Source organism: Gopherus flavomarginatus, chromosome 3 (assembly GCF_025201925.1).
Source record: "Gopherus flavomarginatus isolate rGopFla2 chromosome 3, rGopFla2.mat.asm, whole genome shotgun sequence".
In the NCBI taxonomy this organism is placed as follows: Eukaryota; Metazoa; Chordata; order Testudines; family Testudinidae; genus Gopherus; species Gopherus flavomarginatus.
In genome coordinates, this window is record NC_066619.1 from 135,573,704 (window position 1) to 135,717,882 (window position 144,179).

At 46.2% G+C, this 144,179-nt stretch overlaps 3 protein-coding genes across 8 annotated transcripts; 1 reads left to right on the forward strand and 2 right to left on the reverse strand.

Annotated features, from left to right (window-relative positions):
* Nucleotides 1–3,263: 3,263 nt before the first annotated feature.
* On the reverse strand, nt 3,264–36,513 carry APTX (aprataxin). 6 transcript variants are annotated; one of them, XM_050948301.1, is made up of 10 exons: nt 36,407–36,513; nt 33,660–33,751; nt 30,065–30,201; nt 27,952–27,998; nt 19,800–20,135; nt 17,829–17,888; nt 10,578–10,804; nt 5,009–5,116; nt 3,954–4,057; nt 3,264–3,616 (listed from the first exon to the last, which is right to left on the reverse strand). In XM_050948301.1, exons 3-10 carry the CDS (start codon nt 30,192–30,194, stop codon nt 3,462–3,464), a joined length of 1,167 nt encoding a protein of 388 aa, XP_050804258.1. In that variant the 5' UTR covers nt 30,195–30,201; nt 33,660–33,751; nt 36,407–36,513; the 3' UTR covers nt 3,264–3,461. The 6 variants fall into 6 exon arrangements, with proteins under 6 accessions (XP_050804258.1, XP_050804257.1, XP_050804259.1 ...); XM_050948300.1 differs by lacking the exon at nt 33,660–33,751; XM_050948302.1 differs by lacking the exons at nt 5,009–5,116; nt 33,660–33,751.
* Nucleotides 36,514–36,643: 130 nt separating this feature from the next.
* DNAJA1 (DnaJ heat shock protein family (Hsp40) member A1) lies at nt 36,644–62,013 on the forward strand. Its single transcript, XM_050948291.1, has 9 exons — nt 36,644–36,771; nt 37,024–37,165; nt 37,432–37,609; nt 37,849–37,953; nt 38,169–38,396; nt 41,731–41,845; nt 56,466–56,581; nt 60,021–60,121; nt 60,714–62,013. Exons 2-9 carry the CDS (start codon nt 37,034–37,036, stop codon nt 60,930–60,932), a joined length of 1,194 nt encoding a protein of 397 aa, XP_050804248.1. The 5' UTR covers nt 36,644–36,771; nt 37,024–37,033; the 3' UTR covers nt 60,933–62,013.
* Nucleotides 62,014–72,793: 10,780 nt separating this feature from the next.
* On the reverse strand, nt 72,794–103,542 carry SMU1 (SMU1 DNA replication regulator and spliceosomal factor). Its single transcript, XM_050948269.1, has 12 exons — nt 103,427–103,542; nt 102,865–103,075; nt 102,124–102,276; nt 101,267–101,377; nt 98,092–98,220; nt 96,215–96,334; nt 93,693–93,809; nt 82,168–82,295; nt 80,120–80,246; nt 78,008–78,175; nt 77,576–77,728; nt 72,794–73,202 (listed from the first exon to the last, which is right to left on the reverse strand). Exons 1-12 carry the CDS (start codon nt 103,450–103,452, stop codon nt 73,104–73,106), a joined length of 1,542 nt encoding a protein of 513 aa, XP_050804226.1. The 5' UTR covers nt 103,453–103,542; the 3' UTR covers nt 72,794–73,103.
* Nucleotides 103,543–144,179: the final 40,637 nt, after the last annotated feature.

Sequence of the window (144,179 nt, forward strand, 5' to 3'; positions counted from 1 at the left end):
GCTCCCTGCAGCTGTTTGCTTTCCCCAACGCACAGAAACCCCAGTACAGCCCTGAAGCAATCAGTCCCCCTTACTCACCATTTCGGGGCTCCTGTGGGTTGTGTGTGGTCTCTTTGGTATGGGAAAATTACGCTATTGTGAAGACTGTAAACTCCTTCACTGTGTGGGAATAACTGTCTGATATAAACAATGCTGCTTCTGTTAACTGTCGCCTTTTTTGCCTTTCTACAAGCAACCTTGAGTTCTCGGCTGCCTGTGTTATCAACAGCTCAAAGACTCCAAAACCTCTGGAAGAAGTCGCGAAAAAGCAAAGAAGACCTGCTGCAAGCAGTTATGGATCACTCTGCCAGAGAGAATCAAAAAGTGCAGGACTGGAGGGAAAGGGAAAACAGAATCTGCCAGAAAAATGCAGCAGCCAGGAAGAAAAGCACAAGCCAGCTGATAAGCATCCTGGCACACCAATCCAGGCACTCATAGCCATGCAGGCAGAGCACTACTGGGCCGCCCCCCTCCCCCCTTCCCGTCCCAAAGCTCTTTCCCTTGTGCCCCAATGTCAGCTCCAAACCCCCTTCCCCTGCATCCAGGTTCTTACCACCACCAGCTGCCTCCAACACCTGTACGTTCACCAACCAGCCCTGAGAACTACGACCCTTACCCTCTGAACTCAACCCCCATCACCATGCAGTAGAGTCATCCTGAAGTGCAGCAGTCATTGCACAGCACTCCAGACAGGACATATTCAAACCTGTGACTATACAGTTCCTCACCCCACCCCCCTGCCCTTTTAGGTTCCCAAAATGTTAGGAGTCTGTCAATAAAGTTATTTTCTTTTCAGTAAATGAATTCTTGGCTTTGAAAACAGTCTTTATTATTGCAGAAAGTCAAAAGATACCTTAGCCCAGGAAAGAATCAGGCACTGCAAATCAGCTTAGGAAAAACAGATTCCTACTAACACTGTAACCACTGCACTTCACTCCCGTGCAAGGCACCAAACATTACTGTTGGTTTTCAGCCTCAAATTCCTCCCTCAAGGCATCCCTGATCCTTGTAGCCCTGTGCTGGGCCTCTCTAGTAACCCTGCTCTCTGGCTGTGCAAATTCAGCCTCCAGGTGTTGAACCTCAGAGGTCCATGCCTGACTGAATGTTTCACCCTTCCCTTCACAAATCTTATGGAGGGTACAGCATGTGGATATAACTGCGGGGATGCTGCTTTCCCCCAAGTCTAGCTTCCCATACAGAGATCGCCAGCGCCCCTTTAAACGGCCAAAAGCACACTCCACAGTCATTCGGCACCAGCTCAGCCTGTAGTTGAACCAGTCCTTGCTCCTGTCAAGCCTCCCTGTGTACGGTTTCATGAGCCAAGGCATTCACGGGTGAGCGGGGTCTCCAAGGATCACAATGGGCATTTCAACGTCCCCTACTGTGATCTTCCGCTCTGGGAAAAAAGTCCCTGCCTGCAGCTTCCTGAACAGGCCAGTGTTCCGAAAGATGTGTGCATCATGCACCTTTCATTGACATTAGCACAGGCTGGCCTGGAAACACTCACGGTGATCCACAAGCACCTGGAGAACCATAGAGAAATACTCCTTCCAATTAACGTACTTGGATGCTAGGTGGGGTGGTGCCAGAATAGGAATATGCATCCTATCTGTCGCCCCTCCACAGTTAGGGAAACCCATTTGTGCAAAGCCATCCACAATGTCCTGCACATTCCTCAGAGTCACGGTTCTTCTTAGCAGGATGCGATTAATGGCCCTGCAAACTTGCATCAAAACAATTCCAACGGCCGACTTTCCCACTCCAAACTGGTTCCCAACCGATCGGTAGCTGTCTGGAGTTGCCAGCTTCCAGACTGCAATAGCTACCTGCTTCTCCACCGGCAGGGCAGCCCTCAATCTTGTGTTCTTGTGCCGCAGGGTGGGGGCAAGCTCAGCACACAGTCCCATAAAAGTGGCTTTTCTCATCCGAAAGTTCTGCAGCCATTGCTTGTCATCCCAGACTTCCATGACGATGTGATCCCACCACTCAGTGCTTGTTTCCCAAGCCCAAAAGCAGCGTTCCACGGTGCTGGGCATTTCCGTGAATGCCAGCAGCAATTTCATGTCGTACGCGTCAGGCGACTCGCAATCATCGTTAAACTCCTCATCACTTTGGACCTTAAGGAATAGCTCAACAGCCAAACGTGATGTGCTGGCGAGACTCGTCAGCATACTCCTCGGCAGTTCGGGCTCCATTTCCCACAGAAATCGTGCTGCACAGAAACCGTTGAGAGAGTCAAGATGGTACCAAATGTGGATGGAAAAACAGGGATTGCTGGGATGTTAAGCGATGCATCACGGGGCGTTGGGACAGGAAGCAGAATGACCCGCCCCCTCTGCCCCCTTCCCACGCCAAAACGGGATGAGGTGCTCTGTGGGATAGCTGCCCATAATGCAGGACTCCCAACAGCACTGCAAATGCTGCAAATGTGGCCACACTGCAGCGCTTTCCCTACACAGCTGTACGAAGACAGTTGTAACTCCCAGTGCTGCACATCTGCAAGTGTAGCCAAGGCCTAAGAGGGATCGGACATCAATCCAGGCTCTCCAAATCTTTCTGAACCAGTCTCTCATATTTCAAACTTGTAAGTAACAGCCAGGCAAGGCGTGTTAGTTTTATCTTTGTTTTCTCAACTTGTAAATGTTCCTTTTGCTAGAGGGTTTACCTCTGTTTGCTGTAACTTTGAACCTAAGGCTAGAGGGGGTTCATCTGGGCTCTTTAAATCTGATTACCCTGTAAAGTTATTTTCCATCCTGATTTTACAGAGATGATTTTTACCTTTTTCTTTAATTAAAATTCTTCTTTTAAGAACCTAATTGATTTCTCATTGTTTTAAGATCCAAGGGTTTTGAATCTGTGTTCACCAGAACTAATTGGTGAGGGTATACTCTCAAGCCTACCCAGGAAAAGGGGTATAAGGACTTGGGGGTGAGGGGGAGAAATTAGTCTCAAATCTGCCCAGGAAATGGAGGGTTAAAGACTTGAAAAATCTTTGGGAAAAGGCAGAGTTCCAAGTGGCTGTCCCCTAAAATTTGAAACACGCTTGGTGGTGGCAGCTTACCGTTAACCTAAGCTGGTAAATAAGCTTAGGGGGCTTTCATGCGGGTCCCCACATCTGTACCCTAGAATTCAGAGTTGGGAAGAAACCTTGACAACTCCCCAAAAACCCTTGAGAGACTTCCCAGTCAGATACAGTGCAGGACCACAGTGAATCTACAAAATACTGAACTTGAGGCTACTTTATTTGTCTTCTGAAAAGTTAATAAAGAAGTGTCAGTCGTATGCTGTTTGTACTAGCAAGGAACCTTTCCAGGATTGAATTTGTAATTCAGCTAAAAACAAAAATCTGTGCAACTTGACAAAAAGTTTTGGGGGATTGTTTTTAGCCTTAGACCGATCAGCATTCAGAGTGATTTTTACAGTTACTTTGGCCAATGTTTCTTGAGATGTTCCTTTAGCTGTGGAATGGTAGACTGGTGTTGCTTGCACACATGACATCTGAGGGGCAACTTGAGGAGCTCAGAGGTCCCTTCTTTAACCAGAACTTTTCCTTTGGTCTTTACCATCTCTATCACATCTGAAGGAAACAAAGACATTTGGTATCTATGAGGAGTGTGCACACTGCTTTACCTATACAGCATTTTATCACTGCAGAATAGGATTGTTCTACCCCAACATTCCACATTCTTTCTTCAGCTATTCCACCTGGAAATAGAAGAGGCTGTCCCATTGTTAAACATAAAGCCAATCAAATGCTGTGTGCTAGTTTTGTCAGAAAACCAATGTTACCCAATATCCAAAACTAAGCAGGACCTTCCACTTTTTCTAACACAGTTTAAGATTTATATTAGCTTTGAAAATACATGAAAATGATAAAATTATACATCATGGAGTAAATTTTATAAAGTCTTTACCTTGAGAGTTTAAGAAGTATTCTGTAGTAAAAGAATTCCAATGCTTTTTGTTTTTAAGGCAAGGGGAATCAAAATCCTGGCTGATTACATGGAGATGTACGTGACTGAAACACAAGTAATCATGATTTTACATTTACAAAAGAATTACACCAACGTTAGCTAGATAAGCATGTTAAAGGATTCTATCCTTTCCCTACTAAGCACTGTGGCACAAGTTCACACCTGCCCTAAACAGATCCAGTTCTTCTGGATGTCTCTGGGACATTTTCATCAGGGATGTAAGTTACATGTGGGGATCAAACAGCTGTAAATGGTAACTCACAGGGAGTTAACTTAGACATTGATGAAAATGGTGTTAGCAAGGAAGGCAACTCACAAGGTTGTGTAGGATAAAACAAGGTGATTAGGAGGCAGAAAGGAATGCAGCCCAGAATTACTTCTAGTGCAACTCCAATGAATGCCACACTCTCAGCAGGTGGTTTTTCCCGGGGGCGGGGGAGGGCATGCATGTGTCTTGGCGGGCAACATTAAGTCAGGGGACTTAGGAAAGCACTTTAGCCCAAGTTTATATGTGAGTCGGAGCCTTTGGCTCTATCTGTACTACAAATTCAACCACTTCTCACAACCTGGTGGCAACATGGTCATCCCATAAATCAGCTGTAATTTGTAGGACAGCCTGGACCTTAACTGTGCTTTGTAACCAGGTTAAAGCCTTGGTCAAGGCTCAAGACAAAATGTAGTTCTTCAAGATGTGATACAGACATGTATTCCATTTAGGTGTGTGTATGCCCAGTGCACCGGAGCCAGCAAACTTTGCCTAACAGTACCCACAGGGGGCGGCACTTGCACCTCAAGACTATACCCCCTCCTCTGGCTAGATGAAGTGGTGCTGCCTTGACCCTTCCTTCACACCAAATGCCCACAGATGCAGAGGGGATGTAGGCTGGGTCATAGAATACACGTCTGCATCACATCTCAAACAGTTACACAAGTAAACATTTCTTTGAGTAGACGCAAACATGCATTCCACTTAGTGAGTCGCAAGCAACACTCACAGAAAGTGGGGTAAGTGATCGACTATCAGAGTGGTACTCTTTGCGATCCAGAACAGCCACAGCCCGACTTCCTCCTGGCAGATCACACTCCAGTGTTCTCTTCCTTGCCTATAGAATAATGCATCGCACTTGTATTGTCAGGAAATACATGAACCATTGAGCCCCTGATGCAGTCTAGCAAAGTGTGACAGGTATCGTAGATGGCCCAAAGCTCCAGCACACTGATATGCAGGAGTGAAGCTTCCTGCTCCGACCACAGATCGTGGACTCTCAGCAACCCCAGATGTGCTCCCCAACCCATCAGGGAGGCATCAGTGACAACAATCCTAGTTGGTAAGGGCGGGGTGAAAGTGCGCCAGTAGGGGTAAGAAGTGGCTGTCGGTATTGTCCCATATACAGCCGATGTCGAAGTGCTGCCTTTTGCCCCCTCCCCCCCGTTGGGGTGGAGGAATGGGGCAGCTGCCCCCGGACCCAGCAATTTAAAAGCGGCTGGAGCCAGGTCCCCACAGAGGTAAGTCTTCTACGTTACCTTCACCTCGGGTAAGGGAAGGTCCTGAACCATCTGCCAGGATGGAGTCTAGGATCAATAGAGGGAGGCAGAGCAAACTGTCCAAAGGGTGAAGGGTTGGAAGGTGGGCTGCTCTTGAGCTACCTTTGAAGAAGGCAAAGATGCAGCCTTGCAAACTGAACCAGCTGAGTGAATGCAGACATGCAGCTCAAGCACCTCAGGCACTTCCGAACTGTCATGGACGGCTGAGACTGCAGAGTGAGACAAAGGCACCACATCACGTGAAAATGGTCAGCAAAAATACTTTCCAACTCACAGAGTCTGTTAGGGCCCCAGTGAACTCAATTTTCTGAGTGGAGACCAAAGGTGACTTTTCAGTGTTTAGGATGAGATCCAGAGGGTTGAGTAAGCACAGCATAACGTGTATGTGAGAGAGAACATCTCTGGACCTGCCCCTTAGTAGCTAGTTGGCCAGATACAGGAAGACAAGGATTCCCTTCTTCCTGAGGTACGCTGTCACCATGACCATACATTGGGTAAAAACCTGGGGGGCAGAAGACAGACTGAAAAGAAGGATGTGCACTGAAAATGGTGGTTCACCATGACAAATTGGAAAAATCTTCAGTGGCTTGGGAGAATCGCCACATGGAAGTAAGTGTCCTGAAGGTCCAGAGCAGCAAACCAGTTGTTTTGAGACAACACGGGGAGGGATACTGCAAGGGGACTACTCAGAACCTGAGGTCTCTGATATATTTGTTGAAGTTGCAGAGATTGAGGACAGGGAACCAGATTTGGGAACCAGAAAGTACCATGAATAAAAACTTTGACACTGGCACTCCGGAGGGACCTCATCCACAACTCCCAAAGCCAGACCTGTATCTCATGAGAGGGGTCCCTGAAGAGGAAGAGACAGAGTGGGGAGGTAGAGTGCAGGAGAACTGGATAGCATAGCCCAATGTGATGGTGTTTAGGGCCCAGCTGTTGGTGGTAACTGAGCACCAAACGTTGTGAAAGTGAGCTAGCCTGTCCCCAAATGTCAGGGACCAGGGTAGTGGAAGTCATGACTGGAACTCTGCTCTGCACAAATAAGTCAAAATGGGTCCGGGGGGAGGGGGGAGAGATAGCTCAGTGGTTTGAGCATTGGCATGCTAAACCCAGGGTTGTGAGTTCAATCCTTAAAGGGGCCACTTAGGGATCTAGGGCAAAACTCAGTACTTGGTCCTGTTAGTGAAGGCAGGGGGCTGGACTGGATGACCTTTCAAGGTCCCTTCCAGTTCTAGGAGATGGGTATATCTCCAATTATTATTATGTCAACTGGCTGAACCCAGAACCTGAATGTCTCTGCCCCTGGTAGTTCAACTTTCTCAGGGGAGGAAAAGATTGTCCAAAGAGGCAGTTCAGGCAGTATTGTTGCTGTGACCACCATACTGGCAATTTTGCACTGCCTGTGTATACTCCCCCAAGGAACATACACTAGCTCTAGAATCCTTGAAGGATTTCAGTTTTGTTTGAAAAGAGAACCTGACCGTTGAAATCCTATATAGCTGATGCACATCTGGAGCAATACCCAACTTCTGCAGCCAGGATGCCATCCTCATGGTTACCACTGAGGCCATCGCTCTGACGGAAGTATTCACTACATCTAACACAAACTGTAGCAACGTTCTGGGCACCAAGAAGCCCTCAGCAATAAATGCCTGAAATTCCTCCCTGGAGGTTTCAGGCAGCTGGTCTGTAAATTTAGACAGTCATCCAATTTACCTGTGTCAACAGTGAAAACGGCATAGCCAGCACCCACTATGCCTCTATTGTCTCCAGTGCTGGGAGTGGCGTCAGTCCCAAAATCAGCAGACAGTGTAGAGGTGGAGGGCAGGGAGTGCCACCACAGTAATATCAGTAGCATGAAATGCAGCGGTGCTAAGGAGTTTTCTGGTGCCAATGGGGTTCGTTGTGCTGAGCCCGGCACCAGACTCAGTTCCACAGATGGTGGTAAGGCAACATCAGGATGCGGTACCAACAGACTCAAAGGTTCAGCAGCCTGTCCAGACAGCGAAGCTGTGGATGACATAGCTGTGGAGAAGTCCTGAATCAAAGCAGAGCTCGGGATGGAAAGGCAGAGGAGGTCCACCATCGCTACCACCCGATATGCTGCTGATGTGGACACCATCAATGTCAGCATTACCCTTGTCAGTACCGGACTCAACGGACGCCCTGGGGCTGGAACCAGGGTCAGCGATATGGGGCCTCTCACATCCCTATGTGGTACTGGGGAGTGGTGGAACAGAGGCTCCATCCCACATGCCAGCAGTAGCCATACTTTTCCTGGAGGAGTAAGAAGAGTCTCCTTGAGATCTCGAGTGTCACGCTTGGTCTTGAGACCTTTTCTTTGGTGCATTCAAAGGAGAGTGGTTTTACGCCTCTTTGGAGAGGCAGTGGCTCCAGAGCATGAGCCAGTACCACTCACGGATGGCAACCTCTGATCGGACGTGGGCCTTGGTACTGAAAAAGGCCTTGTGGCCTGCTTGAGAAGGCTCTGGTTCAGGCACAAGTCTCCAGCCACTTGAGTCCCTTTTGTGAACAATTTACAAACTGAAAACCACTCTTTGACGTGAGCCTCGCCTAAGCAGAGCAAGCACCTTGTGTGAGGGTCGTTGTTGGGGATCCCCCCCACACCAGACAACGTTGAAATCCTGCTGAGGGTATCACCAGGGAAAACTACTTTACTAAGCCAGGGTACCAACTAACTACATGCAATTAAGTCAAAGGATGAGGAATTGTGAGGTTAAGAACTACACAGCGCTCCCATTCCAGCCAAGGACGGATGGTAAGAAGGAACTAAGAGGGAAGGGGGGGGTTGAGATGGTGCCACAGCATGTAGCATGCGGAAGGGCTATGGCCACAAGGTGCAAGTGCTACCCTCTATTAGTACTGCTAGGCAAAATTCTCCAGCTCTGACGTGCTAGGTGCATACACGGCTACATCTACTCGAACAACCAGTCTGCACCATAAACTGGAACATTCACCACTCTGCTCCAATTTTTACCAGTGTTAGGAGAGCAAACCTTCATGTGGGCTTCAAAGAGAAGTCTACTTCTGACTTCTAGAAGATTAATTAAAGTTGCCATTTTCTTATAAAATTTTTCTACTTATTTTTAAAGATGCGATCATTATATATTTGAGTAAACAAAAAAAAATCTTGAGAATAATAAAGCATAGCTACTACTACCTGTTTAACTTTTATATAGTTTAAAACAGTGGCTCTCAAACTTTTATACTGGTGAACCCTTTCACATAGCAAGCCTATGAGTGCGACCCCCCCCCTAATAAATTAAAAACACTTTTTAATATATTTAACACTATTATAAATGCTAGACGCAAAGCAGAGTTTGGAGTGGAGGCTGACAGCTCGCGACCCCCCATGTAATAACCTTGCAACCAGCAATGAGCTCCCAAAATCCTAAGAACTGGTTCCCTACTGGGTCCTCGGCAGCATTTTGGCAGCGGCGTCTTCACTTGCTCCAAGTTTTCAGCAGTATTTCGGTTGCGGGTCCTTCACCCAGAGTGAGTGAAGGACCCGCTGCCGAAGACCCAGTAAGGAACCGCACAGTGAGTACAAGCCCCATGTGCCTGTCTCCTCCCCCACAATCCAACCCCAACCCACGTTCTGCCCTCGACTGCCCCCCCTCAGAACCCGCAACCCATCAACCCCCCCGCTCCTTGTCCCCTGACCACCCCCTCCCAAGACCCCCCACCCTAACTGCCCCCCAAGACCTCCCCACCCACCCAACTCGCCCTGTTCCCTGTCCCTGGACTGCCCTGACCCCATCCACCACCACCCTGACAGACCCCTGGAACGCCCACGCCTACCGAATCCCCCCCATTCCCTGACCACCCCCCGAGAACCTCTGCCCCATCCAACCCCCACTCCGCTCCCTGTCCCCGGGACTCCCTGTCCCTTATCCAAACCCCCCAGCCCCTTACCATGCCGCTTACCCCCACCTCCTCCCTCTCCCAGAGACTCAGCGCGCCGTGTCCAGCAGCAGCCCTGGACAGCGCTTCAGTGGCCTGGCTCCAGCGGGGCCTGAGCTCCCACCAGTTGGCCCAGAGCTCGCAGCCCCGCTCCCTTCTCCAACTCAGAGCCACGTAGTGAGCTCAGATCCCGCTGGAGCCACGTCACTGCAGCGCTGTCCAGGGCCGCTCCTGGACACGGCGCACTGAGGCTCCGGGAGAGGGGGGACGTGGGGGTAACCTGTATGGTAAGGGGCCAGGGGTTGGATAAGGGGCAGGGAGCCCCGGGGACAGGGAGGGGTGGGGGGGAGGGTTGGATGGGGCAGAGGTTCTGGGGGGGCGGAGGTCAGGGGACGGGGGGTTGAGTAGGGGGGAAAAGCGGAGGCGGGAGGACCCTCAGAGATTCTTGTGGGGGCCCCTGCAGGGCCCAGGGCAAGAGGCAAATTGCCCCACTTGCCTCTCCCCTCCCCGGGCAGCCCTGCCAACCCGTCCTCCCAGCCCCGGCCCGGCCCCCTTACCATGCCGCTCAAAGTGGCAGGAACTGCAGAGCTGCACTAGCGGCTCAGCACACTGTGGCTCTGTGAGGGGGGAGGGGGAGCTCAGGCAGGCCGGACAGGACGGTCCCGCAGGTCGGATGTGGCCCGCGGACCAGAGTTCGTCCACCCGCCCACCCCTTTAGCAACCGGTTCTACACCGGTTTCTAAATTTAACAACCGGCTCTTGCAAACCGGTGCAAACCGGCTCCAGGTCACCACTGCTTGCAACCCCCTGACGGGTCCTGACCCCCAGTTTGAGAACCTCTGGTTTAAATGGTCTGGATTGTTATGTTGCAGTCTCTACACCTGTTAATGACATCCAATATTCCTGTTTCTCGAGACTCAGACACTCATCATAAATCACAAGAATTTCAATTTGCAAATTTTCAAAATAAGGCCTTATCTCAGTAAATCAGAAAGGCTTGACTCCAGTACACAACTTGGCTATATAGGCATGAGATCTATACCACCTCCAGCAGATAACAGAAATAAAACTGGCTGAACAATCTAGCCTTACCTCATGCTGGGAACTGCATGGTAACCCAATCGGAACTCCAAGCTATCTTTATGCAGGCATTGTTGGATCAGCTTTTCCCCAACAGCATGCATGTGTTCTAGTAATTCAAGATGCTCTTTTGTTACTGATTTTAGACTGGAGATGGAGTCCCAGGGTAAGATTAGCCAGTGGTAACGAGCTTTGGGATATTTATCCTTAATGATTACAACCCTTTCATCTTTGTAAACCTAGGAGAGAGAGAGAGAGAAAAATCAAGGTTATTTACCATTGACTGGGGTTCCCTGGAACATCATAATAAAAATCAACTTGAATTATCCAAATATTTGGCTTCACTAATCCACACTTATATGCTCCATGCCAGTGTCACAGAACCATTCAAAAGCAGTTAGTGTGATATGGGGCCAATGTACATACAGGTGTACAGAGTGCACCTCTGAAACAAGGCAGGGCTAAACTTATTCCTTATTTCCAAAGCTGGGATGGAGGAAGGGTGAGTATGGATCTGTGGAGAAAATACATTTGGAGCTCTCCAGTGACTGTTAAGTACACTATTGTTTCCCCATCATAAACATACCTCCAGAGATCCATACTGACTGATTACCAAGGAATAAACACTTATCTGAGAGACAGTGGAGGAAAGAGTCTTGAGATTTTCTATTGGATTATATAAGTCTCCTATAAGCCATACTCAACACATTTTACTACCACCTGTGAAGTATTTGGATCAATATATCTCACCTTCTGGGCACTGCTCTGCAGGCAGCATAACCAAGATAATTTACAAAGACTTGCATGTGCAGTGAGATAAACAGGCCTTTCCACATCTGGTTTATAGATCTATAAATTCCAAGGCCCGAAGGGAGCGCTATGAGCATCTAGTTTGACCTCCTGTATAACACAGGTCAGAGAACTGCCCCACAATAATTCCTTTGAACTAGAACTGATCTTTTAGAGAAACCTCCAGTGTTGATTTAGGCAGACTGGCCGCCTAGGGTAAGGAGTCACTAGGCTGCAGCAGGCGCGCTCAGAGACTGCATTCAGCAGACCTTCTAGGACGGGACTCATGACCCCCTCGCATTAACAGAAATAATGAAGAGGCAAAAAGCTGTGAAAGCCTTGGTGCTCACTTGTCCAGCTAAGGTGGTTTCACCCAGAAAGCCACTTGTAAGGAGAGGTTGTAGAAGACATATCCCTAACTCCCTGAAGTCTCTGTATTTACTGAGGTCAGACCGAGATCGCTTGGCTGCGTGGGACACGCTTCTGGAGGGTGAAGGAATCCTTTCGTCAAACATTTCAGCAGAGGAGGCTCCAACAGAAATTTGCCATTTATTGCTTGTCAAACAGAAAGCAAGCACCACAGTGTTGTGCAAAGGCTTGTATTTTTAGTTGTCCAAAGCGGGTGAGAGATTTAAAAAGAATAGTCAGCCTGTTAAATAAAACAGGCAGAAGCTGTAGACTGACTGTAGTACAAAGAGAAGGAAGCACATTCAGGCTGGGAGACCTGTGACTAGGGCACGCAGGGCTCCTAGTGAGGTCAAAGATTGGTATGACAACGAGCCAAGCGATTCTAGAAACAAAAGGAGAAGTCTACTGCAATTCCAATTATATTCATTTCTTCACTAGGCAATTCCAGTCAGAGGAGTTTCCAACTCCTTTCTGGGCATTGCTTTTCTAGTGGGGGAAGGAAACATCACTTATTGGCAGCTGCTGGGTTGAATAACTAAGACTTGTGGATTGAACAGCTTGAGGGAATGAGTTTCACCATCCTGACTGACTCCTCCCCTGAGTGGGACCCTGGTAACTACCATCATACCACCGGCTCTTTGTTGGCCTGATCTTTAAAGCCATACCACCTACAAAGGGGGAAACAAATGACATCACCACCTCCACCAGCTTCAGCTAAATCCTCCACAGTTCCTGGGGAGACATAAAATTCAAGTTCCTACTGTTGCCCCTCCTCTATTATGGCATTTTCCTCCCCCATCTAATTTTTCCTCTTGCCTGTCTTTGCCTTCTGCCCAAGCAGGGTCTGGCTTGGCCAACCAAGACAAAGCCACCTTTTACAACACTTCTGTGAACAGAGGGCAGCCACTCGACCCTGGTAAGTGTTTGCCAGGTCTTGAAGTGGCTAGTAAGATTGCATGTTGTGTCTTTGCCCTCCCTGCAGTTAGGCTTCCAAGGAGACAGGCTTGGTTTTCCATCCCTGCTATCCTCTTCTTATACTTGTGTGTACATCTTCCTGGCTTTGGTTTAAAGGAAACAGAATCAAAGTTCAGTAACTCAAAACTGTACAAAACTGGCTCTCCTTCCTGCAACTAGGACAGATAATGCCATCTTTAACACCACCCAAAGCTGGCTAGCAGAAATTTCTCCCAATAAAAATTCCATACAACAAATGAAAAAAAGAATCAGAAAAATTGTTAAAATAAACTTTTACTCAACTTTTTAAGTTTCAAGTACTTTAACTGTTTCCCTTCTTTATTGGGCAGGCCTGGTCTACACTACAAAGTTAACAAGGTCAACGAAACCTGCCTTGGTCAGCCTTGTCGTACACACGTGGCTCCTATGGATGTAAGTGCCCTTTTACCCTGACTTAACACCACCGCCAAGAGCGGCATATAGCCAAAGCTGATCTTCTTGCGTCGACAGTGTCAGTGCAGACCCTGCATTACTTAGGGCGACTGCAGCTGTCCTCCAACAGCTGTCCCACAATGCCCCACACTGAACACTCTGGTCATCGTGAACTTCACTGGCGAGCCGTCATGGAGACCAGAAGAACCCTCCCCTTTAAAGCCCTGCAAATTTTTCAACTTCCTTTTCCTGGTTGCCTGACTTGGCGAGCACACCTAGCATCTCTCCATTGTTGAGTGCAACTGCCCACCTGACCATGCCAGCTACACGCTTCAGACACACTCCTGACTGGAGCAGACAGGAGATATTGGATCTCCTGGGCCTTCAGGGAGAGGAGGCTGTGCAGGTACAGCTCAGAACTTGCCCTAGAAACGTGGCTATCTCCAAACAGATTTCTCAGAGGATGCAGAAGGGCTACAACAGGGACCAGCAGCAGCGTTGCATGAAAGGCAAGTTGCTGCGGCAGGCACATGAGAAGGCCAGAAAGGCCTTCAACAATCAAGCTGGTGCCAAGCTACAGACCTGCCGCTTTTACAAAGAGCTGAATGCCCTAGTCAGTGGAGACTCCACCACTCCCAACAGTATCATGGATTCATCCGAGAAGCCAAAGTCACAGGCCCCTACCATGAACTGTGAGGAAGAGGAGGATGGGGGACAGATAACCAGGGGATCCAGCTACGCAGCAAGCCAGGACCTGTTTTTAACTCCAGCACAGTTCAGTCATAGAATCATAGAAGATTAGCGTGGAAGAGACCTCAGGAGGTCATCTGGTCCAATCCCCTGCTCAAAGCAGGACCAGTCACCAACTAAATCATCCAGCCAGGGCTTTGTCAAGCTGGGCCTTAAAAACCTTTAAGGAAGGAGATTCCAACACCTCCCTAGGTAACCCATTCCAGTGCTTCACCACCCTCCTCGTGAAAAAAAGTTTTTCCTAATATCCAACCTAGACCTCCCCCACAGCAACTTGAGACCATTGCTCCTTGTTCTGTCATCTGCTACCACTGAGAATGAAGCTGTGGAAGACAGCCTTGGAGAAGTTAGGCTGCTGGTCCTTTATTCAGTAGCCTGTCCAGACAGCGAAGTCTTAAAACACTGTCCTGAACCAAAGCAGATTCTGTTATAGAATAAAATTATATTACTCAGAACAAAAAATTCTTCTTTATTAGTTCTCAACATACACTGGCTGGCACTCAGCAGTTCTTGAAAGCGTCCAACTACTTGTCACTGTGCAGTGTCACACAACTCAGAAGATCATTCACAAACAAAATCCAAGGATGCATTAACAATGTTATATTCCTGTATATACATACAAAGCATTTACCACAATTCATAGTGGGCTGCAAAAGAGCAGAGCCAAGTGTAGCATACCACTATGCTGTATGCTACTCTGGCTCACAGTTACAAAGCTCTTTCATAGCTTCCCTGAACTGTATAGCTCCACACTGAGCTCTTTTAATGGCCTTCTGTCTGGCAGTTCAGATTCAGTAGCCATATGCTCCACCTCTGCCCTCCACCCCATGGAAAGTTTTCCCTCTTTGCTTCAGATATTATGCAGGACACTGCAGGCAATTATGACCATTGGTATATTTTTCTCATTGAGGTTCAATCTTGTGAGTAAACAACACCAGCAACCCTTCAAATGACGAAAAGCATATTTGACTGTCATTCTGCACCTCCTGAGCCTGTAGCTGAAGTACTCCTTGGTGCTGTCAAGGTGCCCATTGTACAGCTTCATGAACATGGGAAGAAGGGGTAGACTGAGTTGCCCAGGATCACTATCAGCATTTCAACATCACCAATGTTGAGAAAGAAAGTCCTTGCTTGCAACTTTCGGAACTATCCTGGGTTCTTAAAGGTGTGAGTGTCATGCACCTTCCGTGACCAGTCCACCACACTGATGTAGATGAAGCATCCCCAGTGATCCATCAACACTTTCATAACCATAGAAAAGTACGCCATTTCTGTTGATGTACTCTGTAGCAAGGTGGGCTAGTGCCAAAAAGGGATATGCGTGCAGTCTATTGCTCCATGGCAGTTCGGGAACCCCACAGCTGCAAATCCATCTACTACATCTTGCACGTTGCAGAGAGTCAGTCCTGCACACTTGCATGACAACAGCCCCTGCAGTAGATTTCCTGACTTCAAATTGATTCCCAGTTGATTGGCAGCAATCCAGCATTGCACGTTTCCACAGTGCGATCGCCACTCATTTCTCCACTGTTGGTGCAGCTCTCAATTTAATGTCCCTGCACTGGAGGACTGGGACACGTTTGGCACACACATCCAGGAATGTGGCCTTGTACATCCTAAAGTTCTGCAGCTATTGCTCATTATCTCAAACCTGCATAATAGTGCGATCCCACCAGTTAGTTCTTGTTTCTGAGGCCCAGAACCAGTGTTCCACCATCTTGCAGCTGCTCCGTGACCACCAACAACCTAGAATCGGGTCTTGCTATGTCCCACAGCAATCTGTCCTCCAAGGAATCATCATGTTCCCTGCATATCTTCTTTCAGCTCTGCAAATACTGCAGAATGTTGCACCCTGTTCTTGCAACAGTCATGACAGAAGTGCAGAGCTATGCAGGCTCCAGACCACGTGGGTTTGTGGGATTTTGAGGAAAAAAAATGCAAAAATCATGGGATATAGATCACATTATGGGATGGAGACAGTTGCAAACTGAGAAGTTGACCCCATGTTTCCAGTCATCCCAATTGACTCACTTTGGCTCCATCATGCATTGCCAAAAGACTGGACGGTGGCAAGTTGTCTGCCATATGGAGAAAGACTTGCATTTGTGAGGTAAGCAATCCAAGAACAAAACTATCCAGGCTTATACTAGAACTCAATCTCTTGATGCAGTAGAATCATATAACCGAAGGGGGGTCAAGATCCAAGTCTGTTTGGCAAAGTCTCTCTGGCTGAGAACAGCAAAGTGAGGGGAAACTTATGTAATGTCAAGAGGGCCAAATACTAGAATAAGTGAGCCCAAACTAAAGCTGCTATGATCCTAGCAGCGCTCTCTTATGCTGTATTCCATAATAGTTTGGGAAACACCCACCTCCAACTCCTTTTAGCTGAAGGGCACCAGTCAGTCCCAGCCAGCCCTTTCCTTCTCTGGTCTAATGATAGGAGCAACTCCAGGTAATTCAGCTGGAAAGGTCTCAGAAGAAGCAGGAAGCCACTGTCTTCCAAGGACCTTCCACCAAGATTGTCTTTCACCTGATCTCACCCACCTTGCTGGCATTCCTAAGTTGGTTGAACTTCAGGACCTAGTGCAAAGTCCAACTACTCACCCACCAAAAAATTTAATAATTGGAGATATACCTATCTCCTAGAACTGGAAGGGACCTTGAAAGGTCATCAAGTCCAGCCCCCTGCCTTCACTAGCAGAACCAAGTACTGATTTTTGTCCCAGATCCCTAAGTGGCCCTCTCAAGGGTTGAACTCATAACCCTGGGTTTAGCAGGCCAATGCTCAAACCACTGAGCTATCCCTCCCCCCACTCAGGCATTTGTTTATGGTTGGCTGGGATGTGAGCAAATTCTTGTTTAAGAATAGGCTCAGAAATACTGGATCTTCACCCTCTTGCACACCTAGAGGCCAGGGGGTTACCTAGATTTCATCTTGCTAGAGTAATTTTCCTCCATCAAGATGGAGATTCCAGTCTCCATCTCATAAAATTACTTATTGTGTAATTACTCAAAGTGTGTTCTGAGACTCAAGATCATCATCTGTTGTTTCAGCTAATAAGAGTAGACAAACTTCCACTTATTATCTTGCAGACTATAGCAGAGTGCTTTTGATATCTCGGAGGGAAGGAGAATAGCCACCACCACATAGGAACTGAAGTTTGAAGAGAGACTGGTTCAGACATTAGGCAACAGTTTCAATATTGTGATACTTAAACATTCCAGTTATCAATTTGATAGATTTATAACAAAAATGAGATCCACCTTTTTAGACTCAAAGCTAAGCTTTCTTGGTTTTATTTTTGTTAGTTTTTGTGTTTTAATAAAATTTACGACACTAACACAGTGTCTCATTTCTTCACCAGCCAGTGTGGGTCCAGAACCTCGGAGGACCCAGGAGACAACTGGTCAACTTAACAGCCTGATGACCTCTCCTAATTAGTCCCTGGGTCTCGTAAGTGCCTGCTCTAAGCATGGTATTGTGATTGCATTTCAGATTTATTTTTTGGGATCCAGATGTTGAAACAAGTGATACATGCTTTAGGCACAAAGCTATAAATGAAACCAAGTGACCATAACAGAGGAAAATCGAGTGCTAGGGACATGACTGTCACAGCATTCTTGGATTCCATGAAATTCCACCCACACACTCTTTTGTTAATTGGGTCACTGAATCTACCTTTCCTGAACCACAGGTGTTAAGAAAAGCAATTGGGGAGCATCATATTAACAATGGCTCTCCAAGGTTATAGAGGTTTCCTGCTGGCCTGATGGAACAGGACTAATGCATCTAGAACACAAATTGATATACATACAGTACATGCACATTTGGTAATTTTAACATGCACTTGGCTCAACAGCATTCTGAATGGGATGCTCATTGAATGTGGATTGGTAAATTATTCAAAGTATAGTGTGGATCATTCCCACCTGCATTTTTGGGTCTTGCATAGAGATCTTCAGACCTTGACTCCAATGTCCTAAATGTTCCTAGAGTATAAATAGAATAGGCACTTTTAGAAGAAATTTAAAAAAAAAAATCTAATGAAATTGAAGCAGAATCCAAAGTCTTTAAATAATTTTTACTGTAACTCCATTGCTTTGCTGATACACATACATACCTGTGTTAAAATGGTATTTTCTTTTTTAAAAAACCTAGGAAATAATCTCTTTTTAACCATTTTTTTTAAAGTAAAGTTTGCAAAGTAAAACATTTTCAGTTGGGAAATTCCAGAATTAGAGTTACCCAGGCAACTTTAGTTTAGCCCTCTTATACATCTGCATGATGAGACAGCCCTTAACTGCATGATCACAGGCCATATTTCTACAGGACTCTGCATTGTTCAATGCACAGGGTGGATGGTGCTGGGGGAACTTGACAGCCATTAATATTTCTTTGTATCTTTGTCATTCAGTGGATGACCCCAGGCCTTGCTCTATGCCACCATTCAAACCCTCTACCAAATGCAACACTTTAATTTCATTTCTATTGCACCCAACACCATAACAGCTTAACCTCATACGCATTAATACGTTTAGCTTCAACAACAATATGGGTTTAGGGTGGGTGAGTTGTGTGTTTTTAAACAGATGGTGCTCAGGCACTGGGAGATTACACCAATGTCAGCAAAAGCCTCTACTAGCTTTGGGTCTCTCAATGACTGGGTGCCCTGTTTGAGACACTTGGGGCCTGATTTTTTTCCCCGAATATGTAGCACTCTATATATTCAAAACATGGCACAGATATAACAAGTTAGCCTTCATAACCCCCTCATGAGGCAAGTGTGTAAGCATTACTACTCTCTCAGAGGTTCTCAAACTTAATTGCATCACAACCCCCTTCTGACAACAAAAATTACTACACGACCGCAGGATGGGGGACGGAAGCCTGAGCCCACCTGAGTCCCGCTGCCCTGGGCAGGGGGACAAAGCCAAAGCCCGAGCCTAGCTGCCCCAGGTGGTGGGGCTCAGGCTTCAGCAAGTCTAATGCCAGACCTGGTGACCCCATTAAAATTGGTTCAGGACCCACTTTGGGGTCCCAATCCACAGTTTGAGAACCACTGTGTCCATTTTATGGATGGAGAAACTGAAACAAAGGCAAAGTGATTAGCCCAAGGCCACAGAGTTAATGAGTATCAAAGCCAAGATTAGAACAACACAGGACTCCCTGTGTCCCAGCCCTGTGCTCCTGCAGGCAGGAGTGCTCAGGTCTTGTGGAGGAAAAAAACCAGGCCCCAAGTATGGCACACAGAAAACGAGGAACACAGAGTTAGTGGCAACCTCAGGAAAGTTTGGTTTCAATGAGTGGGTAGAGGCAGGGACAAACTCCCATTCTTTTAACATAGTTTTTTGATATGTGATGGACGCTTAAGTGTGCTACTCTGAAAAGTGACTAGGAAAAGATCAAGGGGGTTCATTGGTTCCCACTTGCTATTTCCAGGTCAAATCTCCTCTATTTCCAAGTAAAACAATGGATTTCCTAGCTGAGCTCTTCTGGCTCACACCATCACCCGCCAACAAGATTCTTTGCAGCAAGAACCAAAGCCCTGATCCCACAGTCTGCTGCAGGCAGCTGTGTGCACCCATGTGAATCCCCACTGATTTCAGTAGGGGTCCGCCCACGTAGATCAGACTGCAGGATCGAAGGCTTAGTTAGCAATTCTGTGGCTGATGTACAAGCCAGAAGGGAATTCAGCTTGCTCCCCCAAAGTTATGTTGGGTTTTCCATGCGAACAGGAGTCACTCGAGTAGAACTGGTTTCTGCTCTACAGTCAGTGGAGTTGACTGACTACACTGAGGCTCAGTCTACATGGAAGAGTTTTTGATGTTCTCCCACAATTGCTGTAGCACCAGTGCAGCTCCACCAGTGGGCGTGCTAGGGCAGGGTATTCTACTGCTCACCTTGTGGTTGGAAGAGCTGTCATGGGGAGAGGAGGAAGAACTACTGGTATTGTTTGGCTTGCAGCTTGAACTACCATCTTGCAAGTCTGGTAGCTCCATTTTCATACTTTTTTCAGACATGTTTTTCATGTTACTATTCCCAGAGTCTATGTATGGTCTCTTGTTTGCTTTTGTCTTCCCTTCTGCTCGTGCGCCAGACACCTCTGTGACTTCCAAGAATTGTATAATATAGGGGTAAAGTTTATTCACAAGATGTAGAACCTGTCCTGGCTTCAGCTTCACTTCTTCATCCTTGCCAATATCCACCAAGTCAACACTGGCTGGGTTAACTCCCATCTTTGGACAATCAAAAAAAAAGCACAATGTAGGAACTGGCATACAAGTATAGTCCCCAAATTCAGATATACTAAAACCCAACTCCTCCAAACTGTTCTAGGGCACCCCTGTCCCTGCAACGCAGAGAGAGAAGAGTACATGGCATTTCCTCCACCCTGCTCCACATACTGGCCCATTTTAATGCAAATCAAAAATTGGAGTTGGAGGTATAGATTTAGAGCCTCATCCTGCAATCAGAACCGCTAGAGCAAAGCCTGCACCAGCATGAAGCCCTGATGAGCCTAATGGGATCCCACATGGGAACAGCATGTGTTAGCAGACCTGGCTGGGACCGCATACCACCATGAAACCCTGTACCTCACTGGGGCCTGGGTTGGTGGCACTGGCTGTGACCCCACCAAAACATGCAGCCACACTGGGATCCTACATGGGTACAGGTTGATGGAGCTGGTTGTGACCCTGCCTTGCCATGAGGCCCCTGTGACCTCAATGGAGCTGGTCCCACATTGGTACAGGGTCCACATTAATTGTACTGGCTGTGACCTCACACTGCCATGGAGCCCATGACCGCAATGACGTCAGTTCCACATGGGTACACGGTTCATGTTAGGGATATTGGCCGCAAGATCGAGATGTGTCTTCACCTGGGTATTAAGGCCTTTGGCATACTTTTAAGTGCTTGGAAAATAAATAAATAGCAGCTGCATCAAGTCTGACTCAGATATTCAGCATCAGAAACCAGCATCTTGGTTTCAAATAATTGTACTTTCTGATCAGTCTCCTTTATAGTGATATTTGTCTTCTTACTGTGCTCCAACTGCATGGCATCTTTGGAAGATTCTTAGCATAAGCTGGTTTATTTCATTGGTGACTAGCTCTGTGAGAAGCTTTTGCCATTCCAAATATGTGTGAGAACAACTATGGCAGGCCTAATGCTGCCCTCAGTTACACAGGAGTAATGCCATGGGCAGAACTGGACCTCATGTTACAAATATTTCAAATAAAAACACAATGAAAAAATATAACAAGGAGTCCTCATGACACCTTAGAGACTAACACACTTATTTGGGCATAAGCTTTTGTGGGCTATAACCCACTTCATCAGATACATGGAGTGGAAAAATACAGTAGCAAGTGTATATATATCCATAGTACATGAAAAGATGGGACTTACAGTACCAAGTGGGAGTCAGTCTAATGAGACAATTCAATTAACAGTAGAATACCAAGAGAGGAAAAAATCACTTTAGTAGTGGTAATGACGGTGGCCCATTTCAAACAGTTGACAAGAAGGTGTGAGTAACAGGAGGGGGAAATTAGTATGGTAAAATTAGTTTTTGTAATGACTCATCCACTCCGAGTCTTTATTCAGGCCTAAGTTGATGGTGTCCAGTTTGCAAATTAATTCCAGTTCTGCAGTTGGAGTTTGTTTTTGAAGTTTGTTTGTTTTTTTGTTTTTGAAGAATTGCCACTTTTAAGTCTGTTATTGAGTGACCAGGGAGGTTGAAATGTTCTCCTACTGGTTTTTGAATGTTATAATTCCTGATGTCAGATTTGTGTCCATTTATTCTTTTGGCCAATGTACATAGCAGAGGGGCATTGCTGGCATATATCAGCAAACTCAGCAATGCTCTTTACAGCTGCCCTTTTAAAGGTACACTCACAAGGTGAGTTAAACTGAAACTCTGACCTACCTTTTCTTTCATGGCTATTTACAAATCTATATAATCCTTGTGTGTTTCTTCTTTTGAAAACTCAAGGGCTTCCTGAAGCTCTGCTGGTGGCTCTAGAGGTAGCATTGTCCTCTCCAAGTCGGTTATAACTAAGGCTGTTTTTGTCATGGTTATTTTTAGTAAAAGTCATGGACAGGTCACAGGCAATAAATAAAAATTCACGGAAGCCCGTGACCTGCCCCTGACTTTCACTAAAAATAGCCCTGACAAAAGGGGTAGGCGGGTTCAGCACCCACTGCTGTGTTGTGTGGGAGCTCCAGGGTAACCCCACTGCCTGCCACAGTGGGGCAGCTGCAGGGTCCCACCATGGCAGGGTCCCCCAGCCCTCTGCCACAGCTGGGCAGCTGCAGGGTTCCCCCACCAGGGCAGGGACTGGGAGCAGCAGGGGCGGGGCTGGCTGGGAGCTCCAGCCCCAGGACAGAAAATGTCATGGAGGTCAATGGAAGTCACAGGCTCCGTGACCTCCATGACATAACCATAGCCTTAGTTATAACCAATACCCCAGCATTGCGGGGGGAGAGGGGGACAAAACAGAGAGGGGTCAGCTCTTGGAGAAGACTATACTACAGTCAAGTTCACTTGAGGTTGAGCTACTTGTATTCTTGAGGAACTGGATTCCCTGCTTCCATGAAATGCTTTTAATTAATTATACAATCAACACTGGACAAAACCAGATTCAGCCTCTAAACACTGCCTCCAGGTTTCTCTTTAGCAGAGTTCCTGTTGGATATCTGCAAGGCCCACACAATGGCACTATGACTTGAAGCCCCGGGCACTTTGCATGAGTAGAGGTTTTAACCGGAATCCCAGGATATTCTGCTGAATTATAATGCCCTACATTTTCTGCTGCTTTCTGAATAATGCTTTATGCTGAATAAAATTTTCTTCATTTTCCATCCTGAACCATGTGCTGTTTAAAGGCCACTCCCTGATACTCTAGCACTGCACTTCATTCAGGCCAGAAGCAATCCTCGTATACACTGAAACTTGCACTAAGTGCCATCTTCAGCAACAACTGCCTATCTGAATACAGTCACAGTGTTCCCAATGTTTCTCGTACAGTTATATTCAAACTGTAATTAAAACTTACTCACGAGGCACCCAGTGATTGCTGATCCCTTAGGGGTTGCATTGAATATAGTTTGCAGCCACGTGTAAAACATTTATCAAGCAGCTGGGGTCTTTGGAAGAAAGATTTGTTTCTAACGAAGCTCAGTGAGACTGCAGCAGTGCTTTTTGGACCTGTAGGGCACTGCATCCAGAGTACAGTATTTGTAGTACAGCAGTGTAGTGATTTCTGTGAAAAGCCAGTCTCTCCCTCTCTCTGGTAGGTCACCAGTCTAATTTGGACACAAATTAGTTGTGACAAAGTTAATTTCCATTAGATGGCCTGAATAAAATAAGTTTTTTGATCCAAACTCTACCCCTAACAGTCAAGTGTTAGTTGGGACTACAAGGATAACTCCCAAGATGATCAGGTACTATGATGATTAACACACCCAGAAACCAGGACAAACAGAGAGGCCTTGTCAAGGCTAGGAAAACAGGCTGTTTTATTAAATATATCTGCTAACCCTGGGGGAGGCTGAAAAGGATCCTAGCAGGAGCAGGGAAGAATCCGTTGATTGTCCTTCATGTGGGAACGAATGATACGGCTAGATACTCTCTGGAATGTATCAAGGGAGACTATGCCAGACTGGGAAAGACGCTTAAGGAAATCGAGGCTCAGGTGATCTTCAGTGGGATTCTGCCGGTTCCTAGAGAAGGGCAACAAAGGTGTAACAAGATTATGGCGATCAAAAGATGGCTCAGGCAGTGGTGCTATAAGGAGGGCTTTGGGATGTATGGCCACTGGGAAGCATTCATGGGCAGAGGACTGTTCTCTCGGGAGGGACTTCACCTGAGTAAGGAGGGAAATAGACTTCTAGGATGGAGGCTCGCCGACCTGATTAAGAGAGCTTTAAACTAGAAATTTGGGGGAGATGGTTGGGAGATGTCCAGGAGATCTCCATGCCGGAATTTAATCTTGAGAGGGAAGTAAACAAAGTAAGAGGGGATACAGCCATGGACAGAAGAATTGGCATAAGGAAGAAGGGTAGTGTAGATAGCAGACTAACAGGTGATGCTGGTGGTAGAATGTCTGTGCCTAACAGGGTAAAGAATGTGAGTGAAGCCAAACGGCAAAAATTAAGATGTCTGTACACTAATGCGAGGAGCCTAGGGAACAAAATGGAGGAACTAGAGCTACTGGTGCAGGAAGTGAAACCGGATATTATAGGGATAACAGAAACATGGTGGAATAGTAGTCATGACTGGAGTACGGGTATTGAAGGCTATGTGCTGTTTAGGAAAGACAGAAATAAAGGCAAAGGTGGTGGAGTTGCATTGTACATCAATTAGGAGGTTAAGTGTAAAGAAATAAGAAGTGATGGAATGGACAAGACAGTCTGTCTGGGCAAAAATCACACTGGGAAAGAAAGCTACTAGAGCCTCCCTTGAGATAGTGCTTGGGGTGTGCTACAGACCGCCGGGAACTGATTTGGATATGTTTAATGTTTTTAATGAAGTAAACACTAATGGGAAATGTGTGATCATGGGAGACTTTAACTTCCCAGATATAGACTGGAGGACAAGTGCTAGCAAGAATAATAGGGCTCAGATTTTTCTGGATGTGATAGCTGATGGATTCCTTCACCAAGTAGTTGAAGAACCAACAAGAGGGGATGCCATTTTAGATTTGGTTTTGGTGAGTAGTCAGGCCCTCATAGAAGAAATGGTTGTAGGGGACAACCTTGGTTCGAGTGATCATGAGCTAATTCAGTTCAAACGAGATGGAAGGATAAACAAAAATAGATCTGGGACTAGGGTTTTTGATTTCAAAAGGGCTAACTTTAAAGAATTAAGGAAATTAGTTAGGGAAGAGGATTGGACTGAAGAACTTGTGGATCTAAATGCGGAGGAGGCCTGGAATTACTTTAAGTCGCAGCTGCAGAAACTATCACAAGCCTGCATCCCAAGAAAGGGGAAAAAAACCCTAGGCAGGAGTTGTAGACCAAGCTGGATGAGCAAACATCTCAGAGAGGTGATTAAGAAAAAGCAGAAAGCCTACAAGGAGTGGAAGACGGGTGGGATTAGCAAGGAAAGCTACCTGAGTGAGGTCAGAACATGTAGGGATAAAGTGAGAAAGGCTAAAAGCCAAGTAGAGTTGAACCTTGCAAAGGGAACTAAAACCAATAGTAAAAAGTTCTATAGCCATATAAATAAGAAGAAAACAAAGAAAGAAGAAGTGGGACCGCTAAACACTGAGAATGGAAAGGAGGTTAAGGATAACCTAGGCATGGCCCAATATCTGAATAAGTACTTTGCCTCAGTCTTTAATAAGGCTAATGAGGCGCTTAGGGGTAATGGAAGGATGACAAACAGGAATGAGGATATGGAGGTGGATATTACCACATCTGAGGTAGAAGCCAAACTTGAACAGCTTTATGGGACAAAATCGGAGGGCCTGGACACTCTTCATCCGAGAATATTAAAGGAACTGGCGCATGAAACTGCAAGCCCGTTAGCGAGAATTTTTAATGAATCGGTAAACTCAGGGGTTGTACCGTACGACTGGAGAATTGCTAACATAGTTCCTATCTTTAAGAAAGGGAAAAAAGGTGATCCGAGTAACTATAGGCCTTGTTAGTTTGACATCTGTAGTATGTAAGGTCTTGGAAAAAATTTTGAAGGAGAAAGTAGTTAAGGACATTGAGGTCAATGGTAATTGGGACAAATTACAACATGGTTTTACTAAAGGTAGATCGTGCCAAACCAACCTGATCTCCTTCTTTGAGAAGGTGACAGATTATTTAGACAAAGGAAATGCGGTAGACCTAATTTACCTCGATTTCAGTAAGGCATTTGACACGGTTCCACATGCGGAATTATTAGTCAAATTGGAAAAGATGGGGATCAATATGAAAATTGAAAGGTGGATAAGGAACTGGTTAAAGGGGAGACTACAACGGGTCGTACTGAAGGGTGAACTGTCAGGCTGGAAGGAGGTTACTAGTGGAGTTCTTCAAGGATCGGTTTTGGGACCAATCTTATTTAACCTTTTTATTACTGACCTTGGCACAAAAAGCGGGAATGTGCTAATAAAGTTTGCGGATGACACAAAGCTAGGGGGTATTGCTAACACGGAGAAGGACCGGGATATCATACAGGAATATCTGGATGACCTTGTAAACTGGAGTAATAGTAATAGGATGAAATTTAATAGTGAAAAGTGCAAGGTCATGCACATAGGGATTAATAATAAAAACTTTATACATTGGGGACACATCAGTTGGAAGCAACAGAGGAGGAGAAGGACCTTGGGGTATTGGTTGATCACAGGATGACTATGAGCCGCCAATGTGATATGGCCGTTAAAAAAGCTACTGCAGTTTTAGGATGCATCAGGCGGGGAATTTCCAGCAAAGATAAGGAGGTGTTAGTACCGTTATATAAGGCACTGGTGAGACCCCACCTGGAATACTGTGTGCAGTTCTGGTCTCCCATGTTTAAGAAGGATGAATTCAAACTGGAACAGGTTCAGAGACGGGCTACTAGGATGACCCAAGGAATGGAAAACCTGTCATACGAAAGGAGACTCAAAGAGCTTGGCTTGTTTAGTCTAGCCAAAAGAAGGCTGAGGGGGGGTATGCTTGCTCTTTATAAATATATCAGAGGGATTAATATTAGGGAGGGAGAGGAATTATTTAAGCTTAGTACCAATGTAGATACAAGAACAAATGGGTATAAACTGGACACTAGGAAGTTTAGAGACTTGAAATTAGACGAAGGTTTCTAACCATTAGAGGAGTGAAGTTCTGGAACAGCCTTCCAAGGGGAGTAGTGGGGGCAAAAGACATATCTGGATTTAAGACTAAGCTTGATAAGTTTATGGAAGGGATGGTATGATGGGATAGCCTAATTTTGGCAATTGATCTTTGATTATCAGCAGATAAGTATGCCCAGTGGTCAGTGATGGGATGTTGGATGGGATGGGATCCGAGTTACTGCAGAGAATTCTTTTCTGAGTGCTGGCTGGTGAGTCTTGCCCACATGCTCAGGGTTTAGCTGATCGCCATATTTGGGGTCGGGAAGGAATTTTCCTCCGGGGCAGATTGGCAGAGGCCCTGGAGGTTTTTCGCCTTCCTCTGCGGCATGGGGCATGGGTCACTTGCTGGTGGATTCTCTGCAGCTTGAGGTCTTCAAACCACAATTTGAAGACTTCAATAACTCAGACATAGGTTAGGGGTTTGTTATAGAAGTGGATGGGTAGGGTTCTGTGGCCTGCTTTGTGCAGGGGGTCGGACTAGATGATCACATTGGTCCCTTCTGACCCTACAATCTATGAGTCTATGAGTAAAGGTGTTAAACCCTGTCTACCCTGGATGCTAAATAGCATTTAAAATTGTGTTAATTAAAACACTACCTTTTCTCCAAGTCTAGACAGCCCAGACAGGCCACCCCCAGGTCCCAGCAATGTGGATGGGGGAGCAACATGAGCAGCAGCAGAAATCTTAGGCCACGTCTACACCACAGGACTATAGCACCACAGCAATGCCATAACGAGACACAGCCCTCCAGTGACAGATGTGGTTTTTCCATCACTGTATTAGTACCATCTCCCTGAGCAACAGTAGCTAGGTTAATGGAAGCATTCTTCCGTTGACCTAGCTGCATCTACACCAGCAGTTAGGTTGGCACAGCTACAGCTCTCAAGGGTGTGGATTCCTCACACCTCAAGCAACATAGCCACAACCACCTAAATGTTAAATCTGGACCAGACATAAATATTAGCCATCTTCTAGGATGTTACCCGGTGCAAGAAAGAGGAGTGAAACAGCCCTCCCACTGCAGCATACAGAAGAAGTATTACAGCACTAGCTTATCCACTAAACTCCCTGATTGACCCCTTCTCCGGTGTCTGGACATTTCAGATTGCAAGCTCTGTGATGGGTTGTGTCATCTGCCATGTTTTGTAAAGCGACAAGCATAATGACAACCCTCAGTAAATAAAAGTAATACTGGACATCCATAAATGAACATACCTGTTTGATCTTGACATACCCTTTATTACAGTCCGCTTTTAGCTGCACTGAAAAGAAGAAACAAAGCATCAGAGAATTACTTAAACATAGGAGTCAGACTGCTGGAGTAAATTGGCACAGCTCTACTGACGCCAAATTCAGGTGGGGATCTGGCCCACAATGTATGTTCCTATTAGCTTTCATCAAATGGGTGAAGACAGAAATATAGATCCTAACTGAACTCACTCGTTCAGTTATTTAGTTAATTTACAATTAATAAATAATACTGAGAGAGTCAACACATCTATTTAGAAGCCTTGACAAGTATATTAAAACTGTATGCAGCTTAAACATAGCACCGACCTCATTCTGAGTTCACATTTTCTGAAATCCCAGATTTCTGTATTAAAGTTGTGTCAACATGTGTTGCTAATATTCTTCTCCCTAGACAAAATTACAAGCATCTACACAGCAGATTGCTAGAAATTACAATGAGACTACTTAACGACTGTCCTGCCTTATCAATGGGATTTCTATTAATGTACATGAAATAAAGTTTCCCAGCATTGGCCTTTCTAAAGTTCCAGAGCTCACATGTGGTTTATAAACCATACAGTTTTTTGACTCACACCTGTATAATGATTCCAGTCATAAGCAACTGACTGATGTGCCTGAACAAAGGAGGAAATAGATTGGAGTCATCCCAAGCATCCACTCTCATCAGATTTTATAGATTTTTCAAAGAGCTAAGCTTGGTTGTCAAAATATTCGACAGAGCTTCTTTAAAAAAATTGCAGCTAGCACCACTTGGTATTTTATAGTTGTACTAGACGATATGATACAAAGGAAACTATGACTAAATCATATAGTCGCTACAGAACCTTTTATAGAGTTCTATAGCAGTGGTTCTCAAACTAGGGCCGCTGCTTGTTCAGGGAAAGCCCCTGGCAGGCTCGGCCAGTTTGTTTACCTGCCGCGTCCGCAGGTTCTGCCGAGCGTGGCTCCCACTGGCCGCGGTTTGCCACTCCAGGCCAATGGGGGCTGCAGGAAGCGGCATGGGCCAAGGGACGTGCTGGCCGCCCTTCCTGCAGCCCCCATTGGTCTGGAGTGGTGAACTGCGGCCAATGGAGCCGTGATAGGCCGAACCTGCAGATGCAGCAGGTAAACAAACCAGCCCAGCCTGCCAGGGGCTTTCCCTGAACAAGCAGCGGCCCTAGTTTGAGAACCACTGTTCTATAGAATTTAACAGAGACTGCTACCCTTGCTACAAAATGCATATAGTTACTTTTCAATTTATGAAATGCACCTACTGGCACTTCTAGGAACATGAACAATATATAAAAATCAAATTCACTGGAACCTGGAGAGAATGTCAAACTCAAAACACTCTCCACCATCTGTAAAAGCAGCAAAGAGTCCTGTGGCACCTTATAATCTAACAGACATATTGGAGCATGAACTTTCGTGGCTCCAAGGTCATGCTCCAATATGTCTGTTAGTCTATGAAGTGCCACAGGACTCTTTGCTGCTTTTACAGATCCAGACTAACATGGCTACCCCTCTGATACTCTCCACCATCTATCAGTTCTATATGAGTTTACAGGTTTTCAACAGACTATGTATAAAACTGTTTTACAAAGGTCAATTTCTACTCCTCCTGGTGGCAGAAATGCCATGTTCCCTCATGCCTGTCAGATTATAGGGCCCTTTGCGAGCTCCCATAAAGAGAACAGAATAGCTGTAATAGGTAAGCAGCTCTACCTAGAGAGCAGAGATCTTCTGTGGCTAGAAGACCCACTGGATTGGAGCCCCATGACTGATGATTACACAGCAACCCAGAGAGATGCCTGCTTTCATTTTCAGAGAGAAGCTGTAGTTCCCACCTGAACTGCCTATCCCTTAAATGTAAGATTAAACCTCAATCACTGCCAGCTGGGCTTTAGAGTTTACAGTCTATCAAAATAATGTAACCAAACAGAAGAACAATGAAACCTCACAAAATGAATCTCACAATCTGATATGACACCATCACAGAATTTCTATACTTGTACCTCACAGGTTTCTTACACTATTTTTGGAACTGCTGGGTTGTCATCAAGCCAGCAGTTGCATGTAAACTGAAGCTGTAACTTACCTTGTTGCCGTGAACACTTCTTGTCTGTTATCTCCGTCTCTGGGCCACGTCCTATCACTACTGTTTTTAAGTGTGGCAGTTTGATTCTCTGACAGCATTTATCTTTCCTCACTAGCCAGCACACCTGCATTATTGCTCTGTGGGAAAAAAACAAGAGGAGATTGTCTGACAGGATTACATTCAGATAGAGATTATGAGAATTTTTCAGGTTTATTTTACATCAGCTGGGAAAAAAAGCCACTCTTGGGCCAGGTCTACACTACAGAGTTTTGCTGGCCCCGTTTTAACATAGAAAAAACAAAACAAGACACACAATACATGTTGAAGAAGCAGCTATACTGGCAAAACAGCCCTTTTGCTGATATAACCTTTGTCATTCTTAGAAGTGGTTCATTACATTAACAAAATATCTCCTTATGCCAATGTAAGATGCATCTCCACTAGGGACCATGACAGGAGACTTGGAATTCCAGGGTTCTATTCCCACTAAATCAGGGGTTCTCAACATTTTTCTTTCTGAGCCTCCTCTCCTCCCCCCCCCCCCCGCTCATAAAAACTCCATGGACCACGGGTGCCACAATAACTTTTTTTCTGCATATAAAATCCAGGGCTAGTATTAGGGTGTAGCAAGAAGGGCAACTTCCCGGGGCCCCATGAAGCTAAATTGCTCAGACTTTGACTTCAGGCCTGAGTGGCAGGGCTCAGGGCCTCAGCCCCAGGCAACGGGGCTTCAGTTTTCTGCCCTGAGTCACAGCAAGTCTAACGCCAGCCCTGCTTGGCAGCCCCACCCCGGAAGGGCCCCTAGACCTCTGATTGAGAACCACTCCACTAAATCACTCATTGGGTGACCCCAGTGGTGAGCTGGAGCCAGTTCCCACCAGTTTCCAAGAACCGGCTGCTAAAATTAGACCTCAGTGGAGAACCGGTTGTTAAAGGGCCAGGAGGTGGGCAAAGAACTCCAGTCTGCAGGCCGGACCATCCTGTTGCTCCCAGGATTCCCAGCTGGGGAGGCTGAGGCTCCCCGGGCCCCTCCCCCACTTCTCCCCAGCTGCAGCATGGCCAGCCGCCTGCACCAGCTGGGCAGCTCAGCTGAGCTCGGGAGTCGTCCTGCTGCCGCTTTTTGAGTGGCCCGGCAAGGGGGGAGGGGGGGCGCTGCAAGCTCCAGGGCTGGCCAGAGGGGAGGAGAGGGGGCAAGTGAGGCAATTGGCCCAGGCCCCGGGGCCTCCAGCCCCACGAGTATGTCTCCCCCCACGCTCCCTTAAATCAGAACCGGTTGTTTAGATTTTGGCAGCTCAGGTGACCCTGATTAAGTCATGTAAGACTCTGGTGCAATTTTCCCAGGATGGGGTCATCCTGAAATTACTGGGGCATATTTACAACCTGAACTATAGATTAAAGGTTCGTCATCCTCTCACCACCACCACTACGTTTTTGATCCATCTGCATTGCAGCAGGACAACTGCTACCTATTATGCTGAATAAATCAAGCGACTAAACATAATTATATATTTGTACTGTGGGTGGAGTTTTTTTAACTACACATATAAGCATGTCTTAAATCATCTCACTCAAATTATGATGTGCATTAATTTTCCTACTGGAAAAAACCCTAATCATGTTGAAATCTAAAAGGGACAAAGTTTGACAGAATATACAAAGTACCTCCCAAACAGGTAATTATGTTCGTACTACTATCCAGCATGGAACGTTCTCTCTCTGGAAAACCTCACATAAATTACCAGTAACCATTTCATTTTTACTTGACATACCTTACTGGATAGCTATAAAAACAAGGAATCTGGTGGCATCTTAAAATGGCACAGATTACTGGCTAACTGTTATTTTACAGATGATTTTGTATCAAAATTCAAAACAGAGCAGTTAATTTTAACATTAATCAGTCACCATATCATATGGATCAAGTACCAAAGTGCCATTATCAGAGGAACATAGGATTCCAAGTGACCTTCTGAGTCACTGAATCCAGTCCTCTGCAACTGCAAGCAACCCTGTCATATAATCCTACTTACAAACTTATCAAGCTTCCTCTTAAAACTACTTAGGTTATTTGCCCCACTAGTATTGGGAGCATGTCCCAGAACTTCACTCCTCTGATAGTTAGAATCCTTTTTCTAATTGTCCAGGCATAATGATGCACTTCATGGTACTTCAGTGTCTATATTGAGTAAAGACAATTTTTTTCATGAATAAAAATGAATTCAAGTGACTGAGACAAGGAAGACCTTGCCAGCCGATGGTGCGCTAGAACAGCATTTCTAAAACGGGGGATACTCCAGGGGGTCCGTGGGCCCCTCTGATCAACTCCTCCCTCTCAGTGCCTCCTTTATGCTGGGGAACAGTGATGTGGTACTGGGAGGGAGGGGGAGTAGCAGGTACTGTCCACGCCACTCCCGGAAGTGGACAGCACATCCTTGTGGCCAAGGGCAGAGGGTCTCCACACACTGCCCCTGGCCCGACTGCCAACTCCGCAGCCCCCATTGGCCAGGAACTGCGGTCAGTGGGAGCTGTGGGTGCGGTACCTGCAGGCAGAGCAGCGTGTGGAGGCCCCCTACCTAGGAGTCACTGCCAGAGATGTGCTGGTCGCTTTTGGGAGCTGCGAGAGGTAAGCACCACCCCCCTCACCCCATCCCACACTTCTACCCAGAGCCTGCACCCAAACTCCCTCCCAGAGCCCACACTCTTCACCCCCTCCCACATCCCACCCCCTGCCCCAGCTGAGCCCCCTCCAGCAGCCAAACTCCCTCCTGCACCCAAACTGCCAGCCCAGACCCTGCATCCTTCACCCCCCCTTCACCCAATCTCCTCCTGCACCCAAACTCCCAGCCCAGAGCCCGTACCTCTCACTCCCTCCTGCACCCAAACTCCCAGCCCAGAGCTCATATACCATCCCACACCCAAACTCCCTCCCAGAGCCCGTACCCCTTCCTACACCTCAACCCCCTGCCCGAACTTGGTGAAAGTGAGGGTGGGGGAGAGCGAGAGACAAAGGGAGAGGGGATAGAATGAGCAGGGGCATGGCCTCAGAAAGGGGGCAGGGCAGGGGCTGAGCAGGGGAGCTTGGGGGTCCCTGAAAAATTTTAAATCAAAATGGGGGTCCTCAGGTTGCTAAAGTTTGAGAACCGCTGTGCTAGAAGCATGTCTATTCCAGTAGCTTTCAACCTATAAGGAAGTGACATAACATGCAGCACTGCTGTCAGAGATATAAAACTGGAAGAGAGATCAGCACAGTGCTGAGTAATACTTGGTTTGTACAGCTCATCTGGTGACACACAAAGCAGATCACTGTTAGTTTTAACCATTTACTATTGCATTTTACAAAAAAAGGTCTTAATTCAGCATGCTCTACTCAAGCAGAACTTTGATTAATGTCAATTTGAATTTCATTCGGGTAACAAGCATGAAAGAAGGGCTCCGTTCAGCCCCAAGATATGCTGACTAGACCAAAGAGTTAGGGGCAGAGAGAATTTATGTTAGTTTATATTTTACAGCACTAGGTGGTGTTTCTACTCTATACATTACCTATTTATTGTAGCAACAGGGATGTGGGGGACTGCAAAAGGTAAGAGATCAGTACCTCCTTGGTGGGTATGAATCACTTCAATTGGGGTATGTTGACAACACCCAATCTGCCTAATTCAGAGACAGTGGCTATCTCCATGTAAAATCCTAGGGGAAACAAGGCACTGTAGTTTTCATCTCGATGTAGCTAATTGAGGTAAACCAGGGGTGTGGGGAGGGTAGAGAAAAGGAGGAAGGTAATACGGTTGTCTTCAACACTAGGTACATTGAGAAAAAGTTACCTGTGCTTTGTCTCTACTAGGATTTATACTGCTACTGTATCTTCCATTCCATGCATCTGATGGAGTGGGTTCTAGCCCACGAAAGCTTACACCCAAATAAATTTGTTAGTCTCTAAGGTGCTTCAAGGACTTCTCGTTGATTTTGCGGATACGGACTAACACGGCTACCACTTTGAAATCTACTAGGATTGTACATTGAGATGGTGTTTGGCTAACGCATATCTTCCAGAAAGGCATCCACAATCTTGATCTGCAGACATCAAGACAGGGAGAATTCACGATTTCCATTGGTGGTTTGTTCCAATAGTTATTCTAAATTTGTCTTAATATTTATTTTAATTAGTCAGGTGTCAGCTTCCAGCCTCTCTCTGCTACATTAGAGTCCTTTAGTAGCTGGTATTTTCTCTCCATTAAAGTACTTATACACGAATAAAGTCACCTAATTTCTTGCTGTTAAATTAAAGAGCCTGAGCTCTTTATGTCTCTCACTGTAAGGCATTTTCCCCAGACCTCAAAGCTTTTTTATTGGCTTTTTCTGCACCCTCTCCAATTTTTCAACATCCTTTTTAAAATGAGGACACCAGACCTGGATGCAGTATTACAGTATTGGTCTCACCAGTGCTGTATACAGAAGTAAAATGACTCTCTTATTCCTATTCACTATTCCCAACATCACGCTGAGCTCTCACATTCAGTTGCGTGTCCACTATATAGCCCCTACTTCCTTTTCAGGAAAATTGCTTTCCAGGATATAGGTCCCCATTCTATAGGGTTGACCTGTAATCTTTGATCCTAGTTGTATACTTTCGCATTTGGCTGCATTAGAACATGTTTTGTTTGAATGGGCCCAGCTTACCAAGTGATCCAGATGGCTCTGTGTGACAGGCCTGTCCTTAGAATTATTTACTACTTTGCCAATTTTTGTGTCATCTGCAAATTTTATCAGTACTGATTTTATATTTACGTCCAGATCAATACTGAAAGTATTGAATGGCATTAGGCCTAGCATTGATCACTGAGAATCCCACTTCTTTTACCAGTGAAGATGTAGCTAACATGAGTGCAATGGGTCTTTTGGAGTGTTAATGGTGATCTTTCTCTCACACAGCATAGGACAGCAGCATCAGGGCTCCTCCCAAGTTATACTGATAAAAGCCAATGGGGGACACACTTACAGGAACACCTTTTTTGGGTCAAGTATCAGAGGGGTAGCCATGTTAGTCTGGATCTGTAAAAGCAGCAAAGAATCCTGTGGCACCTTATAGACTAACAGACGTTTTGGAGAATGAGCTTTCATGGGCGAATACCCACTTGCATCTGATGAAGTGGGTATTCGCCCACGAAAGTTCATGCTCCAAAACATCTCTTAGTCTATAAGGTGCCACAGGATTCTTGGCTACCTTTTTTGGGTTAACTTATGAAATTTAAACTAAGCTGAAAGAACAAGACTGTCCAAACAGGGGGAGGGGTTATAACAGGATAACTGTTTACATCTGTTTAAATTCACACCTTAACTACACTACACCACACCTACACTTACACACTGGGGGGAAGGGATAGCTCAGTGGTTTGAGCATTGGCCTGCTAACCCCAGGGTTGTGAGCTTAATCCTTGAGGGGGCGATTTAGGGAACAAGGGTAAAAAATCTGTCTGAGGATTGGTCCTGCTTTGAGCAGGGGATTGGACTAGATGACCTCCTGAGGTCCCTTCCAACCCTGATATTCTATGCAATAGCTTGCTAATGTAAGCAATTTAGATTATTTGTTTTTAAAACAGATTTAGGGCTTGTCCACACTAGTACTTTACAGCACTGCAACTTTCTTGCTTAGGAGGAGTGTGAAAAAACACCCCACTGAGCACTGCAAATTTCAGTGCTGTAAAGTGCCAGTGTAGACAGTGCACCAGTGCTGGTACCTATTCCCCTCATGGAGGTGGCTTTGTGCCACAATTACACAGCCACCTTAAAGCACTTCCACGGCAGCACTAGTGAAGATGTGCCCTTAGTGATGCAGTTAAACTGGTGCAAACCTCTGCTTCGACACTTTAAACTTGGTTTAGTTTAAACCTGTTCCTATTCAGCTTAACCTAAACTATATAACTACACCAAAAAACACAGCAGAACTGTCCCATCTTGTCAAGGCCTTAAAATGGGGCAGCTCTGTACAGGCCAGGCCTCAATCACAGCACATTACACATGCGCCTTGTACTAAAAGAGAACCAGCCCCTGCTCACATACCGCAGCCCCCCTCTTCTCCCCCCATCCACTGGCCCCCACCCCACTCTTCTCCACCCCCCAGTCCAGCAACCCCAACCCCGTTCTTCTCCACCCCCTAGTCCAGCAACCCCAACCCCACTTTTCTTCTCCTCCTCCTCCTCCTCCTCAACCCCAACCCCGCTCTCCCCCAGCCCCAGCCCCAGCCCCAGCCCCAGCCCCGCTCTTGCTCTCCTTCTCCCCGTCCCCTTCACACGCCCCAATCCCCGTTTATGAACCTCCCCGCCCTCCACCTCCCCCCTCACAAACCTCCTCACTCCCGCCCCGCGGGGAACGGCCAGTCAGCCCCTCGCTGTCGCCCTCAGAGGCCGGCGCCTACCTCGCGGGGCACGCCGGGAGTTGTAGTCTCGCGGCCGGCCCCGGAGGGACGAGGAGAGGTCACAGCCTGTCATTGGCCCTCGTCTCCTCGCTCCTCCCCGCATTCCTTTCCCATCGTTGATTCGTCTTGGCAACGGAGGGGGCGGGACTTCCGGGGCGAGGCTTCGCCGGCTACAAAACTCCCCGGATGCGCTGCCGCAGAGACCGGCTCGGAAAGAACTTTCTAGAAAAGTCGGGAGCGGCTCGAGCAGCCGAGACAGAGAGACACCCCGAGCCCGCCTCGTCCCACCCGCCCGGTGAGTGGCCGCTCCCAGCGCGGCACCTCCGCCGCCGCTCCGGCCCCGCCGCTCCCCTGCCCGCGCCTCCCGCCGCTCCCCTCCCCGCGCCTCCCGCCGCTCCGGCCTCATATCCCGGCCGTGCCGCTCCCCTCCCGCCGCCGCTCCGGCCCCATCTCCTGGTCCCGTCCCGTCCCCTCCCCTCTCGCCGCCGCCCTTTCTCTTGCCCGGCCGGGGGGCCCGTGTCGCGGGGCTCACGGTCGGTTCCCGCAGGCCGGCCGCCATGGTGAAGGAGACCACGTACTACGACGTGCTGGGGGTGAAGCCGGGCGCCTCGCAGGAGGAGCTGAAGAAGGCCTACCGCAAGCTGGCGCTGAAGTACCACCCCGACAAGAACCCCAACGAGGGCGAGAAGGCGAGTGGCCCCGCGGCGGCGGGAGGTGGGAGCGTGGCCCCTGCACGTGGGATTGGGGCCCGACCCGGGCTCCCTTTTACAGGCTGCGGAAATGCAGGCCATGTGCATGTAGGTGGAAATGCCTAACTGTAAGGGGGTGTCGAGTGGCCCCTGCACATGCAGGTCTCACACGCGGTTTAATTCCTAGTAGTTAGTGGAGGGATACTGGGGAGCTGCAATGTAGTCGCTATCGCTTAACACAACTTACTCTGATCTGTTTCTTACAGTTCAAGCAGATTTCTCAAGCCTATGAAGTACTTTCTGATCCCAAGAAAAGAGAGTTGTATGACAAAGGTGGTGAACAGGCTATTAAAGAGGGTGGTACTGGCAGTAGTTTTGGGTCACCCATGGATATTTTTGATATGTTCTTTGGAGGAGGTGGAAGAATGCAGAGAGAGAGGAGAGGTAATTTGACGATTTCTGGGATACTTCCTAAAGTGACCATTTACTATTGAAGTATTTACTGGAGACTATGTAATTGTTCAGAGTATGTTGTAAGATTATGGATGCTAACTTCTGTAAAATACTCCTTACAAACTAAACAGTGTTGTTGTTAATGCTGTGCAATAGTGTCTGAAATGATTAGAAACCATATCTGGTTCCGAGCAAATATAATGTTTTACTTAAAATGTCGCTCTTTACAGGTAAAAATGTTGTTCATCAGTTGTCAGTTACTTTGGAAGATTTGTATAATGGTGCAACACGAAAATTGGCTCTGCAGAAGAATGTGATCTGTGACAAATGTGAAGGTATATTAATGTTTACTGTTGGATTTTTATGATGTTTTTCAGGTAACTAAACCCAAATGAACTGATTTTAATTCCAATATTAAAATAAACCTTCATCTAAATCCAGGGTAACTTTTTTTTGTTCTAGGTAAACTGTAAATGTACTTCTAGTTTTAAGTTCCTTTTTGAGATAAACCAAAATCAATTCTAATTAGACTTTGCTGTCTTGTCATCAGGCCGAGGTGGTAAGAAAGGTGCAGTAGAATGCTGTCCCAATTGCAGAGGTACTGGCATGCAAATACGAATTCACCAGATAGGACCAGGAATGGTTCAGCAAATCCAGTCTGTGTGCATGGAATGCCAGGGACATGGGGAGCGTATCAATCCTAAGGACAGGTGCAAAAGCTGCAGTGGAAGGAAGATTGTTCGAGAGAAGAAGATTCTAGAAGTTCATATTGATAAAGGTAATGCCTTCCAAGAGAACTTGGCTGAGTTTTGTAATATCTTAATAGATTTGTATTAACCTTGAATTTGCATGATACAAATTTCATAATTGAAAGAGCTATTATCCAGTGGCAGTGTTACATGCACATTAAAATGTGTAGCAATAGTATTGCTTACTCTTAAATGGTAAAACGTGTGCAGAGCTCTAAATGGTAGATTGGGTTTCAAATACACACAACTTCATGGCTGATGTCAGTGCAAATTGCTGCTCACTTGTTTAGTAAGCATTAACTTAACTGTACCTAGTGTCGTGTTAGTTGCATATTGATTACTGGATATGCAAACAGTGGATTGATTCATAGTGAAGAGAAACTGACAAGCAGACTAATGCCAGAATGCTGACTAATTACTGACGTCAGTTAAAATAAAACAAGCAAGTGGAACACTTGGTGACTTAAGTTGCATTACTCCTTTAGGAATTCTGTGCCCAAAAATTCTATGCACAATATTTTAAAATTCTGCAACTTCATTTGTCAAATACAAAGACTCCAACATGGCAGTGGGGAGCACAGGCCCCTGGATGTATGGAGGTGGGAGATCATCCTGTAGTCCCCATTTCCTTCCTCCCCTCCTCTTCTCCCCCCTCCCCTCCCCAGGGACTCAGCAGTGAGGCTGCACTTGACCAGTGCAAGGGCTGGGCCTGCCCCATGAACACCCAGGGGCCATGCCTCTCTGTGCCGAGTGTGGGCAGGCAGGTTCAGTCCAGCAGGATCAAAGTGTGGAGTGGCTTAGTGTGGGGCAGTCTTGGTGCTGGTGACTCAGTGGGGGAATCTGGATTCACACAGGCTTGTTGGGGGTGCAGGGGCAATGGGGCTCTGCTGGGGGGTCCAAGTGAAAGTGTATGGAGGAGCTGCTGCTGCCAAGGGGATACTGCATGCCAGGTTCCCACTTCTTCTCCCCCTCCCCCTATGCCCTTTTCCTCCCACTTCAGGTATTCACCATTGTACAGAAAACAGGATGACACACAGAACAGGGCACAACTGGCACTAGGACCCAGGAGGCGATGTCCAGCTGCAGAGTCAGCTAGCCTTTATGGAACCCTCTTTTACCTGGGCAGCTCTGTATGCTTGCAGAAGTGGAGCTGGGGCAGTGGCACATTATCCTGTATGCCTCCCCAGACTGCACCACGGGAATCCCCAAGCCCTATGCCCCCCATGTAGATTTACCACTCCGCTGGCTGCTCCAGACACAGAAACCCCACTGGCGTGTCACCACTCTTGCAGCTTCCCTTTGCTTCCCTGTCTGTTTTTACACCATAAACTGCTAAAGTTTGTGATGTAAAAACATGTTAAGCCTGTAATGCAGAGGTGGCCAACCTGAGCCTGAGAAGGAACCAGAATTTACTAATGTACATTGCCAAAGAGCCACAGTAATATATCCGCAGTCCTGTTCTGTTCCTTCTCCCCAGGCACTCCTAGTGCCTCCCAACTACCAGCAGCCCTGCTGATCAGCACCTCCTGTTCATTCCCCGCACCTCCCAATCAGCTGTTTCATGGCATGCATGAGGCTTTGGGGAGAAGCAAAGGCATAGCAGGCTCAGGGGAGGGGGGTGGAGTGGGGACAGGGCCTGTGGCAGAGCCAGGGGTTGAGCAGTGAGTGCACGCACCCCAGCACATTGGAAAGTTAGCGCCTGTAGCTCCGGTCCCAGAGTTGGTGCCTGTACAAGGAGCAGCAAAATAATTTCTGAAAAGCCACATGTGGCTCCAGAGCCACCCCTGCTCTAATGCTTAGAACTCAATCTGTTAAACTGTCCTAACAGTCTCACTCCAGGTACTACTGACCTACATTAGCGTGAACAATCTCCGGCAGAGTTCACTACAAACAACTCTCTTCAGAGGTAGGGGATGGGGAAAGGCCATATTGTGCAGCAGATGTAAGAAGCCTCTATTGCTGAATAGGCCTTGTCAAAAGCTGGTCAGTACTGGTGGGGGAAGAATTTAGGCAGTCACATGTTAACCACTTCACAAGCATGCAGCACATCACCAACTGGCTGCTGTGCCTGACCCTCCCAGTAACTGCATTCTACATCGACACTTGAAGTCTCTGTAATATGCCCAGTATTTTAAAGGAGGAGGAATATTGAAGCAACAGTTTCTGGGAGTGGAAGGTGCAGAAGTTGCATGTACCTTAAAAAGTGTCAGCACTTCCAGGATCTAGTATCTTCATCTTGAATAATTCAGACCTAAATTTGTTCTTACTAACATGATTGAAACATGCGAGCCTCCAGGGTGCAAAGGGCTTTTCCTTAGTGCCTAAGGGAGTTGCATGCCTTTTGACAATACCACCCTGAATCTCTCCACTGTTGCCATATCTTTACAGTTTGGCTGTTTGCTGTCAGCTCAGCTGGTATTGAGTAAACTTTTTTCTTTCTGGACAAGTATCCACATCACAAATCACTGTGCTTAACACTCCCGGCAGTCTTTGAAGACAGGGTCTGAGCTCTGACTTGAGCATCCAGTTGGGATTGAATGCTGATAACACGGTATGGCCAAGACTATGCTACTGCCTGTATGGTCACTTCATGTATGAATAGAGAATTTCAGCATATAGCATGGAGTCCTAAAACACAAACTTAAATTACTGTAGGATTCCACTTTCTTGCACTTGATTGAGAATAAGGAGCACTGGAATGAATTGTAAAAGCTGATGGTGGGTGAAGGGAGGGGATCTGGCTGCTGGTGGGTGCTAAGCACCAGCTCATTCCACCAGTCTTGAAATGAAGACTTAGATGTGCTAAATCAGAAAAGAAGGGTGTTTCCTTTTGGGGTAAGACCTGCCTGGTTGTGTAGCAGTGGCTTTTTGATGTGAGAGAGAACTAAAGGTCTTATGAAGCAGGCTTCCTGTTCTCTCTCACTCACAGCATCCAGATCATGCTTAACCCTATTTTGCTCTGCAGCAGCTCTGTACAAAGCCACCAGTAGGTGGAGATACAGGGAGGCTTTAAGTAAACCCTGTGGGACTGATGGTTGTAAGTAGTCATCTCAGCTGCTGTTCTGCTTTCATTGAGGAATGATCTTTATAGATGGCAATCCTGACTAGAATTGGGCTGCTTGACAACTAAGCTGCAAGAGTGCCCAGCAGTTTGATATGCTTCCATGACCCAGATTGTCTCTGTGCAGGGCTCTGGAAACGTAGCTGCTTAGTCATGTGTTGTGCTTTGGAGGGGGAGAAGTAGATGCAATATCAGAACCTACCAATCACAACCATTTTGTCACACAGGTTGGAGCCTGCTAAAGTGATGCTACTTATGTACTGTAGATATTTAAATTCTAATTACATGTGCCTTTGCAATAGGAATGAAAGATGGTCAGAAGATAACATTCCATGGGGAAGGGGACCAAGAACCAGGACTAGAGCCAGGAGACATCATTATTGTCTTGGATCAAAAAGACCATTCTACATTTACAAGGTAAAGATCTAGCTGAAAGACCTACACTCATGCTTGAGATGCTTCTGTGTTGTCCAGAAACTTCACACATTAGGACTGGGTTATTACTTCCAATAGGTATTTAAACTCAACCACCTCTATCCAACTAGAGTTCAATTGTTGTAAGCTGTCATAGAATCAGATGAATACTTGGCTTATTCCTTTATTCCGAGCAACGGAGAAGCACTTGGTGGGGGAGGGTACTCCGCGGGGCCCTGGCTGCTGCTGAGCTACCTGCAGTAAAGGGGAGGCACAGACAGATTCTATTACGGGGGTGGGGCGCTCAACAGGAAGAGTTTGGGCACCACTGAGTCTCTGAATATTTGCAGAGATACTTGTTCAATTAGTCTTATAGCTGTCATTGCACTTGTTGCTTTGCAGATGTAAGATCTCTCCAAATGACTTATAGACAAACCAAAGAGTGGGTAATTGGGAATAGGTTATTACAGAAATCAAGGTCAAAATCATGAGTGTTCAGCACATGCCTTCATGCTGACTTGCTGTGAATATCTGCAGTGATTATTGCAAGATGTTATCAAATGTCAATCTACTCCATTAGCTGTCTTTCAAGCTGCTAATTTCCTAAGACATAGCTGTTAGACAACCAAGCTTGGTTTCAAGAAAGATGAAACGAAACCTCAGGTCTGAGTCTTTGTCCATGTGGATCCTGCTTTTGGTGCCCATGCTCATCAAACTTGCAAGATTAGAATCTTTTGACCAGCACTGTCTGATGTGGTGCCTATGTACTGCATGTCTCTCTCTGCTCTTCTCCCACCCCCACCCCCCGGCATGCAGGAGGGCATATTAGGCAGAGCAGCCACAACTATCTTTCTTTCAGTTGCTCTTACCAGTGGCAGGAAGCTGGAACTCAGTGGTGTCTGCCTGGTACTCTGTAGTACCTTTTTTAAATCAATTTTGTAAATACTAGCACTGTTCAGGGATCTTCTCTACCCTGACAGCCCCTTTTGTTTTCTTTTGAACTACTGCTTTGCACCAAGGCACCCTCCTACATAATGACAAAGCCTAAACCCTCTAGTCTCCATCCACGCCTATTGTGGGATTATCTGAAATACATTTGGTCTCTTCTGTTTGGACAAGAGCCATGTTCTGAGCCATTACTCTTACGGGCCACTTTTTCCCCAACAGAACTTATTGCTTCAGAGATACTTGGCTAATGTGCTGTGGTGGAGCAGCTCAAGGGGAACACCTAATTTGGAAAGACATGCCTCTGGCTGCAACTCTCCCAAAGATCCCACTTCCTCAGCACCCAGTAAGGAGGGACTCTACCTTAAAGGGTCAGGTTATTGAGAGAGGGGCTGCAGTTCCTTCAGCCAGCCATCCTTTGTCTTCCAAACAGCACCAGCTGGACACTTGGCACCAAAGTCTACTACTGCCTCCGCTGCATCAAGGCAGGACAGAGCTGAGCAGTGTTCTAAGGACAACTCAGTGCTGATATTATTCTAAACTGAGCACAGAGCCTGATAATCAGCTTCCTAGCCTAGAGCTCTTTACCTTGCTGTGCAAGCACCCTGTGGAACTAAGTCCACTCTGCTACTGGCAGAATTCTCAGTGGGTTAGACTCCCTCATGTTGGGTCTGGTACTGGTTCCGGAGTCCTTATGCTACTGGCAGACTTCTTAACTGACTATTGATACTTCACCCCAGCACCAACCCCAGTGTGCCACCGAAATTAATCCTTTGGTACCAATATTCCCCCTAGCCTACCACCTGAGGTCAGCACTAACCCCTAGAACAGATTTGCGGTTCATCTTCCCCTGCACACTTTCTGCTGAATCAGACCATTCACCCAACATCCCCCTCCATCCAGGGATTCGTGATGAAAAGCAATTTACAGCTCACCCTCAATCATGCCAACCAACTTCAGGGGTTAACTTAGGCTCCTAAATCCCCCAGAACATGTTGACATCCCTTAGCAGACATCACCTTGGGCATCAGGGTTTTTTTGATCTGATCCCTTTAGCTACCCACCCTTGCCTTATTGGACGTTCTGGGGGCCCCATCTGGACAGTGAATTTGGTTTGAGCTGAACAACCTTTTTCATGGAGTTGCTGGTGATGCAAACAGTGGGTGTGGGGGGGGTTTGGCCTGGCTTTAGCCATATGTCTCAATTAAAACAGTCCATTCTATGACCACAGCCATCAACACAATAAGGGCATTCTGCTTACATCCACAGGGATTCTAAAGAAGTCCAAACAACCCTCAACAAGCTCTCCATTGACAATCTCTCAGCTCCTGCAAGGATGAGTTGCATACCCTAAAAGGGCACAGAACCTGCTGTCAGGAGAAAACATGTAATGTATCCAGGCTAGTTCAGACAGAACTTTCTCCCATTGGCACCAGATGATGCTGATTATTCCATGTCTCTCTTTTCCCTTAGATAGCCCGTTCCCTTCCCAACAGCTGGCTTCTCAGTTGGGTTCAGAGCCATCCATGTTTCAGTCCCACTAGAGCATCCTTATGTCTACTCCATTTTTTGGTTCCTGCATTTCCCATTTTTCTCAGGCATGGGCTGGGATTGCTACAAACCAGTGGAAAACATGCATCTCCTCCTCTAATCTCCAATTCCAGTCCTGGCCCGGCCCCTCACCTCCCCACTTCTCTGCTCCTCTGAAAGGACCCACCTTACATGATAAACTGAGGGATTGTTGATGTGGAATTCTTGCATCATAAGTACTCAGGAGTTCAGAGGGAAAAGTTGCTATTCTTGATATTTCCATATCCCCAAAAGAGCAAGGGATGCATCTTGTGCTGGACCTGAGATGATTAGACAAACATACACAGCACTTACATGATTTTTGACAGACCTCACTTCCACTCTCTCCAAAGCTGCTTGAGGTCTGTTTACAACCCCATCAAACAGCATATGGACACATGCTTCATGGTCTTAATAGGAGTAGGATTACTAGCTTCCATAAACTGGATGATCTCCTTGCACACCATCAAGGTCTACTGTTCTGTAATCTGTACCTTACCTCACACTGCAACACTGATTACAGGTGCATCCGTGGCAGGTTGGAGAGGCCCATCTAAACCACCTGCAAGTTCAATTCATGTAATTTTGGAAGAGTCCTCAGTCCACTTCAGTGTGCTATAACTCCAGACAAGTGGACTACCCTGCAGAGCCTTTGTACTGCTACTGGAAGGAACTACTGTACAGATCTGACAGCACCCCCACCTGTGGTTACACATTGTAGAGGTGCTAACTCACTGCTCCTCCCCAACGTGTCAGGAAGCAATTGTCCTGTGAAGGTGGAACCACTTCCACATCTTGGCTCCATGGCACTTCACCTCCCAGGAACAAACAATGGAACAGATTTCTTCAGCAGACACTACTCACCCAACCATTAATGGTCACTGAAGACTTGATCTCAGGCCTAGCAGATAAAATAAGTTTAGGAAGGCGGCAAGCCAGTCCCTGGTCTCAAAGGTTGAGACACACTGACCTAGACCATCCCTGATGCACCTGTTTGTTGCAATGCCCACAGTTCTGCTCCAGGGCAGGTGACAGCTAAGGCTCCCTCATGGATGCCTTCCTCATGCCTTGGTCTCAAGGTCTTCTCTACCTTTTTTTTTTTTCCTCTCTCCACTGCCATGGCTCAGAAGGAAGATCTATCAGACTTGCTAGCAGAGTAATTATCCTAGATTCTTGTTGCGCCAGACATAACCCTTGGGCCTACTGTATCCGTCCACACAGCCACCAACTTCTCTGCCCAGTCTGCCAGACTTATTCTAGGAAACTGGGGGACATTCTCCATCTAGGCCCATCTTTACATCTGGTTGCTTGGAAGTTGGCTCCCTAAGCCTTACAGACAGGGACTGCTCTACAGAGGTCCAATAAATACTTACATACAGCAGGAAGCCCTCTGCAGATGAGCCTGCAGATCAAAGGAGACGTTTGTCTGGGCTTCACAGCACTTGTGCTTTAGAAGCCCCTATTCCTTTGCAAGCATATATGCTGACTGGTTCTTGCCCATCCACTCATTTGTGTGCCCCTTCCTGGGACCTGTATGTAGTTCTTATGGAACCCCCTTTGAGCTCTTATTGAACTCTCTCTCCACCATCTTGCATTCAAAGCCACCTTTTTGGTGGCTACCCTGCCTAACAGAGGAGTTAGTTGTATTCATGCACTGTAGGCAGACCCTCTTACATGGTTTTCAATAAGGATATGGTGATGCTGAGATCCCTGAAGTTCCTCACCAGCATGCTATCAGATTTTCACTTAAATCAAACTGTCAGACTCCTTGCTGTCCTCAAGTGAGAGACAGGCTGAACACGTAGATGTTTCCAGAGGAATCACTTGAAGAAAGAAGGGCTCATGCCCATTCAACGTGCGGGAGAGGGTGTTTGCTACATGCACCGGTACCAGAAGTTTTTCCCTCAGCAGTATACATAGGGGACTATTTCTTGCACCCCTGGAGTGGTGCACATATGCCACAGCATATAGGGTGCCACCAGCCCCATCCATCCTCAGTTCCTTCTTTTTGCCAGTGACGGTGCATGGAACTGTTGCTGCTTCACCTTGTGCTGTTGCTTCTCGTTCATTCAAACCCATTTACCTCGTGTATTGTGTGTGTGTGTGGTTTCCCTCTAGTTTTAGCTTCCTTATTCGTTAGAGACTTTAAGCCCTGTGATCACTGTAAAAGGCCCATGCCCATTAGCAATCCACATAACAGTTTACGGTGATTGGGTGAAGGTCATATTAAGTGCAGAATCTGCAAATCCTTCAAGCCCAGGATGAAGGAGCATGACATTCACTTGAAAGCACTTCTTATAAGAGTCTGCCCTTACTGCTAGCCTGCAGATTCCTTTGTTGTTCTCTGCCCTGTAGCCTCAGCTAGGGTAGATTTTTTTTCACCCTACATGAGGGGTTTGCGAAAATTACAAATGCCCTCTGGCAAACCCCCCCCCTCCTCCTCCTTGCCTGCGATCTCCAAGAGGGTTGTGTCCAAGAACTTGGTGCTATGCAAGGGTGTTAAGTACCTTTTTATACTCATCCTGTTCCCAGTTACCTAGTGGTAGAGGCAGTCAACCACAGAGAGAGACAGGGTCAAGCAGTGATTACCCTAAGAATAAAGACTCAAGGAGACTAGACTTGTTTGGGCATCAAGTTTATTTGGCCTCCAGTCTGCAGTTGCGATTGGCCAACCATCAGGACCTCCTAGGCAGCTATGATTTTAATATGTGGCAGACCATGAGTTTGTACTCCATCCAGAGGTAGCCTCCTTGGTCTTCTAGAGGTGGGATATCCCCAAGTGGATCTGTTCACCATCAGGCAGAACTGAAGTGCCACCACTTCTGCCCCAAATGGGATTTGGGCAAGGGCTCCCTCTCCAATGCCATCCTGCTGTATGCATTCCCCCTCTTCCACTTGTGAGCAGCATCCTGGCAAAAGTCGAGAGAGGGGGCCCAAGTTATTGCCCAAGTGTGGATACGCCAATATTGGTTTGACACACTGAGTTTGGTAGCACACACCCCCCCCAACCCAACCCACCCCACGGCCACTGCTGAGCTGACCAGACCCGCTGTCAGAGGGCTACGGTCACCTCTTGCACCCCTACCTCATGTCTCTCCACCTTGTGCTGTGGATGCTTGTCAAGATCCCTCCCCCACTCTGAACTTTAGGGTACAGATGTGGGGACCTGCATGGACACTTCTAAGCTTAATTACTAGCTTAGATCTGGTAACACTGCCACCACCCAGAAATTTCAGTGTCTGGAACACTTCCTGTCCCCCCAAAACCTTCCCCTCCCTGGGCAGCCTTGAGAGGCTTTTTCACCAAGTTCCTGGTGAACACCGATCCAACCCCTTGGATCTTAACACAAGGAGAATTTAACCATCTCCCCCCTCCTTTCCCCCACCAATTCCTGGTGCGTCCAGATCCAATCCCCTCGGATCTTAAAACAAGGAAAAATCAATCAGGTTCTTAAAAAGAAAGGTAAAAATCATCTCTGTAAAATCAGGATGGAAAATACTTTACAGGGTAATCAGATTCATATAGCCCAGAGGAACCCCCTCTAGCCTTAGGTTCAAAGTTACAGCAAACAGAGGTAAAATCCTCTTAGCAAAAAGGAACATTTACAAGCTGAGAAAACAAAAATAAGACTAACACGCCTTGCCTGGCTGTTCCTTACAAGTTTTAAACATGAGAGACTGATTCAGAAAGATTTGGAGAGCCTGGATTGACGTCTGGTCCCTCTTAGTCCCAAGAGCAAACAACCCCCAAAACAGAGACTTCCCCCCCCCCCCCCCCCCAAGATTTGAAAGTATCTTATCCCCTGATTGGTCCTCTGGCCAGATGTCAGCATTTACTGAGCTTCTTAACCCTTTACAGGTAAAAGTCATTAACCCATAACTATCTCTTTATGACACGCCCCCCAAATCTCAGTGTGGAACCACGCTGGCGGTGATTTCTTCCAAGAACTTTAGAATAAACAGATTAATAAAACACATGCACCTTTACATATACTACTAATTATGTAAAACTACAAGATTTTTCACATTTCAAGGACAATTTTTAACCAGTTGATTCTGGGAAACTTTCACAGGAGAGTGCATCAGCTACTTTGTTAAAGCTCCTGAAATGTGTTGAATTTCAAAATCAAAATCTTGGAGCGCTAAACTCCATCGAAGCAGTTTTTTGTTGTTTCCCTTGGCAGTATGAAGCCACTTTAGCGCAGCATGGTCGGTTTGTAGCTGGAAATGCTGTCCCCAAACGTATGGGCATAGCTTTTCCAGGGCATACACAATGGCGTAGCAGTCTTTTTCACTGATTGAGAGGGAAAGCCACTGGTCAGACAGTTTCTTGCTGAGAAACACAACAGGATGAAATTCTTGATCTGGTCCTTCCTGCATTAAAACTGCTCCTACACCATGCTCAGACATATCTCTGGTTACTAGGAATGGTTTGTCAAAGTTTGGGGCCCTTAGCACAGGGTCAGACATGAGTGTTGCCTTAAGCTGGGTAAAGGCCTTCTGACACTCATCAGTCCACTTAACTGCATTTGGTTGTCTTTCTGGTCAGGTCTGTTAGTGGGGCAGCGATTTGGCTGTAGTGTGGTACAAATCACCTGTAATATCCGGCCAAGCCTAAGAAGGATTGGACCTGTTTCTTTGACTTTGGGACAGGCCACTTTTGGATAGCATCCACCTTGGCCTGTAGGGGATTTATTGTTCCTTGACCCACCTGGTGTCCAAGGTATGTCACTCTGTTTTGGCCTATTTGACACTTTTTAGCCTTAACAGTTAGTCCTGCCTGCCTGATGCACTCAAAGACTTTTTCCAGGTGTTCTGCCCATGAATCAGAAGAAATGGCCACATCGAGGTAGGCAATTGCAGATTCTCCCAGTCCTGCTAGGAGACTATCAAAAAGTCTTTGGAAGGTGGCTGGTGCATTTTGCAGCCCGAAGGGAAGCACATTAAATTCATATACCCCTGCATCGGTGATGAGGCTGACCTTTCTTTGGCGGGTTCATCTGGCGGTACTTGCCAGGACCCCTTGGTTAAGTCTAATGTAGAGATGAACTGGGCACGTCCCAATTTCTCCAATAGCTCATTGGTGCGTGGCATTGGATAGTTGTCGGGACGAGTTACAGCGTTTAGCTTACGGTAGTCCACGCAGAAGTGTATTTCCCCATCTGGTTTGGGAACTAGAACCACTGGAGATGCCCATGCACTGTTAGGGGGGTGGATTATACCCATCTGTAGCATGCTTTGGATCTCCCGTTCTATAGCAGCTTGGGCATGGATAGACACCCGGTAGGGTGGGGTTCTAATTGTGTGAACATTACCTGTGTTAATAGAGTGGTATGCCTGTTCGGTCTGCCCTGGGGTGGCTGAGAACATTGGCGCAAAGCTAGTGCACAGCTCCTTGATCTGCTGTCGCTGCAGACATCCAAGGGTCGCAGAGAAGTTCTCCTCTTCCACGCCACTGTCACTTTTTCCGTCGTAATAGACACCTTCAGGCCACTCAGCGTCATCTCCTCCCTGGACTGTAAACTGACAACCCTGCAAGTCTCTGGAATAAAAGGGCTTTAGAGAATTAACATGGTACGCTTTAGGGTTGAGGTGGGGAATGCTATGAGATAGTTGACAGCTCCCAGCCGCTCTCAGACCGTGAATGGCCCTTCCCATGATGTTTCCATATTATGGGCCTGTAGCGCCTTTAAGACCATAACCTGGTCCCCTACTTTGAAGGAACACTCTGGTATGTTTATCATACCAGGCCTTTTGCCCTTCCTGAGCATCCTTTAGGTTTTCTTTAGCAAGGGCAAAAGAGTGTCGGAGGGTGCTTTGTAGGTTGCTTACAAAGTCTAGAATGTTAGTTCCTGAAGAAGGTGTAAATCCCTCCTATTGCTGCTTCACCAACTGTAATGGCCCCTTAACCTCATGGCCATACACAAGTTCGAATGGTGAAAACCCCAAACTAGTATGTGGTACAGCCCTGTAGGCAAAAAGCAACTGCTGCAACACTAGGTCCCAATCATTGGAGTGTTCATTTATGAATTTAAGTATCATGGCCCCTAGAATTCCATTAAACCAGTAAGGAGTGGCAGCCAAGTGATTCACCCCATGAGCTTCCCACAGATTTTTCATGGTCCCTGCCAGGAAATTAGTTCCCAAATCTGTAAGGATGTCGGAGAGCCAACCTACCCTGGCAAAAATGTCTGCTATGGCCTGGCACACACTTTTAGCCCTGGTGTTGCATAGAGCTACTGCTTCCAGCCATCGGGTAGCAAAGTCTACGAAAGTCAGTATGTACTGCTTTTCTCGGGGGGTCTTTTTTTGGGAAAGGACCCAGAATATCCACAGCTACTCGCTGAAATGGGACCTCAGTTATGGGGAGTGGCTGGAGAGGGGCTTTGACCTGATAGAGGGGCTTTCCCACTCGTTGGCACCCCTCGCAAGACCGGACATAATTAGCAATGTCCTTGCCCATTCCCTCCCAGTGGAAGGACTTCCCCAAATGGTCTTTGGTTCTATTTACCCCAGAATGGCCACTGGGATGATCATGAGCTAAGCTCAAGAGCTTTACCCGGTACTTAGTTGGAACTGTCTTTGAGGACGCCAGTCTTCCTGGTGTCCACCAGAAAGAGTCTCCTTGTATAAAAGTCCTTGTTCTACAGCAAATGGGGATCGGTTAGAAGAGCTGAGAGGCGGTGGGGTGCTCCGTGCCACCACCCAAACTTTCTGAAGGCTGTCATCTGCTTCCTGCTCAGCCTGGAACTGTTCCCTTGAGGCTGGAGACATCAATTCCTCCTTAGACTGTGGACTTGGGCTTGGTCCCTCTGGAAGCAATGTAGGTGATGGAGTTGTTTTCGTTGATTGCGAACTGCTTTCCACTGGTGCACTATGTGATATTTCAGGCTCTGGCTGAGCCTCTTGGGTAGGGTTGTCCGCTGGTTCTGCCAGTTCAGGCGCGCTGGTTCCCTCTGGCGTTGGAGTTGTAGATGGGTTTGCAAGCGCTGGCATCAGTGCTGGCAACGGTTCTGGTGCTGGTTGCTTTTCCAGTTCCAGTTCTGGGACTGGATGCACTATGGTTGTTGCAGTCATTGGCAAGGGATCCGGTTCCACCACCTCTGTCTGGGTCTCTGGTAACAAAGACGGGGCCCTTGTGGACGGCTCAGGAACAGGGATGGGTGTAGAAGCTTGCCTGGCTTGGCTGCAGGTAACCATCCCCACCCTCGTGGCCAGCTTCACATCGTTGGCCAAGTCTTCCCCCAGTAGCATAGGGATGTGATAATTGTCATAGACTGCAAAAGTCCACATTCCTGACCAGCCCTTGTACTGGACAGGCAACTCAGCTGTAGGCAGGTTTACAGATTTTGACATGAAGGGGTGAATTGTCACTTGGGCCTCTGGGTTGATGAATTTGGGGTCCACCAAGGATTGGTGGATAGCTCACACTTGTGCCCTGGTGTCTCTCCACACGATAACCTTCTTTCCGCCCACTCTCAAGGTTTCCCTTTGCTCCGAGGGTATTTGAGGCATCTGTGCCTGGGGATCTTTGGTGTGATTGTGGTGTAATGAACTGTAATCGATTGGGATTCTTGGGGCAGTTGGCCTTTATATATCCCAGTTCATTACATTTAAAACCATTGCCCAGCTGACTGGTCACTGGGTCGAGGTGGGTTGCTGGAGACTGGTGAGGCGGGACAATAGGGTGTCTGGGGCTTTTCTTGTGTTGTAGGTGGGGTCTTGGGTTGTCCCCAGTGGTAGGGTTTATTTTTGGGTTGCTCCCTGTGATATTCGCTCCCCTTGCTAGTAGCTTTTTTCTTTTCTGCCACTTCCACTCATCTGGCTCCAATCTCCCCCGCCTCGGTTACAGTTTTGGGCTTCCCATCTAGGATGTACCTTTGTTTCCTCAGGAACACCCTCTAAGAACTGCTCCATTTGCATTAGGAGGGACAGCTCTTCCAGAGAGTTAACACTTGCTCCTGATACCCAGGCATCCCACTTCTTTCCAATGTGGTAGGCATGTCGGGTAAATGACACATCTGGTTTCCACCTTAGGGCTCTGTACCGCCGACAGGCATGCTCAGGTGTTAGCCCCATTCTGATTCTGGCCTTGGTTTGAAAAAGTTTATAATCGTTCATGTGCTCCTTAGGCATTTCAGCCACCGCCTCTGCTAAGGATCCACTGAGCTGTGGTCTCTGCTCTGTCATCTATTGGTCTGTAGAGATGCTGTACCCAAGGCAGGCCCTTTCAAAATTTTCTAAGAAGGCCTCGGTATCATCACCTGCCTTGTAGGTGGGGAATTTTCTGGGATGGGAAACAGTACCTGGAGAAGGGTTGCTAGGGTTGGCTGGTACATCCTGCTTAGCCCTTGGTAATTCCAGGTCATGCTTTCTCTCTCTTTCCGTCTTTTTCCTTTGCCTCCATCTCTTTTTGTTTCATCTCCGTAGCTCTCTTGTGGGCCGCTTCTTCCCTGGCTATTTCTGCATTAATTTCTAATTGTTTTAGTTCCATCCGTCTCTTATGTTCTTTCTCTTTTGATTCCAGCCTACCCAGTTCTAGTTTATTTGCTCCACTGGTACTCATTTTCCTGCTTTCTTGTGCTGGCCACACCCCTCTGCAGTTCACTGAAACTGGGATGCACTCAGCTCAGGGCTGCTTGGTTAACAGAAACTTTCTAACTAGCTATACCCGAGAGGTAGGTAGAAAACAATTCAGCTTGTAAATTCCTTTTGCTGGCTGCTTGCTCACAGCTTGAAGCCTCCTCTTAACAAAGACCCTTGTTAAGAAAACTTAACACCTCTGCCTTCAGGCTGCTTTCTAAGCAGCTAGAAAGGAGGGGAAAAAAAAATCCTACTGGCTTTTGGTTCCTAAAAAATCCCTCGCCGCTGCTAACCATGTCAAGGTTCCTCCCCCACTCTGAACTTTAGGGTACAGATGTGGGGACCTGCATGGACACTTCTAAGCTTAATTACTAGCTTAGATCTGGTAACACTGCCACTACCCAGAAATTTCAGTGTCTAGAACACTTCCTGACCCCCCCCCAAACCTTCCCCTCCCTGGGCAGCCTTGAGAGGCTCTCTCACCAAGTTCCTGGTGAACACTGATCCAACCCCTTGGATCTTAACACAAGGAGAATTTAACCATCTTCCCCCCACCAATTCCTGGTGAGTCCAAATCCAATCCCCCTTGGATCTTAAAACAGGGAAAAATCAAAGAAAGAAAGGTAAAAATAATCTCTGTAAAATCAGGATGGAAAATACTTTACAGGGTAATCAGATTCATATAGCCCAGAGGAACCCCCTCTAGCCTTAGGTTCAAAGTTACAGCAAACAGAGGTAAAATCCTCTCAGCAAAAAGGAACATTTACAAGCTGAGAAAACAAAAATAAGACTAACACGCCTTGCCTGGCTGTTCCTTACAAGTTTGAAACATGAGAGACTGATTCAGAAAGATTTGGAAAGCCTGGATTGACGTCTGGTCCCTCTTAGTCCCAAGAGCGAACAACCCCCAAAACAAGGAGCACAAACAAAGACTTCCCCCCACCAAGATTTGAAAGTATCTTGTCCCCTTATTGGTCCTCTGGTCAGGTGTCAGCCAGGTTTACTGAGCTTCTTAACCCTTTACAAATGAGAGGCATTAACCCTTAGCTATCTGTTTATGACAATGCTGCATTGCTGAACCCTGAAGAATGGATCTGTTCAGAAGGAGTCCAGCAGGACCTGCTGGGGAGTAGAAAATCCTGGACTAGACCTTCCTGCCAAAGTGGACAAGGTTATTCCACTGGGTGGCTGAACGGGGCGTCTCCCCTTCGCGTTCTTGGTGCAGTTGATCTCTGCCTTTCGTCCGCCTGTCCAGGGGAAGATTGTGTTCTCCCATGACATGGCAGCCAGGTTCCTCAGAGGTCTTGCTTTTTTCCCTAAAGTTCAGTTCCCAGTCCCTCAATGGGATCTCAGTTTGGTTCTGTCCAGGCTCATAAGCCTGCCCTTTGAGCTTTTGACCTCATGCTCCCTGTTTCTCCTATCATGGAAGGTAGCTTTCCTGGGGGCAGTGACATCAGCAGGGCGAGTTTCCAAGCTGCATGCGCTGACCTCGGAACTGCCATATACGGTCTCGTATAAGGACATAGTCCAGCTCTGGCCCCACCTGGCCTGCCTTCCCCAAGGTGATGTCCACTTTCCTGACATCTTCCTTCTGGTCTTCTGCCCCAAGCCCCATGAGGCTAGTGAAGAGAGGCACCTCCAAGCTAAACATAAGAAGGGCCCTGGCTTTCTACCTAGATCAAATAAAGCTTTTCCATAGATCAACTTAGCTTTTCATCTCTACAGCTGATGGGATGAAGGGCCTCCTGGTGTGCACGCAGAGGATTTCTGACTAGATTATCTCTTGCATAAAGGCTTGTTACAAGCTGGCAGGGGCCCCACCACCGCTGATTGTCAGAGCCCGCTGAACTGGAACTCAGGCATCCTTGGCGACCTTCTGGCACATGTTCCAATCCAGGATATCTGTAAAAAGGTGGTCCTCGGTGCACAGCTCACTATGCCAGCATGCAGCAGGGTTCAGCAGAGCTGTGTTGAAATCTAAGTGTCTGCACTCCTTACCCACCTCCATGGGTACTGCTTGGAGTCACCTAAGTTTAGTTCCAGTGATTGCTCGTGTCCATTCAAGACAGTTACCTTTTCTGTAACTGGTGTTCTTCGAGATGTTTCTCATGTCCATTCCATAACCCACTCTCCTTCTCCACTGTCAGTTTCTGGCAAGAAGGAACTGAGGGTGGAGGGGGCTAGCGGTGCCTTATATGCTGTGGCATATGGGGGCCAGTCCCCTAGGGATACTGCTGAGGGAAAACTTCTGGCACCAGTGCACGTGGCGAGCACACACACAAGTTGAATGGACATGAGCAACACATTTTGAACACCAGTTACGGAAAAAGGTAACTGTCTTTTACTCTTTAGACAGAACTAAGCTGTTCAGGAAACTGCCCTGTTTTCAGCACTAAGGAAGGCTGACGGGCTGGCCATCTCTTACCATAGACTATCCAAGTGGATCACTCCGTGCTTCCCAATTTACCAACTAGCAGCTAAACTCCTTTCTTCAGGCATTAGGTCCAAGTCAGCTAAACCCAAGCAGCTTCCTCATATGCTAAATATTGCTGTAGGTAGGAATCTGTTGAGTAGTCCCCTGCCTCAGCCCATTCATTTACCAGTTATACCCTGGATTTGGTGACTAAATCAGTCCAAACTTGGAAGGGTTCTGTGGTCTGTCTAGTTATAGCTAGGACTGCTCAGATGCTCTTTCTGTTTATTTGGGGACTGATGGAGCAGAATCCACCCTGACAGACTCAGAACTTACTAATCTTACAATAACAGATTCAGGAATTCTCCATATGGATCCTATGTCCCACCCTCCATCCCAGCTCCTTCAGAGTCCATCTCTGCTTTGAGATTCTGGTTTAGCAAGAGATCTAAGGTGGCTGGGGCTGCTATGACTGCTACCCTTTTGGGTGGGGGAGCACAAGCACAAAGGATGTGTAGGTGTGGCCCCAGCAGACCCTACTAGTCAAAAGATTCTGATCTCACGTGTCTGAGGTGCATGCACACCAAGTGGGATCTACAGACAAAACCTCTAAAAAAGCAGTTTCTGTAATGTAACTGTTTTGTCTCTCCTTAGTACTAGCCTTGAGTGCAAGTGGAACAAAGATCAGCAGTGGCTGTCCTTTAAATTAAAGAGAACCAGCACCACACTGCTGCAAGCTTGTTGAAATCATCCACAGCTCTTTAACAGTTTAGCCAGTTGTGGCACTAGGAGCCATACTTGTCTTTCCCCAGATTTGGCATAGGGCAGACAATAAGAGTGTATGCAATCTAGTCACTCATGTGGGAGTAGGGCTAATTGGGTCTATTGTACTGGCCAAAGCCAGGTTAAAATCTCTTGGGTGGTATAAAGCTTCTGTATAATCTTCCTGTAATTAACTAATCTGTGTGGGGAGGAAAGGGTGGACTAACTTCTGGACTAAAATCAGATTTCTGCAAAGATATACTGGGCAGTTCTAGTGTTAGCAGAGATTATCCCCGAAATTTTCAGAGCTCTGGCATGTGATGTATTGATTCAAATATAAGCTGTTCTGTAGGCGAGGTGAAGACCTGTTCATGTGCATGGACATACAGCTGGTTGAGGCACTGTGTGGCTTTCAGAAACCTATTGCAACACTGGATAACAGAACTATAATTATTACCTCTCATCCTGGTAAGTGTGTTTAAAAGTATTGCTGTTAAACTTGTGCCGCTAGCAAATTATCCTTGAGTTCTCTTGTTGCTTAGTAAAGGGACCAAAAGAGCATTCCAAGTAAGAGTATTGAGGTTTAAAGTATCTAAAAAATATTAATTTGGGCCAGAAAGTGTAAATCTTATGCTCAGAGTCTTGTACTGTAAAAACGCTCTACTTAATCTTTTTAAGTTTTAACTAGTATGTTCTGGTGGATGAAGTATCGGATTAATAGCTCAAACTAACGAAAGATGCAACTTATACATCCTGGTATAACTTTCATAACTAACTTCACCCCACTCCACAACAGATAAGACCCTATTACATACATGACTGTTTGTAACTTAACTTGACCAGATATGTGGTAGGAATTTATGAAGGCCCCAACTCCTGTGAAAACTGGAAGTCTTGAGCTCAGAATTGATGGAATAGTGTCTGTTCAGTCAGAACATACTCCATAAGAGGCCTTCTTTCAGGATGCATGAACAAACAATTGCAAATTTATTCAGTGGTGGTGTAGCTGTGTCAGCCCCAGGATATTAGAGACGTGGTTCATGAGGTAACGTTATATTGGATCAACTTCTGTTGGTGAGAGAGACAAGCTTTTGAGCTACACAGAGCTCTTGAGGTCTGGGAAATGTATTCTGGACATATTCTATTTTGCTGTGACACTATATGTTCAATTTTGTAACTACTTATGGCAGTGGTCCCCAATGCGGTGCCTGTGGGCGCCATGGCGCCCGCGGGGGCATCTTAGTGCCCCCAAGTCCTGGACCCTGGGAGAGCACCTGCTGAATTTCAGCGGCATTTCGGCGGGGACGCCTCTTGATGACGTCACTTGTCGACATCAAGAGGCGGTGCTGCCAAAATTCGGCAGCATTTCGGCGGGTGCTCCACCGCCACAGTGGTCCTTTGTCTGGTGCCCACCAGACAAAAAGGTTGGGGACCACTGACTTATGCTAAAATTAAGGGAAGGTGTCGTGGCCTGTTAACACCCTTGTAGTCATAGGTAAGTCTGTCACGGATTCTGTAATTTTCTGCGACTTCTGCAGCAGCTGGTATGACTGATCCCAGGGCCGCTGGGGTAGTTTCATACCACCACCACCTACCAGAGCACCAGTGGCAGTCCCGGGCCACACGCCACTGCCCCAGAGAACCACAGTGCCCCCAGCTTCCAGCTGCCATGGACCCAGGGGGTACCCCACAGCTCCAAGCAGGGGAAATCCATGGAGCTGCAGCAGCAAAAGTCACGGACAGGTCATGGCTTCTGTGAATTTTTGTGTTTTGCCCATGACCTATCCATGACTTTCACTAAGAATGACTGACAAAATCTTAGCCTTACCTATGACTTAAAGCTGTTTTGTGGATATTTTTAGTAAAAGTCACGGACAGGTCACAGGCAGTAAACAAAAATTTGCAGCCCATGGCCTGTCCATGACTTGTACTATATATCCCTAACTAAAACTTGGGGTGGGGGGGGTGGCCCAGGGCCCCCACTGGTGCTGAGGGGGAGAAGATTGGTGGGGCTTGCAGGCTCCCTACTGAGCTTTGCATGTCCCGCAGCTCCTGCCAGCTAAGGGGCTGTAATCGCTGTTCCCACTGTAAGTGCTGGCTTTGCAAGCGCAGCTCCCATTGGCTGGGAACAGCTGCAGGCGCGGGGCCTGCGGGCATTGGCAGTGTGTGGAGCCCCCTGTCTCCTCTGCCTAGGCCAGTGGGAGCCTCCTACCCCTAGGTAATTGCCCCCTGCATCCCACAACCCCTTCCCCAGGCCCTGAGCCACCTCCCATGCACTCAGACTGCTGCTGCTGGCTCATGGGTTGCGAGGCTCGGGCAGCCCCTGAGCCATCACTGGCTGCTGCAGAATTGAGGTCACTGAACCCATGACACACTCACACACCTCCTAGCCTTTGTCCTAGGACAAAAAAAAAGTATTAATAGGTTACAGATTGTTGTAATAAGCCACAAATCCTGTGTCTAAATCTGTGTGATGGGGGTCTAGCAAAGTTATGAATTTAAGCTCCCAGCTCAACTTTTGAAAGCATTATGCAGATGTTCTTTGTGGATGACAACTGATGGTCAGCGATCGCTCTGAGAAGTGTTCACCCACAGATGACATGGTGTTTGTCTTGATCATTTTCTTGTGAGCTCATTTGAGTGTAACAATTCTCTCTGAATATTTGGGTGGCCTATTCCATGATGTGTGGTCTACTTCTCTGGTGGAGTGTCCTTGTTTGAAAGCGGTTTTGAGCATGTTAAGGTGTGTCCTAGACTTTCTCCTCAATGCATATTCTGTGGTATCTGAGTGCATGGCTGTAGATAAAAGCCACAGAATATGCTCCAAGGGCCACCCAAATACCCTTAGAAGACCTGATTCAGTACAGAAATAAAATCCCCTCTGACTGCACACCCCTAGTTGTCACTTATCATCCCACACTGGAACCGGCATGGGGTATCCTCAGACTGCTACAACCCATGCTTGATCAGGACCCCATCCTGAAAGGTTTTTCTGTACCCCTACTTCTGGCCTTCAGGCAACCTCCAAAGCTCATCAAAGCAAGCACCCCTCAGACCCAGACATCAACTTAAAGCAACACCAGATACAACCAGAGCAGATGTATGACAGCTCCCACAACACCCTTCCCTAGATATAGGGGTCCTACACATGCAGTGTACCTCATTCAGTGCACTCACTGCCCTGATTACACTTACCTAGATGAAACCAAACAACTGCTACACTCAAATGATAATCAAAACCAGTCACCTGTGAGTGAACGCTTCTTACAAAGCGATACTTTATCTGACCATCAGTTGTCATCCACACAGGACACCTGCACAACACTTTCAGAAGATGAGCCTGGGAGCTTAAATTCATAATTTTGCTAGACACTGAAAATCACAGATTGGTTAGACACTGTATTTGTGGCTTATTAAAACAACCTGTAACCCACTAACTTTTTACCCTGTGACTACAGGGATATTAATGGGTCACTTCACCTTGAGTGGCCCCTTAAAATATGTGTTATCTGTTCATATTTAGCAGTGACACTGAGTACCTTTCTGTGTGGCTTGAAAGCTTGTCTCTTACCAACAGAAGGGCAGGGGTTGGACCAGATGACCTCCTGAGGTCCCTTCCAACCATGATATTCTGTGAACAGGAGTTGGTCCAATAAGAGATTACCTCCCCCACCTTGTCTCTCCATTCACATTATATAGCCTTTTAAGACCACTTCTGGGTACAGGAGAGTTGGCACTATCGTTTTACAGGCAACTAGGTTTTTAGCAGCCTTCATGAAGTGGGATCTGGGTCAGTGTAGTTCCATGAATCTTAGCCTAGAAAACAGTGTGAAAGGGAGTTGAGGGGAGATCACACAAATGTAGCAACTATAACAGCTTGTCTTCTGTGCCTTGGTTTTTGCTTTAGGTCAGATCGTCAAGCATGGAGATATTAAATGTGTGCTGAACGAGGGGATGCCAATTTATCGCAGACCGTATGAAAAAGGACGCCTGATCATTGAGTTCAAGGTAAGAGTTCAGTCAGCTTTGTATAGTTAAAGATGGCTTAACATTGAACATGGTGGAAACTTGTCAGGTTAAAGTTAACTTCTGTTTCTAATGGAGGCAAGAAGACCGTGAGGCACTCAATCTTTACCTGTTTCTGCATTCAGTTCTGCAAAAGGCTATTAAGCTAATCCAATATACAGGGTTATACTGCTTAGAAGAGAGCTGAAATACTGACCTTTTTAAAAATAACCTTGTGTCTCAAATAGCATGGAGAGGATCTTAGATGTGGAGACTTTTTTTTTTCTTTGGAAACTACTTTATTGGAATGGTCATCTTGTAGGCAAAACCTAGATGGAGATCTGGAAAAACTGATAATGGAAGGCAGCCAGTCTGTGTATGAGGTTGGACAATGAAGTAAAATGCTAGGTTGGTTTTTGTTTTATTTCTTTCTGAGAAGACTTGGGAGCCTAGAGCTAGCAGAAGAGCCCAGGACTCTGCTACAAGCTGATGCTTGTGCGCTACCTTGCTCCTACACTTCTCAAGTAGTAATACACTATGGAGAAGAGACTGTATAAGCAAAGTTCACAAAGGGCCATTCTTACTGATTTTTCAGGTAAACTTCCCAGAGTGTGGCTTCCTCTCCTCTGATAAGCTGTCTCTGTTGGAAAAACTGCTACCTGCAAGGAAGGAAGTGGAAGAAACTGAAGAAATGGATCAGGTAGAGCTGGTGGACTTTGACCCATCTCAGGAAAGAAGACAGCATTACAATGGGGAAGCCTATGAAGATGATGAGCATCATCCTAGAGGTGGTGTTCAGTGTCAGACATCTTAAAAGGGCCAGTCAATACCCATTGTGATGCTTGTTTTGTATGCATTAGTGGAAGAGTGGAGAACTACAAGCAGCTCATGCTCTCACTCCTTGCTATTGTTTTGTTTTTAATATTCAACCACAGTTTTTAAAACAGTTAATGAATAAAATCAATAATATTAGAAAATGACAGGCTGACTTTGCAATTTATGTAAAGTTCAGGGTCAAGTTCAGCTGAAGTTGACCATGAGGTCAGTTACCCCTGGCTGCTTGTCTTTATTTCAGGCCTTGTAATTCCTGTATTTTAATTGTGTGCAAATGCACTGGCTTAGATTCAGATTGAGTGGTGGTCTTTTAGATTCTATGCCCTGTTAATGAAGTATACCCAAGTATTTATTTATAATTCATGTTAAGATCTATTAAAGTTTCTGTTCTAATCAAGCTGTAGAATATAACCTGTGACTGTCTTGGACTTGTACTGCTATTCATCAAATCAGGACTTGCTCTAATGCAGCTGCCCAGTGCTGTACTGATTACCTCACTCGGACAAGGATGCTGTCAGTCTTCACATGCCCACTTAAACACCTGGCTCCCTCAGCCTGCTGAATTTGAGATTTTACTGATCTCTTGGCTGCCAGCTTCATTCTTTTGTGACCCACTAGTGGATAGAAAAGTGAAGCTTCCTACTGTTATAAGGTCAGGCAGCTTATCAGGCACTAGTGAACAGTGGAACTGCATTAACATGCCTAATTAAGGAGAGAGAGAATGTTAACCCTTATTTGTGAGTGAGGCAGGCAGAACAGCTGAGCTTGCTATTGTAAATCCCTAAAGTAGTCTCTGCCTACTGATGTGAAGTTTGACCTCCAACTTGATGCATTAAGTTAGAGGAAGTAGCACAGACTCAATACTGGGGAGTGAAGGTGAAAGATGCATGACCCTGTATAGGGAATTCAATATTAACCAGAAGAGTGGGTGACCAATTGAGTCTAGTATTTGTATCAAAATTCTCCTCTTTCTGTGTGTATAATCTTAATCTAATTCTTGAAAGACTCTGTATTGTTCCAGTTAATGTAGGCAAAACTTTTCCAATATAATTACAAAACTATTCAATGGCTCCTAAGACTATTTTGTGGTATATGTTAGTCTGTGTTCAGGCTGGAGGAGGGAAATGCACAAGGTTTTCTGGAAAGGGCTGTGTTCAGCTTAGGTCACATGTATTGAAATATGAAGTGGCACATTTTAGTCAACTACCTACTTAAAATACTTCACCCACCTCGTGTGTCCAGTGTAATGTATTTTATTGTACTAACGTCCTTTGATGTTCTTGCCCTGTTGTCTTCAGATTCATATATTTTTCACAAATCTCGCAGATTTACTAATAGTGGCTGTTTCTCATTGTAGAGCTCCAGTAACTGTAGACCCACTGTGTTATAGATGAATTCCATTAAAGGTAATGGAGAGGTGTGTTGTATGAGTGTCTGACAACCATACACCCTGAAAAATGTTCTTGCCAGTGCATGGGAAAGACACTGTAGTGAGCAGTGTTACTCAAAGGAGTGAGAAGAGGCACTGTCGCCACATCACACAACCTGGTTGAGGGAGGGTTCTTACACTTTGGATGGTATTCAACACAAAGTAGAAGAAATTATGTATTTCAGCTATTCTTGCTACTGCCTTTATCATGCTCTTAGAGCTATGGCAAGAGGTTTGCTGTTGAGTAGGACTGTAAACAAGCTGCCATGCAATAACTTAGAGAAAAACAATGTACTTGTGTTTTCCATAGGTGAATCTGAAGGTTGTTAACTTGCTCCACAGCCATTTCTCCTGTAAGATACAATGTATCAGTCACTTGTTGGCTTAACAGCATGTTTCACAGGAACATTTTCATCTTAACTGTTTCCCTTACCAGAAAGCATTAAGTGCTATGATACATTTGCTGTTTAGTAGCTTAGTTTACAGCCCAGGAGTAGGGTTCTCACAGCAGAGCAGGGTCAGGCTGGTTCCCAGAGTCAAGGGCTGGGGTGATCTAGCAGATCACCAGTTCAGATAACACCAGAGGGGAATGTCGCAGTGCGGCAGGGAGCAGGGTCTATGTGCAGCTTGTTACCAAGTGCCATTTGTGATTTTAAGTGAGTCTTAAGTACAGTGGCTAAGAACAGTCAGGAGGTCAGTTCTGTTTTGTTTGTTGCAGGTGAGGGAAATAAACACAAAGCAGAAAAATGACTGCTAGTGAGGCAGCTGCAACACTGGAGCTAGCCAGCAGGACTGGATTAACCTTTTGTGGGCCTGGTGCCAAACATACTTCTGGGCCACTATGGAGCCTGGAATGTGGAGGTCAGTCCCCAGAGTGAGGGGCCAGCCAGAGGCAATATGGCAGGGCAGGGGCGGCCCCACTCCACCCAATGCAAGGGCACTATTTACAAACTGGCAGTTGCCAGACAGACAGGGGCCTGCCTGGCCCTGTGCTGCCTGCATGTCCCTTCCCCTTAGGAGCAGGCCTATGCCCAACTCCCTATGGCCAGAGCCCCCTGGATCCACTATACCCAGTGCCCCCCCCCCCCAACCCACCCACAAATGTACAACACCATCCCTGACCCCAGCCCCACCACACAACCCCTACTCCCTAGTGCCCTAACACACACAGATCTTCTCCCCTCACAGCCCAGCTCCTCCCTGCCCCAGGGACTCAGTCCCACACACCCTGCCTCCTAGCTGCACTCATGGGTCTTGCTGGGAGGTGATTGACTGCTAGGCTGAGCCAGCAGCACAGCTAAGGCTGGTCCCAGGACCAGGAATTGCTCCAGCCCCTTGGGAGTGGTGCAATCAGCAGGCTCCCTCAAGATGCATTTGCCTGGAGGGGTCCAGTCAAGCTTCCCCATATTGTTGTCTTGTCCCACTCTGGTGCCCTGTGCCCCCCTCCAACAAACTGGCCAGGTTTCTGCTCCAGTCCCAGGTGCCTCAGCTCTGGGGAGCCAAGTGCGACACCACGGGTGCTGGGAAGCAGAGACTTCCTGGAGCCGGAGGTGCACTGGGGTCTGGCCAGGTGGCTGAGAGGAGCAGGCGGTAAGGCCAGGGAGTGGAGAGGAGGAAGTGGTGGGTGGGGGGAGCCAGTGGGATCTCTGGGCACAGTGGAAGTGGAGCAGGCTGAAGCCCCTTCTGAGCATAGGCCCGGCTCCACGGAGCCACTCAGCACTACTGGCCAGACTGGAAGCTGCAGAGAAGGAAAAGGATTGAGAGTTTCAAATGTGGTAGGCCAAAATGAGACTCAAAGAAACAGCTGCAGCCAGGGAAACTCTGGCAGCAGAGGCTGCCAGAGAGAAGGCTGCACACATAAGGGCCATGGATGAATAAGAGAGAGAGAAAAAAGAGAGCAAAAACACCAAATGGGCCTGCTGGAGAAGCAGAACCAGAACCCGCTGACCCCAATGACTCCCACCACTCCAAAAATCCACAAATGGGAATAATTATGTCCTGCATACAGTGAAAAGGCTGATATTGCTGAATATCTGACTACCTTTGAAAGGCTGTGTGTAATACATGACATCCCTCAGAAGAGAGTTTCTATCCTGATTGCAAAATGAACTGGTAAAGCTTGAAATGTATTCAATGGAATGCCTATTGAAGATGCTTTAGACTATTGTAAATTTAAAAATACTGTTCTGTGAAGTTTTCAGATTTCCCCTTGTGACAGGGCCAGATGGCTACAGGAGACTGATCAAAGGCAGCTATATTAGCCCCAGGTTAAGCAGGTCCCTTTTCCCTGAGTAAGGTAACATGGGCAGGTCCAGAACAGTCAGGAACTTGCTGGACCAAATTAAGACAGGCTAGCTAAGACACCTGGAGCCAATTAAGAAGCTGCTACAATCAATTAAGACAGACAGGCAGGCTAATCAGGGCACCTGGTTTAAAAGGGACCTCACTTCAGTTAGTGAGGGGCATGTGTGAGGAGCTGGGAGTAAAAGGTGCAAGAAACTAAGAGGGAGTAGATGTCCTGCTGGAGGACTGCAAAGTACCAGCATTATATCAGACACCAGGAGGAAGGTCCTGTGGTGAGGATAAAGAAGGTGTTTGGAGGAGACCATGGGGAAGTAGCCCAGGGAGTTGTATCTGTCATGCAGCTGTTACAGGAGGCACTATAGACAGCTGCAAACCACAGGGCCTTGGGCTGGAACCCAGAGTAGAGAGCGGGCCCGGGTTCCCCCCAAACCTTTCAACTTCCCATTTGATATAAGAGGAGTTGATCTGGACTGTGGGTCCCACCGGAGGGGAAGGTCCCTGGCCTGTCCCCTGACCCGTTAGATGGGCCAGCAGAGACTGTGGGGATTCTTCTCCTTTTCCCCATGCTGGCCAGTGATGAGGTTAGCAAAGTGAACAGCAGATTTGTGCCACTAACAAAAGGAGCCAAACTGGGGACTATGGTGAACCTCTGAAGTGACAAACCTGCCAGAAAGCGCAGAACCCACCAAGGCAGAGGAGGAACTTTGTCACACCCTAAAACAGAGTTACATTTAGGAATCTTAAGGGGGATACTGGTACAAGTAGTGGGGTACATGTAAACAAAGATTTGTTGGGGATATGGGTGAGGGGTAAACTGGTGGCAAGTTTGGAGGGAATGTTGGCTCTTGTTGCTCAAGAGCATTTCCTAGGCGTGTGTAAGGCTGATGTGAAGCAGTGTCTGTGGGACAAAGATGTAAAGTCTGTGGATGAGGTGGCTTTTGTAGTGGATGCCTTCGAACAGAATCAGGTGTCTATTGAGGGCAGGCCACAGAAAGAGGTTTTAAAACTGACAGGAAGGGAGGATCCCATATTACCCCTGGGAAGAAAGAAAGAGGTTGGGAGCCTAAACATTCTCTTACACCAAAACATTCCTCTACTGGTAATTCCTATCCCAAATCTCCTGTAAAAGCAGAAGAACCCAAACGGTGCTATCGGTGTAATTCCACTGGTCACCTGAGACATAAATGCCCTGTGCTTGGAGGAAGTAGGCAACCAATAGCTCATGTTAGTTCTGCTGTTCTCAACACAGAACCTCCTCACCCCGCAGGGAATTGAAACCCTGTGAGATTAGCCTCTGCAGAACCAGACATGGAGCATGTTAAGGCTGTCCAAATTGGTGGCAGGGAATACTTGGGGCAGGCGGATACAGGAGCTCAGATCTCTCTGGTTAGGCAGAGTGTGGTCCCAAAGGCCAGTATGTTACCTGGCCAAATGGCAGAGATTGTGGGGGTGGGCGAAAGCAGATTCCTTGTACCACTAGCTAAAATCCAGGTGGTGTGGGAAGGTTTGGAAAGTGTTTTGACTGGGGGAGGGGAGCAATGGAACACCTCCTAGGCAACCTGCTCTGGGTAATAATTTTTTTCCGTGTAGTTCAAGTTAAAGTATTTGCCTGTAGCAGGAGGGAGTGTTATGCTGGGACCCCTGAGGGAACCGGTGAGATCTCAGGAACTGCTGAGAGAACGGGAGAGAGTCTCCTTGATTGTTCTGCAGCAGGGAGAAGCCACATGCTTCCAGGTGGGAGGGTGGTTGAGACCAACTCCTGCACTGCAGCTGGAGTCAACACCAGATCAGGAAGGGATGGGGGGTGTGATGGCAGCCAGGGAGAGACCTGTTCATAGTGTTAGCTGCCAGCCGGTCACAGCTGAACCAGAGACAGATCTCGCTCTAGGGAGCAGAGAGCAATGTGTACTGAGGAAAGCCCAGAGAACGGGGAGGGGATCTCACAAACCACTGAGGTGGGTGAGGATTCCTGTGGCTCTAACACAGGGAAGCAGGGTGCTTCCAAGTATGAGAGGGGCTGAGGCTAGCTCCTTTCCAGCAGAAGGCAACATGACCTCAGGGGCAGGAGAGGTGTTGTCAGGGATTAAGGCAACTGTCCCAGTTGTTAGCTGGCAGTTTGGCCACTGAACAAGAGACAGACCCCTTCCTAGGGAACACAGAGAAATGTGTCTGATTAGGAGGGGGCCCTGAGGAGGAAACGGGGGAAGGAATAGTGGGGGCACAGGAATGTCTCCTCACTAGTCACTTGGGGCAGGATGCCCAGGACACTAGACACAGATGGCTGGGTCAGCATCTGTGCACCAGGCACTCAGCCTGTGACCCAGGCTTTGAGAAGGATCTGAGTACCTGACCTCCTGGAGGGGAGCAGTCACACTTCTCAGGGACAGAGAAGGTGGGTGGGCAGAGGGTACCCCAATCCAGGTCCCCATTGTTCAGGATGCTATTTCTGATAAGTTTTTGGAAAGTAACTGTGTCTCTTTAAATCAAGATGAAGCTCCAATGCCTGTGATAACAGAGGAGTTGGGACCCGGAAATTGCCAGGGGGTAGTTTGCCAGAATACAAATGACCCAACTGACAGAGAAGGGGGTGTTTTCCCCCAGGCTGATGAGAAACAGGAAGCAGTTATGGGAAAGCTGCTGGGAAAAGGTGCATCTGATCAAAGGGTAAATACACCTAGCCCAGAGAGCACAGATCACAGCCCTCTAGGGGACAGGGAAGGACTCAGTGCTGGGAGGGGGAAACACAGGGAACCTCAGAAAAGGAGCTGGATTTTCTGTATATATACAGTCCTGGGGTTCGGAGAGTGGGCCCCAAAGGGCCAGCCAATGTGCAGGCTCCCCTTGGACCCTTACCTTGCCAGACCCTGAGATATCAAAATGCCAGAAATATGATTAAATTAAGAGCCCACACAGAAGGGAACACTGGAGGGAAAGAAAAGCCAGTGACTGATTACATGGGAGAACATCAAAGGACACCATGGGTAGTGGGAAAAAAATAGCCTCAAACTACACTATCTGAACAAAGGGTGTGGTGTCATAAAGATATGTGTAAATACCCATCTGTGATAAAAATGTTGGTATTAATGTTAAGTTCTGGGGATAAGAATTTTGACGTAGATGTTAAATCTTATGCTAATACTACTTTTCAATTAATACCTGTAAGCAGGCTTAAAACTATCACAGCAGAGAAACAATTAAAAACCTGGCTTGCTGTGTGTGAATGGGGTAACTGAGGCATGCTGCCTCATGGCCTTGATGGCTAGGTGCCAAGAGAACTGTAACACAAACTGCCTTCAAGCTAGCCAGTGACTAACCCTCGTGCAGTAACCAAAGGGGGGAGGTGTGATGCTCTGTATCTTGGGAGAAAATGCTATGCACACACCCCGTTCGTCCTTGTAAAATGATTGTGTGGTATCCAATGTAAAGTTTGTCATGTCAGGTGTCTTGGAAAGACTCATGATGCACTGAGCATTGTTGTTATAGTGATTGTTACAGCAATGTTATTGTAATGTTATAGGTTGTAATTTCATGTATATAGTTAAGAGGCTGAAAATAAGCCCTGGTAAAAACGCTCGAAGAGCAGAGAGGCAGTTCACACCTCATCAGGGCAGGTATGGGACAAACCCAGCCCAGCCTCACAGGAACAAAGGACGCTGGCCTAGGCAGCAACAAAAGGATCTGTTGGACTCTCAAGTGAATTACCCCCTTCCTTTGGTCAGTCAGGGCCTGTGATGAGGTAATGCTCACCTGACTCTGAATGGGTGGTTGGAAACAAAGCCAAGAGGGAAGAAAGAACATGGTAAAAGGGAGAGACGTTTGCCATGCTCTCTGTCTTCCACCTACATCTACAGACATCACCAAGTGACTGAAGAGCTGATCAAAGGTTTTCTCCTGGCTGAAGAGCAGCCAGCCGGCCTGTGGTAGAGGCATCTAAGTTTGTAAGGGCACTGAAAGTGTTAAGGTCAGCTTAGAATGTTTTGCTTTTATTTCATTTGACAAAATCCAACTTCTTGTGCTTTGACTTACAATCACTTAAAATCTCTTTATAGTTAATAAATCTGTTTGTTTGTTCTACCTGAAGCAGTATGTTTGGTTTGAAGCATGTCAGAGACTCCCCTTGGGATAACAAGCCTGGTACATATCAATTTCTTTGTTAAATTGACAAACTCATATAAACGTGCAGCATCCAGTGGGCATAACTGGACACTGCAAGACGGAGGTTCCTAGGGTTGTGTCTGGGACCGGAGATACTGGCTGGTGTCATTCGGTTGCACAATCCATAGAGCAGCTTCCATGCCAGAGGTTCTGCCTGACCAGCCCAGGAGTGGGGTTCTCACAGCAGAGCAGGGTCAGGCTGGCTCCCAGAGTCAAGGATTGGAGTGACCTAGCAGAGCACTGGAGAACACCCGAGGGGAAGTCACGCTTCTATGGATCTTTCATCTGCAACCTGAATTTCCTTTCCAGCACTCATTGCAAAGCACCCCCTCCAACTGCTTGTCAGCTACTGCAGTAATCCAAAGGGGCTGTGGCAGTAGCTGGTACAAGATTCAGCTACAGGCACAGCCAGTAAAAGAGGGAACACAGAACCACTGGGAGATCAAGCATCCATCTGTACCAATGAATTCACAAACCCAGGAGAGTTTTGTTTTTTTAATTACATGGCCATCAGGACAAGCCCTGGGGAGAACCACTGTCCTAATCGTTCTTGCCTCCTCTTATCACTGCTCTAATTCTGCAATACCCTTTTTGACAGGTGGTGACCAGATGCACTTTGGACTTCTGTTGTCTGCGTGACAAGAACCAGGGGAGGAGTGAAGAGAAAGGGCACTTTACAATGTGCTAGGGGGCTTCCTCCAAAATGCTAGCTGTCTCCCCCCCAAGGGCTTGCAGGTCCCTGTGTTAAAGCGTAGTATGGACACATCATGAGGTACAGAGGATCCTACTTAAATATCTTCATTTTCAGCTCCATGACTGGCTGATGCAAAATAGCATAAATTATCCCCAGAAACATCTAAAATTACCAATTACAGAGGTAGGAAAGTAACTACTCTGCTCTCTAAAATATTGCTATGTCTGATGAAGTAAAAACTCCTTTTAAACCAGACCCATACAAACTAATGGGAACTGAACACTACAGTTTTAATGAACGGGGCCTATTCCAATGGGGATAGTTTTCTTTATGATGATGTACTTCTGGTCCACCTTCTCACAGCTCCATGTGAACCAAAAGACAAAGCCACAGGGGATGTAACAAATCAAAGGGGTCCATCACAAGTTGATAATTGAGTTGCCTTCTTAATACCACCACCCAGCAGATGAGTCTAAACTAGATCTACTGTCTGTTAGTTATAGGGAAGTTACCCTGGTTCCAAAGACTCCTTTAGGAATAAAGCATTTAGTACAAAGATGAAGAAAAGAAATAGTGCACTAGAGATCCAAGCAAATGGTTGTGTGTGTGAAAAAAAAATTAAATCTATATTTTGAAACAAACGCATAGAAATAAAACTGTACCATGAAAACAAGGAACAGCAGACAGCTTTTAAAGACATTGGTGATTGTTTGCAGGAAACTGTGTTATCTCAAATGAAGACAGCGCACAGTTTGACAGGTCCAAAGGGTTGTCTTCACTACAGCGTTAGCTTGAAGTAGAACTTGAATGTTGCCCCAACCTGAATCCTATCCCATACACACACCTCTAGCTTGAATTAAATGGTGTTTTACACTCAAACTAGCTGGTGGGGGGAGGAGAAAAGGAGGCAGGCAGGGGTGTTGCTAAACCTCGTAATACAGTGTGGGGACGGCTGGAAGTAATTAACTAAAGATGCACACAGAAGCCTGTATTGATCCTTTCTTCAGGGTGGCCTCAACCTGTTTTCCAAGGTAGTCAAAATGCAGCTGGGAGCAAAGCCCACATGTGCAGCTTCTTGTCATGTAAGCCATCTGTGGGTGGTTCTGCTGCATAGAAGCCAGAAGGATACTTTGTTAAATGAGGATCAAGTTAGATAGTTGGCATCCCACAGGAGTCTGTATGGGGTGTGGTCAGGAAACACATTGCCAGGGCCTCCTCCGAGCAGGACATTGCCACTTACCTCAGCGGCTCCCTGGAGGCTGAGTTCGGGAGAGGGGGAAGAGACCTATCCTCTCTCTGGTCCTGCGCCCGCAACACCTCAAGACGCCTGAGTAAGAGGATCGGCTGCTGCTGGAAGTGGTACGAGGAACGCCGGGAGCTGGGAATACTGGTGCCATGTGTAAAGACCCCGGACCACACCATCGTCACCCTGACCGCCAGAGCCATGCTAGAAAGGTCCCTGAAAGACGCCATCCGCTACCACTACACCGAGAACCTCAAACGGAAGCCGGACCAGGGCAAGGTGTTCGAGGTGTCCGGCAAGTGGGACGCCAGTAACCACTTCCTCCCCAGGGGCAGCTTCACAGGTTCGCCAACTGGCGGTTCATCCACAGGGCCTGACTCAACTGCATTCCCCTCAACGGAGCCATCTGCCACGGCGGCCGAGACAAGCACTACAGGAAGTGCGGCTACGTGAACAAGACCCTGCCGCACGTCCTGTGTGGATGCAAGCAGCACTCCGGAGCCTGGCAGCACCGCCACAACGCCATCCAGAACCGACCAGTGAAAGCCATCCCACCGTCCCTGGGGAAGATCACCGTCGACTCCGCCATCCCTGGGACAGACAGCCGACTGTGACCTGACATAATCATGACAGACGCAGAAAAGAAGAAGGTCCTCCTGGTAGACGTCATGGTGCCTTTCAAAAACCGGTCCCCTGCCTTCCACGAGGCCCAAGCATGGAAGGAGTCGAAGTACGCCTCGCTGGCTGAGACCCTGAGAGCCCAGGGCTACGAAGTCCAGGTACACGCCCTGATTGTGGGAGCCCTGGGCTCATGGGACCTCCGCAACGAGCCGGTTCTGAAAGCATGTGGGTCGGTCGACGCTACGCTCAGCTCATGAGACAGCTCATGGTGTCCGATACCATCAGGTGGTCCAGACACATTTATACCGAACACATCACCGGACACCGCCAATACCACACTGAGTAATTGAAACAGCTGATCAGGGAAATAACCCACTTGCTTCCCTGAGGGACCAAGGGATGCACCCCACCCATGTACCTATCCACCACACTGATACTGACTTGGACTCCTTATTCATTCCATGGGTGGCCAACCCGAGCCCACTTATTCACTGACACTTTAAAAACCCTTACACCCCAATCTGGGTCTATGCCGGTTATGCAATATGTATGTAGCTTTTCATCCTTGCAAGCGGTATCTGTAACCCCTGTGATATAGCATGGCCAGAGGGCAGCAGGAGAGTGTTAGCAGGGAGCCTTATTCCCTGCAAGGGGAGGAAGGTTTGTTATAGATTAACTAGAGCACCTGAAGCCAATTAGAGCACCAGCAGTCAGTCATGTGATAAAAACTCCTGCTTCAGTCAGACAGTGTGGGAGTTGAAGCAGAGAGCAGTTTTGGAGAGAGCAAAAGGAAAGTTTGGAGGAGTGCTGCAGTGGGCTGAGAAATCCAAAAGGAACCCTAGGTAAGGGGCACCTGGCTTGTGTAAAAGGAGGGCTAGAAGCCCTTTCCCAAGCTGAAGGGCAGGAGAGGGAAGTAGCCCAGGGGAAGGAACCGCTAGTTCAAGTGGTTCACCACAAACCTCAGGGCCCCTGGGTTGGGACCTGGAGAAGAGGGCGGGCCCAAGTCCCTCCCTCTCCACTCCCCTCCTCAAGGACACTAGTGGGGTAATTAAAATACCGGTTCAGAGGCAAGCAATGGCGCCCTGAACCTTCCCCAAAGAAGAGAAAGTGCGAGACCCAGTATAACAGTACTGGCAATTTGCCACACCCCCCCATAACCCAAGCCTGACCCCAGATGTACAGTACCTTCCCTCTCAACCTGTGTATATTTTCATTTCAGATATTTACTTTAATAAATTTTTAAATGCAGCAGAAAACCCCACTGTATTAGAATACTTTTGTCCTGAAAAAGCAAAGTAGCTTAGGATCAATAGAATCCATCTTTGAAAAGGTGGAGACTCTCTCCTCCTGTTTATTCCATTCTCATTCCCTGAAAGAAAGAAATGAGCCATCTGCTACACTTCTTAGAAAGTCAATCATTTATAAATTGATGGTTGTTTTTCCATCTATAAACAGCACAAAGGAAAGGTACAGACTTCACAAGACAGAATAATCACTTCTACAGCAATTAAACTGCTTTAACTACCCAGATACAGGGTAATGAAAGTGTTCTATGTACTGACATTGTACAGCTAATTTAGACCAAGTACTGAAACAGTTCTGGGCTCCTGAACTGAAAATTATACTCAGCATATTTGGACTCATAAAAGCATGAACACGTTCAGCCCTTCATTAAGAAGCATGCTGCAAAGCAAGTTAAAAACAGTTATGGTTTCCAGAGTTTCAAGAGGCCGTCTTCACTGTAGGTGGCGATCAAGTTCTGATGGGGATGATGAGCGATGCCAATTACATCCTTTTCATGAACCTACAGGAGGAACAGAAAAAAAACTGATGCAAGTCTTCCCTTCACATCACCTCAAACCAAATCATATTCTCAGGGATAAGCAACAGTAAGATGAGTAAAGGTTCAGAGCACATGTCAGTAACTTAGGGCCAAGCAATGCAGGAAGTGTGGCTATGCCAACGAGACCCCACCCCACATATTGTGTAGCTGGAAACCCCATTCCAGACCAATGGCAGGCAGCTGTGACACAACGCCATCCAAGACTGCCTAGTCCAGGAGTAGGCAACCTATGGCACGCGTGCCGAAGGCGGCATGCAAGCTGATATTCACTGGCATTCACACTGCTCGGGTCCTGGCCACCAGTGCGGGGAGGCTCTGCATTTTAATTTAATTTTAAATGAAGCTTCTTAAACATTTTAAAAACCTTATTTACTTTACATACAACAATAGTTTGGTTATATATTACAGACTTAAAGAAAGAGACCTTCTAAAAATGTTAAAATGCATTACTGGCACGCGAAACCTTAAATTAGAGTGAATAAATGAAGACTCGGCCCAACACTTCTGAAAGGTTGCAGACCCCTGGCCTAGTCAGAGCCATCCCACCACCTCTGGGGAAGGTAGCCGTGAACTCCGCCATCCCTGGAATGGACAGCCAACTGCGACCAGATCGTCCTGGTGTGGACATCACAGTGGCCTTTGAGAACAGGATTCTGGCCTTCTGCAACGCCCGAGCTCAAAAGGTGGAGAAATACACCGCTCTGGCCAATGCCTTTAGAGCTAGGGGTTACAAGGTTCAAACACACACACTGACTGTCGGAGCCCTGGGCACATGGGACCCCAGTAATGAGTGAGTGTTGCGGAAATGCGGAATCGGTCAGCACTATGCTTGGCTGATGTGGCAACTCATCGTACTGGATGCCATCAGGTAGTCGAGGAACATCTATTTAGAACACATCACTGGACATTGGCAATACCAGGAGAGAGGAGCTGGAGTGCCGTGGAGAAGCGAAGTCAGGAAAGTAACTGGAATACTTCTCTAAATGCTCAATTACTGAGGGACAATCTACTATATTTGCTCTCCACAACCAACTCTTAGTATAAACATTTATGAGTAATGTACCTGAACATTTGGATGTTAATATCTAAACTGTATCACTAAATGCATTTGCCTAAATTCGGGTTATTGCACATTATGTACTACATGCATTTTATGAGTTTTAAACCACACTTTGTACTTTTGGTTAATTTATGTACAGACATTCTTTCCTTAACATGTGTATTATATGATTTTAATGTTAGCTTTAATAATAATTCCTAAATCTGTTCTTCTGTTGGTGTGCTTATAACTATTCATCACTGTAATGGGCTTATAGCAACTATCATTTATTAATCCTTTATAAACTATTTATAAACTGAACCTTAATATAAATTGTAACCTCCGGTTTATAAGTCTTGTCTGGGGGACCATTACACCATTCCTATAATGTATTTTACGCTATGTTACATGTACTCTCAACCTTAAGTCCATTTTACTATATTAGTCTGGAAATTAAAAAAAAAAAAAAAAAGGTACTATTCATCCAAAAATAGTTTCTTAAAATGCACGATATTTCAGTGTCTCTGGAAAGCCTGAGGAGTCCAAATCATTCCATTAAGATCAAGATCAAGATCATTCTGGGCAAAAATGGTCTGACATTTAAGTAGCTCAGTTTCTTTAGCTCATCCAAGAGAAGGTTATGAGATGACTTGATCATGGTTTAGAACAGGGTGGGCAAACTTTTTGGCCTGAGGGCCACATCGGGATTCTGAAACTGTATGGAGGGCGGAGTAGGGACCACATCGGGATTCCGAAACTGTATGGAGGGCAGAGTAGGGAAGGCTGTGCCGCCCAAAACAGCCTGGCCCCACCCCCTATCCACCCCTCCCACTTCCCACCCTCTGGCTGCCCCCCTCAGAATCCCTGACCCATCTAATACCCACCCCCCACAGCTTGTCCCCTGACTGCCCCCTCCTGGGACCCCCCACCCCTAACAGGCCCCCAGGGACCCCATCCCTTATCCAACCCCCCCTGCTCCCTGTCCCCTGACCCCTATCCATACCCTCGCCCCCTGACAGGCCCCCTGGGACTCCCACACCTATCCAACCCCACCGTTCCCTATCCCCTGACCGCCCCCCTCCAGAACCTTCGTCTCATCCAACTGCCCCCTGCTCCCTGTCCCCCAGGACCTCCTGCCTCTTATCCAACCCCGCCCTCTGCCCCCTTACTATGCACTCAGAGCAGCAGGACTGGCAGCTGCGCCACCTGGCCGGAGCCTGTTGCACTGCCCAGGAGCTCGCAGCCCCGCCGCCCACAGTGCTGCTGGCACAGAGAGCTGAGGCTGCGGGGGGGAGGGAGACAGCAGGGGAGGGGCTGGGGGTTATCCTTCCAAGCCAAGAGCTCAAGGGCCGAAGAGAACGGTCTGTCCACCCCACCCCACTCCCATAGTTTGCCCACCTCTGGTTTAGAAATCCCTCTATGTGGAGATTTCTGACAGTAGAGGAGTAACATAGCAGACAGGAAGCTGAAGCAGGGCACATTCAAACAGGAAGTGAAGCACAGCACAATTTGTTTTGGAGGTAACAGCAAGAGTAACTAACCAGTGGAGCAGTTTAGCTGGGTGTGAGGGACTCTCCAAAATCAAGACTGGATCTTTTTAAGAGAGCTGCTCTAGATCAACCAGAAATGAAAGGCTTGGTGCAGGAATCACTTGGTACAATTCTCTAGCCTGTGTTACGCAGGTGATCAAACTGGAGAATCTTAATGGTCCCTTCTGACTTTAGACTATGACTGTGATTGTTTTTCCAGAGCTGTGTAAAAGTGATCCTGGAATCCCAAACTACTATTATGGTATGGTGGAGGCCATGCTGAGGAACCATCCTGCTCTGTTCTGCCACAGCTTGTGCCCTGTGCCTAGTCTCCAGTCAATGACCCGAGACCCCTTCCTCTTGTTTGGCCCAATTCCCCCTCTCCACTCCAAGTGTGGCTCTAGAGCAGCTAGCGCTCTCTGGGCGCCCACGCACAACAAGAGCCGTTCTATGGAACCCAGCCACTCAGAGTGCAAAGTGGAAGAGTCACACCCCTAATGCTTTAACCTAAAAGGAAAGTGTGCAAACACAAACTGTAATAGAAGTGTGTGCACTTTAACCTGTGGGAAGTGCAGGGTTAAATCACTATATATAATCACAACTACTTCAAAAATCTTTTAAGGAGTTTGTGGCTACATTCTAGCTAAAACTATCTATTTTTATTCTTAAACATGTTTTCCTCAAAATAACCCAGCCCTTTAGCTAAGCACTCAGGACCAACCCTACAACCACCACCCGAGAGTGCTTGTCATGGGAGTACAGTAACTCCACACATAACATTGTAGTTATGTTCCTGAAAAATGCTATTTTAAGCGAAACGATGTTAAGCGAATCCAATTCCCCCATAAGAACTGATGTGGGGATGGGGAAGAGCTTAGGTTCCAGGGACATTTTTTGAAATGGTGGAGTCAGAGGGTGGGATATTTCCCAAGGAATACCTTGCTGCTAAATGATGAACTAGCACTCAGCTGAGCCCTCAAGGGTTAACATGTTGTTAAGGCAGCCTCACACTCTACAAGGCAGCACGAACGGAGGGAGGAGACACAGCATGGCAGAGAGAGAGAGTATGTGTGCGTAAGTAAAAAAAAGAGAGACACACACCATGTGTGAGAGGGACGCGCACTGCCCCTTTAAGTTCGCTGACTCCACTTTAAGTACACTGCCTTTTAAGTAGATCAGCAAGATGAGACAGCAGCTGCTGCCAGCAAGCTCCCTCCGTCCTGAGCCCTGTCGTGTCCCCACTGCTCTACGGAGATGGGATGCAGGAGGAGGGGGACCCCCTGACATTAGCACCCCTTTTCCCCACCCTCTGCACAGCAAGCAGGAGGCTCCTGGGAGCAGCTCCAAGGCAGGGGGCAGGAGCAGCACATGGCAGTGGGGGGAGGGACAGCTGAACTGCTGGCAATTGATAGCCTGCTGGCCGGCAGCTGCACAGAGAACTTAAGGGAGCTGACAGCAGGGCTGCTGGTCCACCCTGGTTCCAAGCCCCTCACCAGCTAGCTCTAACAGGCTGCTCTTTCTGCAAGCAGTGGACAAAGCAAGTGGCTGCCAAACAACGTTATAAGGGAGCATTGGGCAACTTTAAACGAGCGTGTTCCCTAATCCATCAGCAACATAACAAACTAAAGTTAACCGGGACGACGTTAAGTGAGGAGTTACTGTAAGTGGTCACTATGGATTTTATGTGTGCATGAATATTCTAGAACTGATGAGAACACAGATTCGACTTCACGTTTACATTCAAATAGCTTGTGCTAAGTACTCACTGTCAGAGTCCTCTCCAGCTTGCCAGTCACTGTGCTGAAACAATACAGCACAAAGTCTTCACCCACACAGTAGATCCATTCGCCGCGTGGTGAAAGGGCACAGCAAACAAAGTCACCTCCTTCTCTCTTACCAGAGCTGAAGCTTCTTACAATCTATAAAACCCAAAGAAAGGTTCACTGGATTCACATGTGGCAGCAACAGCGCTACTCTAACAAAGTTCGCTTCAGTTAGATACTGGGGTCATGAATTTAGTTGCCTAAATAATCAGCCTGATTTTCAGAAGGGCAGAGTACCCAGCAGTTACCACTGAAAGGAGAGATCAGGATTTCACCCACTACAATGCTTGGAAGGATCACAAATCTTTTCCTGATTCTAATACTTGTTAAGCTCTTTCCTAGATGCTTCAAAGGGAGATGCCTGGGGTCACATACTTGTCCTTGCATGTTCATGATGACCACTGTGTTTGATCTGTTGCAAACGACAAAGTGTTCTGGATTTTTAGGCAGCAGAACCACACTATTCACGGTGATGTCTGTTCCTGCAGTGCTGCCGAGAGATTTGAAGGTGTTGGAGCATTCAGTTGTCTTCATATTCCAAATCTGTTGAGCAGAATACAAAGTGGAATCACTTTATGATCAGGCAGGTTTCTGCATTTTAATTAAAAAGACACCACACTTTTGGAGAAGTTACTGTGCATTTAAAAAATGTCTATTGAAACTAGAGGAAAAAGAGTAACGAACACCAAAAATGGTAAATTCAATAGGTTCAAAGATTTTTAGGCCAGAAAAGACCACTATGATCATCTAGGCCAATTGCCTATATAGCACTGGCCTTAAAATTTTACCCAGCCATTCCTGAATCAAGCCCAATAACTACTGGGTGAACAAGAACAGGTTTATTTAGAAAGATATCCAAATATGAAGGTTACTTACCTGTAGCTGAGGTTCTTTGAGACGGGCTCTGAACAGTCCCACTCAGGGGGTACTTTGACCAGTGCAGCCTGAATGGTAAAATTCTACTAATGGTAACAGTTGGCACAACCACATACCTCCCTTGTCTCCTGTCACTGAACTCCGGACATTCTAGGGCCAGGGTTTAAAAGGAGAGTGGCACTCTATTGCCTTAGTTCCAACTCCAAGCTCTTTGGAAAGCAGGACTGACTCCAAAGTAGCGGGGAAAAGGAGGAGGGGAGCGTCAATATGCAGAGTCTATCTTGAAGAATATCAGTTATAGGTAAGCAACCTTCATTTCTTCCTTTAAGCGTCCTCTGCATATTCCCGCTCAGGGCAAGCTGCCTTTGCTCCATTTGAAAGAGTTCTGATGCCTTGAGGAATGGATAATCTTTTCAATTTATAAATTTCATAAATACCTAACTCATCTAGAAAGAGTCTGTTCAGAAATAGCTTTTCTCTTGTTTTTTTGGTCCATAAGTTATAAACAGCCTTGAAGACTGTCTATATTTAGTCTGTTGAAATAAAAACATAACACTCTCCTTGCATCTAACAAGTAATTTAGTTTCCCCATTATGAGTATGGGGTTTCGGGTAAAATTACGATTAATTTATGTGAAAATCAGAGACTATTTTTGGTAAAAACTTAGGATGAATGTGAAGATTAACTTTATCCTTATGAAACACTGAATGGTGGATCAGCCATTAATGCATACAAGTCACTTATGCATTTCACTGCAGTGACTGTATTGAAAACACTGTTTTTACAGATAGATGACATGAAGAACAGCTCCCCAAAGGGTCAAAAGGAGGTCTTATTAATTTTGCTAGTGCTACGTTCAAATCCCAGGAGGGCACAGGTGTTCTTACATGAGGATATAAATTATTAGGGTCTTTTAAAAACTTCTTAACCATATATCATTAGGAAAATGGATTTTCCCCTCTACGGGTACATGACATTCTGATAAGGCTGAGAGATTAAATTTAACTGAAGATAATGAAAGAGGTGTCTTCTTAAGATACAATAAATACTCTAATATATAAATAGAACCATATAAGAATCCACATTACACAAGGAAATCCTTTTCCATTTAAGACTACAGCATATCCATGTGAATTCTTTTCTACAATACTACAGTACATTCTGTACTTCAAAAGTCTTTCTTCTACCAAAGCTAAAGGTCATGCAGCCCAGAGAAGAGACCTAAGGTCCAGATGACAGACCTTCCCTCTTTGCTGTGTCAACAAGTCCAGTCTCAGTAGTACAGGTTCCACTAATCCTTGTGACATGTAATCAAATCCAGATTCCATTGCTGTCTGGGCCATGTTGGTGCTATTAAAATCAGCCAGATTTGTCTTATTGTGTTTATCACTCTCTGAATGATGGGAAATGCATACATTAGACCTTACACCACCTTGTAGCATCCAGGAATCTACATATAATGGGCCCAATGACAAACCCTGAGCCCTGCCTATGATAAAACTACCTTTAAGGGTAATTATCTCTAAGACTAAATGCCCCAGTTTGCTACAACACACAGAACAGAACAACACAATCCCATACATGGCTCGTAGAAGCAAGTGACCAATTTACCTTCACTGTGCCGTCAGAGGACGCACTGATAATATAGTGACCATCCTGTGTAAAAGTAGCTTCATTAACAAATGAAGAATGACCACGGAATTCCTTCAGAGTTTTTCCCGATTTTAAGCCATGAATCCTGTTACAATATTTTAAAAAACATGGTAATAGAATAATTAATCTAGAGAGGTACAATTCAGAGATGTAAAATAAAGAAAGAATTTAGTTTGTTATCTGATGTACAGAGCAAGTAATAAAATAGGCTAACACATCTGCATCTAGAATAATACATTTGTCATCACAAACCCCTTTCCCCAAATATAATATCTGACCATGAAAAATGTAAAGGGACATCATCAACTTGAAAACTAATCAATTAAAAAAAAAAGTTAGTTAAAGGTAGTTTCAGGTATACACAAAACATAAAACCCCAAGAACGGGCAGGGGAACACAGATTTTTGTTTTAGTTTTAAGGTGAATTTAGTATCATGAAAAGCACCAGCCTAAGAACCCTGGAGACTTAAGTCTTATTTTTTTTTCATTTTGACCATGATCTGTTTACTGAGTTCAAAGCAAATAGATCCTATGCAGCAGAAGCAGTACAATGTGCTAGAACTCTGTTCTGAAGGGAGTAATCTGAGCATGAAAAGGACAGTTCATGCCTAAACTCTCAGCTAACACTGCCAAGAGAATTCCATTGCTGCTTAAGATTTTTGGTAACATGGACACCAGCCCCTAATCTAGGTACTTCCATGGCCCCAGTCACATTAGCATCTAAGCAACCACCAGCTACCTAAAAAAATCACAACTCTTTTCATTTCCAGGCTCTAGAAAAACTAGCGTGACTAGTTTACAGCGCAGTTATGAGATGTGGAAGCACGCACGTGTGGTAGAAGCTTTGAGAGAAGGCTAAGCTGAAGGAGGGAATTTGCCATTTACTTTTGAAAAAGGTTGTTCTTGTGGTCACTTCTTCCTTATGAGAGTGAGTTCCCATAGTCTAGTAGGCCCAGCTCCTGCATGCACAAGCCTTTTCCGAAGGGGACAGTTTCACTGCTCCAAGAACCAAAGCAGTCATGGGGGCATTGGGCTGTTTGGGACTGGGTAAGAGAGATGCAGCCCTTCCTGCAGTAGGGGAAGGTCTCCACTCCCCTTATTCCTAGAAGATGTAAGTGAGGAGCTGCTTCTTGGGCCACAGTGTTAAAGTCCTCAGGTCCAGGAAGTTCAACGGCTGCGCTGCTTCCTGGAGGTGTCTGTCTGGGGGGGTGTCTCACAATGCTTCCTGCTGGAAGCAGAGAGGATGGAACTCTGTTGGCAACGTGCTTCTCACTGACTAAGGGAGGTTATAGAAAGTTGTGGCAGGTGTGATGTCACATGTTCACGATGGCCACAACCTTTCTTCTGTGCAGTTCCTGCTGGGAGGACAGACACAAGTGACCCTGCAGAACCTTTTAAACTCTCCTCAGGCTGCAGCTGCCTGAAGCCCTTTTCTGTGGAGAAGGAAAATGAACTGAGATGACCACTGTTACATATAACCCACCAGCAGCTATCAAATGGTAGCGACTGGGTTCATTCAGAACTGGTGCTGAAGAACGGCCCCTATCTCATTATCGGCAGGGACTATCAGGTCGCAGTACTGGCCTTGTAGCCAGTTTCAGAAACAGTTGTTCTAAAGTTTGAATGTAAGCCAATGAGAGGTGCTCAGCTGGCCTCTCTTGCTGGGACGTATGACAGGTGTAAAAGTACTGAAATGGCTGAATCTGAGAACAGAAATGCTTTTAAAAAAACAAAAACAATACATCATGGCTAGCACCTGCTGTGAACACTGGAATGAAAATAGGTTAACACAAAAATAGGTTACAAAAATTGAAAGGGCAAAAATGTAAACTATTTGTTCAAGAGGAAAGAGCCAAGTATTTTTACTGATGTTCAAAACATTAAGGACTAGCTTTCATGTAAGCTAAAAACATCCAAGAGTTTAAGGCAAGTGGACTGAAGAAACAATACTTGGAACTTCTATTAGAGCTTCTTGTACATTACAGCCCTCAAAATGTATAACTTACCTGATTGTCTGATCAAAAGAAGCACTAAGAATCTGACTGCTGTCTTTAGAGAAACTGAGGCAGGTGACACCTTTACTGTGAGCTCGTTCAAATCTCCTCAGACACTGCCCACTCTGAATCTTCCATACCTGAGGGACATCCAAAATACTAATTAGAAAAAGGACTCCTCTTAAATCAAGTGAAATTCACAAGGTAGCCAGGACTAAGATGAAGAGTATCCAGGATCAAAGGATAAGCTACAATAGCACTGGAGGTGGTGTTTTTACCCGCACAAAATATTTAACGCCGTGAGACATGTATCTAAGAGGCACCTGCATGATTCAAACAAGACTTTGGCAAATAGAGTGATGAAGTTTCTCGTTGATGTGGGAGAGGGGATGGGATTGATTTGAGGAGTCTACTGTATGGAAGCTACACACAAGAACATGGAATCACAGAATATCAGTGTTGGAAGGGACCTCAGAAGGTCATCTAGTCCAACTCCCTGCTCAAAGCAGGACCAATCCCCAACTACATCCCAAATGGCCCCCTCAAGGATTTAGCTCACAACCCTGGGTTTAGCAGGCCAACGCTCAAACCACTGAGCTATCCCATCCCCATTCCAGGGGAAGCTATGTTTTGGGAAATGACTCAGAGCAACAAATTTCCCACCTAAACAAGGACAAATCACTGCAGATAAAATGGGTGGGAAAATGCCCCTCATTAGAGAAGATTTTAAATTGATGTTTGAGACTCATGGAGAGAACGGGGGAAATCGGGGGAGACGAGAGAGCTGATCATTTGACGGGAAAGGGGGGAATCACCCCAGATTTTATAGCCCCGTGTGAGATGCTCAGAGAGAAAAGGGGCAGAACTACAGAGAATTTGTATCGGGGGTGAGAGGCAAGTGTCACATACAGGGGAAGGATCCAATTTACTTCCCCCTCTGCTTCCTCAGCCAGCCACTTCTCCCCTGGGAACTTCCTGGCTGCACAGAGACAGTTCAACACCCCCACCCCCCCGAGCGTCCCGCTGACCTTCCCCTCCCTACAACTCTGGTTTCTCCCCTCCCTGCCTGACACCTCCATCTCCCCCCACACCACAGGGGACCCCTCCCCCGCCAGGCCCGAGTCTCTGCCCCCCAAATCCCAGGAGTGCCAGGGGCAGATCCTGCTGCAGCTCCACTGGGGCTGAGGCAGTTCCGAGGCGTCTCTATGTTATGTGGTATGCCTGCTCTTTCCCTTCTCTGTTACTAGACACAAAAAGCAGCTTCAAGTTTGGCTACATCTGAAGGTTAATATAAAACTAGAACAAACCCCATATAGTGAACCTGTCACTGTGGCATTGCACCACTGCACCAGTCTGAGTTAGGAAGATGACTTTTCTGTTGAAATTTCAGATTAATTTCATATTTGTGAATAACTATTACAACGTCAGGTTCAGAATCATCCCAGCGCAGTAGCTGCCACTAGAACTTTTTCTCCTTGCACTCTGCTGTGACAGATCTACCATGAAACTGGCTGCATTTCCCTCCCCATTCCAGGACTGGCCAATTCTTTCAAATTTTCAATATCATTTCATACCCTAAAATACATCAAATTCCGGAGGTACCTGAGAGCACTCCACAGTTAGGGATGGGTTTAAAATGGAGCATAAATTCCTCATTTTCTGCAAGCAGATGGCCAGGCAGTGTGTAGTGTCACTGAATTAATCTGATTTCTGAAATTTTCTTCATAGGATTTCAATAGGAGCTCTTTAAATTTGGTCTCTGGGTGAGCTTTTCCTTTCCTGTCCTACTTTTAGCTGCTGACCACTCTCTTACACACTACATCTACTCCATACTTGGCAAAGGCAGTGGATTCTGACTAGAACTTGTGCAATAAGTAGGGTGGTGGATTTTTTTTTCCAATAAAAATGTTTAGCTTTTATTCTTGCTCTAATAGGAAGTTTATACACTACAGACAAAAGCCCGATTGGAGGCAGCAAGCATGGGCACACAAGGCCTTCTCTGTTAGGAGTTACACTTCTGTCAGATGTGATCCTACAGCTGGTGCCCAGCTGTTGGCATGAGAGACACAAGAGATGACAGATAAACAGTGTCTGCAGTTGCACTTGCCTCACCCCGCTGATCCTACCTCTAGTCCAACCCTCCTCCCTTATTAACTATATAAAAAACCTAGGAAATATACAAAAAACTTTGCTGTGTAGCAGCCATGCTTGCTACATACACACCCACCAACTCCATGCCAGACACAAACCTACAAAAGTAAGACAATGAAAAGTTAAGCCACCTAGCAGTACATACCCTCTGCTCTTCCTGCCATACGCCCACACCTTACCATACCACAGCTACTGTACACCATCCACGTAGTGCTATCTCCTAGTAATACCAGCCTTCCACAGCTCTTTAGTAAACTACCCTCTCCCAACACTATTACACCAAACATCCAAGTACTAGTGTTTTGGGGAGGGTTAAAACTAATCAGGTAAAGGGGTGCGTGCACAAGAGCAAAGGGGGAAGAGCTACGGTTGCAGTAGATGGTTGCTGTGGTATGGTTAGGTGTGTGCCAGCCACCTTTTTTACAAAATGCTATCCCATGATACCCCTCTATAAATTTATCAAGCTTAGTCTTGAAGCCAGATGTGTCTTTTGCCTATACTACTCCCCTTGGAAGGCTGTTCCAGAACTTCACTCCTCTAATGGTTAGAAACCTTCGTCTAGTTTCAAGTCTAAACTTCCTAGTGTCCAGTTTATATCCATTTGTTCTTGTGTCCACATTGGTACTGAGCTTAAATAATTACTCTCTCTCCCTGTTATTTATCCATCTGATACATTTAAAGAGAGCAATCATATCTCCCCTCAGCCTTCTTTTGGTTAGGCTAAACAAGCCAAGCTCTTTCAGTCTCCTTTCATAAGACAGGTTTTCCATTTCTCGGATCATCCTAGTAGCCCTTCTCTGTACCTGTTCCAGTTTGAATTCATCCTTCTTTAACATGGGATACCAGAACTGCACAGTATTCCACATGAGGTCTCACCAGTGCCTTGTATAACGGTACTAACACCTCCTTATCTTTACTGGAAATACCTCGCCGGATGCATCCCAAAATCGCATTAGCTTTTTTAACGGTCAAATCACATTGGCGGCTCATAGTCATCCTGTGATCAACCAAGACTCTGAGGTCCTTCTCCTCTGTTACTTCCAACTGATGTGTCCCCAGTTTATAACCAAATTTCTTGTTATTAATCCATAAATGCATGATCTTGCACTATTAAATTTCATCCTATTACTATTACTCCAGTTTACAAGGTCATCCAGATCTTCCTGTATGACATCCCGGTCCTTCTCTGTGTTAGCAATACCTCCCAGCTGTGTCATCCGCAAATTTTATTAGCACATTCCCACTTTTTGTGCCAAGGTCAGTAATAAAAAGATTAAATAAGACTGGTCCCAAAACTGATCCTTGAGGAACTCCACTAGTAACCTCCTTCCAGCCTGACAGTTCACCTTCAGTACGACCCGTTGTAGTCTCCCCTTTAACCAGTTCCTTATCCACCTTTCAATTTTCATATTGATCCCCATCTTTTCCAATTTAACTACTAACTCCCCATGTAGAACTGTATGAAATGCCTTACTGAAATCGACGTAAATGAGATCCACTGTGTTTCCTTTGTCTAAAAAATGTTACCTTCTCAAAGGAGGAGACCAGGCTGGTTTGGCATGATCTATCTTTCGTAAAACCATGTTGTATTTTGTCCCAATTACCATTGACCTCAATGTCCTTAACTACTTTCTCCTTCAAAATTTTTTCCAACACCTTGCATATTACAGATGTCAAACTAACAGGTCTATAGTTATTCGGATCACATTTTTTTCCCTTTCTTAAAAATAGGAACTATGTTAAAAATTCTCCAGTCGTACGGTACAACCCGAGTTTACGGATTTATTAAAAATTCTTGCTAATGGGCTTGCAATTTCATGTGCCAGTTCCTTTAATATTCTTGGATGAAGATTATCTGGGTCCCCCTATTTAGTCCCATTAAGGTGTTCGAGTTTGGCTTCTACCTCAGATGTGGTAATATCTACCTCCATATCCTCATTCCCATTTGTCATCCTACCATTATCCCTAAGTTCCTCATTAAAGACTGAGGCAAAGTATTTGTTTAGATATTGGGCCGTGCCCAGATTATCCTTAACCTCCATTCCATCCTCAGTGTTTAGCGGTCTCACTTCTTCTTTCTTTGTTTTCTTCTCCTTTATATGGCTATAGAAACTTTTACTATTGGTTTTAATTCCCTTTGCAAGGTCCAACTCTGCATGGCTTTTGCCTTTCTCACTTCATCTCTACATGTTCTGACCTCAATAAGGTAGCTTTCCTTGCTAATCCCTCCCATCTAAAATGGCATCCCCTCTTGTTGGTTCAGCAACTACTTGGTGAAGGAATCCATCAGCTATCACATCCAGAAAAATCTTATTACTACTAACACTTGTCCTCCAGTCTATATCTGAGAAGTTAAAGTCTCCCATGATCATACAATTCCCATTAGTGTTTACTTCATTAAAAATATTAAAGAGGTCTCCATCCATAATCAAATCGGATCCCGGTGGTCTGTAGCACACTCCAAGCACTATCTCAGGGGAGGCTCTAGTAGCTTTTTTTCCTCAATGTGATTTTTGCCCAGACAGACTCTGTCTTATCCATTCCATCACTTCTTATTTCTTTACAGTTAACCTCATCACTGATATACATTGCTACTTCACCATCTTTGCCTTTATTTCTGTCTTTCCTAAACAGCACATAGCCTTCAACACCTGTACTCCAGTCATGACTACTATTCCACTATGTTTCTGTTATCCCTATAATATCCAGTTTTACTTCCTGCACCAGTAGCTCCAGTTCCTCCATTTTGTTCCCTAGGCTCCTAGCATTAGTGTACAAACATCTTAATTTTTGCCATTTGGCCTCACTGTCATTCTCTACCAGATTAGGCACAGACAGTCTACTACCAGCATCTCTTATAAGACTGGTATCTACACTATCCTTCCTCCTTATGTCCATTCTCCTGTCCACAGTTGTATTCTTTCTTACTTTGTTTTCTTCCCTCTCAATGTTAAATTCCAGCGTGGAGATTACCTGGACATCTCCCAACCATCTCCCCCCAATTCCTAGTTTAAAGCTCTCTTAATCAGTTGTGCCAGCCTCCATCCTAGAAGTCTATTTCCCTACTTACTCAGGTGAAGTCTATCCCGAGAGAACAGTCCTCTGTCCATGAATGCTTCCCAGTGGCCATACATCCCAAAGCCCTCCTTATAGCACCACTGCCTGAGCCATCTGTTGATCGCCATAATCTTGTCACACCTTTGTTGCCCTTCTCTAGGAACAGGCAGAATCACACTGAAGATCACCTGAGCTTTGATTTCCTTAAGTGTCTTCCCCAGTCTGGCATAGTCTCCCTTGATATGTTCCAGTGACAATTTAGCCGTATCATTCGTTCCCACATGAAGGACAATCAGTGGATTCTTTCCCGCTCCTGTTAGGATCCTTTTCAGCCTCAGGTCCACATCCTGTATCTTAGCACCTGGCAGACGGCACACCCTTCTGTTCTCCGGATCAGCTCTAGTTACAGGCCTGTATATTCTTCTCAGTAAGGAGTCCCCAATCACGTAGACCTGGCTTTTCCTGGTGATGGTGCGATTCTCTGATCTATTCCCTGTTCCCTCTGGCTGAAAGTCCTCTCGATTTCTATTGTCCCTTGCAATCCTCCGCAACTCATCCTGTATCATCCTGGGCTCATATTTGGTGTTGTCTCCATTGACTCTTCCCCTCTTCCTATAGGACTAGCTGCTCTTCTCTTCTTCCTTGTCCTCTCACCTTAGCAACCACCTGCCACACCCCTTCTTCATTTTCCAACTCCGCAAACCTGTTCTTGAGCTCTATTTCTCTTTCATTGGCCCATCTTTTCCTCTGCCTGGTTCTCTTAGTCACATGCTTCCACTGTCCATTTTCCTCACCCAGCAGTCTCCTCTCAGAATTCTTTGGTCCTGCTTCCATCTGCAAGTCTGAGCTTTTCCCTTCAGCCTCATGTCTTTGCTCCATTATCTGCTCGAACCCCCTTCTAAACTCAACTAGAGTTTCCACCTGCATCTCCAGTCCTCGGCTCTTTTCTTCCATCAGCTCTATCAGGCAGCACTTCATGCAGACAAAACTCTTTTCAGATAACCCTTCCAGGATCATGTACATGCTGCAGCTTCCACATCCTCATTGTGTCTTTCACTGCTGCCTCTGAATCGGTCATAGGCTTCCCACCTAAAACCTGTTAGTCCAAACCGAAGCAAACCACCACCACCTACAGCAAAACAAACTCCCAGTAGGCACTAGAACACTGGCAGACCACCACCCACTCCCTTCACTGGCCTATCTATTCCTCTGCCTAGGTCTTAGTCTCCCCCACAAACTCCCCTTGAAACTCTCCTGTTTACAGCTCTGTTTGCTGGCTCCTGTGCCGCTGCAGCTGTCTATGCCGCTGCCAGACTGGCTACCTTTATAGACCCCTAAGCAGAGAAGCCCCATCCCCCAATTAGGGCTCAGCTTCTCTCCCAGCACACTGCTCCTACCAGCCTCCACATACGTAACTACAGAATACAATACACAAAATACAAAAACCTTCTCCTCCAACAGGCTGGAAGAGAAGAACAGAACTCCCACTGAAACTCTCATTTACAGCTCTGTTTGCTGGCTCCTGTGCCGCTGCAGCTGTCTATGCCGCTGCCTGACTAGCTGGCTATAGCATGAGAAAATATATTCATGCAATGTTTAAGAAAAGTTTTGTAAATGAGTTCCAGTAGTCCATGGATTAGGGACCCAATTTTATGAGGCTCCACAGGCTTCTGTATAGATTATTGAGGTTAATCTTTCTATCTACCCAATGGGACTCAGTGCTCAGTCTAGAAGATACCATCAGAGATGCTTAGTTTTACAGTTCTCAAACTGTGGATTTGTGTCTCCAGAGATAACAGGCTTGTTAACAGCAAAAATGTTTTTTAAATAAATAAATAATATATAGAGGTGAGAAATAACAGACCTGAACCCTATTGTCCCTCTGCAAATTTGTATAAACAGAGTTAATCCCTTACCTCTCTCTAAAGGTGCAAAGTTTCAAAAAGTTCAGTGAATAGAATTGGGGACGGAATGAATTTGGACAAGGAGAAGTTTGGAGATAAATGTGAGAAGCGAAAGACGTGTTTGTTTTGTTAAAATATTATATGTTTGCTATTGAAGAAAAAAATCCAGAATACTTAACACTGTTGTTTTCAGGGCTTTGGAGTAGAGTCTGGAGCTGGAGCGTTAGGGTTTTTGCCTGTAGCCGGAGCACAGCTCCAAAGCTCTGGTTATTTTAGTTAAATAAAACAATTTAAATGCCTGTCTGGTGATCTCCTCCAATACAGCATGGCAAGAAAATCCTCCAAATATTAATGATTAACCTGTTGAACTGAAGATCGTTCACTTCCCAATGGCTTCATAAATATCTGCTTCAATTACCTTTGGTAAATGAAATAACCAAACCACCATTCATTTCCTGATACAGCTGTAAAACTAATCTGAAAAGTTTTAAAAATAAATCACTGTTTAAAAATGTATAGTATGTACCTGCTAAAAATGAAACCTATATCTATCTCTGAGTTGTGAAGACTATGTATTAAGGTTATAATAACCAACACGAATGCACTTTTATGTAGAAAACCATGATTAAATTGAGTCTTCCTGACTAGTGATTTAAATCATGATTTAAATCAAATCCACTCTGATGCCTGTGAGTGGAGGAATAAAGGGTCTAGACTGTTAGGTGGCTTAACTTTTCACTGCCTTGTTTTTGTGGTTTTGTATTAGGTATACCAGCAGCAGCCCTAATTGCTTCATAACACAGTTTATGTATTATTCAACATGCATCCTAATGGGGAAAGCCAGCCTACACGCAATCTGCTTGTTCCAGTCCTGCTCAGCAACAGAAGGGAGAGCGGAATTGTTTCGACTGTGCTAGACAAAGCAAATGATTTCAAATAAGCTAAAAGTTTATGGGGAGTATTTAGCCTCGAGGCTGATTTGGCAGATTATGTAAGTAACAGATTCTCACCTGAGCCCACACAGAGGGTTCAGTTAGCCCCAAACTACCATCTTCAGTTCTGCTACTCCTAAATATGGTAGCATTTGGGGTAATCAAAGTGCTGGACAGAGAACCCTGTATAGAGACAGGCCAGACTAAGGACGGCAGGTGACCTATATGTGGTTCAGGAGATAGGTTAGCCACCCACTTCTGCACCCCCCCACCCCAGAGTCAAGCCTTAAATTTCAATGCCTTTGGCTTTGCGTTTAAGTCAAACCCTTCCAATACCCCAACTTTAATTTAAAGCCATGTTAAAACAGAACTATTGTGAGGGAGAGCAGGGGTGTCACTGACAATAGAAATGGGGATGTTAGTTTGCAGGCTCATCACATAGGTAGCTACTGTCCATTGCAGTGATTTACCCCAGACTACCAACATCTTCACCACAACTCTCTTTTGAAAGTGACTGGCTGATCTGAAAGATTCCAATCAACCCAGCAACTATGACTTTCCCCTACAAACATCTAACCGCAGTATATAATCTATCATTGAAATAAGCTTCTGTACCAGATGACTGGGCAATAGCTAATGTGATGCCAATTTTTAAAAAAGGCTCCACAGGTGATCCCTGCAATCACAGGCCTGTAAGCCTCACTTTAGTACCAGGCAAATTGGTTGAAACTATAGTAAAGAACAGAATTGTCAGACACAGATGAACACACAGATTTGTTGGGGAAGAGACAACATGGTTTTTGTAAAGGGAAATCATGCCTCATCGATCAACGAGAATTAGTAGAGTGGTCAACAAGCACGTGGACAAGAGTGACAAGAGGCTAGGGAGGGCCCATTCTCATTGGGGGTACATCCTTAACTAATGTGTGCATGTAACTCCCATTGATTTGAATAGGAATGAATGGCATAGTGCTCAGAACCATATGAGAAGCTCAGTGCACTGCAGAGAAGGCATCAAGAAGAGAATGCAGTACAGATATACAGGTGTCCCTAGCCTCTGTTTGCCCGAACCTGGGAATGGGCAACAGGGGATGGATCACTTGATAATTGTCGGTTCTGTTCATTCCCTCTGAAGCACCTGGCATTGGCCACTGTCGGAAGACAGGATACTGGGCTAGATGGATCTTTGGTCTGAGCCAGTGTGGCTGTTCTTATGTTCTTATCTACTGCACATCAGTTTCCCCTTCCCTTGTATGCGTGACATGCCATCAAGCTGATCTCCAAAGTAGAAGCTGTTTCCCACTTGAGACTAGGTTATCTGGGTTTGGTTTTAGTGTGCCTGAACTCATCTGTCCCGGCAGCTCTTCCTGGTGCCGAACACCGATGGCCATAGCACTCCTATCAGGACATTAGCTAGACAAGAAGGATTGCACCTGTCAGCAACGGGGCTGCTACTAGGGCAGAGGGCTGCCTGGTCTAAAGCTGTAAAAGACTTTCCACCCCTTCCTCCTCCAGAAAGGAACAACAGGCCACTGATTTGGAACAAAAAATAAATGTTCACCTGGGAGCTATCCTTTCTTTTCCCTTTAGAGGTTAAATGTCACTCAAAACCCCTCATTTGCGTTAACACCGATTAACAGATGAGTTCTGTTTTCCATCATTTATGCTGTTTACACTTCTGACTATTCATATTAAGACAATGAAGACAGGCTAATTTCATGTGTGTTTCTAGTTACTTTCGGGTACTCATGCATTAACAGTATGCTCTGCCATGGCAGGGTTTCAAATGCTGCAGGGCATACAACCAACCATCTGCTTTCCCTGCCATTTAACAAACGGCACGAAAACATTCCCATTAGGTTGTCGTTTTTCTAAGTTAACACACAACCTACATGTTGGATCCCAACTACTTAATGATGCTCTAAACTGTTTTACTAATTAGCACACTGAGAGGGAGAGACCTGGGGTGGGAGGAAACTCATGAAATAAACTAAAGAAAGACTAGAGTACAAGTTGTGACAGACACTGCAATGTCCTGCACAACCCTCACTGAATGAAGTTAAACCGTTTTAAATCAAGCTTAAGTATCACTGGGGTTCACTGTATTCAAAATGCAGATGTCCATGTATCATTGTTGGATTGTATAGAACCTCTCTGCGGGCAGACATGACTAAAGTAAACACCAGGAAGTGGTATCAGCTTCAAAGGACTTGTTTAAAGAATGTGCCAGATACAAATAGATTTTTGGTTAAGTGGGTTTCCTAGGAAATATCTAGGAGGTGAATGCAAATGTAACCCTCTAAACCGGTTAAGCAAAGCCTCAGCCTTTTCCATTGGCTACTGATTACCTGCTCCCAGAATCTCTAGAACAAAGACCCCAGCCAAAAAAGGATCGGCTGATTTATTCATGAGGGTGCTTGTTCTGAGCCAAGACAGTTATGAACTGGTAACCACAGTAAAACCCCTTGGTGGGTAGTGAAGGACTGACTCCTACCTTGTTGGCATTGTGGTGACTTTTATTGTTTTAGTACGTTTTCCCAGTAACGCTTTCACCTTTGGAATAAGCGTGCTTGCTTGGGAAGAGCTGTGTGGTACTTTATAACTATGGGCAATGTTACAGCCTATGAGGAGAAAGAAAAGTAGACCTGCTTAAGCAGTCTGACTTGCTGGAAAATTCAGTGTAGACAGGGACCTGTGCAGCATGAAAATTCCCAGCTCAGGAAGGAGTGAGACACACATCTCCACCCAAAAGAGTGACAGCTGGGGAGCCAGAACCTTGAAAGTGGGTGCCCTTGGTGAACCATAGAGAACGAACAGAGGTTCAGTTGACCTGAAACATGACACAAGTCTTCCAGGAGTGAGCTTGCACTCCATCCAGATGGTAACTCCCCAGAGGTGTCAGATTGAGAATCACGGTTCTAGAGGATCACAGTGGGAGTATCTCAAAGCCAGAGTGTTAGATACACAAATAGAGACATTACACTTGTTCATATCTGAAGCTACCATACAGCATGCACTGCATATACTAAATGCCTTGTGCAAGTCTAAAGGACAGTAGTTATTGAACATGCATACACATCTCCTTTTTTAGAGGATATGATTTGAAAAATTTCCCAAACTAACAAGACAAGTTGACCTTTACAGACCACTAGCTTGTATAATTATATATTTAGTTGCCTTGTGTAACAAGATCACAGGGCACAAAACCCACAACTCCCTGAGTGTAAAAGCAATTCCCTTCTCAAGACAGGCACAATACTATAACCCAAAAAAGTGTGTTAAAGAGTACCTTTGTAGGCCAACTTTAAGACTGGAGAATATGAAATTATAGCAAGAAAATTGTTTTCAGTGCATGGGGAAATTAACCATAGGAACTGAGTATTAGCCCTTCTTCCACCTCACACTCCTCAAATTTAAAGGGTGCAATGTGTACATTTTATTTAGCCTAATCTTTCTGCACTTCCTAACAGTTTCTATGTCCTAAAACTTGTACCTTGATCTTCCCATCTTGTGCTCCAGTTGCTAACATTTCTGTGTCTCTACTGAAACACATGCACAGAACTGCATCATCCATCATCATAAAGTTATCTTGTGCCTGGTATTTCAGATCCTAAATGAAACAGCAAGAAGATATGTCAGTCACAGCAATGGAGGATAAAAGAGAACTAAAACTAAACAGCAATAGCTAATTGCTATCCATTCACGGAAGAATACAGTTCATAACTGTAAGTGGCATATTATGTTCACGAACATTGAACAGGCCACATTCCATCTGGCACCCGCAATTTGAACAACAAACCTGTGCCACATATGTGGGGAATGGAGAATACTGTGAGGTCACATAATAACTAAAATACAATTATGGAGGGAAAGAATCCCCAATTAATCAGCCCAACAGATGTTTTACTTCTAAATTCAAAACTATGATTGAATCAGTCAAAATCATACCTATACCCAAATTTGTTGAACCAGCAGTAATAACAAGTCAACCAAGCTTTGGTTCTGAGGCTGCTTCCAAACTTTACAGTACCCATCGCTAAATTAAATATATACCTAAATTCTTCATCACCGCAAAATACAAAGCAATTAGTTAATATAAAAAAATTAAAACACAGCAAATAATCACATAAAACAAATATTAAAACCAATTAGATGATGGGATCAAACACACACAATTGGGTACCACCTGGTTGGAGCATTTAGTTTTAAAATATTGTTATGTATACAAGTGTTAATAAATATCAGAGAGGAAGCCATGATAGTCCACATCCACAAAAACGAGGAGTCTGGTGGCACCTTAAAGACTAACAGATTTATTTGGGCATAAGCTTTTGTGGGTCAAAAACCCACTTCTTCAGATAGAAGTGTTAATAGTTACCTCACTGCTTATAATGTGTTATAAAATACAGCAAATATTAAAGACTGGCAAAAAAGACAAAAAAACCCCAAGCATTGGAATGTGCACTCTATCTCATCATGTAAAATAAGTGACACCCTTGAGAATACTGCATTTCCAAGCGTGTCAGAGGGAGGAGTATTGAGGACCAAACACAAACCTACGCCCTATACTGAATAAAGCACCTCAAAATGTAACGGACAAAATTACTGACAAGGCTTTTTAATGATTTACAAGTGTGGTGCTAAACTTTGAGCAAAAAGTCCCCTGGAAATCCAAGTTTGAAAAAGATGAGAATATTCTGATAGCAGGGCATGTCGTTCTCCATAGCTATTCTACTCAAATAACAAAAATAAAGGTTATGTTAATGAATAATTTAGGATGATACACATGTTGTGAACCATATCCAAAGATGAAAAACTGCTAAATGGCAAAAATAAGGGCTATATTATATTAATCATAAATTATTAACATTAAACTATGTATAGTGAATGAGTTTGGATAGGCCACAGTAATACTTATGCTAAGGCTTTTGCCTAGTCTTTACTTGATAAGAGTGTTGTCTTCCAATTTCTCTTATGTAGACTTGCTTAAATGAGTCTTACAGCTGACAAGACAAAGGTGATGTTCAGTTCATGGAATGTATCATATTGGAGGACGTACATAAGAGAAAGTTCATTGGTACAATAAAATATACAAAATGTAATGCTAAAAAGTCCCTATTTTGGGAAAAAGTATCAGGTGACATGAAGACACGAAAAAAGAGGGGACAGCAAACCTTAGATAAATGAAGCCTGCCCATGCGTAGTATATGGGTTATATAAGCATTATCTTCATGTTGATTGGATGAAAGCTAATGAATATGAATTATGGGAAGGTACCAAAAACCAAATGAAGAAAGGCCCAAATCCAGAAACTCAGGAGGAAAGCTTCCTGGTACCCTAGAACTCGATAACTTGGACCCCATCTGCTCCACCCTAGCTGTTTTATTATGTCATATGTATATGACCAGAAACTATAAGTGACAATAATTCTTTTTTTAAAATTCATAAATAAAACCAAGAATTGGGTGGATTCATGCCTGTTTTCAACCTTACATGCTCAGCTCTGTTCAATCAGTGGCACCAGCCTACAGGACTGATCACTCTGGCAACTGGTTAGTCTCCTTAGCAGCTCATACCCCAAGTATTTATCCAGATGAGTCTGCTAAGTACAAGAAACCATGTAGTGGTTTTGCAATTATTATTTTTATATATGTCTATTAAGGGTACGTTATATGGCCCCTTTACCATAGTATCTGAGCACTTCACAATTTAATATTCTCATCCTCAAATACCTCTGTGAAGCAGGGCAGTGCTTTTATTCCCATTTTGCAGATGGGGAACTAAGGCACAGAGAGATTAAGTGACTTGTCCAAGGTCACACGGGGTGTCTGTGGCAGAGCACAGAACTGATCCTATATCTGCACCTCCCAGGCCAGCACCTGGGACAAGCCTTCCTCTCCAAACTCATTTTAGTCAGATTCATCTGGATTTGAAACCTGGTTTCAGAGTTGAAAAATGCACTCTCTAACCACCAATCAATCCATTTCCCAGTAAATGAATCCAGAACTAATTTACCTTCCTGATCTTTCCAGTAGTGAAATTCCACACTTCAATGAATCCATCCACAGAGCCTGTTACCAGATATTGACCATCTGGAGAAAACCTAGCACATTCCACGTGTGACTTCTGGCCAAACTGTTTTCAAACGAAATAAAAATAAGGTTTTAATATGAGGTCAGTTTCATTTTAAATCAAGTTAACTCTTTGGTGCCAGTATATGATATATTCCAGGGCTAAAGGTTAATTTATTTTAAGTTTGTGGTGGAAAACAGCTGCCAGCTCTACTGGGCTGCCTACTAAACCAAAAAACCAACCAACCAACCAACCAAACAAACAAAAAAAAAAAACAACCAACCACTCCTCCTTGATCAAGAATTATTTATGCAGCTGCTTTACTTCTATGCCAGCCTATGCTTTCAAAAATAGTCAGGTTAGTTTTCATTAAGTTCTGCAATCATGGATGTCAACTGAGACCTTTACAATGTCTATTTAACAAACATAACTAACCTTAATTAATACAGCTGAAAAAAAAAATCAGAAGAAAAATTGTTTTGTTTGAATTGTTACTTGTTACATGAAAAAAATTCAGAGAGGAAAAAGCCACTTTTCACTTCCCCTCCTGCCCCCATATTAGAAAAAAGGGGGTACGGAAGTACAAGAGTGAAAAAGGTTTTCTCCTCCTCAGAAGTATAACAAAATTTTTCATTTCAAAATTTGTCATAATACAAAATTTAAACCAAAATTATTTTTTTCCACAATATGTTCACTATGATTGAAAAAGCAGTTTTTGTCAAAAAAGTTTGATGAAAATTTTGATTTATTCTAGCAATTACAAATAAGTGAATATAGTGGTTGGTAGAAATATACCAACACAAGCAAGCAGCAGAGCCAGTTTCCAGGCAACCTACTGAGTGCAGCTTGCCTATAGTAGGCTGCCTGATTTCCTACCAACCAGGTGGTGCAGCCAAAGTCAGCAGACTGGCTCTTAAGCACAGTAGCAGTAGCAGTTCGCCAGCTGCTCTAAGCATTTGACCAGGGCTGCAATAGCTCCTGCACCTGCTTAGTCCTAATCCTGCTCCTGCCTCACTCCAGCTAACCCGGTTCTGATCCTCAGCTTAGCCTCTGACCCTGGGTTCCGATTTCTGGGTATCGATTCCTGCTCCAACCACTAGACATGACTGCTTACATCCAGGTCACTGACACAGACACCCCTGTAAACCACATTTTCTGTTTACCATCTCTGCAAGCTGCTTGTTCTGAAAACTGGCAGAGCTACTGAGCATGAACTGGAACTACTGGGCTTATGGAGTTCACCTATAAACCCTGGAAACTCCACAACAGAAAAGCTGTCTGCCGTAAATCAAGCTTTGCAGGTGCACAGAAATTTCAGAGCAGAATTTTTTGATGTATTGAAATCTGTATGAAAAGCTTTTTGTTGTTGTTGCTGAAAGCTTTCTACAAAGATATTAGTTACAACAATATTAATTTAGTGCGGCACTGAGTATCAAAGTTCCCATGATTAATGGACGTTACCAACATACATGCACAAAACCAAATTTTTAAGAATAATTTTTTTCCTATAGATAATGAGAGCCTTAATCAACCGGAACACAACAGCTTTTAAAATTCAAAACCAGCTAAAATTGGAAAAACATCTATATTTTCCTGAAATGTAATTAGCATTCCCCCATCCTTCACTGGAGTTTTCATCAAACCTTCCAAAAATGTACTTCTGGGCCAAGACCAGGCATGGAAACATTTAAGTAAAAAGGATAAATTTTCAAAAAGCTATGAGCATGTGAAGACTGGGAGTTAAAATGAAAGTCTTGCCTTAAGGTAACTATAGCAAGTATGACCAAGCATTATATAGAAAAAAGTTAGTAGAATTCTACCTTAATGTGTCTGCTCAGCTGTGTGGGGAACTTCTCTTCTTCTACATCTTTCACGGCTGCTTTACCTCTGAACAAATCAATTGTCATCCCTGGAGGAAGCAGTCCCTGGTGCTGCTGCCATTTCAGTGCCTTATGAGAAGCCAAAATGATTCTAGTTAGAGATTCTTTTCATGAAGTAAGCTCAGTCAGTAAGCTCTGAGGAGGGGCTGTGTTACACCAAATTCCTCAGTATAGCAAGATTTTCCTAGAAATCTTCAATAAACTTAGCACTTCTACTTTTGAACTGAGTGGCCACTCTAAGATTTTTCAGATTAGTTACTCAAAGCAATGCTGTTGCCAGAACTCTGGAAACCAGTGCAAAGATTTGAGCATATCTTTGTTATTTCCAAGTGTTCCTAGCAAGTGAGAATAGCTGCAGGCCCTCCCTAACTGTTTTCCTTTCAGTACTTTATTTATAAAGGATGAGAAAAATATGAAGTTGCACACATTTAGTAGTTAATTCTGAATGAGCTGGCAAAGAACTATTTACATATAAAAGTAAAGGACCTTTCTTTGATAGTGTTTTTGTGAACAGATAGAAGAATAAAATTTACTTTATTCTAAAGTCCTACACAGCCACTACACTAGAATCATCATTTTCCCAACACAAGACATAATACTTATTTCAAATCAATATATATGGGAACATAAGAACACCCACATGGGTCTGACCAGTGGTCCATCTAACCCACTATCCTGTCTTCCAACAGTGGCCAATACCAGGTGCTTCAGAGGGAATGAACAGAACAGGCAATCCATCCCCTGTAATCCACTCCCAATTTTTGGCAAACAGAGGCTAGGGACACTCAGAGCATGGTGTTGCATACCTGACCATTCTAGCTAGTAGCCATTGATGGACCTATTCTCCATGAACTTCTCTAGTTCTTTTTTGAATCCTATTATAGTTTTGGCTTTCACAACATCCTCTGGCAAGGAGTTCCACAGGATGACATGGGCATTGTGTGAAGTAGTACTGTAACTCCTCGCTTAATGGCGTAGTTATGTTCTTGAAAAATGCTACTTTAAGCAAAACAATGTTACGCGAATCCAATTTCCCCATAAGAATTAATGTAAATGAGGGGAGAGGGGGGATATTCCAGGGAAAAAAAATTTCTCAAGACACTCTCTCTCTATATATATATATACGTACATGTACACACACACACACACACACACACACACACACACACACACACACACACACAGAGTATAAGTTTTAAACAAACAACTTAAAGTAATGATGCTTGTGAAGTTTGGTTGAGGTGGTGGAGTAAGGGCTGGGATATTTCCCAGGGAATGCCTCACTGCTAAGTGATGAACTAGCACTCGGCTGAACCATCAAGGTTTAAACACATTGTTGCTTATGTAGCCTCACACTCTACAAGGCAGCACATGGCAGTGTGATGATGAACCCATGCTATCCCACTGGATCACACCACTCCCTCCACTTTCCAAAGTACCAGGGTGTGTGTGCGCATGTATGTGAGAGAGACAGACGCACACTGTGTGTGTGAAACAGAGAGAGACACTCATTGCCCCTTTAAGTACACTGACCCCACTCTGAGTATACTGCCTTTTAAAGCAAGTTAAGACAGCAGCCGCTGCTAGCAAGCTCCCTTCGTCCTGAGCCCTGTCCTGTTCACCCCGCTCTACAGAGATAGGGTACAGGAGCAGGAAACCCTAACATTAGCATTCCTCTTCCCCCCGATCCCTTGCACAGCAAGCAGAAAGCTTCTGGGAGCAGCTCCAAGGCAGAGGGCTGGAGCAGCACACGGCAGTAGGGGAAGGATATCTGAACTGCTCGGGGATAGTCTGCAGGGCTGCTGCCACACAGGGAACTTAGGGGAGCTGATGCGGGGGCTGCCAGTTCACCCTGGTTCCAAGCCCCCACCAACTAGCTCCAATGGGCTGCTCTTTCTGCAAGCAGCGGACAAAGCAGGCGGCTGCCAAACAACGTTATAAGGGAGCATTGGCACAACTTTAAATCAACATGTTCTCTAACTGATCAGTCACATAACAATGAAACAAGGTTAACCAGGACGACGTTCAGTGAGGAGTTACTGTACTTCCTATTGTTTGTTTTAAACCTGCTTCCTATTAATTTGATTGGATGACCTCTAGTTTTTGTGTTATGTGAAGAAGTAAATAACATTTCCTTATTCACTTTCTCCACACCAGTTAAGATTTTATGGACCTCTATCATATTCCCCTCTTAGTTGTCTCTTTTCCAAGCTACCTTTTCCATTTCCAATATACCTTTTTTGAGATGGGGTGACCAGATCTGCACACAGTAATCAAGATGGGGGCATACCATGGATTTATATAGAGGCTTGTGATATTTTCAGTCTTATTATCTATCCCTTTCCTAATGATGCCTAATATTCTGTTAGCTTTATTGACTGCCACTGCACATTGAATAGATATTTTCAGAGAACTATTTACAATGATTCCAAGATCTCTTTCTTTAATTTATTTTAAATAAAGTTTAAGCAATGAAAAAAGTTACAGTAGAACTTTATTAGTTCACACTCACCAGGAAGTCCATTGCAAGTCACTGAGTTTTGAAAAGGAATAATCAATTTAAAAAGTAGGGACAAAATCTCATGAAATGTAATTTATTTGAATAGCTTATTTTAGCTTTATTATCATCTATTAATACCAGTAAGTATTTTGCAGCCTATTTTATAAAACACAAACAAAAAACCCCCTAAACTACAAACATCAATTTTAGGAACATGACCTCTTACTATAGTTATTAAATAGAATCATAGTATCTCAGGGTTGAAAGGGACCTCAAGAGGTCATCTAGTCCAACCCCCTGCTCAAAGCAGGACCAATCCCCAATTAAATCATCCCAGCCAGGGCTTTGACAAGCCTGACCTTAAAAATCCTCTAAGGAAGGAGATTCCACCACCTCCCTAGGTAACCCATTCCAGTGCTTCACCACCCTCCTAGTGAAAAATGTTGATGTGAAGAGGGAAGAGACTTATTTGCGTGTGCTATTTATAAAGTGTAAGATGAATGTGATTCTACTGTGGCAGACCTTAGGAATAGGCCACCCAAATTTCAGTCTCGTACATTAAAAGTCTAGAAACAAATTGGTATAGTTAGTAAATATATTTTCTTCAAAAATTACCTGCCCCAACAATGCCATAAGACGCGATGGAGGTACTACACTGACTTCTCCAGCTAAAGCTTGTGCAATAGCAGCTCTCCGTTTCTCTTTGCTGCTGCCATCTGGGTATGCCTATGAAGAAGATACATGTGAAATTATCATTTCCTGCACAAATTTTGTCATAGACCAGTGTCACTTTGACTAAAAATAAGATATGACTACAAGTGTTTAAGGAGCCAAGGAGCGAAGCAAATATAAAAAAAAAAAAGAAGAAAAAAAAAGACAATTTGAGTGGCCAAAGAAAATTCGAGATGCAAAACACACCTGAAGAAAGGGATTAAGTTTAGATTTAAACAAACCCAGTCTAAAACAAATATATTATAGACAATACCTGGCAATTTTATAACTTTTTTTATATATAAAGCATCTTCAGATCTACAAGAGTGGACAAGTATTGTTTCCAGCTTTTTAAAGATGGGAAAATAAGGCACAGAGGGGTTAGGTGACTTGCCCAAGATCACACCAGAAGGATGTGGCAGAAATAAAAACTGGACTATGATTGCCTGAGTCTCAATCCAGTGTTTTAACCACTTGTGAATCTTAAAAAAGGATGTATTCATGAAGTGCTTAATAAAAATGGCAAAAAAACATTAAAAACTGCAGTATCATAACAGAATAAAAACAACAATACTGAAACCACAAATACAGAGTTTGAGAGATGGGGACGGCTTACAGAGAAAAAACAGGAAGGGAAAAAAATACAAACAGAGTAAACTTTTCATTAATAAGTGTGCCATGCAAAACAGTTACATTAATTACAAATTCTCCAAGTCATATAACTATAACTTTAAAAAAAAAATTCCACAAATACAACTTACCTCGCGAGGGTCAAAGTAGGACCTAGCCAGGAGATTCTCAAGGTGAATGTATCTCTCTGGCTGAGTTTGTTTTAACATGATCATAGGGTCAGTTTGCCTTAGGAGAGATCTGGCAGCACCCAGCTCACGGAGCTCTATTAATTCAAGAACAACCTGGAGTAACAAAGAAATATAGTCAGTATCCACAAGATAAAATACAACTCTTATGTTAACAGTTAAACAATGGGATAGTATTTATTACTGCAAAGTGTGAATATGATCTAAAAAATAAATTATTCACAAGCTGTTTCTCCTTGCTTTGAATAAATTTGTTTTTAAAAATGGAGATAGAATTTTATATATAGATGCAAGAAATATTTTCCACGTCAAATGTCAAGGATCATTTGTTCACTATTGATACTGAAGGCATGTATTTGACACACATCCAAAGCTGAACTTCCTATCTATAAAGTAATTCTACAAACCAATGCTTTTAAGATTTGAGCAGTACATCACAGGGGGAAGAAAGATCTTGACAATTAGATGCGCAATTTGTTTCTTCCCCACAACCCAAGTTTTTCCCTCAGTAGCATTCATCCAATGGTGCACAGCAAGCATTCTGGCCCAGATCACCCAAAACCAGCCTATGATTTTTCCTTGTGACATTCTGATAGCTTTCAGTTTGTGGTTAATGGCAGCAAAGTGGTGACCGTAAATGCACAATGGGATGTGTGGCTGGTACTGTGTCAGTGACACATCCACCTGTTCATAGAGGTCGATCAGGGTCTTGTCCGGCAGCTTGAGGGACTGTATGGCCTGCAGCACTGTGTCCCAGTGCCCACTGTTGATATCAGCCACGAAGCTCTCAATGCTGTCCACAGTGTTGAGGGACACGGTGGTCTCCTCCTGGAGGGTGGCCAGTGCACGGTGAAGGCTGTTCTCCTTCAGGTACTGCATGATGAGCCGGATCACACTGCGGGGGGAGGCACGGGGACAGACAGCTCTCAGGATCAAACAGGCCTCGGGGAACAGGCGCAGGGTCACCCCCCAACCCGATACCCCCAGGCACGGGCCCAGAATCACACTCCCTGCCCGGGAACGGGGCCGCGGTCACCCCCTGCAACCCAGGAACCCCCGGGAACGGGAACAGAGCCGGAGCCACCCTTCGCACCAACCCAGGGACGAACGGGCACGGGGCCACCCCCCACTCGTGAACCGCCGGGGACAGGGCCGCGGCCACCCCCCACTCGGGACCCGCCGGGAACAAGGCCGCGGCCACCCCCCAACCCAGGACCCCCGGTCACCCCCCCCGCTCCGCTCTCACTCCGAGGACTCGATTTCTATCGACATCTTGGAGCGCCCAGGACCCCCTCAGCTCCCACCGGACAGCACAACACGCGTCACTTCCGGCCTCGCGCAGCCCCACTTCCGTGGGTGGGCCAGGACGAGTCACTCACTGCTCAGCACGCATGCGCAAAACAGAAGCCGGGGCAGACAGGCGGAGCGCGCGCTCTCCCGCTGTGTGCGTATTACGCAAGCGCAAAAGGCAGACGCGGTCAGTGCCGTGCAATGGGCACTCGCCCAGGCCGGCGGTTTCTTTACTGCGCATGCGCACAATGAGAGCGTTACCCAATCACGGCGGGCGACGGGAAATTGAAAAAAAAAAAAATAAAAAAAAAACCGCCACCAGCGACTATTAAACATTTAAATCTGAGGTGAAGGAAAAAAGAAACCTAATGGGCCCCCTCACGTGACCGGCCGAGCGCGTCCCGCGCCCCCGTGAGCCGCCAGGTGCGTGCCGTGGAAGCTGCAGTAGGGTGCTCTAAATCCACAGCACGTGAAGAGATGGGCCGGGCCTTGCCTTACCAAGGGGGGTCAGTGCGGCCTATTCTCAACACTTGACAAGAAGGGGTGACTGTCAACAGAGGGAAAATTTATGTAGTGACCCAGCTACTCCCAGTCTTTATTCAGGCCTAATTTGATGGTGTCCAGTTTGCAAATTAATTCCAGGTCTGCAGTTTCTCATTGGAGTCAATCCCTGCAACAGAGCCCCATTGCCAACTCTGCCAGCTAATCTATTCAAGGGACACCATCATATGACCTAGCCACATCATCGGGGCTCTTTCACCTGCACATCTACCAATGTGATATATGCCATAGAATCATAGTATCTCAGGGTTGGAAGGGACCTCAGGAGGTATCTAGTCCAACCCCCTGCTCAAAGCAGGACCAATTGCCAACTAAATCATCCCAACCAGGGGTTTGTCAACCCTGACCTTAAAAACCTCTAAGGAAGCAGATTCCACCACCTCCCTAGGTAATCCATTCCAGTGCGTCACCACCCTCCTAGTGAAATAGTTTTTCTTAATATCCAACCTAAACCTCCCCCACTGCAACTTGAGACCATTACTCCTTGTTCTGTCATCTGCTACAACTGAGAACAGTCTAGATCCATCCTCTTTGGAACTCCCTTTCAGGTAGTTGAAAGCAGCTATCAAATTCCCCCTCATTCTTCTCTTCTGGACACTAAACAATCCCAGTTCCCTCAGCCTCTCCTCATAAGTCATGTGCTCCAGTTCCCTAATCATTTTTGTTGCCATCCGCTGGACTCTTTCCAATTTTTCCACATCCTTCTCGTAGTGTGGGGCCCAAAACTGGACACAATACTGGAGATGAGGCCTCACCAATGTCGAATAGAGGAGAATGATCACTTCCATTGATCTGCTGGCAATGCTCCTACTTATATAGCCCAAAATTCCGTTAGCATTCTTGGCAACAAGGGCACACTGTTGACTCATATCCAGCTTTTCGTCCACTGTAATCCCCAGGTCCTTTTCTGCAGAACTGCTGTCTAGCTACTCGGTCCCTAGTCTGTAGCAGTGCATGGGATTCTTCCGTCCTAAGTGCAGGACTCTGCACTTGTCCTTGTTGAACCTCATCAGGTTTCTTTTGGCCCAGTCCTCTAATTTGTCTAGGTCCCTCTGTATCCTATTCCTATCCTCCAGCGTATCTACCACTCCTCCCAGTTTAGTGTCATCTGCAAACTTGCTGAGAGTGCAGTCCACGCCATCCTCCAGATCATTAATGAAGATATTGAACAAAACTGGCCCCAGGACTGACCCTTGGGGCACTCCGCTTGAAACCAGCTGCCAACTAGACATGGAGCTGTTGATCGCTACCCGTTGAGCCCAACGATCTATCCTGCTTTCTATCCACCTTATAGTCCATTCATCCAGCGCATACTTCTTTACCTTGCTGGCTAGAATACTGTGGGAGACCGAATCAAGAGCTTTGCTAAAGTCAAGGAATAACATGTTCACTGCTTTCCCCTCATCACAGACCTAGTTGTCTCCTCATAGAAGGCAGTTAGGTTAGTCAGGCATGACGTGCCCTTGGTGAATCCATGCTGACTGTTCCTGGTCACTTTCTTCTGCTCTAAGTGCTTCAGAATTGATTCCTTGAGGACCTGCTCCATGATTTTTCCAGGGACTGAGGTGAGGCTGACTGGCCTGGAGTTCCCCGGTTCCTCCTTCTTCCCTTTTTTAAAGATGGGCACTACATTAGCCTTTTTCCAGTCATCCAGGACCTCCCCCATTCGCCATGAGTTTTCAAAGATAATGGCCAATGGTTCTGCAATCACATCCGCCAACTCCTTTGGCACCCTCGGGTGCAGCGCATCCGGCCCCATGGACTTGTGCTCGTCCTGTTTTTCTAAACAGTCTTGAAACAGTTCTTTCTCCACAGAGGCCTGGTCACCTCCTCCCCATACAGTGCTGCCCAGGGCGGCAGTCTGGGAGCTGATCTTGTTCGTGAAGACAGAGGCAAAAAAATTGAGTATATTAGCATTTACCACACCCTCTGTCACTAGGTGACACCATCATGTGCCAGCAATGCCCCTCTGCCATGTACATTGGCCAAACCAGGCAGTCTCTATGCAGAAGAATAAATGAACACAAATCAGACATCAAGAATAACAATATTCAAAAATCAGTAGGAGAACACTTCAGTCTCCCTGGACACTCAACAATAGACTTAAAAGTGGCAATTCTTTAACAAAAAATCTTCAAAAATAGACTCCAATGAGAAACTGCAGAACTGGAATTAATTTGCAAACTGGACACCATCAAATTAGGCCTGAATAAAGATTGGGAGTGGATGGGTCACTATAAAAAATGATTCCTCCCCTGCTGATACTCACACCTTCTTGTCAGCTGTTTGAAATGGGCCACCTTTATTACACTGGCCTCATTAGCACTACAAAAGTGATTCTTCCTCCATTGGTATTCACCTCTTCTTGTCAACTGTTGAGAATAGCCAACTTCCACCTTAACTGAATTGGCTCATTAGCACTGACCCCCCACTTGGTAAGGCAACTCCCATGTTTTCATGTGCTGTGTATTTATACCTGCCTCTGTATTTTCCACTCCAGGCATCTAATGGAGTGGGTTTTAGCCCACAAAAGCTTATGCCCAAATAAGCCAAGCTGCAAACTCCATTTTCAGGCTCCGTTGCCCTTGGGCTTCCTTAGTCAGTTCCCAGGTGAGGGCTCCAAGTTTCTACCAGAGCCCACACTTTATTCCTGCTGTACACATCTGTCCTTTGTTCTACAGGCAGGGGCATGCTGAGTTCACAAGCCACTGGCTGGAGTTTTCCTCTATTGAGTGTCAATTCATGAGTCATTGGCGCTTGCATTATCTTTCTAGACCTCTTGTTTCTTCAGGTTAGTTTCAGCCAGTTCCTTAATGACTCTGTTCATCCCAGTCAGTGATGTGCCACACACATCTGTGTCTCTTAGTCTGCAAACAATCCTTTCCCCCACACTGGTAGCAATGCAAAATGGGAGAAACTGAGGCACTCACTCAGGACTCACAAAAATATTACATAAAATTCCCACTTTGTCACATGGGATTTGTCTGTTACAGCTATCCCCCTACTCCATTTTGTTTCTTACAGCTGTCCCCATACTCCATTTTGTTTTTGTTCTCCTTCTGTGGCCGCCCCTCCCTGGCTGTTAAATTGTTTACCAGGGCCACTGCGCTTCTCAAAGGGAGGGCCCTTTAAGTTGTTTACCAAGAGCCATTGCCCTTCTCAAAGGGATGGCCACTTGTGCTGCGTGCTAAGTGGGACCACTGCCCTGTTCAAAGGGATGGTCTTATTATCACCTTGTTAAACCTGGGCTTTGTGTAGGGTAGGCAATGTCCAGAGCTGCAAGACCTAATGTGTTTTTAAGATCCTGGGCATGAGTCATAGGCCTCATGTGCTTTTGAGTCCTGAGGTGTGAACTCACACCTAATGTTCAGGACTCTGCCCAGGCACGCCTCTGTGCTCACCTGCAGTTTTTCCCTGTGTCTCCTCCTCTGTGACAGAGGGAGCCTATCAGGATTACTAGCGGGAAACTGCCTGAGTCTGCCTTTAAAAACAGGCATTTTTAAAACAAACATTGGAAAGGTTCCTGCATTGCTGCCTGGTCTGATCAGCCAGGGATTCTGGGGGGTCCTTTCTCCGCTCTCGTTTTATTTTTGAGCATACCCCCGTTTTTTAAACCCCCCCCCCACGAAGAACGAATTGCTGCCTGAGAGATCTCCTGATTATCGAGACCGTACTGAGCCCTCCTTGCTTCTTCTGATGTTGTTGCTGCTTCTGCCTTTGCTGCTACCTTGGGGACTGGTAAGAATCCCTCTCTGAAACTTTCTGTACTTTTATTTTAATCTTTTAGCTGCTGGCTCTGTTTCCTCAGCACACAGACTCAAGCTAAACCTTGGTCTGTGTCTTAAAACCTCTCTTAAACTCCACGGCGCTTTGCCGCTAAAAATAAGTTTGTGCCACCGCTAAGCTCTGCTCCTGTGGGCTTTGCTTCGGGGCTCAGTGCTTTCAGCAATATCCACTGCTGCAGCCACCATTCCTTGGCTTCCTTGGGAGCTGTATCCTGGGCACATACTACTCTGCTCTCTATGACTTCCTCATAGCATAAGGTGCACCATAGGTTTTGCTTTTTAGTTTAATAAGTCATAGTTTGCTAAGATTGTAGTGCTTGTAAGTTTCACTTGCCTTGCTATAGTTGCTTGTTATAGTTTGCTTAGAATTGTGGTATTTGTTGTTTTGCCTAGTCGTTGGTTAAGATAGATTTTAAAAAGCCATTGCCTGATCGTATTCTGTACCTGTTTTTTTACTTTTTATAAGCTGCTTGTCATTTTATATAAATTTGATTAAGTTAGACGATAGATAAGGTTTTTGCTGTTTGAATTCATCTTCCCGCTGTCCCAATCTCTCCCTGAACTTTCCCGTGTCTGTTTTTCCCCCACTTCAATCTCCCCCTCTGTGTACTTCCCCGTGTCTCCCTGTTGTAACCCCTTGCTGCTTCTCCCCCTGTGTAACCTCCCAAACCCTTTGCCGCTTCTCTCCCTTTTTTTTGGGTGTCCCTCCAGCCCTTCCTTACACCTCTCTACTGCCTCTCCCTGTATCCCCTGTGTTCATGCTCCCGCTTCTCCGCTGCCCCTCCCCTACTGAAGATCACCATCACACTGCTCCATTTGTCTTCACCCCGCTGCTCCGCAACTTCCCTGAAGTGCTCTCCGCTGCTGCAGCCTGTTTCTTCCCTCAGCCTCTCCCCCATTCTCCACGTGCCTTCCCATCGCTTGCACGTTCAGCGCCCTCCCCTCTTGCTGCTCGCAGACTCCCCTTAAGTGCGCTCCAGCTGCTCTTGTCTCCCGTACGTCCAGCCCACAGGCTCCTGAAGACTGCTCTGGGCTTCACCCCGCAGGGCTTCAGAGTCTCTCGCTGCTTGCAGCTGCACTCTCCACTCATCAGTTGCCACTGATCATTCACTCTCCTCCCCACTCCTGTTTCTTGACTCAGTCTTTAGGTACACTCTTGCAGATTATCTGCTATTACAACCTCACAAATTAAGTCATTAATTTTCTTCTATGCTGTTACCTTGCATAATTTCACTTATCACCCATATTGTATCATTCCACTGTGATTCACATCTTACTTGTGGTTATAACACCCCACTGGTCGCCTCCACTTTTCTGATATACTTTGTATTTGCATTGATGCCACTGTGTTACATTATATATATATATAGCTATTAACCACTTAATACATTCTATCTGAGATTGTTGACCATTTCATATAGAAGCTACTTTTTTACTTTGTATTTCTTTTTGCTACATTTTGCATTCCACACTGTATCTAGAGTTGTTCCTATATAAAGTTGAGTTGCTTATTGACTGTACTGTATCCCATTGTGCTGAACTCCACTTACTGCACCCCACTGTTAGAACTCCCTACACTGTTCGATAAGAAGAACCCCCCCCCATCATTGTCTATTGTAAACACCCTATACACCCCATCCCATCGTATTTCATTGTTAAATTCCCACCACTTCCCTTTTCCTTTAATAAAGAAATTAATTGGCACCCCACCTGTGTGGTAATTGCTCCCCAAGATCCCATATACCTGCAGGCAGGGACAGGATTGAGGCTTTATCTAGACTAGGATTTAAGGTGTGGTGTTAGCTAAGACATTTTAGAAGTCTAGTGTAGATATAGCACACTTTTTAACATGTTAAACTTTGAATTAAAACGTGTGGGTAGCTGACATGTTAGAAGGGACCACTGTGATCATCTAGTACAGTGGTTTTTAAACTTGTTTTATTGGTGACCCCTTTCACACAGCAAGCCTCCGAGTGTGATCCCCCCTTATAAATTAAAAACAGGGGGGTTAATTTAATTTAATGGGGATCGGGGCTGTCAGTGGTTCCAAATAATAACAGACAGAACAAAGTAGATTACCAAGTAAAATAAAATAAAACACGCAAGTCTACAGTAATACAGTAAGAAAGTGATTACAAGTATCAGAGGGTAGCCGTGTTAGTCTGGATCTGTAAAAGCAGCAAAGAATCCTGTGGCACCTTATAGACTAACAGACGTTTTGGAGCATGAGCTTTCGTGGGTGAATACCCACTTTCTCAGATGCATGTAATGGCATTACATGCATCTGAGGAAGTGGGTATTCACCCACGAAAGCTCATGCTCCAAAATGTCTGTTAGTCTATAAGGTGCCACAGGATTCTTTGCTGCTTTTAAAGTGATTACAGATGAAAATCTCAGTCTCAGAGATGTTCCAGTAAATTTCTTTTACAGACTAACCTCCTTCTAGTCTGGGTCCAGCAATCACTCACACCCTTGTGGTTACTGTTCTTTGCTCCAGTTTCTTTCAGACATCCTTTGGGGGTGGAGAGGCTATCTTTTGAGCCAGCTGAAGACAAAATGGAGGGGTCTCTCATGGGCTTAAATAGACTTTCTCTTGTGGGTGGAGACCCCCTCCTCTCTCCTATGCAGAATCCAGCTCCAAGATGGAGTTTTGTAGTCACATGTCCATGCATGACTGAGTTCCTTGCCAGCCAGGCCACATTCCCAGGAAAACTCAGATGTGGATTGGCATCTCCAAGTTCATTGTTAGCTTACGTGTTTCTTTATTGGGCACTTACTGAGAATAGTGTTTTCTCAGGAAGCTGACCAACTGCTTCACTGGGGCTACTTAAAATTAAACAAGTACATAACCAATATTCATAATTTCGAATACAAAAATGATACATGTGTACAAATAGGATGAATCTTTCCAGTAGATCATAACCTTTGCAGAGATATGTTACATGGCATATTTAGCATAAAACATATTCCGGTTATGTCATATTTACTTTCATAAGCATTCTGGGATGCAACATCACTGCAATATTTTGTGTATTTTACATTCTGCTATTCATGTATGTTCATTTATTTTGAAAGTGTGTCACAGTGGAAGACACATGACAGTAAAAAAACTTTACTTAGCATTATAGTGTCTAAAATGCAAGTTCCAATTTGATTAAGTCTTTGCATTTGCCACGTATATTGCTTTTGGCTTCAGAAACTGTTGACTTTTTTCACACAATGCACAATCTGTGGAATTCCTTGCCAGAGGATGTTGTGAAGGCCAAGACTCTAACAGAGTTCAAAAAAGAACTAGATACATTCATGGAGGATAGGTCTATCAATGGCTATTAGCCAGGCTGGGCAGGGATGGTGTCCCTAGCCTCTGTCTGCCAGAAGCTGGCAATGGGTGACAGGGGATGAATCAGCTGATGATTCCCTGTTCTGTTCATTCCTTCCGGGGCACCTGGCCACTGTTGGAAGACAGGATACTGGGCTAGACGGACCTTTGGTCTGACTCAGTATGGCCGTTCTTATGTTTTTAAACAATTGACAGCAACAGTATGTTGTATTTTTTTAGCCAGGTCTCTAGGGTTTCCTTCTTATCTTTTCTAAAACTCCTTTAAAATAACACTGACCTTCTCAAGTAGAGTTGGTAGGTATGAATTAAGTACTGTACATCTGTGTGCACTGGAGACACGTGAGGGTCTGTGATCAATGTTTCTCTTCTTGGCAGTAATGGCAATTTGGTCTTATTGCAGTCAGAAAGAAAGAAAGAAAGAAAGAAGCAGCTCTTGAGCGCTGCGGTGGGTCCCAGTTGTCTGAGTCCCTTCTATTCCAATGGAGCAGTAAAGATCCTTTGAGATTCTCCTGCTGCCGGTTCCTTTCCAAGGCCAGGAGCAAAGACATCTGCCATTTGAACATGCTCTCCCAATGGATTGGGTTTGACAGTCTGCAGGGTGCACTTAACTGGTCAGGGGGTTAGTTTTATAACTTATGTCAGCAATCTGGCTGTTCAGGCTACCTAAGCAGCAGTGATGACAGTGGCTTTTCAGCCACCCTTTTTGGATTGTGGTATGTTCTGTCACTTGTATAAAAAAAGAAACTGAAATAAATACATAAAATGGGCCAAATGTTGCTGTCAGTTACTCCTGTGCAACCCCGTTGGGATGACACAGGACTAAACCAAGCAAACTGTGGTTCTACGCGTATGGAAAGTCTAAAATCAAGTTGACCTAAGTTATATCCACATACAGCCACCGCAGTCATTGAATTGGTTTTACACGTCCACACTATGCTCTTTGTATCAGGGGTGCGTGTCCTCACCAGTAGGACTTGCACCGATTTAACTACCAGTGTGGGGCATTGTGGAATGGTTTCTGAAAGGCACCAACAGTCGATATCAGCAACATAGTATCTGCATTGGCCTAACTACATAGGCCTAAGCATTATGCATCTTGCAGAAGTGGAGTTAAGTCAGTGAAGTGGGAAAGTTACATCGGTGGGAGCTACATTTTAATGCAGCCACATAAAGGGTTAGGTCTGGTCCACACAACAGAGGTACACTAGGTATGGCTTGGTCTACATGACAGAGTTAGGTCGACTAAGCTGCCTTCCGTCAACCTAACTCTGTCGTGTAGACCAGGCCATAGACAAAGCAAAGTGGGGATTTGAGAAAAACTGACCTGAGACCAATTGGAGCAAATGGCATATTTTGTTCTGACCCCTCTGTGTTTGCTGGAACATAGAGATAGACAATAGAGAACATACAGTAAGCCCCAAAGACCAAGAATTCTTCAAAACTGTGCTGCCTTCAGCCCTACACCAGAATGTGAAGTGCCTGGTTTTGAACAATGACAGCAGCTCCAAGGATCACTGGACAGGGTTTTTCTTTTCAGTTAATTATAAAACAGGACCATTGCTCTTTCTCTTCATCCCATCCAAGTGCAGAACAGTTTCTGGAACAGCAGTCTATTGTCTGCAATATTTACTTATATTAGCTGTACTGGTCACTAGATATCAGAGGGGTAGCCCTGTTAGTCTGGATCTGTAAAAGCAGCAAAGAGTCCTGTGGCACCTCATAGACTAACAGACGTTAATCTATAACATGCATCCGACGAAGTGGGTATTCACCCATGAAAGCTCATGCTCCAATATGTCTGTCAGTCTATAAGTTGCCACAGGACTCTGCTACTTTGGCCACTAGATGTCACTGATAAACAACAGTTTTCATCAGTATCATTCTGGTTTTGCAGAATTTGTATAAGCCATTCACTTCCCTTTGGCCCTGTAAAATGCCGTGATCCTGATCCAAGGTGAGGTACCTCCTGGTGGGTTCATTACTGTATTTGACCAGCTGATAAACCTGATAAAAAATGCCAAGTATTCCTCACTGACAGAATAAATTATAGACTGTGCCTAATGGAGTTTTGAAATCCAGGGGAGTTAGGCACTTACTGAGATTTTGAAAATTGCACTAGGGATTAGATCTACCAAAGGGACTTAGGCTCAGTGTTGCAGCATCTAACATTTAGGTTCCCTGCCAGCCAGTGGAATCCAGAGCCCTGAATTAGTTGCCCAGGTTCCCTATACAATGCATGGGGAGTGTTAGTGCTTAAGAACGGGATTCATAAAAGCCTGTGTCATGACTGCGGTGTGGATGGTCATGCCTAGTGGTTGGAGCAAGAGTCAGCTGCCAGCAACCAGAGTCAAGGGTCACAGCTGGAATCAGGAACCAGGATTCAAGCCGAGGGTCAGCTGTATTCATCACAAATGTTGGCGATTATACATTAATATTAAAATGTTTTTTTTATTTTAGGAAACTCTGTGATACAGCCTTCAACCAAGCATCCTCGAATGGTGAGGCCTGGTCTACACTGGGGGGCGGGAGGGGAATCGATCTAAGATATGCAACTTTAGCTACGAGAATACCATAGGTGAAGTCGACGTATCTTAGATCGAATTAAAATTACTTACTTCGCATCCTTGCGGCACTGGATCGACAGCCGCGTCTCCCCCATTGACTTTGCTTCTGCCTCTCGCACTGCTGGGGTTCAGCAGTAGACAGGAGAGTGATCGGCGATCGATTTTTCGCATCTACGCTACACGCTGATAGATCGATCGCTACCCGCCGATCCGGCCAGTAGTGTAGACATACCCTCAAACTACTGAAAGGCTCTGGCTCATATACTCACCATCGACTGACTGTGCCTTCTGTTTTGTGTGCATTTTGTTTTCTCCAAACAGCACATTTGCACTAGCCAAGAGAGGACATAGTGACCGTGAAAGTTCTACTGAGCACCGACAAGCTCTCACCACTTATATAATGCGTTTATCGAAGACTCAAAGCCTTGATAAACATATAACAGATGGACATATTAAAGAAAGAAATTACTGGGCAGAAGTGTTGAAGCGACTTTTATCAGCAATAACATTTCTGACAACATGAGCTCTGGCACTGAGGCCTTGGCTACACTTGAGAGTTATAGCGCTGTTGGTGGCTTTATAGCGCTGTAACTCACTCCCTGTCCACACTGGCAAGGCATATACAGCACTGTATCTCCCTGGCTACAGCGCTGGTTGTACTCCACCTCCCCAAGAGGAATAAAGAGTATAGCACTGCTGCTGCAGCGCTGGGGTGCCAGTGTAAACAGGGAATAATCTTAGTACACTGTGACTGACTTCCAGAAGTTTCCCATAATCCTTTTAAGTAAAGGTCCCTCTCTTTGTTTTGTTGTGAGCTCCGGGCTCCCGGAGCTGCTTATCAAAAAAACAAACACAGCCGCTGTTTGCTGTGAATGAGCAGAGGAGGGGGGCTCCCTTTGGAACACCCACAGCTAGTGTTTGCTTGAAGAGAGGGGAAGTGAGGGGGCTTGAGGAGAGAAGCAGCTCGGTGGGAGGGAGGAAGGGAGGGGTCCGTTTCGGAACAGTTGCTTATCTGGTCTGTGAGGAAAAAAACAAACAGCTGCTGTTTGCTTTCAGTGAATGAGAGGGGGTGGGGGTGGGGGTGGGGGTCAGAACTTGCAAGGCAGCTGCTGACACAGTGTCGGCTCCAAAAATCCACTCTCTCTCTCCCCCACACTCCCTGTCACACTCCACCCCAAACCCCCTTTTGAAAAGCACATTGCAGCCACTTGAATGCTGTGATAGCTGCCCATAATGCACTGCTCCCATAATGCACCGCTGCAGATGCTGCAAATGTGGCCACGACAGTGCGCTGGTAGCTGTCAGTGTGGCCAGACTGCAGCGCTTTCCCTACTCAGCTGTACGAAGACAGCTTTAACTCCCAGCGCTGTACAGCTGCAAGTGTAGCCATACCCTTGTGGAAGTAGGGAAAGAATTGACAAGGATTTGTAGGGGATCTTAATGCATGTCAGTCTGTTAGCAAGAGTTAGGCCAGCTGTAACCCTAATGACGTGAGATTTGTAGAAGCGAGGTTAGTGTGAGGCGAGTAGGAAAGAACTGTGTGAGAAGTTATCACGACCTTGCACTGATAATTAAATACGTAGACTGGCGCCCAATGTGAGGAAAATAAGATAGCAGGATAGCCTATGTATAAACAAAATGCAGCTGTTGCTCATTATTGTCTATATTATTGCTTGTTATTGTCTGTAACAAAGGTATAAATGCTTGCTGTAATTGTTTACCTGTTGAGAGACCTGTCCGGGACTGGGCCGACCCAGTGTTCTAGGGCACTGCCTCCCTCTATTGCAATTGCTGGAGTTAGAATAAAGTATTTGATTTTGCTGCACCCAAACAAAAAGCGAGAACTGAGTTTTTCTCCAACACCCTGAAAGGGGCTAATGAAACCTTTGGCAGTCTTAATAATGGCAACTTTGTTGGCTGCTTAGAGTTTGTAGCAGAATATGACCCTTTTCTGGCCCGCCACAACAAGTATAGGAATGCTGGTCATGGCACAACATCATGTCTATCATCAACAATCTGTGAAGAGTTCATCAAACTCATGGCTGACGAGGCAAAGCAGGACATTGTGGATGAACTAATATTGGCTAATTATTTTTCCTTCTACACCGGATATTAGCCATGCTGATCAGCTTGTTGGTGTCACTAAGGCATAAATCTAGGCCTCAGTGATCCAAAGCTCCTCCATGTGGAACTCTACTTGATCTAGAAAGCTAGCAGCTGTGAAATTAAATGTGTAACAGTAAGTTATCAGTTGCAGCACAGCTCAAACCGGTATAAAGCAGTAGTGATAAGGCCTGTGCACTTTTAGCAGTAGGACAAGATAACTTGCAGAAGGAAAACTTACTAACGAGCTGCCGCGGCCAAGATTACTTAATGCACCTGCGCTTACGTAACTGCTACAGGGGGAGGAAGGAGGAGGAGGAGGGGGGAGGAAGAAAGAAGAAAGAGGAAAAAAAAACTTATAAAAAAGGAAAAGCCGCTTGTGTAGGGGTGCATGATTTGAGGCGTTCATCTCTTTGCACTGTTTGAGATCTCAAACAAACTTTGTTTGCTTCTCCACCCTGGTGTGTTTATTAGCACGAAGTACACCTGGCAATGAACCACTGTTGCTTGGCCTCAGGCACTACTGTGCCGGCAACAGCTCTTGGCATCCCTGGGTGGGCTCGAGGCTAAAATTAGCCTTGCCCGGATCCCTTCTGGTGGTCAACGGGTCGCGGCGACGACTGACGCCCAGTGCACACCGGTGACTTCATCAGGGGCCTCGATGGAGACGCAGTTCGACTGACCCCGGAGTGCACAACGGTGCAACGCGCTCGAGTAGTGAAGCAGTTGAGGGCGACGGTGAGGAACCGGTCCCTTGGATAAGGTAGGAACAGTCCAGTAGTGTGGACTTTTGCCCGAGGATGGGGACACCCAGTCATTGTAATTCGAGGCTGGGGACGCCCAGTCGTTATAATTCCCATTAGACGATAGAGCGTCATATAATGGGTCAAGGGCATGGTATGGGGTGCCAGGTATGGTGTACACCCTTAGAATGCATTCTAGTGAATTGGAAGGTGTTTGGCTCGGATCCGATGACTAAGAATAAACTGAAAAAGTTCAATACAGTTGACTGGCCTCAATATCAACTAGAGGACCAGAAAAGGTGGCCACCGGAAGGATCACTTAATTATAACACAATCCTCCAATTACTCATGTTTTGTCAGTGAACGGGTAGCTTCTGAAGCTGTTTGTATGGAGAGCTCTTGTAAAAAAAAAAAATCCCCCACCGTAGCTCCTGTTCTTCTCCCGTCTGGCGGAGTGCAAGGATTCAAAAGCAGGTTAGGGATAGTGCAGGGACAAAGGAGGGACCTGTCTAGAAAGGGGAGACCCTATGTCTTAGTGTACTCTCTCCCTGTTGTAGCTAAAAAGCAAGATCAGATGCAGAATGGTACTGGGGGCCAGTGTGAGTGACTGTTACCAGAAGACGCCCAGAGTACCCTGGGCACGAAGCAAAAGCTCGTGACCAGGACTACTCTAATGCAAGCCCGGTAACTAGTGGATCTTTAGGAGGTCCGACCCATGGTGGGCTGACTCGGCCTGGCATCGTCCAGTGAGGAAGCTACCTGGGTCTAGGAGTGTGTGTACCCATCTTCCCTCCCCCTTTCCTTTCCGTGTGGGCTACTGACAGTCTGATCATCTCACTGGATGCAATCAGAGTAAGCGGCGCCGTCTCCCTGAGACTAGCCGACGCTCTTTGCTGAAGGGAGGTGTAGGAGGGTCGTGGCCATCCTCGTTAGCCTCTCCTGTGTGAGTACCCTGTAGGGAAAAATCCTTAGTTTATGAGCCGCTAGCGCGGACAGGGCACCCCTCCCTGTGTGTGTAAGTGGAAAATGGGTGGGAGGACAGTCAAAACATTCCACCTCACCCCCTAAGGGTACCCCTGCATATTACATGTACGTACATTATGGTTCATCAACCTGCAGGTATTTAGAGAATTGGAATATTTACACGCTTGAAAATCCATCTAAACAATGCCCACTAGAAGGTACTTCATTCTAGATAAGATCAAACATCTAAGAGGAGAGTTTAATCACCAAAAAGTCCTAACACAGCGTGAGCAAATTTGTCTATTGAGGAAAGGAACGGATTAATTTGAAATTCAGCTTGGCCCAGGGGTAAAAAGAAAGTTGCTCTGCGTTCAAGGTCAAGAATCAACGCAGACAATGCTAAGTACAAAGAAAAACTGCTTTCGGCCCCAGCTGGCTGCGGAAAAAGGAAAATTGACAGAGGCGAACCAAAGGCAATATAAGTTACAGAACTGAGATTACATTTGCAATGCTTAACTGTCCAGTAAGATCCAACAGTGTGCCCTTCTGACCCCGGAACTGGTGTGGCTTGGTGACACCAAAGAAGCCACAGGAAGCCGACCTGGACTGGAATCTCTGAAAGAGATGCTGCAGGAGATTTCAGGGTGTAAAAGAACAGCCCTCCCAAGAGAGGAAGTATGTTGGAAATTCTGGACAAGCTGTATGCAGGATAATCTCCCATCCACCTCTTCCCCTTCTCTGAACATTATACACAGAAGTGGCCAGTCTGGACGTACGTGTGTGAGTATGAAAGGGGCTTAGGGCATTAATGTTTTCCTGAGTGATGAGGGAGCGTTCCCAACACTCTCCATTGTTGTTTTATTATTTTATTAATGGAGCTTTAAAAATTCAGTTATATGGTGTGTTTTCTTTATCTTCCCCCCAACGATCCTGTAGTGTCAGCCTGATCACCTGACATGAGGGATAGATTGGTAACAGAAATTTGTCACAGTTTGGTGAGCAATTAAGAAGGGGGGAGCCCTGCAGAATTTACACCATCTATTTGTTTTACCCTTGTTATTTTATGTTTGCTTTGCTTGGTATTGCTGGTGTTATATGTTGAGAACTGCATGATTAAAAGTGAGCCCTAATAGGATAAGGAAACGCTATCTGGTTCTGTTCTGTTTAACCGGTTACTGTTGTTTTTCTGCTCTGTTCATTTGGGCGTTAGGAGTGTGGGCAGAACTGAACCTCTCTTCTGTAATTCCTCAGAGTGGAAGCCATGCGTGCGAGGAAGCTCTGAGGTCGAATTGAGATCCTTCTGTCCCCTCCCCTGTTGCGATCAGTGTATAGAAGTGGGAAAGCCTGGCTTAGACTGTAAGTTCCTCTGCTCTGTGTAATTCTCTTTTCTGTTTAAGTGTCAGCAGACAGATGGATGGGTCTCTGGGTAAACCCTCTAAAGGGGTTTGGATTATATGTTAAGTAAATGGCCTTTGCCCAATGGGTCATGTGTTTTTGTCCAGGTGACAAGCCTCACGAGGGAGGACTCAGGTAGTCTTGTGAGTAAGAATGTTTAAGGGAAGAGACCAGGAGGGGTGGGGGCTAGTTGAGAAGCCCATCCTCCTAGCTAAACTGGTAGCGGAACAAGTCGGTGCCCATGGAAGGGATGGTTCAGCAAGAAAAGCAGAATCGGGCCCAGGCGGGCAGGCAACAGACAGAGAGATTGGAAAACAGATTGGAAAACTTTAAGGGTGTAGTGGAAGGAAGGAGTCAGTAAGTGTAAGCATGGGGATTTCAAATACCTAGGACTTACTTGGAATGGTGATTTGAGTTAATAAAAGTAGCTGTTGGGAGACAAGCAAGTGATTTAAGGGAGAGTGAGAAGTTAACTCTGTAGTTGCTGGAGGGAACAGCAGTTGAACTTTGTAAAAATGCTAAAGAAGAAAGTTCTTGGTGTCTGTGAAATGTTTGTAAATAAACTCAGGCAAAGAAATTATTGGATTGCAATCATTTGATTTGGCTATGAACAATTTAGTTGAATTAGCTGAAGAATGTATACAGTGTTATGTAATTGAAAACCTGGGCTGCCTATGAAACAAATACAAGAAAATATGGGCTAATTCCTCTGTTTTGCCTGAAGTCAACAAAGGAATTTGTATATTTTAAGTGATGATTGTCTGCCTAGAAGGGGTAGACCTCTGTTTGTTTTTTTGTCTTTCAGATAATCAGATAAAACTGATGCCAGCTGAACAGCATTCAACGTACTATGCATTTACTGGCACAATAGGAATTATGTTTTGTGCTCTATGTCCTGTCTTGTGGTGTTTGTCTTGTGGCCGGAATTGTTGTGTTTAATATTTTCATAGAATAGTCTAGTTTAAAATCAAACAAAAAGGTTAAATTAAAATGCAGATACTTGTTTTGTTCAACTTGGAATACAAAGTGTTTGGATAAATCAGGAGAATGTAATATACTAAAGTCTAATGCATTTCCTTAAGTAAGAAAAAGAAACTTCATTGGCCAAATTGTTAATTGCAAAAATTGTTGTTAAAATTTGCCTACAAACAGTCTTTGGAAGCAAAGACATGAAAAGTTAACCCACTCCCCATATTGTACATGGGATCTTTCTGGCTACCTCAGATTTCTAGCCAGAGGGCTGGGGATGGTGGAAGGCTATTGGACTAGAGGTTGAATTGAATGAACTCCTCAAAGTGGGTGTGTTTGTTCTAGCTTGTTGCTCCAAAGTTCTGTAATAAGGTTATTTTAGTAAAAGGGTATGTGTGGCATATATTGAATAATAAGACTAATGTACTGTATAATGACAATGTTTATGTGTTCCTTGCTGGGAAAAAGGTGTATAAGTGAAAAGTGGAAGTTTCCTTTGCAGGTTAAAAGAAGCCAAGAAGGGAAAAAGGACAAAGAACAAAATGAGTTAACTGGAAAAAAAAAATTAATTAGCTAGCAAGCTCAGGCTATAGATAAGACACTGACTCCATTCAAGGACACTGCTCACAGTTAAGACTTGGCTAACAACCAGGAAAAGGAGGGCTTGAATTTGCCCACGCAGCTATAAGGTTTGCAAAAAAGACTGCTAGGCACTAATGAAGTGTGTTAGTTTTCTTTTCTCACAGGTAAAGAAGCGCTACCCAAAGACCCTAGCAGCCCTGCCACTCCTTGGAACCAGGAGACGGGATCAATGTAAAGGTCCACCAACGAAAGACTGCTCTGGCTCCATGCTGGAAAGGCCCTTATTAAGTCCTGCTGACTACCAGCACCTCTGTGAAGTGCCAAAGACTGACTGCCTGGACCCATGATTCTCACTGCAAAAAGACCCCTCCACATCAGGAGAATTCTCCTACTGATGATTAGCCTATTTCTCCTTCTAGCTCCTCTGTGCCTTCTGGACAGCAGGGAAAAAGTATAAGGTGAGGTGCTAGTAACCTCTCCCTTGTCCACTGACAGATCTACTATGCCTTTGAATTTTTCTAGAAGAATCAAAACCATTACAGGGTGATGTGCTGGTAACCTCACCCCTGTAGGATGCTGAACCACACTGTTTCAGGGAAGAAGAAGGAACACTCACTCCATTGAAATTGCCATTAAGTCCAGGAATTCCTGACTAGAAAGGACATTAAGAACTGACCCTGGTGAAGAAACAAAGAATTATACACTGGCGGGAGGACATTTGTGGGACCCATGCTTGGGAATGTGGTATTGATTGGATTTTGGGGTTTATTCTACAGGCTGCGCCCTGTGTTCTGGATAAATCCATCTGCATATATTGCTCTCTCTAATTAGATTTTAAATAACAAGTACCCGAAGAGTTTATTCTGCCACTAGAAATTTTACCCGTATTGAAAACCATTCCAGTGACTAGTAATGTAACCCCCTCCTATGCTTTTAATGTTAATGCCTTTTGAAAGTACCTGAAAATAGTTTAATAACAGATGTAATATAGTACTACACCAAGGAAAGATGGTATTGAATATAACTGAGGCTGGGAAGGCATTGCAGTGGGATCTAGTATGTTTAGGAATTCGGGATTTCCTGAATGACCAGCTGATGGCCATTCGGAGTGATCTTGAGTACCAGACTTGGCCCACTGCCCTTACAGATGCATCAGGAATACCATCTGATCTGTGATCATGGAGACATACGTGGACACTTCCTGGGTGGAAGTGTGGCTTCCCAGGGCGGGGTGTGCGCCCTTATAGGGGATGAATGCTGTACTTATGTCCCAGAAAACACACAAGATATTAACAAGCACATCCTGTCAGCCGAACAGGCTTTTGAACAGTGGAAGGCCCAGGAAAGGGAACCCACTACTTCTGATTCCCTCTGGGGCTGGTTACCCAACCTGGGGAACTAGGGGAAGGCATTGTTCGCCTCCTGCACACTGGTGTGGTGTTGTGTATCGTTACTCTCCTCTTGCTTGCTTGCTGTAAAGCACTCCAGCTCCTTAGAGCTTAATCACTTTTTGTCCTCAAAGTATGAGAAAACTCAGCCAAAAGTTTGTTGAGTATTCTCAAAGGAGGGAGTTGTTGGTGTCACTAGGCATAAATCTAGGCCTCAGTGAACCAAAGCTCCTCCATGTTGAACTTTACTTGATCTAGAAAGCTAGCAGTTGTGAAATTAAATGTGTAACAGTAAGTTATCAGTTGCAGCACAGCTCAAACCAGTCTAAAGCAGTAGTGATAAGGCCTGTGCACTTTTAGCAGAAGGACAAGATAACTTGCAGAAGGAAAACTTACTAACGAGCTGCCACGGCCAAGATTACTTAATGCACCTGCGCTTACGTAACTGCTACAGGGGGAGGAAGGAGGAGGAGGAGGAGGGGGGAGGAAGAAAGAAGAAAGAGGAAAAAAAAACTTATAAAAAAGGAAAAGCCGCTTGTGTAGGGGTGCATGATTTGAGGCGTTCGTCTCTTTGCACCGCTTTGAGATCTCAAATAAACTTTGTTTGCTTCTCCACCCTGGTGTGTTTATTAGCACGAAGTACACTGGGCAACGAACCGCTGTTGCTTGGCCTCAGGCACTACTGTGCCGGCAACAAGCTGACAGTTACTGTGCGCTACATGCTGAATAACTGCACACCTATGGAATGGTTCTTGAATTTTGTTCCAGTTACATCAGATACAGGTCTTCATCTGTTTAATGTTATCAATGAAACCCTAAGTGACAAACTAAATCTCAATCTAAAGGACTGCAGATGTCAAACATACACCAATGCTAGTAACATGTCTGACACTTATTCTGCTGTGAGCTTGGGTAATTGCAGTCAGTGAGAAAGCCGTGTACATCCCATGCATGACCCAGTCATTTAACTTACGGGGTGTTGCTGCTGCAGAGTCATGCACTGATGCAATTACATTTTTTGGATTTGTCCAAAATCTGTATGTGTTTTTCACAGGATCAACTTATTGAAAGGGCCTCTTGCAAGATTCTTTGAATGAGGAGACATCTGAGGCCAGTGAGAGAAAACTTTTCCTAATGCACCTCAGTGACACAAGGTGGTCAGCTCGAGTGGATGCACTTTGCAGTTTATCATGCAATTACAAAAGCTGCAAATCTGTGCTTTAGGCTCTTGATGCAGATAGACTCTCTGCTGAAGAGCGACACACAAGCAGAGGCAAACTTATTAGTTGAAACCATGGATGGGTTGGAGACTGCGTTTATGATCAAATTTTGGCCATGGCACCCCTGGTGAGTGAGCTTTGTGACTTTGTCCTCACCCAGAACCATTTCAGATTTGGGAACAACTTATACCATCAAGTCAGCGGCACTGCTATGGGTACCCGCATGGCCCTACAGTATGCCAACATTTTTTGGCTGACTTAGAACAATGCTTCCTCAGCTCTCGTCCCCTTGCACCCCTCCTCTACTTACAGTACATTGATGATATTTTCATCATATGAACCCACGGGAAGGAGACCTTGAAGAATTCCACATGGATTTCAACAATTTCCACCCCACCATCAACCTCAGCCTGGACCAGTCCACACAAGAGATCCATTTCCTGGACACTACAGTGCAAATAAGTGATGGTCACACAAACACCACCCTATACCGGAAACCTACTGTCCACTATACTTACTTACATGCCTCCAGCTTCCATCCAGAACATATCGCATGATCCACTGTCTACAGCCAAATCCTAAGAAACAACTGAATTTTCTCCAATCCCTCAGATAGAGACAAACACCTACAAGATCTTTATCAAGCATTCTTAAAACTACAATAACCACCTGCGGAAGTGAGGAAACAGATTGACAGAGTGCAATGGGTACCCAGAAATCACCTACTACAGGACAGGCCCAACAAGGAAAATAACAGAACACCTCTGGCCATCACATACAGCCCCCAGCTAAAACCTCTCGAGCGCATCATCATCAATCTACAACCTATCCTGGAAAATGATCCCTCTCTCTCACAGACCTTGGGAGGCAGGCCAGTCCTCACTTACAGACAGCCCCTCAACCTGAAGCAAATACTCACCAGCAACTGCACACTACACCACAGAAACACTAACCCAGGAACCAATCCCGGGGACCCCCAGACTCAGATGCCTTGAGTCTTACAACAAAGGGAAATAACCCCCTCCCCTTGTTTCCTTGTTACTTCCTCCCAGGCTCCCCTCCCTGGACGACCCTAGGAGATTCCCTGCTTCCAGTCCTGGAAACACAAGTACCGAGAGATCTAATCTCTCCCCCTCACCCAGAGGGTATGCAAAGTCAGGCTTAGTAAATCTAACACAAAGAGATTTTCCCCTTGACTTCTTCCTCCCACCAATTCCCTGGTGAGCTGCAGACTCAATTCCCTGGAGTCCCCACTAAAGAAAAACTCCAACTGGTCTTAAAAAGAAAGCTTTATATAAAAAGAAAGAAAAAAGGACATTAAAAATAGGCTCTGTATCAAGTTGACAATATACAGGGTCAATTGCTTAAAAGAAAAATGAATAAACAGCCTTATCCAAAAATCATACAGTTTAAAACATTCCAGCAACTACACACATGTAAATACAAAAGAAAACAATATAAACCTATTGTCTTACTATCTTTGTACTTACAACTTGGAAACAGAAGATTAGAAAGCCAGGAGATAGAAAAATCACTCTCAGAGCCGAGAGGGCACAGACACAAGACAAAGAACTCACACCCAAAACTTCCCTCCACCCAGATTTGAAAAAGTCTTGTTTCCTGATTGGTCCTCTGGTCAGGTGTTTCAGGTCACTCCTTTCCAGGTGAAAGAGACATTAACCCTTAGCTATCTGTTTATGACAACCACAGAAACACTAACCCAGGAAACAATCCCTGTAACTAACCCCGTTGCCAACTCTGTTCCCATATCTACTCTAGTGACACCATCATAGGACCCAACCACATCAGCCACACCTGCACATCTACCAATGTGATATATGCCATCATGTGCCAGCAATGCCCCTCTGCCACGTACACTGGCCAAACCAGACAGTCTCTATGTAAAAGAATAAATGGACACAAATCAGACACGAGGAATGGTAACATACAAAAGCCAGGAGGAGAACACTTCAATCTCCCTGGACATTCTATAACAGATTTAAAAGTAGCCACACTTCAACAAAAAAACATCAGAAACAGACTTCAAAGAGAAACTGCAGAGCTACAATTCATTTACAAACTTAACACCATTAAGTTGGGTTTGAATAGGACTGGGAGTGGCTGACTCACTACAAAAGCAATTTTCCCTCTCTTGGTATTGACACCTCCTCCTCAATTACTGGGGATGGACCACATCCACCCTGACCGAACTGGCCTTGTCTACACTGGCTCTCCACTTGTAAGGTAACTCCCTTCTCTTGGTCAGTATATTTATGCCTGCATCTGTAATTTTCACTCCATGCATCTGAAAAAGTGGGTTTTTACCCGTGAAAGCTTATGTCCAAATAAATCGGTTAGTCTTTAAGGTGCCACTGGACTCGTTGTTGTTTTTATTTTGTAGTAATATTCTTACAAAAGTAAACAAAACTAGTCAACTTCTGCAGTTTGAAACAATGGACTTAGGCACAGCTGTGCACTGCTGAAGTCACTATTTGAGTTTGTGGCAGCACAATGGAATATTTTTGAGGAATACCATGAATCTACAGCTAACTTTCAATTAAAGCGGCAACATCATCCAAAGCATATGGCTGATGATAGTGAAGAACCTGCTGTTGTGCTGACTAGTGAAAAGAAGTTCAATGCTGAATCATTCTATGCCATAGTTGACTCACTTGTCAACCATCTCAACAGAAGAATTCATGCATATTCAGAAATAAACAACCATTTCTGTTTTTTAACAGGTGACCTTGACAGTACTGCTGTTAAAAGAGTCTCTCAGAACTTGTTTCAGAGTGGTAGCTGTGTTAGTCTGTATCAGCAAAAACAATGAGGAGTCCTTGTGGCATCTTGCAGACTACCACATTTAATTGGGCATAAGCTTTTGTGGTCTAGAACACACTTCATCAGACTCATGAACTTGGAAGATTAATTGAATTCTATTCTGATGACCTCAATGAAGAGATCTTTGAAGAATGGGTAGAGTGGTGCTCACTTGTAAAGTAGCTTGCTGCCCCAGTGTCATACAAAAATTTAATTCAAGCCCTGGTAGTTCATGTGAGAAAAGTGAAGGAGTGTAATGGTTCCCTTTCAAGTGGGAGCAGCACATGGCTGGTGTTTTGGAAGCTGTTTTTACCACCCACTGTGTTTTATTTTGCTATTTTTCTTTTATAATTTATTTTAATGTATACTTGTGTATATTCTTTTGCCTTAGGGCTGCCATTGCAGTGGGAGCCATTTCCCTAGACTATCAGGGTTGGAAGGGATCTTAGAAGGTCATCTAGTCCAACCCCCTGCTCAAAGCAGGACTAATCCCCAGACAGATTTTTGCCCCAAATTCCTAAATGGCACCCACAAGGATTGAACTCATAACCTTGGGTTTAATGGGCTAATGCTCAAACCACTGAGCTATCCCTCCCCAAGCTGTCATGTCCAACTTGTAAATATTGTTCATAAAACCTGTGCAGTTGTGTGCTGTGTCAAAGACAACTTTAGTGTTGATCTCCTGTCTTTTATAATCATTCCCCATACGGGCCCACAAATACGTTTGAGGCCAGGCCCGCAAAAAGTTAATCTGGCCCTGTCAGGGGCAGCTTTAGGTATTTTGCCGCCCCAAGCACGGCAGGTAGGCTGCCTTTGGCAGCTTGCCTGCGGGAGGTCCCCGGTCCCGCGGATTTGGCGGCGCACCTGTGGGAGGTCTGCCGAAGTCGCGGGACCAGCGGACCCTCCGCAGGCATGCTGCCGAAGGCAACCTGCCTACCGTCCTCGCGGTGACTGGCAGAGCGCCTCCTGTGGCTTGCTGCCCCAGGCATGTGCTTGGCGTGCTGGTGCCTGGAGCCGCCCCTGGGCCCTGTTGTTGATCCACGTTTACTCTGATTTTTTATAGCAAATGGAAAGGGGTATTGAAATTTTTTTATTTCAAATAAGGGTTCGCCAAGCTGCAGTCTTTCAAAAATACTGCTATAAAACAAAGCACAACACATGACAACAGCACAGGGGTGCAGAGATGAACAAAAACTGACCCTCAGCACTATGCGACTCAGGTCAGATGACTGCCAACAAGGCACTACATGCAGAGACCCTTGCAAGGAGGGACAATGGGAAAACCCACCCCTGTGAAGCTAGATCCTGCAGGAAGTACTGCCCAGCAGGGCCAGAGGGGTGGCCTCCTGCAGCCCACTGATTGGCTCATGCTGATATATAAACCAGTAACCCATCATGGGGAGCTGTGAGTAATGATGCAGGCTGCTGCTTGTCTCTGTTTATGGTTAGTTTCCAGCAAAATGTTAAATCTTGTGGTTTAACAAAGTACCAGAGGTGTTGGAAACTGGGTGGGTGCCATGCCAGTCTGGGAAGGCTCTGGGGTGAATTCACCCTTGGGCAGCTGGCAGCAACAGGCCAATGCCCCTTGAATTTGCCTGTACCCACCAAGGCAGGGAGAAAATGCTGGGGCTGAGCTGAGGCCAAGCCCCCATGCTGGTTAGTAAGGTATATGCAGAGTCCCAGGAAAGAGGCTGCCTCTCCTGGAGAATGTCCTGAGGCACAGATGGTCTGTGTGGTTCTTGGCTGCTGTTGTCTCTCCAGCGTGCTGCTAGCAGTAAAGCGCTGCATTAAGGGACTCATACTAGAGCCAAGCTGTCTGCCAGCACAATGGCACATTAATTCCCCGTCACACAATCCCTCTTGCTATTTGTATTGGCTGGGCGTGTGATTTGCTAGACTTGCTATAAAAAACGGAACGCTGTGTGAGAAATGATGTGCTTGTGCCAATGAAAACTGTTCTTCCAAGTCTCTGTCCCCTGAGCTAAGCCAAATCGATGGAAAGTTCTCAACAAAATTATACTAGCTGGCTCTGTGTCTGGAGCGCACACTGAGCTGCGATCATATCTTTCACATCGCTGTTCCCTTCTAATGACCAGAACTTACTGATTCCAAACAATTCTTATGCTACTGCCAAGTAAAGTGCCTTGGTATCCGCCAGTCACTCCAGGTGTAGTTGTACCCTGGGGACACAGCCATTTTCATTGCTGGAGCTACCACCATTAGCTCTGGTCCAGGCTGTAGCAAAGCAAAGTTGAATGTTTCTAGATCAGATAAGCTGCAAATGAGGCAATCGCTAAATCCCCAAGAGTGGCCTCTAAGGTTGTTGTTATTTTTATGACACCAGCACTTAGCTCCAGTTGAGATCAGGGCCCCATTCTGCTAGCTGCTGTGCACATGTAGGACAAACCAGTCTCTTTCTCAGAGGGAAGTGTTATTATCCCTATTGGGAACTGAGGGAGGTTAAGTGACTAACCCAAGATCACACGGGCGGGATTTGTAGCAAAACTGGAAATTGAACTCAGATCTCTGGAGTCCCAGTATAGTGCTCTAACCCATCCTTCCTACCATAGCCCTGCTGTCTTTGTTATTGGAGCTGAGCAAATCATTCCTAGTCAGTAAGTCAGGAGACAAACTTCCCCTCTTCTCCTGTCTGCAGATTGTACACGAGCAGATTGCAAAGTCCTCATTATTCTGAATTAGTCACACGTTTCTTCAGCAAAGAATTCTTCATCCCCAGATCATCTGTGAACTGCAAACATTTGCAAACTGCACATTACACACTGTTCTTTAGTTGCATGAGTTGCAAGATATGGTCTGTAACCTCTGAATCTAACCAAGAGGTGCAAATTGCACAGTTTGGAATTGAGTATGGATTCCAAACTAGAGCCTCAGCAGCACAAGGCATTGTAGTCTTGAAGTGGGGAGAGCTGCTGGTACGGTTGCTAGAAAATGTGAATTCCATTCTTGGTTATGCCAATAATCTACTGCATAACCAAGCAAGTCACTTTGCCTCTTGGGCTTCCGTTTTCTCCTCTGTAGAAAGGGGATGATTGCCTGACTTTATCGAGTGCTTTGAAGGTGAGAAGCGTTATAAAAGGCCGTGTCTACACTGCAACAGAGATGACTGCTACCTGCTGATTGTGGAGGGGCACAGCTTAAGCCTTAAGTGTTCACCCCCCAAAACAGCTTGAGTCACGATCGTCCCGGGCATGCCCCAAGCTCTTACCCTCTGTGGCCCCTCCCTGTAGCCCCCAGCTGTTTGCTGCTGTTTCCCCCCACTTCGCAGCTTGCAGGTCCCCTGCTCCAGGAGCCCATGTGTGTGGGGCCACATGACCCCATGTGGCCCCGCACACACACACCTGTTGTCACAAGTTACACTGGCACAGAGCCACCAATGTTTGTATATCACTTGGGTGTGTGCATACTTGGCTGCTTGCGTCAATGCTGCACATACTCACCAGGAGTGCTTGTGTTGATGCAAAGTGCAGTGCACCATGGGTTGGTATCCCAGTGTGCCATGCACTGTCATCTGGTGTAATGCCAACTGGGGAATTTTTGCAATGTGTTGTGGGATTGAAATGACTCACCCAGGGATATCTGAGAGTTAGGGGTCAAGTTCCCAGTATGCAACATTCTTCATCTCATGAAGCCATAATTTTCACGCCTTTTATACAAAAGCTCACAAACTCACACTGTTAGCCCAAAACACTTTAACTATGGTCTACACAGATCAGAATATGGGCTGTCTGCAGATCCCACCCCCTCCCACATCTATCATCGAGTGATTTAGTAGGCAGAATAAGATGTTACACACACATATTTATTATGCCACTAGTCAGTAAACCAGACAAGGACCCCTTCAGACAATAAACAACATAAGGAAGACACACTCCGTTGTTAACTGTTACCAGAACATGACGCTCTGAGCCCTTAAATCCCCTTAACCTATGGATGTAAAACAGAAGAAAAGCACAATGGGTATTACAATACTATATCCTGAAGACAGGGACACAATGACAACGACTCAGGATACCAACAGGGATAGTGGTGAAAACCAGGGGCACTGGACACCAAACAGGAACTCAAGAACTGGGTATTTTTCTCCCTCTGGGCAGGTCTTCTCCCTTTTGGGCAGATATTCTTCCTCAGGTAGGTCTTCAGTGCTTGCCCACGCAGTCTTTGCTTGACCTCGTAGTCCAGTGCAAGTATGCGCTCACTAATGGTGTGTAGCAATTGAGTGCAAGTGTGTCAATAGAGAACAAGAATCCAAATTCCCATGAGTCCTGGTTCCTCTGGGGCTCCTGGCAGCTAGCTGAGCTGCGTGGGACTCTGGCTGCCACTCAGATGGACAGCCCTGAGTGACAGACGTGCCACTTACTAAATAACCTGTGGTTGCTAGGCAGATTATGGCTGTCACATGACTCTACCTGCCCTGACCTTTCCCCTCCTTGATTTGAAAAAGGCTGAACGGGCACTAAAGTATCTGAGGAGGAGGGTATCCAAGATGGAAGGAGGAATAGCTTAGGGGCAGGAGGAATAGCCTGCTAAACCCAGGGTTATGAGTTCAATCCTTGAGGGGGCAATTTGGGATTGATCCTGCTTTGAGCAGAGGGTTGGACTAGATGATCTCCTGAGGTCCCTTCCAACCCTAATAATCTATGATTCTATGGAAGCTAGGCTGTCCTTTTACAAATCCAAGATGGACATTACATAAAACAGGTCAGAAACGGATTTTACCCTACATCACAGCACTTTTTGGTGACCCCCATCTCTGACAGATGCGTGGAACCCTCAGAGCTCTGCACTATGCTCGTGAACATTACAGCTGCAGGACGTACAATCCTCCTGTATGTGCAGACTCACAGGGAGTACTGTGGCAATGGGCAATTTCTTCAAGAACAGTTTGCTGAGGGACATAGCAAAAAACAAGTCAGGATTGTTGTGGGTGTACATGGAGCAGCTGCAAATGGTGGAGTGTCACTTCTGGGCTGAAATAAAGAGCACTGCCTGACAGGATCACATTATAATGCAAATTTGAGAGGATCAACAGTGGCTGCAGAACTTTCAAATGCCAACAGCCACATAGCTGGCTCAGTGTGTCAGGCTTGCCCCAGCCCTCCAGCTCAGGAACACCGGAATGAGAGCTGAATTGACAGCGAAGAAATGAATGTTGATTGCACCCTGGAAGCTTGCAATGCTGGATTGCTATTGGTCAGTAGGAAATCCACTTTGTGATGCACATATGCAGGGATATTAATCATCTCTTGCTACTCAGGACTATGATTCTTGGCAATGTGCATGACATAGTGGATGGAGTTGCAGCAATGGGGTTCCTGATCTGTGGTTCAGCAATAGCATGCATATCCCTATTTTGGCCTCATCCCACTGTGCCACAGCGTACTTCAACAGAAAAGACACAGTTTTCTATGGTTATGCTATTGCAGGTCTGGGCAAACTTTTTGGCCCGAAGGCCACATCTGGGTGGGAAAATTGCATGCAGGGCTGGGGCAGGGAGTTGGGGTGCTGGAGGGGGTGCAGGATGTGGGAAGGGGTGTGGTGTGCAGGAAAGGGCAAAGTGTTGAGGCAGAGGAGGGGTGCAGGGCATATGAGGGGGCTCAGGGAAGGGGCTTGGGGTGCAGCAGGGGGCTCAGGGCAGGGAGTTGGGGTGCAGGAGAGGTGTGGGGTGCAGCAGGGGGCTCAGGGCAGGGGGTTGGGGTACAGGCAGGGTGCGGCAAGGGGCTCAGGGCAGGGAATTAGGGTGCGCGGTGCAGGAGGTTTCAGGTTCCAGCCTGGCACCACTTATCTGGAGCAGCTCTGGGTTGGCAGCGGTGAGCACTGGGGCCAGGGCAGACTCTCTGCCTGCCTGCCCTGGGCCCACGCTGAGCTGCTCCCAGAAGCGGCCAGCACCAAGTCCCTGTGGCCCCTCGTGGGGGGGGGCAGAGGGCTCCACGCGCTGCCCTTGCAATGCCTCCTGGTACCTCCCCTGAAGCTCCCATTGGCCGCGGTTCCCTGTTCCTGGCCAATGGGAGCTGCGGGGGGCGGTGCCTGGAGGCAAGGGCAGCTGGATGGGCCGTAGTTTACCCACCCCTGTGCTAGTGGGTCACTGGGGACACTTCACTGGTATCTATGTGGACTGCTCAGAGGCAGTGCATGACACTCACTTTGTTAAGAACGCAGGACTGTTCAGGAACCTGCAAGCAGGGATATTCTCTCTCAATTGATGGATTATCATTGACAATATTGAAATACCAACAGTGATTCTGGGCGACCCAGTCTACCCCTGGTTCATGAAGCCATACACTGGCCACCTCGACAGTACCAAGGAGACCTTCAACCGCTAGCTCAGCAGGTGCAGAATGACAGTTGAATGTGCTTCTGGTACCTTGAAGGGACGCTGGTGGTGTTCACTCACAAAATTGGATCTCAGTGAGAAAAATATCCCAATGGTTACAGCTGCCTGCTGTGTCCTCCAAAATATCTGTGAGGCAAAGGAGGAAAAGCTGCCAGTGATAGGGCTTAACTCCCATCACCTGCAAGGCAAGGAAAAGAACCAGTTAGTCATGTTCCACACCTACGGGGTGATAATCAACTCATTGCCGCCTTGCCAGAGGATGGGGAAATCAGCTTTATAAGTAAACAGAGGGCTCAGTTGGGGAGACACTACAGAGGCGATGGGTGTCTCTGGTGGAGGGAAGCCCTGAGATAGGGTTTAAATGGACAGGTGACAGCAGAGGAAGAACATCATTGCACCAGGTTAGGTTAGAACCACAAGGGAACTTCACTGAAGCCTGAGGCGGTAGAAGGGCTATTAGTCTGAAGATTTGTTTGGACATTTATTTGGACTTGTTTGTGCTACTCTGGAAGGGGTTAGACTTTTATGTGACCTGGCTGGAGGGCCAAGCCCTAGACCACCCAGAGGGGAGGTGAGAGAAAATAAGATCTGAGGGAGAACCAAGTAGGGACACCAGTGATGAAGACACCCTGCAACTCTGCATCCATACACAAAGGGGCACCCTGGAGGGGAGGGTAAATGCTTTCTGGTGGTAACAGAAGTGGCATTTGGAGACATATACCCCCTTCTGAGGAAGGAGGAAGAGATCAATTCCTTTAAGGGTGAGGGGCAGAGGGACAGCGTAAAGCCTTTTTAGGTTCGGGGGGAACATGGATGACATAGTCCACATGCTGGCAGCCCAACAAAAACAAATATTTGCTTTTTTGTTACATCTTCTACAAGGGCAACAACAACAGCAAGAGACTCAACAGAACATTCCCTTTCCTGCAGTACCTAGAAAAGGAGCCCAGCGCCCTGGGCAGTTTTAGGAGAAGAGAATTCTGTCAAACCAGTGCCAGGCCAGGCCAGGCCAAATTTGGCCCAGATGCCAGGCCAGGCCAGGCAAAATTTGGCGCAGATGTTTTTGCACACCTTTTTGACAGTTCGTGTATCTCCGTTCCTCTTGGGAGAACCTCAGGCAGCTATCGAGTTTTGTTCAACCAGTAGGCAAGGCCGTACACAATTGTAAAAGAGGCCATTCTGGAGAGACTGGACCTGACAACAGAAGCACACCACCGCCAGTTTAAGACAGAGCCTTTCCCCAGCAGCATACTACCACCAGTTTAGGACAGAGCCTTTTCCCTAGAGTGGCAGCACAATGTTTGCGAGACCTGGCAACACAAACGTTGCCCCTTGACACAAACTCATTAGAGCAGTATGCTGGACCTTATAGGCCGGGAACAATTCCTAAGGGTTTGCCTGCTGGAGACCAAAGTTGGGTCTGAAGATTTCAGACAATTCTACTGATGAGGCCATGGGTGAAGGTAGAGGCGTGTATGGAAGCGATGAAGCTGAACCACCCTAATGAGGGATTAGCTCAAAGGGAAGGGAAGCAAAGTGACAGAGAACCCCGGCTCTGGAATATCAGAAGAGAACTTCTTAGACAAATTCTGTACCTAAGATACTGGAGGAGGTAGCAACATCTTAGTTGTTACTGGGTATCTGAGAAAGGCACTTGGGAATTGATCAAAAGAATCCAGTTGTGTGTTTCTGGTATGGTCAACCACTCATGGCATGCAGCTATTTGGACGACTTTGACAACCAAGTCAGTGGCTGGGGGAGTTGCCTTGGTAGGGGGCATGCTCCAGACTCCTAGGGAGCTGCTAAAGTGGCTGGACAGGAAATGAGAAGACTGAGTGACTGTGGGTGCGGGTGGAGGCTAGTTCAGGGCAGCAGCCATCCAATGGTGAGAATAGACCAGCATTTGCCAGTGCATGTTTCAGGTGTACATGGAGAGACATGGGTCTATCCAACAGCAGAGACAGAAGTTGGATGAGCAAGCAGAGGGCCAGCATGGTAAGAGACCTCCCCTAGCTCATAATTGTAAGCAGAGACTGGCCTAACATCCCAGCATTGTTACGAGAAAGGCTATCGCTTGGCTCTGTTAACTGTGAGAGGACGCTCACTGGCCACGGGGTATTGAGCGGGTGGCCTAGCAGCGGGGCAGTTGAGCAAGATGTCAACAGGCTGGATGGAGCAGGTTGGGAGAGTCAAACAGCAGATACCAACTCTACCTCGGTTAAGCATTGAAAAGTCGATACCTGTTAATTTGGGGGTGGGCAGGGTGCCATCTTTACATTTAAAAATGTAATCATTTGTAAGGAAAAATGCATGCCCATGCTTTCCCAAGGTCCCTTCCCCTTCCTCAGGCTTGTCCATGCTTGGCTGGCAGGACTGGCTAGACTGCAGTGGAGTCTCAAACAGATCCTAGCTCATGACCTGGCTGGACTCTCCCTCCTCCCCAGCCATGTTTCCTCCTCTTCTTCCTCCTCCTCCACTTTCTCACTGTTCATGGCAGGGGTCTCTGTCTTTGACTTCTCCAAGGGAACTACAGTGGCTGCAGGATGCTGCTAGAGTCTCCCCCAAGTACGGCATGCAGCTCATTGTGAAAGTGGCAGGTCTCTGGCTCAGCACCAGATCAGTCGTTGGCCTCCTTGGTCTTGTGGTATGCATACCGCAGCTCCTTTGCTTCCATGCAGGTCCCTGTCATATCCTTTTGCCTGCAGCCCCTCCCCCCCCCGGTGCAATCTTTTTGTAGAAGCCTACGTTTCTATGGCTGATCTGCAGCTGTTTCCACAGCCTCTTCACCTCACAGATGCAGGAGATCCAATATGTCCTGTCTACTTCACACAGCTTGGAGCTGGCAGGGTCACTTGAGCAGCTGCACACAACAAGGGCAAGTTGCTAGGTGTGCTTGCCTAGGAAAGCAAGCAGGAAAAGGCATTTCAGAAGTACATGGGAGGTTTTAACAAAGAGGGGAAAGTTTCTGGTCTCCATGACCCCTGGGCAGTGGAGTTTACAGTTGTGACCCCAGTGGTCACTGTCACAGATAATGGGGCATTATGGAACAGCTACTGGAGCATGACACAGATCATGTAGAGTTTACACTCACACTGGATCAACGTCAGTAGATCAACCCTGGCTCTTGAAGGTGATTTTAATGTGTTGCTGCAATGGATGCTTATGTAGGCTGCAAACAAATTTGGGTATAGATACCTTAACAAATAGGTCGATGCAAGGTGACTTGTGTAACCATTCTGCCTGTCTGGGTTGGCAGCAATAAGGGCCGGGTTCAGTATCTAGGGCAGGCCTGCACAACTCGTAAAGCAGTGAGGGCCACATTACTCCAAAGAAAACAGCTGAGGGCCGAAACCCCCTGGCCCTGCGGAAACACGTCCCTCCAGGACCTCCCGACCCGGCGGGAACACCCCGCCCCACGCACCGCCCAGCCCTGCAGAAACAAACCCTCCTTCCCCAGCGCTGCCCCACCAAAACAGCAATGGGCCAAAAAGGAAGGCTGGAGGTGGGGAGCTGATACTTGATTTTAAATCAACCAGGGGCTCCCAGCTGAAGAGGTGGCTGGGAGCCCTCAGGGTCAAATTAAAGGGCCCGGGGCTCCAGCGGCTGGGGGATCCCGGAGCTTTGCGGGTCTGGGGCAGGGATTTAAAGGGCCCAGAGCTCCTGCTGCTGAGGGGAGCCCGAGCCCTTGAAAGCCCAGCTCCAGCCCATCTGCTGGAGCTGCGGCCGGGATTCAAAGGGCTCTGGGCTGCCTGCAGCCGCGGGGAGCCCTGAGCCCTTTAAATCTCAGCCAACGCTGGGAATCTCTGCGGGCAGCCCAGAGCCCTTTGATTCCCTGCTGTGGCTGAGATATAAAGGGCTCTGGGCTCCCCACGGCTGTGGGCAGCCAAGAGCCTTTGAATCCCGTCTGCGGCTGGCAGGGCCGGCTTTAGGAAGTGTGGGGCCCAATTCGAACATTTTCGGCGGGGCCCCGGCAGGGATGACTGAAAAAAAAATGTAAAAAAAAGCCTTTCATTTCTTAGCAACCAGTTCCCTATAAAAAGTTCTACCACAGTATGTATTTTTTGTACCAATAGGGTTACCATACATCTGTATTTTCCTCCCAGATGGCAATTTAAGAACCAAAAAGCCTGACATGTCCGGGAAAATACAGATGTATGTTAACCCTACCTAAAGTTCTTTTTTAAAAAGATGGGTCTGAACTAGAAATGAGCTTCCCCACTCTCTGAGGATGTGCTAGGGTGCACATGTGTGGGTCCTAGCTGCTCCCTGCCCACCTCATTGAAGCAGGTGTGCAGGGTTTCTTCCCTGGGACCTGCAGGGCACCAGTGAACATGGGGCTGGCTGGAGGTGGGCGGGGAGGGGGCTGGAGGTAGGGTCTGGCTGCAGGCTGGGCAAGGGGTGTGGGGCAGGCTGGAGACAGGGGGTGTGGGGTGGGCTGGCTGGCTTCAGGCAGGGCCACAGGAGGGGTGCGGCATGGGTTGGCAGGGCTGGAGACAAAGGAGTGCGGGACTGGCTGGCCTCAGGCAGGGATGTGTGGCGGGGTTTGGCTGGAGACAGGGCAAGGGGTGCAGGGCTGGTGCGGGCAGGGCAGGCAGTGCTGCAGGAGCTGGCTGGAGACAAGGACAGGGGATGCAGGGCTAGCTGGAGACAGGGGTTGGCGCAGCACTGGAGGCAAGGCAGGGGGTGCGGGGCTGGCTGGAAACGGGCTGGCTGTGGGCAGCGAGTGCAGGGCTGGCTGCAGACAGGAACTGGTGCAGGCAGGGCAGGAGGTGCGGGGCTGGTGCGGGCAGAGGGTCAGCAGGGGTTGGCTGTGGGCAGCTGGTGCAGGTACAGAGGGTTCAGCCCATCCTGTATGGTGAGTGTCCCCTCCTCCTCCCTCCCCCACCAAGGTAGCAGCAGCAGCCCAGGGTTCAGGTGCTATTTAAAGGGCCCGGGGCTCCCCTGCTTCCATTGCCCCAGCCCTGTAAATAGCTGCGGGAGCCCTGGGGAAGTGGCGGGGCTCCAGGGGCTATTTAAAGGACCAGGGCAGCAGAGGCAGCTGGAGCCCCCCTCCCACTACCCCAGGGCTCTGGGGGATATTTAAATGGGCAGGGGCTCCCCTGCTTCTACCGCCCCAGCCCTTTAAATAGCGGAGGGAGCCCTGGGGAAGCGGTGTGGCTTCGGCGGCTATTTAAAGGACTGGGGCAGCAGAGGCAGCTGGATCCTCGGCCCTTTAAATAGCCCCCGGAGCCACCTGCTACCCCAGGGATCTGAGGGTATTTAAAGGGCCCGGGGCTCCCCTTCTTCTACCGCTCAAGCCCTTTAAATAGCCACAGGAACTCTGGGGAAGTGATGGGGCTCCGGTGGCTATTTAAAGGGCCAGGGCGGTAGAAGCGACGGGAGCCCCAGACTTTTTAAATAGCCCCACAGCCCCATCCCAGGGCTCCAGCAGTGGGGCTCTGGTGGCAATTTAAAGGGCCTGGGGTTCCAGCCCCTGCTGGGAGCCCCAGGCCTTTTAAATTGCCCCCTGGGGAAGCTGGGCCACCCCGGTACAGCGCACTGGCTTTTGCCTGTACACTGTACTGGGGCTTGGGCATGGGGCCTTCTTAGGGGCAGGCCCGATTCAGGGGAATTGGTTGAATTGGCCTAAAGCCAGCCCTAGTGGCTGGGATTTAAAGGGCTCTGGGCTCCCCGCGGCTGCGGGGAGCCCAGAGCCCTTTGATTCCCAGCCGCAGGCCACACAGTGAGCCTCCGCGGGCCGCATGCAGCCTGCGGGCCGTATGTTGTGCAAGCCTGATCTAGGGGTTCTGTTTCAATCACACAATGCAAAATCAGCTAGAGCCCACACCCAGTGACCTGGGACAATTACATACCACCCCTCTGGGCGCCTTTATCGCAAGCACAGAGTCTGAGTGTAGCAAAATCCTTTTAATAAAGGAGGGAAACAATGCGACATCATGTTGCGGAAAGACCACAAACAGGATTCATAACACAGACCATGAGCAAAAGACCCCCCACCACCAAGTAAGTTTGGCAGTGTCCTAGTGTCCTTTTCCCCTCAGGGTCGTAAGTCCAGCAACAAAAAAAAATCACCCAAAAGTCCAACAACCCAAAGTCTCTGTCCCTGGTCGGTGCAGCCCCAGAGTTCAAAAGTTTATCTTCAGAGTTTTACCTCCCAGGCTGGGTGGAAATGCCCCACCCCACCCCACAGGGGTGTTAAGGGGCACCTTACGTGGCCCAAGGCTAACTGTCCCGCCTCTTCATGGGGTTCTGCTGCAGCCTTCACCGTGAGCCACTCCACCAGCTGCTCTGCTCCACCAGCCATCCAGTGAGCTGCTCCAGCTGTCCCACCAACTGCACCACTCCCCCAGCCGCTCTGCTCCCCCAGCTGCTGAGCCATAGATCTTCAGGTCCCCCACTACTTAACACAGCACTCAGTGATTTCAGCTCATAGTATGGGGAACCCCAGTGCTAATGCACTATTGGCCCAAGGTGAATTCAGCTCAGCAGCCTGTAACTAGACTGCTAATAGAATCAAGATTAGCTCTGATAGTCCACAGTGAGGGTGGGGGGAGAAAGGGAGAGAGAAGGAGGTGCAATTGGTGTCTCAGGCCCTCAAAAGGAGCCAATACCATCAAATAAAAATACCTGTCCCCACACTCTCTCCCTTCACAGGGTGGGGGGGTAGAACCCATGTCCCTTGTCTTGCGAGTGGTACTTAGTTGATGGTGAGTCCCTCCATCATAAAATGCCAAGTACAGTTCTATTGCCATTGATTCACATAATCAAGGTAACAACACTTTATTCTTCCTGCCCCAATAACAGAGAAACTGGGGATCCCACAGCAGCCAAAGTGACTATTTGGGCTGTCGTAGGCTCAGGCTAGGTGGGGTGGGTGTGCCTATGCAAACAAGACCAGCCCCTGAAGTTCTTTTCCACACTCGCCACAATTCACCACTAGATGTCAGGGAAGAGCTTATCCTGACTCTCCTTACACTTACGTTGATTCAACTTCGTAGCATAGACCTGGCCTAAGTGTTTAGTATATTTTGTGGCATGCCAAGGATACAGCCTCTCTCTCTCTCAATTGTCCATCCAGCCCAGTATCCTGTCTTCCAACAGTGTCTGGTGCCAGATGCTGCAGAGGGAATGAACAGAACAGTAATTTTTCGAGTCATCCATCACCTATCATCCGGTCCCAGCTCCTGGCAGTCAGAGGCCAGGGACACCCAGAGCATGAGGTTGCATCCCTGCCCATCCTGGCTAATAGCCATTGATGGACCTGTCCTCCATGAACTTATCTAGTTCTTTTTTTAACCCAGCTATGCAGGTTGGTTCAAACCTATAAAGTCAGAAACAATTTGGCACCTAGACAGACTATCTTCATGCACTGAACGAGGCAGGCTCCTGTGTGAAATAGCATGTGATCATATGAGTACAGAGTAGACTGTAACATAATGCCAATGCACATGGGGAGGGGGGCCCAAATTAATGGTGCACAGGCAACTATAAATCTGGCATCTCCTAACTCTTGAGGGCTTGACTTTGCAACCTTGTTAATATTTTTTTAATGTAGCTTTAAAAAACTGTAAATCTTATAAAAATTACATAAAGGTTTGAAGTTTAATGCGTAATTATAAATTAGGGGTTGAAATACCGTTACGCATCACAGACCAGAGAACATAATCATTTAAGGCACTTTGTCACCGTCTGTGTAAATAGGGATTAACTAGAGATTATTGTGTGTAACTAATTCATAGCCTACATCATATCTGCAGCTTTATAACTTTGAGCTGTGCTATTGTTTGCTTTATCAAACTATGCAAAGCTGGGTGTGGCAAGTCCTTAGATGGGAGACTGCCAAGAAAAAAATATTGTGTTCCTGGAAGTGAGGTTAGTGATTCAATAGTGGCAGTTTTCTCTCTGAACTGGCACCAGGATAGGGTTGCACTGCCGTAGTGGGAGGCTTTTGGTTTGTAAGAGTAGATGTGTTCTCAGCTGTTCTGGACAGATTCTAATTTGGGAAGTTCCCAAGCAGGCTCATTTGATACAATATTATTTTTCATTTAATTTCCTAAACTGTTGTGTAGTATTGCTGTGAGCTGTTAAATAGCCACTGTATTCCACCCACCCAAGAAGTGGCTGCATTTCTGTAGAAGTGATTCCTACATATAGTCTATAAACCGAGGGCTTGTCTACATTTTGACATAATAGATTCTATATTAAATATAAAATAAAACAGTGTAACTGATACAGGACTGAAGAGTAAAGTATTTTCAACCAGGCCACACCAGCTTTATCCAGTGCTTTCTGAGGTATGTTAGCAAAAGAGCGAGGGGAGGCTCTTGGCACTCTGGATTGCATGCTTTCTCACCTAGGACAGTGCTGCCTGATGCCTCTAGAGAAGAGATTTCCCAGGAATAATGCAATCATTTCCCAGACATGATCTTACCATTCAGCCATGCAAGTGCAATGCAGTAATGTGTTAATGGGACTGATGACTTTTCAGCAAAATAAACTGTTTGACAGCACAGCCCTGCTAGGTTGTTTAATGATCTGATAGATCTATAGTTTGGTTTTACATACTGGAGCCTGTATTTTTATGGGCAGCTTGGCAAGAAAAGCATCCACATGGCGGGGTTCTCAGACGCTGACAGCATGTGCATAAACTTCATTGTGCTGGGGCATCAGTGAGACTGCAGGATTTCTCTCTTCATGCAGCTCCTGCCCTGCGGACCAGCAATAGGCCCCTGTGTTCTTTAAGGAATATTTCAATTTCTTGCTACCCATTTGGCTTGTCTCTCACTCTGGATCTGTCTATCTGTCTGGTGGGAGAGACAAAGGCTGTGGCGTGAACAGGGCTCTCTGTTAAATTGCTAGTGCTTTAAGCAGGATGCTCCCTGCTGGAGTGCATATGGAATGCGTGAGGGTGTGAAGGGAATCCACTCTGGGCCAAGAGCCTGGTTCTTCCCTTCCTTGCATCTTGTGCGTTATTTACTCCTCTGCAAAATGAGAGCAGGAGCCTTTCACTCTCCTGTGCACAGGGGTGAATGACTGCACACGGTGCAGGCAATGGAAAATCAGGATCAAGGTTTACACACCTTTTAAGTCCCATGTAAACCCTGAAATTACAGCATAAGTGGCATGTATGAAGTGCCAAAGCCTTGCACTGCCCCTGCACAGAGGTGCGTTGCAACCACAGAGCATGGTCGGGAGCAGCAGTCCGTAGAGCCAGCCTGCAGGAGACTCTGAGATCACTGCAGAGAGCCCAGCACCTCCTTGTCTGTGCTGCCTTTCCTAGGCGTCCTGCACTGGAGCTGATCCTGACTCTGCACCCTGGTTCTGCTGGCGTAGGCAGCTGTCCCACATCAGGGACTGCTCTGGGCAGCAACAGAGAGCCAGGTGGCAGGGCAAGGCCCTCGCTGGGGAGATGGCAGAGGTACCAGTACGGGGCAGCAGCCAGCAGGAGAGCTGGAGACAGAAAGGGGAGCAGATAGAGGGTGGAGGGTAACAGCTGTTCACTAGCATGTGATCATGAGTGCTTTGCATGGCTTAAATTTTTTATAATATGTTAATTTATTGATGGAGTGATTTGCTTTCATCCCACAGGCTTTTTATTCAAATACAGATAGACTGGAGCCCCTTGGGACCCTCCCTCAATCACGGCTGGACTGGACAAATTCTTGAAACATTTGCCTAGACCAGTTCTGGGACAACCCTGGTTATCCCATAGGTCTTTGAATAGAAAAAAAGCCATGTTTTTGTTTCTATTTTGCTGAGATGCACTGTATGAGGCTGGTGTCCTGTGGAAAATAGTATGAACGGTGACAATTATGGTTATTGTTCCAGTGTTGGAAAGATCTCTTCAAGTTGAGCCAGAATTAATGGGAAAGCTGATGATAATGTGGGCAAAAGTTGAGAAAGATGGCTGGCAGCCAGTCATGTGGCTGTGAAATGAGCCTTCTGAGATCAGTAAACAGGAAAGCCAAGCTTTCCCACAGGAATACAGAGAACACAGCATGGAAAGCCGCAGGCTGGGCAAGAGGAATAGAGACCACTGATGGGGGTGTGTGCCTATGCTGCCACCACATGCTTTAGTGCTCTCTTAGGAAGAATTGCTGAACAGTGGTCCTACTAGCCTAGATTTTTCCTTTGAGGTGCCTGGCTTGCCTGGGTGTGCAGTGTGCTGGATGGGTAGCTGTGCAAACAGCAGGGTTACCCTCCTGTCCACACCTGTGTGATACTGTGCAGGAGGGGGTCAGGAGAAGTACATTCCGCCTGCTCTTCTTCCATTGAAGGCTGGTGGTGCTCAGCATTGTGAGCTCTGCTGCTTTCTGTCTACATGAGACATGATCAGCCCTCTGAGGCCTTATCTACACTCCCTTGTCTACACTACAGGGGAAAGTCAGTCTAAGCTTTGCCATTTGAGTTATGTGACATTGCTTAGAGCTACTTATGGCGGGGTCCACGTTACGTGACGTCAATGGGAGACGCTCTCCCGTCGACTTCCCCGACTCTTCTCCATCCGGTGGAGTACAAGAGTCGACGGGCGAGCGATCTGCGGTCAGTTTAGCAGGGCTTCACTAGACCCACTAAATCAACTGCCGTGGCATCGATGTAGACAAGCCCTCGTGCAACTGCAGGTGCAGCTCAGCCCCAGGTAGACCGGCCACTGGCAGCTGATCAGGGCTGCCTCCAGGTTTTCTGCCGCCCCAAGCGGCGCAAAAAAAATAAAATAATGTGCGCCACCCTTCAGCGGCAATTCGGTGGCTGGTCCTTCACTCGGAGAGGGAGTGAGGGACCCGCCGCTGAATTGTCACCAAAGACCCGGACCTGCCGCCCCAATAGCGGCCCGAGTGTCGCCCCTTGGTATTAGCTGCCCCAAGCACCTGCTTCTTTAGCTGGTGCCTGGAGCGAGCCCTGCAGCTGATAGTACTTTAACCGCAGAGTTGTCTAGTCCTATTGAGCACAATGGTTGAAAGGTCACAGGCTGCTCTACCCTTGTGCTCTCCTGCTGCTGCCGCCAGTGCAGTGAGGTACTAGAACTGTATTCATTTCCCCCGGGGAGGGTCTGATTTTTGCAGATTAAAAGATTGGGTTTATAGCTCTCCATGTAGAAACATATCAGTGCCAGTCTCCCAGAAACTGCATGGCCTGGGAATAGAATCCTGATTGCCTAGCACATTGTAACATGGTTATGCTTAATTTTTTTCCCACAGTTTCCTGGGCACTACTTGAAACAGGATAATTCCTTACTCATGTGTGTCCACAGCCTACAGGCAAACTGCTCACACATGAAGCCCCAGCCTCTGCAAACAAAGAAATAGTGGTATTATATTTTCCAAACAAACCCCAAAGACAAATGAATTAAATCCTGTAGGTAACTTCTCTCTTAGTCCAGGAAGTTCAGGATGGTGAGAGACTCTCTCTCTTCATCCTTGTTTTTCAGTTCATTCACAATGTTGCAGACTGAGCATTTTGGAGAAAATGCAAGCGAAGGGTTGCACAGTTTATGCAGGACCAGTTACAAACTGTGGGCCAGGGACTGTTAAAATAAAAAGCATCTGTCTCCTCTTAGCACTAATAGACATGGGAGGGTTCATGGGGGACTGAGGCACTATCCAGACATTTCTCTCGGGGAGAAGATTTGCTAGTTTAAGAATTCATCCTTGCAGTTTTACCATGTATTTTCCCCAACACGGATACAGTAACCTTCAGTAGTGTCAGGGTTCAAAGCATTTCCCATTTGTAAGTGCATGGACAGATGCCTGTGATGTGGAGGGCCAGGATTTGGAAACAATAATTCTTAATTAAAATAAGCAGCGATTGAAACCATGTGCCGTGTTTCATTCTTCTGGAGGAGCTGCCAATAGGCCTGGGAGCCTGAGCCGGGCACAGAATTGGGGGCAAAAGCCACTCCCTCCTGCAGAGGAGCAGCACAAGGC

Excerpts from the sequence above, each read along its gene's own strand:
- SMU1 (XM_050948269.1), bottom strand. The coding sequence starts at position 103,452 with ATGTCGATAGAAATCGAGTCCTCGGA. Across the intron at positions 102,277-102,864 it reads TGATCGACCTCTATGAACAG|GTTGTTCTTGAATTAATAGA; the intron begins GTGGATGTGTCA and ends TTGTTACTCCAG. Across the intron at positions 93,810-96,214 it reads CTACTGGAAAGATCAGGAAG|GATCTGAAATACCAGGCACA; the intron begins GTAAATTAGTTC and ends TGTTTCATTTAG.
- APTX (XM_050948300.1), bottom strand. The coding sequence starts at position 30,194 with ATGCAGGTGTGCTGGCTAGTGAGGAAAGATAAATGCTGTCAGAGAATC. Across the intron at positions 27,999-30,064 it reads GAAGTGTTCACGGCAACAAG|TGCAGCTAAAAGCGGACTGT; the intron begins GTAAGTTACAGC and ends TCTTCTTTTCAG. Across the intron at positions 4,058-5,008 it reads GATCACTTACCCCACTTTCT|TCACGTACATCTCCATGTAA; the intron begins GTGAGTGTTGCT and ends CTTGTGTTTCAG.
- DNAJA1 (XM_050948291.1), top strand. The coding sequence starts at position 37,034 with ATGGTGAAGGAGACCACGTACTACGACGTGCTGGGGGTGAAGCCGGGC. Across the intron at positions 38,397-41,730 it reads AGAAGTTCATATTGATAAAG|GAATGAAAGATGGTCAGAAG; the intron begins GTAATGCCTTCC and ends CCTTTGCAATAG. Across the intron at positions 60,122-60,713 it reads GCCTGATCATTGAGTTCAAG|GTAAACTTCCCAGAGTGTGG; the intron begins GTAAGAGTTCAG and ends CTGATTTTTCAG.